This window comes from Condylostylus longicornis, unplaced genomic scaffold, assembly GCF_029603195.1.
Source record: "Condylostylus longicornis isolate FDR11 unplaced genomic scaffold, ASM2960319v2 ptg000181l, whole genome shotgun sequence".
NCBI lineage: Eukaryota > Metazoa > Arthropoda > Insecta > Diptera > Dolichopodidae > Condylostylus > Condylostylus longicornis.
This window is the reverse complement of record NW_026578149.1, coordinates 103952-248130: the sequence shown is the minus strand read 5'-3', so window position 1 is coordinate 248130 and position 144179 is coordinate 103952. Positions and strand designations below refer to the sequence as shown.

The 144179-nt window shown below is 30.8% G+C and overlaps 2 protein-coding genes across 3 annotated transcripts; both read left to right on the top strand.

The window, feature by feature from the left end:
* The first annotated feature begins 31855 nt into the window (after positions 1–31855).
* Positions 31856–104614, top strand: LOC129616331 (putative fatty acyl-CoA reductase CG5065). 2 transcript variants are annotated; one of them, XM_055531945.1, is made up of 9 exons: positions 31856–31968; positions 80612–80716; positions 97720–97863; positions 97947–98081; positions 98184–98304; positions 98362–98661; positions 98749–98881; positions 98935–99192; positions 104092–104614. In XM_055531945.1, exons 2-9 carry the CDS (start codon positions 80624–80626, stop codon positions 104237–104239), a joined length of 1332 nt encoding a protein of 443 aa, XP_055387920.1. In that variant the 5' UTR covers positions 31856–31968; positions 80612–80623; the 3' UTR covers positions 104240–104614. The 2 variants fall into 2 exon arrangements, with proteins under 2 accessions (XP_055387920.1, XP_055387921.1); XM_055531946.1 differs by lacking the exon at positions 80612–80716.
* A 30509-nt stretch (positions 104615–135123) lies between these two features.
* LOC129616330 (probable N-acetyltransferase san) lies at positions 135124–135976 on the top strand. Its single transcript, XM_055531944.1, has 3 exons — positions 135124–135237; positions 135296–135619; positions 135672–135976. The coding sequence occupies exons 1-3, from the start codon at positions 135230–135232 to the stop codon at positions 135901–135903; spliced, it is 564 nt and encodes a 187-aa protein (XP_055387919.1). The 5' UTR covers positions 135124–135229; the 3' UTR covers positions 135904–135976.
* Positions 135977–144179: the final 8203 nt, after the last annotated feature.

Sequence of the window (144179 nt, the reverse complement as noted above, 5' to 3'; positions counted from 1 at the left end):
TAAATGATAAATGATAAATGATAAATGATAAATGATAAATGATAAATGATAAATGATAAATGATAAATGATAAATGATAAATGATAAATGATAAATGATAAATGATAAATGATAAATGATAAATGATAAATGATAAATGATAAATGATAAATGATAAATGATAAATGATAAATGATAAATGATAAATGATAAATGATAAATGATAAATGATAAATGATAAATGATAAATGATAAATGATAAATGATAAATGATAAATGATAAATGATAAATGATAAATGATAAATGATAAATGATAAATGATAAATGATAAATGATAAATGATAAATGATAAATGATAAATGATAAATGATAAATGATAAATGATAAATGATAAATGATAAATGATAAATGATAAATGATAAATGATAAATGATAAATGATAAATGATAAATGATAAATGATAAATGATAAATGATAAATGATAAATGATAAATGATAAATGATAAATGATAAATGATAAATGATAAATGATAAATGATAAATGATAAATGATAAATGATAAATGATAAATGATAAATGATAAATGATAAATGATAAATGATAAATGATAAATGATAAATGATAAATGATAAATGATAAATGATAAATGATAAATGATAAATGATAAATGATAAATGATAAATGATAAATGATAAATGATAAATGATAAATGATAAATGATAAATGATAAATGATAAATGATAAATGATAAATGATAAATGATAAATGATAAATGATAAATGATAAATGATAAATGATAAATGATAAATGATAAATGATAAATGATAAATGATAAATGATAAATGATAAATGATAAATGATAAATGATAAATGATAAATGATAAATGATAAATGATAAATGATAAATGATAAATGATAAATGATAAATGATAAATGATAAATGATAAATGATAAATGATAAATGATAAATGATAAATGATAAATGATAAATGATAAATGATAAATGATAAATGATAAATGATAAATGATAAATGATAAATGATAAATGATAAATGATAAATGATAAATGATAAATGATAAATGATAAATGATAAATGATAAATGATAAATGATAAATGATAAATGATAAATGATAAATGATAAATGATAAATGATAAATGATAAATGATAAATGATAAATGATAAATGATAAATGATAAATGATAAATGATAAATGATAAATGATAAATGATAAATGATAAATGATAAATGATAAATGATAAATGATAAATGATAAATGATAAATGATAAATGATAAATGATAAATGATAAATGATAAATGATAAATGATAAATGATAAATGATAAATGATAAATGATAAATGATAAATGATAAATGATAAATGATAAATGATAAATGATAAATGATAAATGATAAATGATAAATGATAAATGATAAATGATAAATGATAAATGATAAATGATAAATGATAAATGATAAATGATAAATGATAAATGATAAATGATAAATGATAAATGATAAATGATAAATGATAAATGATAAATGATAAATGATAAATGATAAATGATAAATGATAAATGATAAATGATAAATGATAAATGATAAATGATAAATGATAAATGATAAATGATAAATGATAAATGATAAATGATAAATGATAAATGATAAATGATAAATGATAAATGATAAATGATAAATGATAAATGATAAATGATAAATGATAAATGATAAATGATAAATGATAAATGATAAATGATAAATGATAAATGATAAATGATAAATGATAAATGATAAATGATAAATGATAAATGATAAATGATAAATGATAAATGATAAATGATAAATGATAAATGATAAATGATAAATGATAAATGATAAATGATAAATGATAAATGATAAATGATAAATGATAAATGATAAATGATAAATGATAAATGATAAATGATAAATGATAAATGATAAATGATAAATGATAAATGATAAATGATAAATGATAAATGATAAATGATAAATGATAAATGATAAATGATAAATGATAAATGATAAATGATAAATGATAAATGATAAATGATAAATGATAAATGATAAATGATAAATGATAAATGATAAATGATAAATGATAAATGATAAATGATAAATGATAAATGATAAATGATAAATGATAAATGATAAATGATAAATGATAAATGATAAATGATAAATGATAAATGATAAATGATAAATGATAAATGATAAATGATAAATGATAAATGATAAATGATAAATGATAAATGATAAATGATAAATGATAAATGATAAATGATAAATGATAAATGATAAATGATAAATGATAAATGATAAATGATAAATGATAAATGATAAATGATAAATGATAAATGATAAATGATAAATGATAAATGATAAATGATAAATGATAAATGATAAATGATAAATGATAAATGATAAATGATAAATGATAAATGATAAATGATAAATGATAAATGATAAATGATAAATGATAAATGATAAATGATAAATGATAAATGATAAATGATAAATGATAAATGATAAATGATAAATGATAAATGATAAATGATAAATGATAAATGATAAATGATAAATGATAAATGATAAATGATAAATGATAAATGATAAATGATAAATGATAAATGATAAATGATAAATGATAAATGATAAATGATAAATGATAAATGATAAATGATAAATGATAAATGATAAATGATAAATGATAAATGATAAATGATAAATGATAAATGATAAATGATAAATGATAAATGATAAATGATAAATGATAAATGATAAATGATAAATGATAAATGATAAATGATAAATGATAAATGATAAATGATAAATGATAAATGATAAATGATAAATGATAAATGATAAATGATAAATGATAAATGATAAATGATAAATGATAAATGATAAATGATAAATGATAAATGATAAATGATAAATGATAAATGATAAATGATAAATGATAAATGATAAATGATAAATGATAAATGATAAATGATAAATGATAAATGATAAATGATAAATGATAAATGATAAATGATAAATGATAAATGATAAATGATAAATGATAAATGATAAATGATAAATGATAAATGATAAATGATAAATGATAAATGATAAATGATAAATGATAAATGATAAATGATAAATGATAAATGATAAATGATAAATGATAAATGATAAATGATAAATGATAAATGATAAATGATAAATGATAAATGATAAATGATAAATGATAAATGATAAATGATAAATGATAAATGATAAATGATAAATGATAAATGATAAATGATAAATGATAAATGATAAATGATAAATGATAAATGATAAATGATAAATGATAAATGATAAATGATAAATGATAAATGATAAATGATAAATGATAAATGATAAATGATAAATGATAAATGATAAATGATAAATGATAAATGATAAATGATAAATGATAAATGATAAATGATAAATGATAAATGATAAATGATAAATGATAAATGATAAATGATAAATGATAAATGATAAATGATAAATGATAAATGATAAATGATAAATGATAAATGATAAATGATAAATGATAAATGATAAATGATAAATGATAAATGATAAATGATAAATGATAAATGATAAATGATAAATGATAAATGATAAATGATAAATGATAAATGATAAATGATAAATGATAAATGATAAATGATAAATGATAAATGATAAATGATAAATGATAAATGATAAATGATAAATGATAAATGATAAATGATAAATGATAAATGATAAATGATAAATGATAAATGATAAATGATAAATGATAAATGATAAATGATAAATGATAAATGATAAATGATAAATGATAAATGATAAATGATAAATGATAAATGATAAATGATAAATGATAAATGATAAATGATAAATGATAAATGATAAATGATAAATGATAAATGATAAATGATAAATGATAAATGATAAATGATAAATGATAAATGATAAATGATAAATGATAAATGATAAATGATAAATGATAAATGATAAATGATAAATGATAAATGATAAATGATAAATGATAAATGATAAATGATAAATGATAAATGATAAATGATAAATGATAAATGATAAATGATAAATGATAAATGATAAATGATAAATGATAAATGATAAATGATAAATGATAAATGATAAATGATAAATGATAAATGATAAATGATAAATGATAAATGATAAATGATAAATGATAAATGATAAATGATAAATGATAAATGATAAATGATAAATGATAAATGATAAATGATAAATGATAAATGATAAATGATAAATGATAAATGATAAATGATAAATGATAAATGATAAATGATAAATGATAAATGATAAATGATAAATGATAAATGATAAATGATAAATGATAAATGATAAATGATAAATGATAAATGATAAATGATAAATGATAAATGATAAATGATAAATGATAAATGATAAATGATAAATGATAAATGATAAATGATAAATGATAAATGATAAATGATAAATGATAAATGATAAATGATAAATGATAAATGATAAATGATAAATGATAAATGATAAATGATAAATGATAAATGATAAATGATAAATGATAAATGATAAATGATAAATGATAAATGATAAATGATAAATGATAAATGATAAATGATAAATGATAAATGATAAATGATAAATGATAAATGATAAATGATAAATGATAAATGATAAATGATAAATGATAAATGATAAATGATAAATGATAAATGATAAATGATAAATGATAAATGATAAATGATAAATGATAAATGATAAATGATAAATGATAAATGATAAATGATAAATGATAAATGATAAATGATAAATGATAAATGATAAATGATAAATGATAAATGATAAATGATAAATGATAAATGATAAATGATAAATGATAAATGATAAATGATAAATGATAAATGATAAATGATAAATGATAAATGATAAATGATAAATGATAAATGATAAATGATAAATGATAAATGATAAATGATAAATGATAAATGATAAATGATAAATGATAAATGATAAATGATAAATGATAAATGATAAATGATAAATGATAAATGATAAATGATAAATGATAAATGATAAATGATAAATGATAAATGATAAATGATAAATGATAAATGATAAATGATAAATGATAAATGATAAATGATAAATGATAAATGATAAATGATAAATGATAAATGATAAATGATAAATGATAAATGATAAATGATAAATGATAAATGATAAATGATAAATGATAAATGATAAATGATAAATGATAAATGATAAATGATAAATGATAAATGATAAATGATAAATGATAAATGATAAATGATAAATGATAAATGATAAATGATAAATGATAAATGATAAATGATAAATGATAAATGATAAATGATAAATGATAAATGATAAATGATAAATGATAAATGATAAATGATAAATGATAAATGATAAATGATAAATGATAAATGATAAATGATAAATGATAAATGATAAATGATAAATGATAAATGATAAATGATAAATGATAAATGATAAATGATAAATGATAAATGATAAATGATAAATGATAAATGATAAATGATAAATGATAAATGATAAATGATAAATGATAAATGATAAATGATAAATGATAAATGATAAATGATAAATGATAAATGATAAATGATAAATGATAAATGATAAATGATAAATGATAAATGATAAATGATAAATGATAAATGATAAATGATAAATGATAAATGATAAATGATAAATGATAAATGATAAATGATAAATGATAAATGATAAATGATAAATGATAAATGATAAATGATAAATGATAAATGATAAATGATAAATGATAAATGATAAATGATAAATGATAAATGATAAATGATAAATGATAATAAATGATAAATGATAAATGATAAATGATAAATGATAAATGATAAATGATAAATGATAAATGATAAATGATAAATGATAAATGATAAATGATAAATGATAAATGATAAATGATAAATGATAAATGATAAATGATAAATGATAAATGATAAATGATAAATGATAAATGATAAATGATAAATGATAAATGATAAATGATAAATGATAAATGATAAATGATAAATGATAAATGATAAATGATAAATGATAAATGATAAATGATAAATGATAAATGATAAATGATAAATGATAAATGATAAATGATAAATGATAAATGATAAATGATAAATGATAAATGATAAATGATAAATGATAAATGATAAATGATAAATGATAAATGATAAATGATAAATGATAAATGATAAATGATAAATGATAAATGATAAATGATAAATGATAAATGATAAATGATAAATGATAAATGATAAATGATAAATGATAAATGATAAATGATAAATGATAAATGATAAATGATAAATGATAAATGATAAATGATAAATGATAAATGATAAATGATAAATGATAAATGATAAATGATAAATGATAAATGATAAATGATAAATGATAAATGATAAATGATAAATGATAAATGATAAATGATAAATGATAAATGATAAATGATAAATGATAAATGATAAATGATAAATGATAAATGATAAATGATAAATGATAAATGATAAATGATAAATGATAAATGATAAATGATAAATGATAAATGATAAATGATAAATGATAAATGATAAATGATAAATGATAAATGATAAATGATAAATGATAAATGATAAATGATAAATGATAAATGATAAATGATAAATGATAAATGATAAATGATAAATGATAAATGATAAATGATAAATGATAAATGATAAATGATAAATGATAAATGATAAATGATAAATGATAAATGATAAATGATAAATGATAAATGATAAATGATAAATGATAAATGATAAATGATAAATGATAAATGATAAATGATAAATGATAAATGATAAATGATAAATGATAAATGATAAATGATAAATGATAAATGATAAATGATAAATGATAAATGATAAATGATAAATGATAAATGATAAATGATAAATGATAAATGATAAATGATAAATGATAAATGATAAATGATAAATGATAAATGATAAATGATAAATGATAAATGATAAATGATAAATGATAAATGATAAATGATAAATGATAAATGATAAATGATAAATGATAAATGATAAATGATAAATGATAAATGATAAATGATAAATGATAAATGATAAATGATAAATGATAAATGATAAATGATAAATGATAAATGATAAATGATAAATGATAAATGATAAATGATAAATGATAAATGATAAATGATAAATGATAAATGATAAATGATAAATGATAAATGATAAATGATAAATGATAAATGATAAATGATAAATGATAAATGATAAATGATAAATGATAAATGATAAATGATAAATGATAAATGATAAATGATAAATGATAAATGATAAATGATAAATGATAAATGATAAATGATAAATAATAAATGATAAATGATAAATGATAAATGATAAATGATAAATGATAAATGATAAATGATAAATGATAAATGATAAATAATAAATGATAAATGATAAATGATAAATGATAAACGATAAATGATAAACGATAAATGATAAACGATAAATGATAAACGATAAATGATAAATGATAAATGATAAATGATAAATGATAAATGATAAATGATAAATGATAAATGATAAATGATAAATGATAAATGATAAATGATAAATGATAAATGATAAATGATAAATGATAAATGATAAATGATAAATGATAAATGATAAATGATAAATGATAAATGATAAATGATAAATGATAAATGATAAATGATAAATGATAAATGATAAATGATAAATGATAAATGATAAATGATAAATGATAAATGATAAATGATAAATGATAAATGATAAATGATAAATGATAAATGATAAATGATAAATGATAAATGATAAATGATAAATGATAAATGATAAATGATAATGATATTGATAATGATAATGATAATGATAATGATAATGATAATGATAATAATAGTGATAATGATAATGATAATGATAATAATAATAATGAAAATAATAAGAAAAATAATAATAATAATAACAATAATAATAATGGTAATAAAAATATTAATTATTATTACCATTAAAGAGTTCAAGTTGTGTTTTCATTATGCTTGCCGAGTTTATTCCATTAACCAAAGGGATGATGGGATGTATGATTTTGTCAAAGTTCGTTATATCGTTGATGTGCATCAAATTGAAATTTCTTTCCAATATTTGACCTTGTGCTTGTTGAGTGGTTTCTATTGCGCCTTCAAATTTGAATATTCTCGGAAACGCGGCAATTCTGTAGACTGCGAGTCTAAAAAAGACCTAACATCTTGATTATTAGGATAAAAGCCTTTCATTTATAAAATCTTTTGATACTTCTAGATATGGTCAGTGAGTTCATTAACAAGTCTTATTCGAGTTTCGGTGAGATTTTTATAGGATGTTCCACTTGGTCTACCGAAACAAAAGTCGCTGGGCTTTATTTTTGTATTGTATTACTGTAGCGATCTACCGCTAAGTTGATAATTTCTTTTTGACAAAGTTCCAGGTACTCTTTCTGAAGACGTCAGTCTTTCAATTACAGTTGGACGCACCCTTTCGATTGTTCCATTTACTTCGCTTTTTTGTCATGGTGTGTTGTAAATTTCTGTTCCTAATGCTTGATGTAGTGCAATGTTATAGGGCTCACGAGGTTTCACTAGTTTTCGAGTATAAACATTTTTGGGACAGTATAATACTTAATAGTGTAACGCTTTCATCATTTTGTCCTTTAGGTAAGCTTATCGCTATAATTTAGAGAACTTATCGACGCATGTTATATACTTCTGTTCTTGTATTTCCTTTAAGTCCATGTGCAATGTCTGTGCTGGATATTTCAGTACTGGAGTTTCTTGCAACTGCGCTTTATGTGGTCTTGTATCGTACTTTTTACTGTTGCAGATGTTACAAGTTTTAGTACAATGCTTTATTAAACTGCTCATATGTTGGAAGTAATATTTTCCCAATATTTGCTTCCTATTTTAGGATTTAATCTTTTTCTCAACACTTTCTTGAGGGTTTCTTCATTTATTTCTAGTAGATCAATATAATGCCTGTGGTATCCCGAATGTAATTGTTCAAATGCTTCTATATCTCTTCTATATCTCTTCCTTGTCAAATAATGATTTGATTCTGGAACACATTTATCGGCGTCTGGCAGTGTGGTGTGAGGTCGGAACTGTCCTGTTCACCACTATGTGCTTTTTCTGTTACGCTGTCTTCATCTGGACTGCTTGCTGCTTTAGTTGAACTTGTTAGTAGGCTGTTTAGTTCCTAATGTACATCCTATTTGAGTTTGTTGCAATATCTGGTCTCACGAATCCTTGGTTTTGAATTATGGAACTCTTGCAGGCTTCCTTCATAAAATTTATTTCCTGTACCTTCACTTCTCCGTATTTTGGTTTTTCATCATATTCGTTGCTATATTCGCCAGGAAAATCTTCGGTGTCCATATTGAAGCGTTTTTGATGCTTGTTGTTCATTAAGTTGCTTATCGATAATGATCTCCTCTATGCTTCGTTGTAATTACCAGGCCGGTTGATATAATTGGCTCGTCGTGTTACTGGTCCGCGTCCATTTTTTCTGCTGGTTTCGGCGGCCTCGGTGGAGGTTGCATTATCTTTTGATGTTGTATATTGTAGGCTTGATTTCGCTGCTCTACCGCTAATGTTTGCTGTTGTTAATACGGCTTTTGTGAAGTAGTGTTTGCTTCTTGACTTTTTGAGTTTAACGTCTTTTTGAACGGTGATTTCGTTGTTGGCATTCCTGTTGTGTATAATGAAGTTTCGGCAGCTATAGTTTTGGGGATCTAGGCACGTTGAATATGCTTCTGGCAGAGTTGATGGTTTCTGAAGCATCAAGTATCTGAATAATTCTCCATTAAGTCCTCGAATAAGCACGTCCGCAGTGCTCTATTTCTTTGCGATTCTATCAATACGTCTATTGTTCCTTCGAGTAACTCTCCGCTTTGATTTTGTTAATAATTAAGGAAAATTGGTTGTTCACTCAGGCGTAGAGTTCGTAAATCGTTGACTTTCGTTGCGAAATTTAAGGATAAACATTTCTTATTTCAGGTCAATCTCATCGAACAAGTAAATACAAAATGAGAGCTGCGTCTGCTCTTCTTCTTATTTTGCCTCCATTCGTCTTGAAGATCGCTCTGTATATGGGTTTATTTTTTACCACCTCGTAGTCTCGTAGTATTGATTCCCATGGCACGTGCTGTACTGTGTCACCGTGAAAAGTTTGTAGGTGCCTTACGGAATCTGGGAGAATTTTTTCAGGTCGCTGTCGTTTTTTGTGGCCGCCACATCCCTTCCTTGTGGTTGTGGCGCGCTAAGTTGAGCTTAATTATAGTTTAGTTATACGAATCTCAAATTTTTTACTCTGTTCAATTTGAGCGTTGAAGGGTCCGGTTAGTTTCTTAAGTTCTTCCATTGTTTGTTCCATTTTTATGCTTTTGCTTATTTATTGCTTTTTTATTACTTATTAAACGATATTAAATGCTCTTTTATGCGATTAAAAAATTGTATGGAAATTCGGAAATTTGAATTCTTAATTTTAATTAAATTGTTTAATTTTTTAGTTAAATTTTTTGCTAAATTAAGATTTTATAAGTATAACTCTTTTTATTATTATAATTTAAAGCGATTTTATCACTTTTGATAAATTTATTTTATTTTTTTTTAATTTAATCTTTTCGTATTTAACAATTACGACTTTAATTTTTGAATTATTGAATTCTCTTTACTACTATAAAGAGAAAGCTCCTAACTTTTTGGTACTTATTTAATAAGTTGCGTTATTTTCCCTCAATTAAGTTTTTTTGAATTAAAATACTATATGAAAAACGACTCACAGGCAAAAAACGTAGTTCATCTCGAGTCCTAATGAGTAATTCTGGTAGCGGTTAAGTTGCTGAATCTTTTTTAAACGTAGACTTTGATATTCGTGAACGTCCTACCGTAGTATTATCCTCAACACTTATTCTTTTTTAATCTTAGTATGTTTTGCTTCAGTTCTTTTTTTTTATTATTGCTTCGGATTTCCATAATTACCGAACTGCGTTTTGCTTCTTTTCTTTTTAACTTTTTTCGAATTTTCACAACTTCGCGATGTGACACGTTGGGTGCAAGTTATTAAACTGTGTTGACTTGGATTATAAAAAAAAACGACTTTTATCAATTGTCAAGTAACGTCCTGGCTGTGTCAGCATTTTTGGTGTGGACAAAAATTAGTATCTTACTAAAGATGTAATTTGATACCTCTTGAATATGTCACTTGAAACGCCGATAACTTAAATTTTAAAAATAATAATAATAAATAATAAAAATAATAATAATAATATTATTACAATAAGAATTTTTAGGATTTAGGGATTTATTATTTTTATAGAGAGAAAATAGCTAAAAAATTTTTCTACGAAAATAAGTTTATATAAGGATCTATTTATATTTAAGGTTTCAGTTTTCTATCCTAAACGGTGCAGAAAGTTCTTAAGCATATACACGGACAGACGTGCAGCGACCCTGTCTAAGAAGCACTTTTTTCAGATTTTTTTTGGAAAAGTGCTAAGGAACTTCTGGAATTGTGATTAAATAAAGTATTTTATATTAAGGGTACATTGAGCTCAATTGCAGGAGCAATTTTGATTTTTCTTTAAACAACATATTAAAAATTTTGTTAAAAAAATAAAATCTTTTATATCGGTTATGCCTGTGGGTCATTAATGGCATTTATGGAACATCTATGAACAAAATACACAGATGGTCGAAGGGTCAATGTAACGTGAAATTTGTTACGAGAAAGTTTATGGTTTTTTGTTTTAAATTTTATCTTAAATTTCGCTGGTAGATTTTATTTGTAAAATTTTTTCAACATTTTGCTATATTAGTTTAAAATGAAGGGTCGAATCCAAAGCTCTAAAAAAAAGTGTTAAGCTAGTGAATTGTAATTATGTTTTAATGACGAATCATGGAGAATTTTTTCGAAAAGGGTTTTATAAATTTTGATTTTGCACTTAAATATCTTTAGAATGCAGGCAGTCTTCTACTGATGCACGGTAAGAAAATGAATTTGATGAGATTTAAATCGTGTACATAAAGTTGTCTTAGCCTATCATATTTCTCTAAATCTAACCTAACGCATACGGTAAGTTGTCGTATAATTAAAAGTAAAAGATGCACAATTTTACTAACGATGGGTGACATTTTTACAAAAATAATTAGAAGATATTTTTCAAGAAGCCGTAAAAATAATTAAATTTCGTAAATTTCTCTTACAAATTCAATCAAAGTGACTGAGACTTGACCAAGGGTTTTTTCACAAAACATGCGACATCGTTCAAAAAAATTATTTATAAAAGAGGAAAATATTTAAGATTATAATAATATTATTTAATAATCTAATACCTTTTCTGCTTTTAAAGAGCAGTACCATATTTCTATGAACTTTATTTTACTTTGATTTCAAATGTGTTTATTTGTTTTCAAATTGTTAAAAGAGGTATAAATGTAAATAGACATTAAAAATAAATAGACCAAAATATAAATAGACATTTTCGAGATCCAAATCTCGAAAATTTTATACTGATTGCAAATTAATCTCTATAGTTTAGAGTAAGTACTGCTTTTCTCATTCACATAAAAAGAAAAATCAAAAACAATGGACCCTTTTTAGATGTTTGTTAAAGACAAACCGTGGCAGATAATACTACAGACCTATAAGGCCTACAAATTTTTAAAAATTGGATTTTAGGAGTTACATGTATGTACAGTATTTAAAAAAAATAAAACCCTTGTTTTATCTATTTTGCGTACAATACTTTGTTGAATCTTCCTTAGAACTAAATTATAATACAAAATTTCTACAGGTAACTAACAGATTATTCGAACATACATTTTATTTTTTTATAAAAAAACGCAGACGCGAGGGCAGTCATTTTTTTTTTTTTCAAGAAATGAGTAAGTGAGATCACTATGCTTCTCGTTTGAAGGTTTTAATTTTGTTTATTATTATTACTTAATTTTATTATTATGTTTTATTATTCTTATTCAGAAATTATTTTGTTAAATTTTTTTATTAAAAATGTTCCCAGAAACGCATCATCGATGACGCATCAGTGATTTTTTTCGAAGAAATGAGAAGCAAAAGCATATTATATTATGCTTCTCGTTTCACGTCTGTTTTCATTTATAGCGTCCCCATATTTACGCCCATATTTTTGTTTTTCCGATCACAATTTTTATGATTAAAAGTATAACGTATAACGTTTATTGCAAAGTTGTTGTCGTATTATTACCCAGTTTCGGTTAATTTTACAATTTTTGTACTTTATTAGGCAGTTTCCTATTGATTTGTTGACATTTTTCGTAATGGTAATAGCCTTTATACTTTTTTTTTCAGTTTTTATGAAAGTTTGCATTTTACAGTGGGCCTCTTCAAATCTCATAATTTTAACTATGCAATCATCCTTTATCTCTAATAGATTTTTTTTTCTAATTTGTCTTTGACATTGTTATTATAATACTTGTCAAGCCCCGCCGTAACGGTGTCGGCACCCCTTCCCTATGTACAACGTTCGATGGAAACGCTTAAATAGTGCTATTTGTTAGTAATTTTTTTGAGTATTTTATTATACTTTTTTTTGAGTGATTTTTTGAAAGATTTTTAATGATAATTTTTTAGCTGCAACAGCACTTTTGAGTGCACTGTGAGAAATTTTTCAACTGGCTTTTTCGAGTTTTTTAACTGTTTTTTAGTATTCCGTTTGGATGCAGTTGTTCATCAGCAGGTATTATTGACAAAAAAAAAAACATTTTTTATTATTTAATTTCTTTTAGATTATTTCCTTTTTGAGTAACCTTTTAAGTGATTTTTAATGATGACGTAATTAGTGAAAACATCATGAGTGAATCAGAAATTTTAAATGAAATTATGCCAGTTACTTTTTTGAGTTTTTTTTATGAAAATATATTCATTAAGTACATTCTACAATATTTTGATTTTAACACAAACACCAATTTTTGAGTGTTTTTGTACATTATGACACTGTCACACCGGGATATTGCTGATTATAATGTAGGTAGATTTTGAAGTTGCAGTTTGGATTTGTTTCGATTTGTAAATGAGCATCAGTTTTACCCTTTGAGAATACAAACTTTTTTGAGCAACTTCCCTTGATTATTTTTTCCAAAAGCCGTTTAAAGCTACAAAAAAAACTTGATGGTCAGCGACCCGAGAAAACAAAAATAATATGGCACCGGATTACATTATGAAATTTAGTTATAATATTTTTTTCTGTTTTTATTAATTTTTTTTTTTGACAGAAGAAAAAAAGCTCAAAATTTTTATAAGAACAGTTATCGAAAAATCAACAGCAAAAAAATCACTCAAAAAAATCACTTAAAAAAATTACTTAAAAAATCCCTTGAAAAAAATTCAAGTTAAAAAAGACCAAGCCTTTCTACTATAAGAAAATTACCGAAAAAGTTACTCAAAAAGTCACTTTAAAAAATAACTTAAAAAAGGTGCTAAAAAGTCACTCAAAAAAGTCACTGAAACTTTTTCGACTAAGAGCTGTGTCGAGACCCCAGCTTTCTATGTTAAACGGCTTATCGTTTTCATGTTAGAGCCATGAAAATGTCATCGACAAACAAACAACATTGAGCTATTATTATAATAGATTACCAAATCAACATCAAGGAAATCTTTCAGTAAAATCACTTTACAAATGACTCAGAAAGTCACTTCAAAAACCCTTAAAAAAGGCACTAAAGAATATCACTCAAAAAATCCCACAAAATAATGTCTCAAAAATGTCACTTCAAAAAGCCACTCAAAAAAATCACTCAAAAATTTACTCAAAAAAATAATTTAAAAAAGTCGCTAAACCTTCCCGAAAAACAGCTGTGTCTGGAGGTCCAAACCCCAGCTTTACGATAAGGCGTTTCACGTTAGAGCCATTCAAAAATGTCATCAAAAGTATAACCGACTGACAAACAAACTAACATACAACATTAAGCTATTATTATAATAGATTACCAAAAATAAACATCAAGAAAATCATTTAGTAAAATCACTTAAAAAAGTCACTCAAAAAGTCACTTCAAAAAATCCTTTAAAAAAAGCACTCAAAAATGTCAGATAAACCTTCCCGACAAAGAGTTGTGCCCAAGAGCCCAGGACCCAGCTTTGTACGTTAACCCGTTTTCATGCTAGAGCCATTCAAGAATCATCAAAAATGTGACAAATCAACAAACTCACATGCAACATTGGGCTATTATTATAATAGATACAAGTTAAGAAATTATCGTTCAATTTCTTGTAAAAAAATATTTTCGTGGACTAATGTCCGTTTTATTGAGTTAATGTGTTTAATTGTAATAACAAAACTTAACTGAACTTAATTACTAATTTTGAACATATTTATAGTAAATAATTGATTATTAAGCAAAATATTACATTTATAAAGTTAAAGCTAAATTATAAAGTTAAAAATGCTTATTAGGCATTTATTGTGGGAATTATAAAAATAGAGTTTTCACAGGTAAATTGCTAAACAATATTCTCATGAAAATTATGCTGACCTCAGCGTCTGATGTTATGCGCGTGTATCATAATGTCTTAACTCTTCCCTCCTTTAAGATCCGCGTCCACGTGGATCAGAAGCTCAATTTTACTGGTTGGAGTTTTGATTCCAGTTCTCCTAGTTCTGACGTTTTTAGAGAGATGTTAATTTTTTTCCGGTTTTGGTATTTGTAGGTAGCTGCTGCTAGTAAAATGGCGATGATAATTAAGGTAAATGCGGCATTGAATGTTATGCTAACTGCTGAAGTTGTAGTGAGCTCGCTCAGTTGTTTGACGTTACCCAAGTGCAAATTATGCAGATAATCGAGGTTGAGTTTCATTTTTCCTGAGGAATGGTTGTCGCTCATTATAGGTGGCAAAATGATTTGAGACGATTGGAATTCTTTGTTGGTATAGGTCTCGTTTTTAATTTGGATTGTTTCATTGTAAAATTCTATGACGAAGTTACCGTTTAGGTTTTTTGTTTTGTTGTTAGCTTTGACTGCTCCGTTGAAATTATTGAGAAATATCGTATTTTCATTGATTACTTCGACTGATTCCCTTCTGTTGAACTCGTACTCGCAAGTATTGTTGCTATTTCTCAGAATTTGGGTGATGCAGTGGTCATCATGTAATTCTTCTATTTGATCCATTTTGCAGATAAAGGTGTTTTTATACTTATTACACTCGTTGCTAATGCCAAAAATTTGTTTGAGGTTTGTTAGTAGACTTTTGTAGGTTAGATGCAACTGCTTATTATTTTTAGTGGTGGCTCTGATTTTAATATAGTTATATTCGACACCGCTGGTTTTGGGTAGTGATAATATGTAGAGTAGAGTCATGTTTTTGACTACTACTGTTGGTGTAGCGTACTCAATTGCATCAATAACATTGAAATATGGTAATGTTTGCATTTCAGAAATCAATTGGTTGATTTCCTCTTTATTTAATAAGTTGGTGTTCACTATTTTCCCTTTGGCTAATTGGACTGCTCTTACGATTTCTTTTATTTCTTCCTTTATCGTATTAATTTGGTTGAAAAGCGTTTGGTAATTAGCTTCTTTTGAATTTTCATCGAATCTTTGAATAATTCTATTATATTGCATCAGAATATGCTTTGTTGTATTTGTTAGAACTTGATTTATATGATATTGCTCATTATTGTTCCGGATCAAATTGTTATGGCTTCTAAGTATTTCATCCCAATCGGTTGCATCAGGGTTACCTGCTAACCATTTCCAGGCACTGCCAATCCAATTTATCGATCGTTTTCTTATGGCGGAGTGTTCCGTCAGCTCTTTAATCAAATCTTCGGCTTGTTGAATTTGGAAGGTGAGTTGCGTTTTGGTGAACTTGCTGAAATTTAACTGGTTTGCTTCTACTTTTGATCTCTGTAGCACGTCCTCGTAATTGGTGAGGTCGATCCTGTGAACTAATTTTAGATTTCCATTTAATATTCGTCCCACGCCTTCTTTTATAGTCATGATAGGTGACTTGAACTCATATATTTGTAAAGCTGTTGAAACCCTAAATAATAGGCTGAAAAGAAAAAAAATGTTTTGTTAGTTGGGAGAATTCTTTATGTGTGCCTTGTGAATTCTTCTTCCGCTTTCGGTTGTGACTGTAACATTGTTATTCCTAGCTATTATTTCCTTTTTATAAAGAGGTTTGTTCTTGCTCTTTATTTGTTTATCGGCAACGAAGATAGCTTTTCCAGGCTCATATGATTTAGGTTGTTTCCTTTTATTCTTTTCTCTATTTATTTTGTCCTTTTGGCTTTTACGAATTCTTTCAGCAAGATCTTCATGAACCTTGTCTTGAAAGTTGGTTAGATTTTGGTAATTGATTCGTTGCGTTCTTCCATAAAAAATGTCTGATGGTTTCTTTCCTGTAACGGAGTGAATGCTGTTGTTGTAGCGATCGACGGCAATGTTAATTATTTCTTTAAATGGTAAATTCCGATGTTCCTGTTGTAGGCATCTGGATATTTCCTCTATTGTTGAGTGGACTCGCTCTACAGCACCATTTGCTTCGCTTCTTTGCGTTGGAGTGAGGTATATCTCGATTCCCAATGTCCTCAAATAATCGACTATAACAGGGCTTGAAAAGCTAGGTTCTCTATCCATTACTATCATTCGAGGTACTGTGTAGTAATGTACAATTTTCACCAATTTTTGTCGTAAGTGCAAGGCTGATCTGTTTCTTATTTTGAAGAATTTTGCAAATTTGCTGAATTTATCGATACAAGTGATGAATTTTTCCTTATTTATTTGTATCAGATCTATGTGAAGGATTTCAGATGGATAGGTGGGTACAGGTGTTTCCGATAGCCATGGATTGTTGGGATGGCGGTCATATTTACTGGTGTTACATGTTTCACATTCGGATGTGTATTTCTTAATGAGGCTAGCCATTTGCGGAAAGTAGTATTTCTCCATTATTTGTTCCTTATTTTCCTTCCAGTTCCTGTGTGCTCGTTTGTGTTCATGGCTGATGATTTGGTACTTACTCTCCTCATTGTTGATATCCTGCACGATTCGTTGTGTTATGCGAATTTTGTATCCTTGCAGATGGTTCTTATATAAGTCCTGCAGCAACTGAATTCGATTTTCAGGTATTTTAATGCCATTGACGATTGAAGGTGATAGTGTTCTCTTTAACGCTTCTAATAGACTCGTATTGTTGATATCTTGAAGACCAATATAATGGCGGTGGTAATTTGGATGAGGATTTTCGTAGGCAGAAGGTATTGGTCCTTGTGAAACGATGATCTGATTTCTGAACACGTTAAGCGGAACTTCGCAATGTGGTATTAAATCGCTGCTGTCCTCTTCTGCGCTGTGCACTGTTACTGTAGTTTCTGTGTTGTTGAGTTCTTGTTTTAGTCTTGAAAGTGCATCGGCAACTTTGTTAGTGACCCCCGGTTTGTATATTAACTCGTAGTTGTATTCCTCTATTCGTGATTTCCATCTCTTAAGTTTGGCGTTGTTGTTTCTGTTGCCTAGGCTGAACGTTAAAGGTTGGTGGTCTGTTAAAATCTTTACCTTTTTTGCTCCATAGAGGTAACACCTGAACTTGTCTAGAGCCCAGACTATTGCTAGTAGTTCTCGCTCGTTGGTTGCGTATGCTTCTTCTGTCTTGTTGAGTGCTCGTGACGCATATGATATTGGACGATCTTTGCCTATGTCGCCTTGCGATAGCACTGCACCAAGTGCTATATTCGAAGCGTCGGTCGTTAGGATAAAAGGTTGTTCAAAATCGGGGAATACTAATAACTCTGTTGATGATAAGGCCTGTTTCAACTCCTTGAATGCTCTAAGTTCTTCTTCGTTGAATGTGATGGCTATTTTCCTTGATTGATTAGCCCTTACTTGGGCATTTTTACCTCGGGTAAGGTTGGTAAGTGGTTTAGCTAATTGTGAGAAATCCCTGATAAACCTTCTGTAATATGATGCTAACCCCAGGAAGCCTTTTAACTCCTTCAAATTTTCTGGAATCTTCATTTTTTGTATTGCTGCGATTTTTTCAGGATCTGTTTTTATGCCTTCACTTGTGATAATGAAGCCTAAAAATTTCGTTTCTGCCCTCATAAATTCAGTTTTATCTAAATTCACTTTCAAATTGGCCTTCTCTAGTGTGTCGAAAATTTTCTCAACGTTTCTCAGATGTTCGTCCTCAGTCTTTCCTCCGAATATTATTATATCATCGATGTAAACGTAGCATATTTTCCCAATATATTCCTTTAATACGTCATCGATCATTCTCTGGAAGATCGAGGGTGCATTTTTGAGCCCAAAGGGTAGGCGCAAAAATTCAAATTTACCATTCAATGTGGAGAAGGCTGTTTTCATGATATCTTCTTCCTTCATCTTGATCTGGTGGAAGCCGGAAGTTAGGTCTATTGTGGTGTAGTATTTAGAGCTCCCTAAACTCGCTATTGTTTGAGTAATATCCGGTATTGGATATGCGTCGGATATGGTAACAGCGTTGAGTCTTTTGAAATCTACGACCATTCTGTACTTTCTTGTTCCTGTGGAGTCCCTTTTTTTTTCGACGACCCAAATTGGTGCGTTGTATGGACTTTTTGAAGGCCTGATGATTCCATTCTCTAAAAGACTCTGGATTTGGTTATTCACCTCGTTCCTCATGTTTACTGGGTATGGGTAAATTTTTGAATAGATTGGTTCGCTAGTCGAGGTTTTAATTTCTGCTCGAACTTGAGTGTCGATAGTTTCTTGATCGTTGAGAGGACCGAAGAGTTTCTGGTACTTGCTAAGAAGACTGATGACCTTGTTCCTGGATTCTTGGTTTAGATGATCCATCCTTGTTTCGATATTGTTTACTTGGATCGATTTTTTGCCTCTTAGCGGTATCGTGATATTCGGCGATATTTTCAGCGTGTTTTCTTTGCGATCGATGATTGCCTCCAGTTGTTTCAAAATATCGTCGCCGATGGTCCCATCGAATGACTTTAGTCCTGGTAGTAGGAAGAAGTCTAATTTTGTGTTGTTACCATACGGTTTGAAAAGTCTCGCACTGACTTTTTGTGTAATAGTAATATCTCCTCCAGCTGATCGTATTGTAAATGGGCGTACTGTCGGCCTTGGTCTCTTAGCGTGTTCTGGCTTTATGAAGTTTTTGTTTGCCCCAGTGTCTACAAGAAACTTGAGCATTTTGTTGTCGGCTGTGTTGTATACTATGTATGGAATGCTCGAGAGGCTGGGAGTATAAAATTTAATTCGTCTTCTTCTTCGCATTCTGATCCCTCTGATTCGTGCTCGTAATTTGCTCTTAATTGTTCTTCATATTGTGCTGCGTCTTCAGAAGTTTCCAAGTTATAAAATCTCTGCTGCTTGCGATTCATGTAGCTTGTGTCGCTTGGTCTTTTGAAATTTTGACTGGGCCGGTTTGAATAGTCCACCTGTTTGGTTTGTACCGAGTGATCCACTTCCATCGGGACAGGCGGTTTCGGTTGGCTTGGTCTGGCTGGTGCCTCTTCGTTCGTTCCCCTGAATGCGTATCTATTACCGTTGTATGGCTGCTGGTAGTATGTGCTTATTGGCTGTGGTTGGTTAAATGACGGTTTTTTCCTTGAAAGGGCATTGATTGGAGCTACCACTCTATTGGTTGAGCCCTTATTGTGTATTGGTATGCTACGTACGCTGGCATTCTGGATTTCAAGGCAAGAAGAATACGCCTCTGGTAAGGATTGAGGTCGCTGAATGATGAGCATTTTTGATAGATCTCCGTTTAGCCCTCTTATGAACACATCTAGGGCAGTGTTCCGATACGTTTCGCTTAGTGCTTGTAATGTGTCGATAGTATAATTTTCGGTTTTAATTTTATTGATTATCAGCGACAGCTGATGATTGACGTTGGCGTAGAATTCGTCAATTGTGAGGTTCTTCTGAGTTAGATTGGACAGTTGGTGTACCAGTGTCCTGACATCTCGTTTATCAGCATAATGAAGGGATAAACATGCCTTTATTTCATCCCAACTGTTGTCGAAAATATTGTGCGATATTAGAGCACCATTCGCATTGCCTCGAATCTTCTGGCGAATGTTTTGTAGTATTGCTCTATATATGGGTTTGTGCTTTACGATTGAGTAATCTGCCAGTATGCTCTCGACGCTATGAACCCATGATACGTACTGCGTCGGGTTTCCATCGAACACTTGCAGCTCCTTTACTGCGTCTGGCAATTTACAAATGTCTTTTAGGTCCTGCTCTGTCTTTGGCCTTACTGGTCCTGACGAGGAGGGTTGTGGCGTTGATTTTCTCGAATTTTCTAATGATTCTATTTTTATTTGCAATGCTTTGATCATGTTGAGTTGAGCGTTAATAGCCCCAGTCATCTCTCTCATTGCATTTTGTATTTCTTCGATTTTTTCCTCCATATTTAATATTATTGTATTTTATTTATTTTATTTTATTATTTTTTTATTTTTGTAAATAATGCTTCGCTACTTTTTAGCTTAAAAAATGTTTGTCACTCGTAAAGGTTTAATGAAGAATTCTTATTCTTGTGTTTTGTTGTACTCACGTTATGAGTAGAATGCTTCGCATTGGGTTCTTTGGATACTTCGTAGTGGTCCTTTTTAGCTTAGAGCGTTGATAATTGCGGTAAGCCTACTGCGGTACGATTGGTATCACTTTTATATGGTCTGCAACTAACTCGTTATGTTCCCACGGTGATAACGTTCTTGTAGTTCCAGGTCCCTGCTACTCGGGCGCCAGTTAAGAAATTATCGTTCAATTTCTTGTAAAAAAATATTTTCGTGGACTAATGTCCGTTTTATTGAGTTAATGTGTTTAATTGTAATAACAAAACTTAACTGAACTTAATTACTAATTTTGAACATATTTATAGTAAATAATTGATTATTAAGCAAAATATTACATTTATAAAGTTAAAGCTAAATTATAAAGTTAAAAATGCTTATTAGGCATTTATTGTGGGAATTATAAAAATAGAGTTTTCACAGGTAAATTGCTAAACAATATTCTCATGAAAATTATGCTGACCTCAGCGTCTGATGTTATGCGCGTGTATCATAATGTCTTAACTTACATATATGTTTTTATAATCAATCAGAACAATATTCACATTTATATTAAGATAGCTTTTTTTTCCTTGGTTCAATCCGGACTCTTGAAAATAATTATACCCGTACGAACATATGTTCGAAGGGTATACTAAAATTGCCATACCGTATGTAACGTTGAGAAATAATGGTCTAAGATATAGACTTAAGTATATGTTTTTGATCAGTGTCGAATTTTGAGTCGATTTAGCTTTGTCTGTCCGTCCGCCCGTCTGTCCCAACGATAGCTCAAAAACTAATTGAACTAAGTTCACCAAATTTTCACAAATGATTTATTATAGTAATAGAACCCTATTCAAATTGGATATGATTGGGGTACTGGTTCAGGTAGCTGCCATACAACTTCAAAATTTATTCGGCTATATCTCAGAAACTATAAAAGTTATGGTATTGAAATTTCGTACAAGTACATATATTAGTAGGACCAATGTGTTTGACAAAAGTTATTGAATTTTCTTGGTTCCTTCTTGTAGCTGTCATATCAACTTCCAAAGTTATTTAGCTATATCTCAGAAACTGTAAAAGCTATGAAATTGAAATTTTGCATAAGCAAATATATAAGTAGTGCCGATGTGTTTGATAAAAGTCATCGAAATTTCTTGGCTCCTTTTAGAAGCTGCCATACAAATTCAAAAGTGATTTGGCTATATCTCAGAAACTATAAAAGCTGTGAAATTAAAACTTCACACAAGCGAATAAATTAGTAGGATCAATGTGTTTGATAAAAGTCGTTGAAATTGCTTGGCTCTGTCTGGTAACAGCCATACAACTTTAATAGTAGTTTGGCCATATCTTATCAGTTCGCGCATAGGATAACAAATTCGTACGGTTCTCACAGAGTTGACACGGTTAACTCTATTTTTTCTCGTTTTTCATTATATTTTGGTATTTGTATTACTACGATAAGTTGATTTATGTAATAGGCTACTGCCACTTCGATATACTCGAAACTTTTAAAATCGCGAATTAGTTCTGTTTCTTTTCTGAAAGATATTTCTTGTTAGAATAGCTAATTTACTTGTTAGTCCTCTATTTTTCCAATATGTTTCTTTAGCAGGTCCATGTCAAGAGTAATTTGGTAAATGTTTGATATGTTCTATTTGTAAGAGTTTATTTTGCTGATTTTCATTGAAACTGTTTAAGTTTGAGCAATAATGTCTTATTGCTAGTTTATATATTTGGTGATATTTTACTTTAGTTAGAACTTTCGTGGTTTATCATAATTTGTTTGTCATTTTCTCTTGTTGAATTAGTATTTGTATTGCTTAGGGTTTTTAATTTAGATTTGATTTCTATTTCGTCATTGTAGTCCATGGTGCCGGTTTTAAATTTAAGTCCCGTTCCTAAAATATTAATTAAATAACGTTTCAGTTTTCGTGCGGTCTTGTATTGTTTACTTTTGTGTGGAAGTTTGTTATACATTGGGTTTGTTTGGTCTTTTATTGAGAGCATATTTTTGTAGATAAAGTTCTTTGTGTTTATGTACTCAATAATAATGTATTGATAGTATTTAACATTTTTTTATAATTTTTTGTAATTTTTAGGTCAACTAACTTTATCGCTAAGAAGCTATTATTTTCTTTAAAATTTTTAATTCTATTGTTGGTAATGCGCTTCAGACAGTTGTAGAAGTAGAAGCAGTATTATAGTTGCGTGCAGCACCTTGCCTTGAAAGAGAAGTAGATTTACTTCTGTGTCTTGTTCTTTTATCTTTTGTTTGCTTTAATTTTAGGAAAATTATTATTTTAAAATTTCTTATTCTTTCTAATGTGGTCGTCATTGATTTTTTCGATTTCGACCTTCCTTAATTTTGAGTAGTTTTTGTATAGAGAGTTCATAGACCTTTCTTTTGTTTTTAGTACGAGTATTCTGTTATGGATTTCTACGTAATCCTTGTCCTTAATTTTTCCGAATGAATTGTATTGTTATAGGCTCAGTAATTTTTCTTCTACTGCAACAGTGTCGATTCTTTCATCACGTCTGAGTAACGCTATATGTTCGTTCAAAGTGTTCCAGTTGTTTGTGAAGTAGAATTCAGTTTCTTGGTCATGTAAAATTTCTTACATGACCAAGAAACTGAACTTATTTGGCCCTAGTCCCAAATAGTTATCAACGATAATTTTTTTAGGTATCCGACTATTGAATTGAAAAACTGCAACAAAAATTGACTCACATTAAAAAAAAAACAAAACATAATGCGTGAGTTTATTTTAACGACATGAGCGAACTTGGTGTTCCTATCAATCAAACTCACGAATAGCGTTTGAACTAAATTATAAAAAAAAGGAAATGTAAACTATTTGATTTGGTCTTGAAAATGTTTTTGTAAATTTAAGTTTTGGTTTCGCAGAACTTCTGTCATATATCTCAAAGTTGCACATTTCACAGTTATTTATGAGCTGCGATATCCTATCATAAAATTTTGGACAGTAATAATTAATATGCATTTCCTTAGAAACCTCATTAATTTTGATACATTGAATAATTACATTGAATAATTTGAATTTTAGGATAATGTTTCTGTTGGACAATTCGGAGTGTCTCGGTAAAATTTGGATCTTCCACATGTATTGGTTAATGTTAAATTGTCGTTGAAATAGGGTCGTTGCAATTTTTCTATCTAATTTTGCACTACTTATAATTTTCCTAGACTTCTTTAAAATTTCAAAACTTTTTATTTTTACAGGTCTTAAATTGGATTTTTTTATGATTGTTTCTCTCTTAAATATATTTAATGCAGATTTACTTGTATAAGAATTGATCCCATTAATGACTTCCATTAAATTTATTTTTAAAAGTGATAGTGAATTTAGACCATTTTTTAAAGAATTCAGACTTGTCACCCTGCACCGTTACATTTACTTCTTCGAATCTTTTCAAAATTTTAGTCAAAGAATCTATATTTCTACAAGTAAAGAAAAAAAAATTATACATAATGTAGTGCATATATGCCAGACGGGCTTTGTTAATGTAATCCTTTAAAATATAACTTATCAATCTTTGAAAAGTTGTTACGGCTGTTTTCAACCCGAAGGACATACGTGCAAACTGATAGTGACCGTTTTCGTTCTATTCATCTATTTGATGAAACCCCTTAGCATGATCCAGAGAAGTGAAATACTATCATCTTTCCCGTTTTTCGAGTATATCATCTATGTTGGGGATAGGATACCTGTCATCCATCACTCGGCTAACGATAATCGATGACAAGTCGCCATTAAGTTCTCCCGTTGGGGCCGAGTAAGGTGAAGTGCTGTGTCTTGTTATACCCTTCTCTAAGATATTGGAGATTTGTTTATTAACTTCCTCCCTATTGATCAGCGCGTAACGACCAGATCTTTCAAAGATTGGTACGTTATTTATTGTAGAAATTGGCTGTTTAATAATATTCGTAATGCATTGGAATTTTTCCAGTAAAATATTTTGAAGAATCTTCTTATAATATTATGTAGTTCTTACTTAGTCAAACAAATTTCTGTGCTCAACTTATCAGATGATGTTAAAATTTTCTGAATTCAGTATTTGGGTTTCATTAATTAAGCAGGGGTTCAGTATTTCTTTGACTTGGAGAGAAAAAGTTCTATTGTGGGTGTTATTGTAATTACTATGCGCGCTAATTTTTTCACCAAAACTATAATCATTTAGTCTATTTCTGTTATAAATGTTAAAGTTATTCTGCCTACCACCATTATGATTGTAGTTATTGCTTTTTTGGTTTTGTTGAAAGTTATTTGGGTAAGTTCTGTAAGTCTTTTAATTTAATTGTTGGCTATTCTCATTATTATTAGTGTTCGAACTCTTATTTCTAGGGTTTAGGGACCATAACGGTAATTTCTGGAATTTTTTTTCTTCTTATAAGTTCCATTACCATAGTCATAATTTCTGTATACCTATCCAGCTTCATGCAATATATCCATTGCCCCTTCTTAAGTTTAAGATTTCTACAGTAGAGAGTGGATCTCATTATTTATGGCATCTTCTACAGCGTTGATTTGGTCTGAAAACGAAACTCTTTTCTCTAAAGTTAACCTTTCCAACGCTATCTTTATGTCATTTGTATAATTGGAAAAGTGTTGAGTTTGTATTGACATATTGTCCAATAATATAGGTTATATATCTAAGGTTATGTGTTTGGACACAGGGATCACAAGGTTGAAAATTTAATTTATATATTTTATATATTCAAGAAAAATTTGAGACTTCAAAACAAGAAACAGTAATTTATCAATTTTCAAAAGATATTTCGTTGGCTGAGAATTATTTTACGCCATGTGCCATTTAGTCAGTTTCGAGAAAATTGAATATAAAAGTTTGATTGAACTTGTTGCAAAAACCCGCCGAAAAAAACCCTCTTTTTAACAATATTAAAACATTTTTCTCTACATTTCAAGATTTTCCAAGCACACTGTAGAAGCTAGTTTAAAAGTTGCAAGCATCTTTGGAAAGGAAGGTCACAGAATCGTGTTAGTCCACCTCATACATTTATTGATTTTTTTTTGCAATGTATGAGGTGGCCTAAAATGCAATGGGTATTGAATATAATAAAACAAACTGAATTTTTACCAGTTTCTTTGAACGATTTGCAGTATGGGATAAATTATTTTAAAAATTAAAAATGTGATATAACATAAAATTTTGTTATTTTTTTATTTATACCCTGCTCCTTCTTAAGGGTATATTAATTTAGTATGGAGTTTGTAACCACTTCAAGGAGCCGTCTCCGGTATGGACATATATATATATTCTTGCTCGGCGTAAAATTCTGCGTTGATTTAAGCACGTCTGTCCATTTTTTCGTTCGATCACATGATAACTCAAAATCGAATAATGCAACCAACACCAAACTTTCACAAGTTGTTTCTTTTGTGCCAAGGAAGAAAACTATTGTAACTGGGCCAATTCGTACAGCGGATTCGGGCAGGTGCCATACAACTTAAAGAGTTTATTTTAAATATTTCATAAACTAATAAAGGTATAAATATGACATTTTGTATACATGTATCCAATTATATTCTACACACGCTCTTAAAATTTTAATGAGATGACTAATACCAGTTCGGGTAGCTGCATACGAGTCCAAAACTTAATTTTAAGTAGTTGGAAAAATAGTTAAGTCAGATTAATGAAACTTGGCCCTATGTGTCGAATTAAAGGTCAGATATACTTGTAACGTTTTGGTGGAATTGCTTGACAGGTTCGAGTAGCTTCCATACGTGTCCAAAAGCTAATTTTAAATATTTGGAAAAATAATTAAGTCAGATTAATGAAATTTGGCAGTTATGTGTCCAATTATAAGTTTTGTGAAGCTTCTATAGAATGGTTTCACAGGTTCGAGTAATTGCTATAAAACAATGAAAAGTGCAGTGTATAATTCAATCGGTTTATACCGACTGAAACGTTTTTACTTGTTTTTATTTACTTTTTCCCCACTATCAAATATTTCATCAATCATTCTATAGGTAATTACACAAAAATTAAAGCACAATATTATTAATATATTTTTAAACTATGTATTTTATATATTATATTTATATATAATATATTAAAATATAGTTATTATTTTTATTTGCGTCACATTAATTTTTTTTAAATCCCATTTTAGAATTCATATTGTACTTACTTTTCCAAACACTTCGATATATCAGGCGCCGGTAACGACATGTCTCGACATACACTTCTGTTCACTTTGAAAGCAAAAACAATACTGATATTATATGAGCAACTTTAAAACTTAATATACATTTTATATAGGCGTGAAATATAACAACGATTTTATAAATTTAGTTTTATGTTACTCCATGCCAATAGATACCTATTTCAGCTAGAAATATGGAATAAAATAATTCTTAACTTATTTCGAAAACTCAAATTTTATTTAGAAACCCGTTACCATATACTCAGTTTAAAAATGTCAAATGGACTAAATGGAAAAATGGCTAATGGACTGAAATAATTCTCAGTCAACAATATGTTAGTATGGAACAAAAATTCAAAACTATGTATTTTTGAAAATCCGAGTAGAAAATATTATTGTGATGCAAAAAAAAATGTTGATATATTTTTATCTTTCTTTTTAAATATACATATGTATGTAATTTTAAGTTTTTAATCTTCTGTAACACTTTCATTAAACTAGATAATATATATTGCGGTCGGTTATATGCTGACCACACCACATTTCTTTTTTTATAATTATTTTTTTCTAAAGTTTTTTTTTGGAAATTTATAAAATGTTTACAAAATTTTCTAAGTTCTTTAGCTTTTTTATTTTCAAAATATTTTTACATATATTATGTATAAGGCTTTGTGTATGTAAGATCTGTATATAGATTATTAAGTTTAATTTAATTGATCTCTCTTATTTTTGTGTACCGTTCGTCTGTCGGTCTGTGTATGCAAATTTTGTATGTTACTTTTTAAGTACTAATTTTATTTAAAGAAAATGAAACAAATAAAAGGAATTTATTTTATTCTTTTATTTAACCTTTTATTACCAAACTCGGTGAAACCAAATGTTAAACTTTTTACTTTCTAAAATCTTATTGCAAAAGTATTCAAAAATCAAATCGATTTTTGTTAAATTTCTTGCATAGTAACATTAATTTATTAAGACAAGAAAAAAAAATCTGATGTGGTCAGCACATAACCGACCGCATTCTGTATTGTCTAGTTAAATGAAAATGTTACAGAATATTATAAAAATGTCTGTTAAACACTTCTTCCCAATTTTTAGAACATTAGTAAGCTTATAGTTAACATACCTAGAAAAATGTAAATTTGGCTCTTAGTAGAGCTTCGCTTTGTGCTACCCGAATTCCCTGAAATGCTCGCCAGTTAGTTTCGGTATCAGCCAGAGCTCAAATATCAATTTCGAGAAATTCCATCAATTCGTTCCGTAGATATGGTGAAAAATGTAAAATCGGCCCGCAGATCAATTTTCGAGCCTTGATCTTTCCAAAAAATTTATATGTTCATTGTTTTAATACGAGGAATTCATAATTAAATTTAAATGAAATTGGTTGATTATTTCTCTTTATATACGTAAAAATGTATATTTGGCCCGTAGTAAACGTCTATTTGCTTAGGCCTGATTTCTTCCAAAAGTTAGGAGGTTTCGCGAACGGTCGAGCGAAGCTTATATATGAAATTTCAAGCGAATCGGTTGAATACTTTCTTTAAAATGGTCAAAAATGTAAAACAGGCCCACTAAAAAGTGCAGTTCCCGAGGCCTGATATTCTTCTTTTCAAATGCAATAAATTTGGTTGTTGCACTTGAAAAGGAAATTGTGAAACAAATTTTCATTTTGCCGTTTTATAATATGATCCTTCAATTTTAATGAACGAAAAATATATGTATGTAATTTCATGTTTTCGTTTTTATGTAATTTAATATTTCAGTTAATGAACTTGAAAAATAAATGTGTTGAAATTTAGTGTTTTATATTTTAATTGTTTGTTCAAAATTAGGATAGGTCAAGCACTTAAGAAATAACAATAAGAATAATAATAAGAAATAACAATAAAAAAGAAGAAATCAGAAATTATGATTCTTATGTTTGAATTTAAATAAGTCATAAAATTGTTTAAGTGGAAATTTTAAGAATCATATAATAAATTTTATGTTTTTTTACTTTTAGGACTAATATAATTTAGTTCTATTATTCTGGATAAAATCTCATTGGTCGGATATATAACTTGCACGCGTGTATCTCAAGTTCGGCTGAACCGATTTTGATGAGACTTTACCTGCATAAATTGCATATCCATTACTAACCAATACTTTGCTTTTGTATGTAGTAGTCAATGTAAACAAAACAAATTTTTAGTAATCATGTGGATTACAGTATAAAGCAATGTAGAGAACATTTCGTCGGCGATTTCTTCATGCCTCTGTAGCTCAGTTGGTAGAGCGTCCGCCTAGAAAGCGGTAGATCACTGGTTCGAGTCCAGTTCGAGGAAAAAAATTTTTTAATTAATTTTTCTGCCTTTAACTTGTTCCTTTGATTACGTCATCCGTCTGTTCTGCAGTTGCATGAAGAAATTTCCATTAAGTTAAATTAATTTGTATACTATTTCTAATATAATTTTTTGATCAAATCGGCTAAACTGGGATCAAAGATTATTTATTTTTCAATGAATGTATATCTGTATATTTATTTTCTTTATGTTTGAATTTATAAATAAAGAAAAAAAATTTTACATGTAAGTTTATTTCGAGCATGGCACGGATTGATCAACTTTCGGGATATATCCGGCCTCAGGAACTGCACTTTTCAGCGGGCCTGTTTTACATTTTTCACCATTTTGAAAAAATATTCAACCGATTTACTTGAAATATCATATATGTATAAGCTTCGCTCGACTGTCCGCGAAACCTCCTAACTTTTGAAAGTAATCAGCTGTCAGCAACTGGACATTTACTACGGACCACATATACATTTTTGCGTATATAGAGAAAAATATTGAACCGATTTCATTGAAATTTAATATTTAAAGTCGAGGTGTTAAAACAATGAATCTGTAAATTGTTTGGAAAAATTAAGGCTCGGAAATTGATCTGGCGGCTGATTTTACATTTTTTACCATATCTACGGAAGGGATTGGTGGAATTTTTTGAAATTTAATATTTGAGTTCAGATTGGTACCCGAAGTTACTAACGAACTTTACGTATAATTCGGTTGGCAAAAAATCAAACTCCCCTAAGAGCTGAATCAACATTTTTTTAGAAATGTTAACTGTAAGCTTAAAAGCGACCTTAAAATTGTAAAGTAGTGTTCAAATTGCATTTTCATAATCTTCCGGAATAATTTTACTAATCTAGACAATATACATTGTGGTTATTTAGTGACCACATTTAGTATTTAGTCAGATTGTTCGAAGGGTGATCTAAATTTGCCTTACCACTAAAAATTAATGATCTGAGATATAGACTCAAGCGTGTGTTTTTGATCAGAGTCGAATTCTGAGTCGATTTAGGTTTGCCTGCCCGTTCATCCGTCCCAACTTCATTGAGCTAATTTCACCAAATTTTCAAACAACTTCAAAAGTTATTTGACTATATCTCAGAAATTATATAAAAGCTGTGATATTGAATTTCACACAAACGAATATATTAATAAGGATATGTGTTTGATAAAAGTCATTGAAATTGCTTGGCTCTTTGTGGTAGCAGCCATACAACTTAAGTAGTACTTTAGCCATATCTTAGAAAATATTTAAAACACAATACTGATATTTTGCATAAATTAATATGGTGATACGGTAACTTAAAGTAATAATCTGTTCCATAGTTAGCTGTGGCATATTTATTCGCACATAGGGTATCACAGAGTTGATACGTTTTTTTCTTTTTTTGTTATTATTACATTTTGTTATTCAAAACCTGTTTTATTTAACTTTTATATTATTAATAATTCTGCAAAAAAATTGCAAACGCGTCAGCAATTTTTTTTAAGAAAACAGATGGCTAAGCGTATTTCACGTCTGTTTTTATTTATAACATTTAGACAACCATAATAAATTTTTAAAAATAAATTTTGTATATACATAATTCAAAATCAAAATTTTTTTCTGAATAAAAATTTTTAATTTTCAGGTATTGGTTGAGAAACTTTTGCGGTCCTGCTCTGAAATAAAGAATATATATTTGTTGATTCGACCAAAGCGGGGTCAAGAAGTTTCAGCTAGACTGTCAGATCTTTTGAATTCTTCAGTAAGTAAACCATTTATTTATTAATTTTTATCATATCTTCATAAAGTAAAATAAAACTAAGCCAAATCAAATATTCAAACACAAAATGAATAAGTTAATTAATTTTTGAATAACGAAGTTTAACAATTAGCAGAAATATTTTTGTATTTCCTTTTCAACCGCACTTTATGTGATATTACGCTTTTTAAATTTTTAAAAATCTAGGTTTTTTCCTAATGTTGTAAGAAAGCTTCCAGCTTCTCTACAGTATAGCACTTTTTATCCCTATTAAATTAATCTTAAGCGTATTGTAAAGTTATTACAATAATTATCAAATGATCGACGTTATTATTAAAGAATGATCAAAGTTATTTAAAAACTGGTTTGTATGTTTAATAGAACTTTTGGCAAAACAATAAAATAAGAGCTACCAAATGGCGAAATTGATGATCTCTACTTCTTTACAGTACTTGGTAGTACCTAATTTCTTCTATTATTTTTTTTAGAAAGATTATGTTTTCCTTATATTTTCAAATTTATTATTACATAGATTACCGAATATTTGTTTTTAGCACTTTTCCAAAAAATTTTTTGAAAAAAGTGCTTATTAGTTTCACTCTGTTCGTCCGTCCGTCCGTCCGTTCTTGGACACTTTTTTGTTTACAAAACTTCTACACCCTTGAAGATAGAAAGCTGAAATTTTATAGGTACATAGATCTTTACTAGAAACTTATTTCCGTAGAACAAAATTTCTACCTATCTCCCCCCCTCTAGAAGTTATACCCCCCCAAAACCCTAAAAGTGGCCTTTTTTAACTATTTGTTGCAAAGAAACCATAAGCATTTTTGAAATTTTACAAACGCAGAAAGGCAGCGGCTTGCTTCCCCTAGCGTGGTATACTATAGTTAAACTTTAGAAAAACAAAATGGCCGTTCAAATTTATCTAAAGTCCTTTTTTTCCAAATTTTTGATGTCGTTTTTTTTCTAGACCCCAGCCTGTAGAAGCTTGAAATTTTAGGAGCTTTTAGACATTAATAATTAGTTCATTTCGTTAGAAGAAAATTTTTTTCCATCTCCACCCCTTCTCAAGTTATCGCCTCTTGAAATTTGTAAAATTTGAATTTTGACGCTTTATATTTCCGAAACCGCAAGATTTTTCAAATTTCTATAAACGCAAAAAGCTAACGGTAAATTCAATGAAATTAAAAAATATAATTATTTTTCTTAACTCACACAATTAACCCCTAAAATCGAGCATTATGTTAACCCTTTTTTATATTAATTTTTGCTTTATTTCAAAGACTGCATATATGCGTCATCCTAAATATATGCAATCCTAGAAATAGTTTTGTATATGAATGAAAATAATTTTAATAGTGTGATAGGTATACATAGACTGTATTTAAAAGCAGAATTTTCACTTGTTGAAGGGAAAAGTGCTACAATACAAACCATTGGTTTGACCCAACTTTATTTACTAAATATCTTTACGATTTCATTTTTATTAATTGCAGGACCGTATTAACTGTTTCTTTAAAAAGCCCTTAAATTTCTTTCAAGAAGGTAACAAAATTTTAAACGCGCAATTCTACTCGTATAAATTACTAGATGTTATAAATCGTATTATGGATAGTACGATTTGTATGACATTTACCAATATCAATATGACTTGGAAGTCACTATTGATATTGGTAAATGCAGTACCAATATCAATCATGTCTAAGGTAATACAACTTAATTCGCCCTTAATAATTTTAATTTAGTGGGTTTTATATTAGGAAATTTTAGTTTAGCGATTTTATATGAATTTTTTCACGAATTGGCCACAATTAACCGATGTTTTTATATTGTGTGGTAAAATTTCTCCAATGTCAAAGCACAATTCTAATTTTATGATTGGAAGAGGAAATATTTACCTTTTTAATAATATTCCTTTTTTGCAAAACTAAGTAAATTTCGAAAATTTTGGTTTTCTTTTGATGAACTGCTTACAATAAGAATTTTAATTGGAAATATTTTGTTGTGTGCAAAAATATTGATTATTTGATGTCAATTAAATATATGTCAATTATAATTTAACTTAAGAGAAATTTCTTCATGCAACTGCAGAACAGATGGATGGCGTAATCAAAGGAACGAGTTAAAGGCAAAAAAATTAATTAAAAAATTTTTCTCCTCGAGCTGGACTCGAACCAGTGACGTACCGCTTTAAAAATTTTTGTAAAGCCTTCATAGGCTTTTCTAACTTCATTTTAAAAAAAATACTTTTCAGGTCATAGATATTCCAACTTACATAATTATATTTAACATTTGTGTTTTTAAGGGTATATTTCCTTTCAAGTTAAAAGTTGCAGAGGTATTGTCTCTTTTTAGCAAGGGTGATACGATAAATATCAATAATTGCAGACCGATTTCTTTGTTGTCTGTCTTTTAAGACTTTAAAAAGCGTATGAAACGCAGAATTGTTTCCTTCCTTGATAAAGTCAAATATTTTAGTGATTTCTAGTTTGGATTTTCACAACGGAAATCTACTAAGTAGGTTTTACTTAGGTTCTACACTGAAATTTATGAGTACCTCAATATTGGTTATTTTATTTCTGCTCTTTAAGGTGATATTACTAAGGCATTTGATCTTGTAGATCATCAGGTCTTATAGCGTTAATTACACAGGACTCGTCTCTTTATTATACCCGTACGAACGTATGTTCGAAGGGTATACTAAATTTGCCTTACCGTTTGTAACGCTAAGAAATAACGGTGTTAGATATAGACTTAAGTGTATGTTTTTGATCAGCGTCAAATTCTGAGTTGATTTAGCTTTGTCCGTCCGTCCGTCCGAACGATAACTCAAAAACTAATTGAGCTAAGTTCACCAAATTTTCACAAATGATTTATGGTAGTAAGTGTCAGAACCCTATTTAAATTGGACATGATCGGGGTACCGGTTCGGGTAGCTGCCATACAACTTCAAAATTTATTTGGCTATATCTCAGAAACTATAAAAGTTGTGGTATTGAAATTTCACACAAACGAATACATTAGTAGTGATACGATTAATATCAATAATTGCAGACCGATTTCTTTGTTGTCTGTGTTTTAAGACTTTAAAAAGCGTATGAAACGCAGGGCCAATGTGTCTCATAAAAGTCGTTGAAATTTCTTGGCTCCTTCTAGTACCTGCCATAAAACTTCAAAAGTTATTTGACTATATTTCAGAAACTATTAAAGCTATGGTATTGAAATTTCACACAAATGAATACATTAGTAAGGCGAATGTGTCTCATAAAAGTCGTTGAAATTACTTGGCTCCTTCTGGTACCTGCCATACAACTTCAAAAGTTATTTGGCTATATCTCAGAAACTATAAAAGCTGTGATATTGAGATTTCACACAAGTGAATACATTAGTAGGGCCGATGTGCTTGATAAAATTCGCGAAAATTTCTTGGCTCTTTCTGGTAGCTGCATACAACTTCAATAGTAGTTTGGCACAACCAGTATTTTGAAAAACACATAGTACTGAAATTTTGCATAAATTAATATGGTAATACGGCAACTTAAAGTCATAGTCTGCCCCATAGTTATTTATGACACATTAGTTATTCGCTCATAGGATAACAAATTCGTACGGGTATCACAGAGTTGACAAGGTCAACTGTACTTTTTTTCTCGTTTTAATATAATATCAATATGTATTTAAATATAAACATTTTGAATAAGAATGATAATGTTGATACCTCTTCGGATTTACTAGTTGAGTTAATGCCATATATACCTAGACCTCCAAGCTGAAAATATTTTCCGAAATTTTGAATCGGAAAAAAATACAGAAACAATTCTTAATGTTTTTTGTTTTCGAAGCATGCCGATTGAAATATTTTTTTATTTTTTTTTTTGTGAAATTATTATTTTTTTGCTTTTTTCTTCAATATATTTTTAAATTCTATTTTTATTCAAAAGTTTTACTCCGTAATTCAGTACCCTTCCATTTGGAAGACAGGAAAGGTTGTCTGCGCTAAAAATAGCAATTTTTCCTTTTTTTAAATGCATTTTTCAGATGGAATTTACCAACCGATTTTTTTGAAATTTAAATTCTAATTTTCAAAAAATATGTAGAATCAATAGAGCCAAAAATATTGATTAATTTCCTTCATACAAATAAATTCCAACGCAACTTCCATTTAAACTCCATATAAATTTAGAATTTATTTTTGATTTATTTTTGATTTATAAGAAGTAATAAGCCTTTTTTATCACTTGCTCATTCTCATTAATTAATTTCTATCCATCATCTAATTTACTTCTGCAATAATTGAATTTATTTAAATAGTAATTACTACGAAACGTGCCTATTAATTTTTTTTCGAAGAAACTTAAACAATTTTTTAAATTTCATCTCCAACCGGTTATTATTTAGCGAAATTAATAGGCACAAAAAGCGAAATATGAATAGAGTTTCACACGTCGTATCTTAAAACATATTTCCGATCTGTCATCTTATTTCCTTTGCAAGGGTTGTTTTAAAGAAGTTTTAAAGTTCATTATGGTTTATTTCACTTTAAATTTAACTATGGAATTAGTTATTGAGGTGAAGCATACCGAAATTGGTTGTTTATTTTATTATTAATACAACAACGTTTAATAAAATCCATTCATAAAAGAAACTAATTATGCCATAAATATGATCTATTTCAGGAATTAGGTATAGTACCTTTCAAACACCTTTATTACTTTCAAATTCTAAAAATATTTTTCATTTGAGGTTTTATGTAAATATTAAGAATTTTCGCTCAAATGTTTACCAGATCTAGTACGTTAGAGTTTTAAATGCCTTTTTGTGAAACGTGAAATTTTGTCTCTTAATATTAACAATAATGATAATGAACATATAATGCCTTCTCAAATTTTATTATATATATATAGCTGCTTCTCAGGTGTCAAAAAGTACGGGTACTTCTAGAAGGACTAGACACATGGCACAAAAGGCATTAGATAGGGTTTTCCCTTAAAGGTCCGAGAAAAATCTGACATTGGAACTCTTTAGCCCCGAAACAGCTCTACTTTAAAAAATTCTGAAAAAAATTTTGTGTAACAATAGCACGTTTTTCTTTTATACTTTACATAATTAGAAACACAAACGAAGAAATAATTGATACGTTTTACGTTATTATTAGAAACACAAACCGAGAAATAAATAATATTTGAAAATATAATTACCTCACATGTTTTTGGTTCGAAAAATCGAAATAATTTTAACGTCAATAAATGTCAGGTTTTATCAAAGACATCAGGTATTTTATGGCATCTGAATATTAATGCCACATTTGATATTGTTTTGTATAGAATATAGATACACAATTTATGTACGTATATGTACTTAAAATTTCATTTTCATTGTTAATATGTACATTCGTTCATATGTTCCAGCGAAAAACTCTCCTTAATTCTAATGCATTAATATATACATACATATATTTAAATAAAATTATTATTTTCTTTTTGCCTAAGCCTTTTCTTTTTTTGAAAAATTTGATTCTGCGTTCACCCACAGTTTTAAAAAAATAGTTATCCATTCATAATTACGTATGTTTGTACTTACAATTTTTTTTCTAATTGTTGGAACGAAAAATTTTAAAATGTTCAATTCTAATACATTCATATGTACATTTGTAGATTGTAGATTGTAGATTTTAAGGGAACCGAGTAGGACACGAATAACCCCCCAAGCCACCGCAGCCATTCTTGACTTATTGTCGCCTCCCCACGCTCCCGCCTATAATATCCCCGTCCCAACCACAAAGCCAGAGATATCCCTAAGGGAGTTGGACAACAGTTCTCGAACACTTAGCGACCCATGTCTAAGACAATTGCGGCGTCGAACAGCCAGTGCCGGACAGTCGCAGACAATGTACACGGCGGTCTCATCGTCATACCCACAAAATCTGCACAGGGGGGGCCCGACTTCCCCAGCCTATGCAGGTGAAGAAATTCGCAATAGTGCGAGCCCGGCTCCTGCTCATCCCCAACAACTCTGCGGTGAATCCGCTGAAATACGCCGAAAGAAACACTTTTGCATGATGGCACCCTTTCGTGTCCCGCTAGTGACGGCCGCATTCCGCCGTGAGCAGGCAGGCAAGCCTGGCCCCCACGGCGGAAAAAGGCAGACCGCAGAAAGCAGCGGCTGCACAAAGTCAGCCCCAGATCCCCTTCGCGCCAGCCCATTGGCGATTTCGTTGCCCGCATGGCCACTACGACCCGGCACCCAAATGAGCGTGACAATGTTCTCCGATGCCAATTCCATAAGCGCGGCAAGGCAGCCCCAGACCAGCTTGGATGTAACCTGAGCTGAACGAAGCGCCAGCAGTGCAGCCCTGCTGTTCGAGAACACATAGATGGTGCGATTTCTATACCCCCTTCTAAATTGATTCTCAGGCACATCTCTATTGCATGTATTTCGGCCTAGAACACCGTGCAATACGGGTCAAGGGTTTTGGACCCGACTCCATTTTGGACCCGTCTGCATGCCACACGCTTGAACCCGACTCAAGTATCGGGCCACCCCGATCCCACGTCCATCGATCGGGAAACAGAACCCTGTACTTGGCGTCGAAGTTGTACCGCGGCAGACAGGCATCCGACATGGTTATTCTTAGAATCGGATCGCTCTCAGTAAAGTCTCTGTGAGTCCTGTGGGCCAATTTTAGCCCTGCCCTGTCCTCGCCAGAGAGAAGTCGGTATGTCACTAGCCGAGCTTCCTTCAAACCCGATCATCACCATCAATGCAGCGGTAGCAGCCGTCCGCATTGCCCCGGTCACTCCCGGGCAGGCCAGCCTCTGTAGTTTTTCCAGCTTAGCCCGCACACCCGCCTGGAGCCTTACGGCACCATACAATCGACCCGTAGGTGACGGTGGGGACTGATTCCCCAGGTCCCCCGATGAAGCTGCTACACGTCCACAAGGCCGCCGTAGCCCTTTCGATAACTCTATCTATATGGATATTCCAGGAGAGACGATCATCCAGGGTTATCCCCAGATACTTCACCTCCCTAGATTAACTAATACGTTCACCAAACAGAATTGGACTCGTTAATCTATTCCTGCTTCTGCGTCTGGTGAAGGCGACCAAAGTACTCTTGCTTAGATTTATATTTAACCCAACGCCTTCGCACCACCTCTCCACAACAATGAATTTTTCCGGCGGAGATGAAAAGTATATCGTCAGCTATGGTGGAATTAATAATACTATCCTGTAGCATCCGACTAACCCATTTGCTAGTCGTCGCATCAATCCCTCGTTTGTGTAACGACTCACAGATGACATAATATGGGGTGTTGTCAAAAGCCCCCTGTATATCAAGGAAGCAGTCAACTGCCACCTCCCGCACTTCCAGTGAGTTTTCAAGGACCCCCACCAGATTCTGCAGAGCGAGTACAGTAGATCTTCCCGATTGATAGGCCTACTGAGATTCAAGCAAGAGATTGCTACACAAAGCATCGTCCCGTATAAATCTATCAATCACTTTTTCCATTACTTTCAATTGAAAAGAAGTAAGGCTGCTTGGACGGAAAGACCTTGGGTGGTTCCTTGGTCGCTTATCCGCCTTCGGAATATACGTCACTCTAGCCACCCTCCATGCCTGAGGGATGTAACCCCACGCATAGCTGGCACGAAAAATCTCCAACAGTGCAACCATGATGTCAAACCTAATCTGCCTATGAGCGGACATGGATGTCTCATTTGACACATGCCACTGTTTGATGCTGCGACTTAGAAATTTTAGTTCTAATGTAGAACTTTTAGCGCAGCGTGCATAAACGAAAATCCCCTCAATTAACAGACAGATAGTGAATAGAAACTTGTTGCATTTGTTTGTTTTCTTTTTTTCTAAGTAGAATTTTCTGAAAAATGTAACTACGGTGAGTCACTCTACATCACGTTACAATAATGGGCTCATTATCACAGGTTCTTCTTCTTGATTAAAAATCCAATTTTGCTTCAATATCGAAGATGTTAAAAGTGGTCCCGCACAATATTTTAATTATTGTATTTTTGTGAAATGGGGACACTTACAAATACAATTTTTTTTGCCTTCTGCGGCTTGGAAGCTGTTATGGATATTTCTCAGGCAGAATTTTTTCAATATAATTCTCTTCAACTTTCCAAAACTACCATTAAACGAGTCCCCCTCTTTAAAACGAAAAATATTCTCCTTCCTAAAAAAACAAGGTTCCTAAAAAATTCAAAATATTCACCTCCAGAACTTTAACAATGTTTATAGAATGTACATGGCTATAGAGTATATTAAAAACAATAAGAGAGAAGATTGCAAAAGAGACTTGAATATCTTGCCTTGTGAGCTACCGTATGGAGATTACAATTGAAAACGCAAATAACGATTCGTTTTAGAGGACTCATAACGGATTTTGAAAAAAATTTATCTTCGTAAGACACATTGATTGATCAATACCTCGTCACCACTAAGTCCTCATTGAGCGAACGATTACAGGAGACCCATCACATGCTCTTCCAACGGCCAGTGTTCGGTGTACATTACAGTGTGGTAGTCAATGTTCCTGTGAGACATCACCTGGCCGTCCAACATGAAGACAAAGCAATCTATCTCCGGTCGTTTTATGATAAATAATGCCTATATATATTAGTTTTAACTGTGTTGATGGGAACAAAAGCCCGAGTTACGTACACTCCACTACATAAACTCATATGTAATATAACTTTTCCTACACTACAACCAATCATATTAAATCATATTATAATTATTTTCCCAAACTATGTATTTTAACAGCCGAAGTCACATGTTGTAAACATATGTATTTAAAATAAAAAATTATTACCCTTATTATGATCGGCGAAGAGAATGGCTAGGTGAGTGGAATGGACTTGGCAAATCAAATGATATTTTAAATTATCGGCGAATGTTTTCATTCATATCCAAAAATTTTGAAACAAATAGCGAAAATTGCAGCTTAATATTGGATTTAACAGATTTATTTGAGCACAAGATTTTTGATATGACTACCATTAAAGATCTGTCACAATTCGAAGCTAATTCCAAGCTTTTGTTTGATTTCACTTATAATGTAAAAGAAATGCTTCAACCAATTCCGTGTATACAAGGTACATCGTAATTCAAAATTTCATTTACAGCAATCAGGAACAAAATATGTTAGTCGGCCGAGCCAATGAAGTTTTAAATATGTATGGAACGTCCCTAGATTGGGATAGTATAAAATGAAATCTAATATTACATTACTCCGATAAAAGAAACGAGACTTCCCTCATCCGGGATCTGCATAGCTTGTAACAAGGAAATAAGAGAGTTGAAAATTTTTACGGTGAAAAATAGACATCCTTGCTACCATAACGCCGAATGTACAAGTGCATGGAAACGATTAAAATGCCATGAGACTTAAAAATGCCGTGATGTACAAATGCATGAAAACGAGAGCCATGAGACCTGAAAGCTTGGCAGCAGTTTTTTCATACTGTATTAGAAAACAAAATATTTCATATAGTCCACTAGAAACACGTTATCCTTGATCGACTCCCATAGAGAGACTTAATATATCTACAAATAACAGAAACAATTTTCGGAAATCTAATTCATCTGTGGAAATTTTAACAATACGAATTTCAATAACAATCAATTAAATGGAAACTTTAATTTCCATAGTAATCAACCTAGATCAATAAATCAATTCTATAAACCAAATCAATTTTCAAGATCAACTAATCATTTCCTAAACCCGAACCAATGGACATTTCATATGGTAATACAAATTTCTTCAGGCAAACAAGCCAACCTACATTTACAAGTAAAGAAGTTAATATTATATTCTCTAATATATCCCTATACATATGTTCTCATCTAATATATGCCTATCAAAATTTAGACCAATATTATAAAAAAATTACATTACAAAATTTTCTCAAATTTAATCAACCAGGCAACACGACTTTCTTTTTATTCAAATTTCATAATTATTTTGATGGTTTACCTGGCCTAGATACATCCTTAGGGGCCGCTATAGATCTTTCAAGTGAAACACTAAAAACTCAAAATTACAATTACTATTTAAGCTTAATTTCATGTCTAATAAATATAGCGTAGAACCAAATTCGAAGTTAGTAACTAAGTTATCAGTAGATGTGGAAAATGGAAACATATTCGTAAATAAAACAGAAAAACGGCCAGGGTTAAACATCCCTGTAGGGATTTAAAATTGTCGGGATTGGTATAGTTATGTCGAAGTAAAAAACTCTTTGGATAAACGTCAAACCATCTTCTTGCAGCAACAACTAAAAGTGACTCCATACCAATCTGGCCAATTCATCGAAATCAATAATTTTAATGTTGAATGCCATTCCAATTCTTTTTCTGCTGATATAACTAATTCACTCAAAACTTTTCTCCTTAATAAGGAAGAAAAGAATCTACTAATAAGTATTTGCAAACAATTTTACTATATTTTTTGTAACAAACTTTAACTTGTACTAACCAGGTTAAACATAGGATAATGACAACAGACGTTATACCTATTTATACAAAATCATACAGGTATCCATTTATACACAAGGAAGAAGTTAGACGACAAATTAATGACAACATTAGTCATTGGATAATTTAATCTAGTTACTCTCTTTCGAGTTTTACGGTTTGGATCGTGCCCAAGAAAAAGGACGTGTCTGCAAAACAAAAATGGAGTTCGGTAATAGATTAACAAAAGACCATTTACTTAACTAATCCTAAGCTTAACAAAAAGACCATTAGCGACAGATACATTCTGATATATTATGTCAAATATAACAGAAATATTGGACAAGCTTGGTAAAAGTATGTACTTTACAACTTTGGATCCTGCGAGTTGATTCCATCAAACAGAAATGGATTTAAGAGATATACAAAAAAAGGGTTTTCACAGTGGAAAGTAGGCATTTCGAATATATTAGGATGCCATTTGGGTTGAAAAATACCCCTTCGACTTTTCAACGTAATTGGCAATGTTCTTCAAGATCTTCAACGCAAAATATATGTAGTCTACTTGGACAATATAATCATCTACTCAATCTCACTACAAGAACATAAAAAAAGTTTAAAAAAGGTTTTTAGCAGACCTTGACAGTTCTATTTAAAGGTTCAACTCGATAAATCTGAGTTTTTACACAAGAAAATCGCTTTGTTAGGGCATACTGTTTCTATCGATGGTGTGAAACCAAGTTCGGAAAAAGTTATAACTATGAAAAATTACCCCGTTCCAGAAACACAGAAAGAAACCAAGGGATTCCTTTGGACTATTAGGGTACTATAGTAAATTCATAAAACACTGCTTAAATAACTAAACCATTAACGGAATGTTTGAAATAAAGTTGGGTCAAACCAATGGTTTGTATTGTAGCACTTTTCCCTTCAACAATGAAAATTCTGCTTTTAAATACAGACTATGTATACCTATCACACTATTAAAATTATTTTCATTCATATACAAAACCATTTCTAGGATTGCATATATTTAGGATGATGCTTAAGTGCAGTCTTTGAAATAAAGTAAAAATTAATATAAAGAGGGGTTAACAGAATGCTCGATTTTAAGGGTTATTTGTGTGAGTTAAGAAAAATAATTATATTTTTTAATGTCATGGAATTTACCGTTAGCTTTTTGTGTTTATAGAAATTTGAAAAATCTTGCGGTTTCGGAAATATAAGGTGTCAAATTATTTGGGCGACAATTTAAAATTTTTATGAATCACAAGCCGCTAACTTGGCTGATGAGTTTGAATGATCGTAATTCAAATTTTACAAAATTCAAAAGGCGATAACTTGAGAGGGGGTAGGGATGGAAAAAAAATTTCTTCTAACGAAATAAAGCATTTGTTAATGTCTAAAAGGCCCTAAAATTTCAAGCTTCTAGAGGCTGGGGTCTAGAAGAAAAACGAAATCAAAAATTTGGAAAAAAAGGATTTTAGATAACGGTAAATTTGAACGGCCATTTTGTTTTCCTAAAGTTTAGATATAGTATACCGCACTAGAGGAAGCAAGCCGCTGTCTTTCTGCGTTTATAAAATTTGAAAAATGCCTATGGTTTTATTGCAACAAATAGTTAAAAAGGGCCACTTTTAGGGTTTTGGGGGGGTATAACTTCTAGAGGGGGGAGATAGGTAAAAATTTTGTTCTACGGAAATAAGTTTCTAGTAAAGATCTATCTACCTATAAAATTTCAGCTTTCTATCTTCAAGGATGTAGAAGTTTTGTAAACAGACACACGGACAGACGGACGGACGGACAGAGTGAAACTAATAAGCACTTTTTTTCAAAAATTTTTTGGAAAAGTGCTAAAAAGGAGCAAAAATAAGTTTTAGCGACCATTACATCAAAGCTTTCGAAAATTGTAAAAACTTACTCAAAAACGACACTATACTTCAAAATCCTGACTTTGAGCAAAGCGTTTCGTTTTAACTGCAGAAGCTAGTAACTTCGCGATAGGTGATTTCCTATCACAAGACTAAAATGGAAGTGACCTACCTATCCTTTATACAAGCAGAACACTTACAGATTCTGAAGCAAATTACTCCACAATAGAAAAGGAACCGATTGCTATAGTTTGCGAGGCCAAATATTTTAGACCACATTTATTTGGGCGACAATTTAAAATTGTTATGAATCACAAGCCGCTAACTTGGCTGATGAGTTTGAATGATCGTAATTTAAAACTTGTTCGTTGGAGACTCAAACTTGAGGAATTTGTTTACCAAATACTGCATAAGAGGAGCGCACAAAATGCTAACGCCAGTGCACTTAGTAGAACTAAAATTCAAGAACAATCTAAAGAAAAAATTAATGTAAATAACTCTGTAACAACTAACACGCCTCCGTCAGGGCTAGAAAAAGTTTCTACCATTCACTCTACTCAGGAAAACAAAGATCACATTATTCCTATTCCGGAAAGGCCATAAAACGTATTTAACCATCAGATCATATTAGACGAAACTGACGAAAAACCATTCACATCACTAGAAATTCCATTTCGAAATAAATTACGTAAAATATTCAGAATTTAGAACCCAACTTTCCGAAATATTTACGGAGAAGGAAACATTTAAACAACAAAAGATAATATAACAAAAATTTTCAAAGAATTTTTACAGAGGAGGAAACATTTAAAATAGTCCAATCAGCTTATTCTCAACACTTTTCGCATAGTAAAACATTTAAATTAATTCACTGTACTGAAATTTTAACAGACATTAAAGAAGACGATGAACGGGTTAAAATAATATAAGACTATCACACAAATAATCATAGAGGTATTAACGAAACTTTAGAAGAATTTTAAAAAAAAATTATATTTCCTATTTATGAACCAAAAAATAATTACTCTTAACACTATAAATAATTATGAAACCTGTATATAAAATTTGAAAAACCAGAAACTCCTTCTAAACATCTTGAGATAATCGATACTGATGTATAAACTATAACGATAAACTATAACGATATATCCAGTTTAATAATATTCGATAAGTTCTCAAAAATTGCCGCTGTTTGTCGTATCAATTTTCGAAATAGTTTAGATATGGTTAAATCAATTAAACATTTTATAAGCCTATACAGCATTCCATTAGAAATTGTATATGATCAAGGTACAGAATTTACCGCATATACTTAAAGACTTTTGTGACTAATATAATATAAAATTACATTATATTTCCTTCCAACAATCTAGTACTAATTCGCCAGTAGAAAAATTTCACTCTAGCTTAACTGAAATTTATAGAATAATTCTGTACAAATTGGAATATGCAAAAATGGATCATAGTCATGAAGATAATTTAACTGACTCCATTAAATTGACTCAATTTGTGTTCAATTTAATAATGAACACGACTACTTAGAAAAATTAAATGCATTTTAGAAAGCTTATTTGGATTACATCTCTAGTAAAAATATAGCAAAAGTAAATGTAAACAGGGAATATCCAATTGATATTATTGAAAATGAAATAGTATTTAAAAAAGAAAGCAAAAGAAATAAAAAAAACGTAAAATTAAGAAAAACAGTAACGTAAATATAATCACTTATAATAATCAAAAATTTTCAAAAAAATGGGAAATTTTTACTTTCAGTTTTTAAAAAAAATATACTACAAATTACAAAATATGTGAAAGCATTCAAGTAGGTATAGAAACCAAATATGAAAATTATAATTTCTGACTTGAATCAATATTCTTTTTAAAAAACTGAAAAATAGAAATTTTCCTTAAAAAAATTTAATAAAAAGTGTTTTTACGTGTGCGTGTATTGTGTAAACAAACACAGATAAAAATATTTTTGATAGAAATACACATCACCACATATTTATAATAAATATATAATTCAAAAACTTTTCAAAATTTTAAAAATTTTTAAAATCTTGAAATCATATTATTCAATTCACGATTAGATTTTCAACATTTTTTTTCAAAAGGACACTGCGTTTTTTTCTTTATTAAAAGTACTGCGATAATATTTACACATTTTGTTATAGTATGTGTAAACACTCACACATAGATATTTGTTTTTTATTAACAAAATAAATTATTTATAAATCGAAAAGATTTCTTTTTAAAAGTAACTAACCAAATTAATAAAGTTGTTTAAAACTTAAAATGGTTTATAAAATTGCAATTTTTCAAGTGCGATTACTGCTTTTAAAAAAAAACTAGAGGCGTTAACATATTGCTCGAATTCAAGAGTTGATTACGTCATTTATTGTTAGCTTTCATTTAAAAAAATTTCATTCAAAAAATGTTCAAAAAGTTTCCAGTTGGAAATATGTGCTGCTAAAAATTCGACTTTTACATATTTGAAAAAGCGAAAACTTGCGAGAGGGTTTCGACGAGTTTCAGACTTCTACAACCTATTTGATAGAAGAAAATCAATATCAAAAACTTGAAAAGGAACGGACTTTAGGTAACGATTAAATTTAGCAGGTAATTCTTTTTAATATTCAGTTATGCTGTGCCGCTGTAAAAAATGTCAGCCGCAATTTTTTTGGATTTGAATGCTTATTGTTTCTTTAAAAAGGTTCTTTGAGAGGTTATAACTTTTACAGGAAAAGTGAAAATCGCTAAAACTTTTTTTCAGCGGAAGTAAGTTTGTGATAAAGATCGATTTATATATTATAAAATTTCAGCTTTCTTTCTTTATGGGTATAGAAGTTTTACAAACGGGTACACGGACAAAGGGAAACTTTAAGCATTTATTTTAAAAATTTTTAAAGAGTCCTAAAAAAATAAAATGGAAAAAAATTAAACCAAAATGATCGCAGTCGTCGGTAGCCGTTTTAAAATAATAATTTCTTAAACGAAAATACACAATTACAAAAAAAGGATATATTTTAAAGTATACACACTTCATTTAAACTATGTACATATATATTTATATAGTTATATCATCAACATCAAATGATGATAATATTCTAAAAGATTTTCCTCTTAAAAATGTTTATGTTGCATTTTTTTCTTATGTTGCATTATTCATTTTTTTTCGTTTAACGTATTATTATAACGTTAATATGGTATAATGGTAATTTTGTAATAAACATGTGGCTTGCATATTGAGAATTTCAAATCGATTTTTTTTTTTAAGAAATTATTGTAAGTAATTATAAGATAAGCAAATTTAATGATAATTTTGTAATGTGTCCCAAATTAGAAAAAAGAATTTTTTTTTAATATTATTTTTGTAATTTTAAGAACATTTTTGTATTTTGTAAAATTAATAAAAGTTAGTTCATTTGTTACCAATAAAGCAATTGGTCGAATCGACCAAAAATTAAAATTAAAAGGTGTTTAATTCAGTTTTATGATCAAAGTCACCATTGAACATATAAGTGGCGCAGTTCTGGTAGGATTTTAAAAGTAAAAAGGGTAAAAAAAAGTAAATTTGAAACACCTAGTGAATAAAAGTCAACTCAAAAGGAAAAATTAATTTTATGTGCTATTTGTAAAATTAATTTGAAAAACAAACAATAATATTTTGATTAAATTTAAATTAAATTTAAATTAAAAATTAATTTGAATAATTTAATATTTTCAATATTATAATAACAAAAAAGTAAAACAAAAAACTTCCTTGTGAACATTAAAAACTGAAATTAATACAATAAAATCATAAAAAAATTTTAATCATTGAAATATTATTATATAACCACAAACTATAAATAATTTTGCTATAATAAATAAGAAGCAATAAGGTATTTTTATTTGCTGAGAAAAAAAAAATATCTGTGAAACAAAAAAGGAAAACCACAATGGCACAATCAAATACATCAGCCGGGCAATCGTTATCAGCTGCTCAACCTGCTGCACAACCCCGATGAAATACATTTCAGAACTTCCGGAGTTTAGTGGTAAGTCGCACGAATTATTTAATTTTATAGGTTTAGTTGAAAATATAATCCTAACTATTGGGATTATGTATTATATTATAAATAAATATAATTGCGATTATGTATTACATATTATAAATATGACGAAAATGGTCAAATAATACTTTTAAATAAAATTAAATCTAAGCTAGTAGGTAAAGCGAGGGAAATAGTGGAAATAAATAACCACGTTTCAATCTGGTCTGAAATAAAAACAATTTTAATCAATAATTTTGGTGAAAAGAAAACGACATTGCAAATCTATGAGGAATTGCAACGTGTTAAATTTACTAGTACACCTTTTGACTTATACAACCAGATTAAGCACATTTTATGCCGGTTGAATAATAAAGTAAAGGACCTACCTAATGCACCTGCCATAATTCAAGCCAATATTCTAACGGGCTTACGAATTTGCAAAGAAAAACTTGTGGAACCAATGCGTTCTATAATATTTAGCCATAATCCTAGTTCTTTGACATATTATATGAGGGGAGTTATGCTGAATATAATCCCTTTAGAAATTCCCATAATTTTAATAAAACTAATACTAATTCCTCTAATCAAAATAAGAAAAATCTTAATAATTTTAATAGTTATAGAAATAATAATACCAATATTTACACACGTAATAATAGCAATACTACTGGTAATAATAACAACAATATTACCGGTTATAATAATAATTTTATGCGTAATGATCGCAGTAGTAATAATAGAAATTTTAACCGTAGTAATAATTATACTAACAACATTAATCGTAATAGTAATTATAGTGGTAATAATTATAATCGTGGCAACAACTATTCTGAATTCAGACATTATCGGGGTCTGAACAGTCAAAATTACTCACCTGCTAATTTTCAAAATTCTCGATCTGAGCCCATGGATGTTGATCCGTCTACCTCAAATCATAGAATAAACACCATAGAAAAACAAAAAATCTCTGGAACACATTTTCAAGACTCAAACGAGCCTATAATAAAATGAAAATTTTCAGTAGACTGCCTCGGGGGTAGAACTTCCTTATATAAAATTGCAATCCAAAGGAAGGCCACTAAAATTTATTGTGGATTCTAGTGCTACAATGAGCATCATTTATACTGGAATTTGCAACCCCATGTATAAATCAAAAATTAAACCACTTGATATAAAAACTTTATGTAACACTTTTATCTGCGAAACTAAAGTAACAATAGATGCTTTCATTGAGTTTGATTCTGATAGTAAACTTAATTTCCTTGAAATAAATTTCCACGATAAATTTGATGGTTTATTAGGCAATAATATCCTAAAACCATTAGGGGCCATAATTAATTACACAAACAATAGTTTAGAATTGAATACAGGTAATGTACTTCCTCTATATTTCAATCAAAATGAAGAAAATAAATACCATATTCCGGTCCCAGTTAACAAACTAAGCGTTTTCCAAAATGAAAATCAGGCGAAACTAATGTCAGATGTGATCATTTGGACCCTATTACAATAAAAGAACTTTTAACAATTTTAAGAAAGTTCGATAAGGCCTTATATCATGAGGGTGATAATTTATCTTTCACTCATCACATTAATCATAAAATCAATACGGTCAACGAAATTCCCATCTATACTAAAACTTGGGGTCCTTGGAATCTTTGATACGGTCTTATTCTTGTAAAATTCATATTGTCGTCTTAACTGAAATATGGTTAAGAGAGACGGAAAACAAGTTTTTTAATATACCAGGATATGTAGCTTACTTTTCAAATCGTCGAGACTCTTATGGAGGTGTTGGTATTTATATAATTGAGGAAATTAGTAGTACTTTGGTACATAGTGAGGAATTTGATAAATCAAATTTTTTAGTTGTTAAATTATTGAGGAACAATTTAAATATTGTAGCGGTTTATAGGTCACATGAGACTAATCAATATAACTTTATACAAAGGGTTGATGATATTACATCAAAATTTTCAAATTCAGTTATGGTTGGGGATTTTAATCTAGATCTTCTGAATGGGAACAACGAAGTTATTCGGGCTTATGTGAACGCATTATTTACTAATGGTTTTATTGTATGTAATAGGCTTTCAAATGATTTTGCTACTAGGTTTGGAAACTCGTCTGGAACTATAATTGATCACTTGGTTACTGATCTATTGAGATTTAAATATACTTTTCTGATTTCCGATTGCTGTCTGTCAGATCACCAGATGTTTTTTGTAAGTATTGATCTAGAACGGATTTCTGAAGCAATTGATATGACTAGAAGTGTTTTAAATTACGATGGGGTAGATGCCGATAGGATTTGGAGTTGCTTGTCTTCTTACACTTGTTTTGACTCGCTAGTTCGAGATTTGGGTCAGGTTGTGTCTAATAACACGGAGACGGTCCCTAACAGACATATTAGGAAAAAAAAAGAGTGGATGACAAAAGAAATTTTGTCAAAAATGAAAATTAGGGATTCCTTTTATAGATTTTCGCGAAAATATAGAGATGATGAACATATATTAGAATTGTACCGTAAATATAGGAATGAGGTAAATAAATTGATTGACCAGGCCAAAAAAGTTTATTTTTCTAACCAACTGTTGAGTGGTGGCTCTGATGGCAGGAAAGTATGGAGGACATACAACGAAATTATGTGCAACAAAAGATCAGTTGCTAGGTCCACAATAAAGGTATTAAATATTAATGGTGAATCTCTGGACGAAGAAATTGTAATAGCTGATAGGATTAACGAATTTTTCGTTAACATTACTGATGAGCTTAATATTGTCACAGGTAGTTTAGATCTGAATTATATAGGGAGTTTTAGTAGAACAATTCATAGTGGTTTTGACTTGAGCCCCACGAGCTCCGGGGAAGTCAAAGATGTGATTTCTTCATTAAAGCCTTCTGCTGCTACAGGCTATGATCATATTTCAACAAAATTTATTCAAAGGTACTCTAATTTATTGGCTCCTGTATTAGCAAATTTGATAAACAGGTGTTTCCAGAATTCCACATTCCCTCAATCGTTGAAAGAGGCAATTGTTGTTCCGATTTTTAAGAGGGGAAATACTACGGATCCGTCTAATTACAGACCAATATCCATTTTGAATGGTTTCTCTAAAATTTTTGAGTTGGTGATCAAGGCACGTCTTGATACTTTTATTTCAAATAATGGTGTCCTTCATCCGGAACAGTTTGGTTTCGAAAGGCACTCTAATACGGGTGCTGCTTGCCTTAGTTTGACTCACTTTATAACTACGAATCTAGATAAGGGTAAATTCGTCGCTTGTTTACTTTTGGACCTCAGGAAGGCTTTTGACTGCGTGGATCACAGGATTCTTTTGGAGAAGCTCAGAACTTTTAATTTTACACCTAGTCAGCTTGCTTTTTTTGACTCTTACTTGCGGGGCAGGGTCCAGAGAGTTCGTAATGGCAGTTATGTTAGTTCTGGAAGAGTTAGTAGTAGGGGAGTGCCGCAGGGCTCAATTCTGGGGCCTGACCTATTCAGAATCTATATTGATGACTTGGCCAAGTTGGAATTAGGGGGTACTCTGCAGTTATTTGCTGACGATGCGTGTATTAAGTATGCTGCTGAATCCGAAGCTGAGTTGAGGGGGCTTATAATGCAGGATCTTGGAAATATCGAGGAATGGTTAGAGCATCATAGACTGGTACTAAACTTCGATAAAACTAAAATATTATTCCTAGGGAACAAAAATTATAGTAGTGACGACATTGTTTTTAAATCTAACCGTATAGGAATTGTCGATAGCTGTAATTATTTAGGATTAGTTTTAGACAAGAAATTAGGTTGGGTAGATCATGTTGACCATATTTTGGGGAAGATTTCGCCTTATATTTTTATTCTTAGAAGGCTACGTCGATACGTCTCTACCAACGCCTTGTATTCAATATACTCTTCTTTTATACTGACTCACCTGATGTATTTAAATCCGGTTTGGAGTGGTGCTACAAAAGAAATAATGCATAGGCTGGATGTAGCACATAAAAAGGCTATTAAGATTATTCATTTTTACTCTCCACTTCATCCCACTAGTCAACTCTACTCTGGAAGATACATGAGCTTACATAACATAAATCTCAGGGAGTTATATCTAACTGCTTATAAAATTATAAATAACCTAGTGAAACATAGCTTTATTCTGAATAGAAATATTGACTTGTATCATCACAATACAAGAAATAGATCTAATTTCTATCTGTCTCTATTTAGATCTAATAACCAAAAACAAAATTGTTTATATAGATGTTTAAAACTCTATAATGAATTGCCAAATCATTTAAAAGATGTTCCGAATTTAAAAGCATTCAAAAAAAAAAATAGTAGATTATATACTTTCTTCTAATCAAAATGTTAATCGGTAGAATTGAATCAGTAGCAAAAATTTATAGAAGTTAAGTATGAAATAAATATATATCTATACGTATGTATGTTAAATAAATCAAATATATAAAAGTAATTATAAAAATAAATATAAACAAATATTTCATTATGTAATCTTGAACTATATAAAGTAGTATAAATGGCCCTGTAAAAAACTATTAGGATATAAATGAATTTGTATTTTCTATAATAACTACATTTCGATAAGTTATGTAATATAAATAAGTAACGTACATTATGTAGACTAGTGTTAATATCATATATTTCAATTGAACTTTACTCTTGTATTTTTATTATTTTTTTTTTTTTTGTAAGATATGTTATGAATTTATTTTCTTATTCTTATCTATTCATAAAAATTATAGTGATCTATCAGCCTAGGCTCAGATCTCTAGCTTTTCTATAATAATATTAAGCCGTAATTTTTTATAATTTATTTATTAAGACTATGAATTAAATAAAGAAAAAAAAAAAAAAAAAAAAAAACTTATAGGTACCATGAAATTCATAGAAAAGAAGTGAATGAACAAATTGAAGAAATGCTAAAGCAAGGCATAATAAAACATAGTGAGTCACCTTATTCGGCTCCTTTGTGGGTTGTCCCAAAAAAGATCGATGCATCCGGGAAACAAAAATGGAGAATAGTCATTGACTATAGGAAACTTAATAATATTACTATAGATGACAAGTATCCAATCCCAAATATGGATGATATTCTCGAAAAACTTGGGCTTTCAATGTACTTCACTACTCTCGATTTAGCAAAGGGTTTTCATCAAATTGAGATAGCAAAAGAAGATACACAAAAGACGGCTTTTAGTACCACAAGTGGTCACTACGAGTTTTTGCGGATGCCATTCGATCTTAAGAATGCTCCAGCAATCTTTCAGTCTCTCATGAATTCAGTTCTAAAGGAATTCATTGGAAAATGTTGTTTTGTTTATCTCGATTACATTATTATCTTTAGTACAAGTTTGGAAGAACATCTACTCGTTTTGCAAAACACTTTACAAAAACTTTTAGAAACTAATCTTAAAATACAGCTTGATAAAAGTGAATTTTTCAAACAAGAAACTGAGTTTCTTGACCATATTATTACTACTAATGGTATTAAACCAAATCCAAATAAAATTAAAGCAATTAATAGGTTTCCAATACCCAGAACTCCAAAACAAATTAAGAGCTTTTTAGGACTACTTGGGTATTATATAAAATTCATTAAAGATTTCGCCAAAATTATCAAACCACTCACACTCAGTTTAAAGAAAGGATATTGACGTCACTAATTACGATTATAAAGAAGCATTTAACAAGTTAAAGTTCTTAATTACAACTGATCCTGTCCTCATTTACCCTGATTTTTCCAAAACATTCGTTTTAACAACAGATGCCAGTGATTTCGGTATAGGTGCTGTATTATCTCAGGATAATCACCCTGTATGTTATGCTTCGCGCACACTAAATGAGAGCGAATGTAAATACTGTACAATTGAAAAAGAATTGTTGGCAATAATTTGGGCAACGAAATACTTCCGCCCATATCTCTTTGGTCGTAAATTTACCATAAGGACAGATCATAATCCACTTCAGTGGCTTCATAATTTACAAGAACCAAACTCGAAGCTACAAAGATGGAAAATTAAATTGGAAGAATTTAATTTTGACATCCAATATCTGAGTGGTAAAGAAAACAAAGTGGCAGACTCACTTTCACGTGCAAAAATTCTTTTAAATGAAAGTACACTACTCAATTCGAATTTAAAAGATAATGACTCTCCTATTTCAAACGACAATGAAATACGATCAACTGATGCCACTACACATTCTGCTGATGAAGGTAATTCTGAACACATCCCAATTTCATTTTCCCCACTAAATTTTTTAAAACACAAATTATTATTAGTGCCGGTAACTCTAATTCGTCGCACATAAAAAAAATTAATGGTAGAACAAGAAAAACAATAGTTTCTACAAATCCGGACGACTTTTTTGTGGACGTATTAAAAAACACATTCCAACTAAAGGAATCGTGGGAGTAATGATCGACGATATTGTAGTTTATTATGCTTTTCAAAACACTTATTTAAAGCATTTTTCAAAAAATAAAAATTTAAAATTAAACAAATGTTCGTCACTATTAAAAGATGCGTCAAATAGAAATGAACTACATGAAAGAATAATGAACCAACACATTAAAACAAACCATAGAGGTATTAATGATGTGTATTTAAATCTTAAAAGTGAAATTTGTTATCCTAAATTAAAAATCGAAATACAAAAAATAATTAATAACTGTCATATTTGTAATATCTCGAAATATGACCGACATCCATTAAAACTACCTTTTAAAATTACTGAAACAACTGAAAGACCTCTACAAATTGTAAACATGGATATTTGGTTCCATAAAAAAGGTAAACCATATCTCACTCTAATTGACAAATTTACAAAACATGCGCAAATAATCCCCTTAAGCTCACGAAATTGGAATGATTTAAAAACTACTTTAATGCAGTATATCTCCTCTTGTGGTAAACCGGAAAAATTGTTACTGATAGAGAAAAAGATTTTACAAGTTTAAATTTTAAAAACTTTTTAGATCATGAGGGTATACAAATTCATTTTACTACTCCAAACAATAAAAGTAGTAATACCGACATCGAACGTTTTCATAACACCTCAAACGAACACCTAAGGGTTCTTGAAGTTATAGAAAAAGAACAGGGTATTCCCAACGATGTCAACCCAATAATTCAAATAGTTAAAACTTATAATGAAACTATTCATTCATTTACGGGAAAAAGACCCATAGATTTTGTTAATGGTTTAATAAAACCAGAAGATTTTTCTTTAACATCAAGAAAAATTAATAAAACAAAAAAAAGCCATTACCAAATTAAACTTCAAAAAAAAAGTAGAGCAACCCTCTGACTACTTTAAATTAAACAGAGTTACAAAACTTCAACCATATCACAAAAAAGTTGATATTGTTGAAACTGACGAAACCCATGTTAAAATTAGTAAAGAAACCTTGCCCAGGTATAAAAGCCAATTTAAAAAGAGATTTAAATATCAAAAGTGTTTACCTTTTCAGTCTAATAACTGTAATTTTTTCAGGAATAATTAAAATCTTTATACTTTTTATATTAACAACGCATGCTCTTGCTCAGTCCTCAATATATCTCAACGAAGTATCTAAAGGCAATGACTACATATTACTTCATGATACAGAAATTAAAATAATACATAGTTATAAAAGAATATTGCACATAATTGATCTCTCAAAATATGAAAAAACTATCACTAAATTAGAAACTAACATAATTAAACTGCATGAAAATACTAACACTTTTAACCTCTTAAATCATAAATTAACAAAACTAAAATCCGAGTTTAACAGCATAGTCCCCCATCATATAAGCAAACGAGTCTTAATTAATATAGCTGGCAATGCATAAAATTTCTAACTGGCACTATGGATAATGAAGATAGGTCAGAAATATAAAATCATCTCGCGGTAATAGAAAAAAACAACAGAAAAATAATTGACAATCTCAATGATCAGGTAACAATTAATAAACAAATTTCAGAGCAGATTGAAAAAGTAACAACTCATATTAATGTAGCACAAGAAAATATAACCAATGTAATAAATAAATTTCAAAATAATATTCACCAAATAAATGAAGAAATTAATCTATTTAATGTAAAATTTGAAATAAACAAAAATATTAATTTGCTACAAAACCAAATATCTAATATAAAGGACATAATTCTATCTAGAAAATTAGAAATATTGTCAAGAAATATCATAACAAATGAGGAAACAACAAAATATAATATAACCATTGAAATGTTTCCGTATATAAAAAATTGTGTTTTATTTAATAAAAATACTATTGTTTTTGTAATATCTACACCAATTTTTACAAAAGAAAAATGTTTTAAAACTATTTTAGAAAAAATTTCGAATAAGGATCAATTTTTAGAACTTGATACTAATGTTAATAAAATTATAACTTGTAAAGAAAACATTTATAAGTATGTAGATAAAAAAGATATTTTAATAAAGTTGGGTCAAACCAATGGTTTGTATTGTAGCACTTTTCCCTTCAACAAGTGAAAATTCTGCTTTTAAATACAGTCTATGTATACCTATCACACACTCTAAAAATTATTTTCATTCATATACAAAACTATTACTAGGATTGCATATATTTAGGATGACGCATATATGCAGTCTTTGAAATAAAGCAAAAATTAACATAAAAAGGGGTTAACATAATGCTCGACTTTAAGGGTTAGTTGTGTGAGTTAAGAAAAATAATTATATTTTTTAGTGTCACGAAATTTACCGTTGTAGATTGTAGATTGTAGATTCTAAGGGAACTGAGTGGGGACAGGAGCATCCCCCCAAGCCACCGCAGCCATTTTTGACTTATTGTAGCCACCCCACTCCCCCGTCTATAATATCCCCGTCCCAATCACAAAGCCGGAGATATCCCTAAGGGAGTTGGACAATAGTTCCCGAACACTTAGGGACCCATGTCCAAGACAATTGCGGCGCCGAACAGCCAGTGCCGGACAGTCGCAGAGAATGTGCACGGCGGTCTCATCGCCACCCCCACAAAATCTGCACAGGGGGGAGCCCGACTTCCCCAGCCTGTGCAGGTGGTATTTCACCGGGCAGTGCCCCGTGAAGAAATTCGCAATAGTGCGAACCCGGCTCCTGCTCATCCCCAGCAACTCCGCAGCGAATCCGCCGGAGCACGCCGGAACAAACACCTTCGCATGACGGCACCCTTTCGTGTCCCGCCAGTGACGACTGCATTCCGCCGCGAGTAGGCAGGCAAGCCTGGCCCCCACGGCGGAAGAAGGCAGACCACAGAAAGGCAGCGGCTGCACAAAGGCAGCCCCAGATCCCCTCCGCGCCAACTCATCGGCAACTTCGTTGCCCGCATGGCCACTATGGCCCGGCACCCAAATGAGCATCACTCTGTTTTCCGATGCCAATTCCATAAGTGCAGCAAGGCAGCTCCAGACCAGCTTGGATGTAACCTGAGCTGAACGGAGCGCCAGCAGTGCAGCCCTGCTGTCTGAGAACACATAGATGGTGCGGTTTCTATACCCCCTTTCCAAATTGATTCTCAGACAGATCTCTATTGCATGTATTTCGGCCTGGAACACTGTGCAATACGGGTCAAGGGTTGCATATACACGCGTGTCCGGGCGGACACCGTATACGCCCGAGCCCACACCCGACTCCGTTTTGGATCCGTCCGCATACCACACGCTCGAACCCGACCTAAGTACCGGACCACCCCGATCCCACGTCCATCGATCAGGAAACAGAACCCTGTACTTGTGGTCGAAGTTGTACCGCGGCAGACAGGTATCTGACATGGTTATCCTTAGAATCGGATCGCCCTCAATGAAGTCTCTGTGAGTTCTGTGGGCCAACTTTAGCCCTGCCTCGCCCTCGCCAGAGAGAAGTCGGTAAGTCACCAGCCGAGCTTCCTTCAATATATGGAGGTGCAGTGGCGGCAATCCGATCATCACCTCCAATGCAGCGGTGGGAGCCGTCCGCATCGCCCCGGTCACTCCCAGGCAGGCCAGCCTCTGTAGCTTTTCCAGCTTGGCCCGCACACCCGCCTGCTGAGCTTTACGGCACCATACAATCGACGCATAGGTGACGATGGGCCTAGCAAGGGCCGTATATAGCCACAGTGCTATTCTGGGACTAATTCCCCAGGTCCCCCCGATGAAGCTCCTACACGTCCACAAGGCCGCCGTAGCTCTCCCGATAACTCTGTCGATATGGGTATTCCAAGAGAGACGATCATCCAGGGTTACCCCCAGATACTTCACCTCCCTCGAGTAACTAATACGTTCACCAAACAGAATTGGGCTCGTTAATCTGTCCCTGCTTCTGCGTCTGGTGAAGGCGACCAAAGTGCTCTTGCTTGGATTTATATTTAACTCAACGCCTTTGCACCACCTTTCCACAACACGTAAATTTTGCTGTAGAAGATCAGAAATAGTGCTCTCAAATTTTCCCCGCACGACGAAGGCCACATCGTCAGCGTATCCCCAGACACGCGCCCCGGAGCCCCTGAGAGCAGCTATTAGATCATCCACTACAATGGACCACAGGAGGGGCGAAAGAACCCCGCCCTGCGGACATCCTTTTGCAGCGGAGATGAAGAGTATATCGTCAGCTATGGTGGACTTAATAATCCTATCCTGTAGCATCCGATTGACCCATCTGCTAGTCGTCGCATCAATCCCTCGTTTGTGCAACGACTCACAGATGACATGATATGGGGTGTTGTCAAAAGCTCCCTCTATATCAAGGAAGCAGCCAACTGCTACCTCCCGCACTTCCAGTGAGTTTTCAAGGACCCCCACCAGACTCTGCAGAGCGAGTACAGTAGACCTTCCCGACTGATAGGCGTATTGAGATTCATGCAAGGGATTGCTTCCCAGTGCACCGTCCCGTATAAATCTATCAATCACTTTTTCCATTGCTTTCAATAGAAAAGAAGTAAGGCTGATTGGACGGAAAGACCTTGGGTGGTTGCTTGGTCGCTTACCCACCTTCGGAATATACGTCACTTTAGCCACCCTCCATGCCTGAGGGATGTAACCCCACGCATAGCTGGCACGAAAAATTCCCAACAGTGCTCTAGCGATATGTTGGAAACCCCTCTGCAAAAATGCAGGATATATCCCGTCATCACCTGGAGATTTGAAGGGCCTGAAAGAGAAAACAGCCCATCTAATCCTGCCCATCGTGAAGACTAGACGGGATCGTTGCCAGTCATCCCTCCTGGGCCAGGGTGCCCCCGGTTCGATGACTGCATTTGAGTGATTCCGAAGAATCTCCGAGTCAGGAAAGTGCGTTGACGCCATAAGCTCCAACGTCTGCCTTCCGTTCTCAGTCATGGAGCCATCAGGACGTTCCATTAGGCCCAACCTACTAGCATACTTTTTGGAAAGCACCCTGTGAAGACGCGCACTGCTGGGGAGTTCATCAATGCCCTTGCAGAACGCCCTCCACGAGATTCTCTTCGCTTTCCTAATTTCTTTATTGTATTTTGTGAGTGAGTCCTTATACTCTTCCCACGAACCTGACGCTTTGGCCCTATTGAATAGCTTCCTGGTCTTTAGTCTAAGCCTTGAAAGCTCCTCATTCCACCACGGGCACTTCCTATTGCTCCGCCTCGGCTTAGCACGGCAGCTCCCGTGATAGGCATTAGTAATAGCCGCCGTCAGGGCCTCGCTGGCCAGTTCGATATCCATCACCGTTCTGACAGAAGCAGGAACGGATCTAATCCCATCCATGAGGAGCGTTTCGAATTGACTCCAATCTGTGGATTGGGGCACCCGATATATTTCTTCTGCCAGGCCCCCGGAGACCATGATATCAAACCTAATCTGCCTATGATCGGACATGGATGTCTCATTTGAGACATGCCATCCACCAACCCTACTGCCGATAAATTCAGTGCAAAGAGTGATGTCAAGGACCTCTTCCCTAATTGCATTTATGAATGTCGGCCTATTGCCTTCATTCATAATCATTAATTTATTGCTATATATAAATTCAAGTAGGCACTCACCTCTTTTGTTTATATTGCTGCTTCCCCAGACGGTGTGGTGGGCATTGGCATCACTTCCTATTATAAGTTGGAAGTTCCTCCTTCCACAAAAGTCCACTAGATCCTTCAGTTGCTCGTCCGGGTGGGCACAGTCCCCCGGGAGGTAGGATGAGCACACAATGAACTCTGTCCAGCCCCCGCAGGACTTCACCTTCACCAACGCAGCTACCTGATCCTTAGAACAGTAATCTGGAATGGGAAAATACGTTAGCTTTTTACTAAACAAGATGCAAGCCCTAGGCCTGCCCCCAGTTGTATTATCATACAACAGCTCACCTGTTAGGCCCTTAACCTGATCCTTCACTATGTAAGGCTCTTGGATAAGGGCGATGTCGAGGTGATCCTTCATAAATCTATGAGCCAGAACATCAGTAGATGCCCTAGCATGCTGTAGATTTATTTGGATGCACCTCACAGCCATATTATTTCCTCCGGCTCTTGTCTATGGGCTTTGGCCCTTTAGACAAAGGCTTTACATGAGCCTTACCTCCCATTTTCGCCTTTTTACACATCTTGGTGGGCGCCTGCCCTGCCACAGCCTCTTTTGCCGCCCCAGGTGCCACGCTAGCCCCTCCAACAGCAAATACCGAAGCATTTCCGGGCTTCCCAATGGGCTTGAGCCCTTTTGGTTCCCCCGGGACGCTTGTATTTGGCGTGCTGGTCGATGGTCCTTCCGTTTCCCTTGCCGCCATTTTCGGAGCGACTTCAGACTTTCCAATGAGTTTTGGCTCTTTTGGTTGGCCTGAAGTGCTCGTCGTTGTCGTTGTCGCGGTGGGCACTGGTTTTTTATTTTGTCCTGCCCTGCCGCCAGCACCTTGAGAGGATTTTCTTCCTTTAACCCGAACGGTAACACGGAAGAAATTCAGGAAAAGTCGGAACTCCGCTTTCCGTAGATCTTCCAATCCGGAATCATCCACGGAAAAGGTGATGGAGCAGCCCCCGTCCTTTTCCTTATCCATCCTCAGCACCCTCCAGGAACTTATCTTGAGGCTGGGATTTTGCTTCCCTATCCTACTTAGAAATTTGTCCCTGGAGAGACTGACGGTTGTCTCGTCCTTTGGTACGTAGGTGACGCAGACATGCTGTTTGGGCATGCTGTCGCCATCCAGTACCACGACATCGCAACCGTCCCAAGACTTTTTTTCTTTTGGTATACATAATTTTTGCGATTTAATATAAATTTAATAAGATTTCATAACGTGAAGATGTAAGTTAAAAACAGAACAAAAACGATTTTCCGCACCGAAATTTCAAAATTCATTTATAATAAAAGGCATACGTTAATGTATAATTGGGACTGTCTCCAATGAACCGAAATTACCGACGCGGAGTTTTCCGTTGGCGTTGAAATAGTATAAAATTTCGTTTTACCGTTGCCCGTTTTTTTTTTGACATCATCTGCTTCTATGAGTGCTCGGTTTTATATGCAAAATATTGATACTTGATTTTAGCCGGTTCGTTATAGTTATGGGCTAATAACGGGAATCGTCCCTCGCTGTTGTTCACCGCTTTGGTTTTGTTTTTCACTTATACAGAAAATAACGTACATTTGACGAGTATTTTACTTCAACAAGAACGTACTTTTGCAAAGCGTTAATATATTCATACTAAATATATTATACAGTTGTTAGAGTAAAACGATATAACAAACAAAACTGAAAGCACTTTGTAAAATTTACGTTCATGTTCATATCAAATCATTTCTCATTTTATTGATTACTGTTAGTATATGGATCAATTTTTTATATTTTGCAACTCAATGGCTTATTACCTAATCTAATTCATAATTTTCTTCTCTTCATTAAATTTTATATTATATAATTGTGCAGATAATTTCAACACGGTAATCCCAATGAATCAGCTCCTCAATGATGAGCACAAAAATAACTTTATTCCAGTGTTGAAGAACTATCGATATATTGAACCATCGATATTTTCGATGTATCGTCGCAAAACTATCGCGATATATCGATATTTTCGTAACGCAACTTGCTGCTGTGCCTCGATTTAAGTTGTATAGAAACATACAATAATGGTATGTACATGATAATTTGATTATAACCAAACATGGAATGAATAAAACAAGTATATAAATAGGTAATATTATTTGAAAAATATCAACTGTAATTAGATTTATCAACAGTTAACACAGGCATTGTAATGTACATAATATTAACTTTAAATATTTTATTATTTAATACAAAATTTTCTTTGTTAGTTTTTAATTCTTCATTTTGTCGATAAAAATCGTTCGTTGTTTTGAATTTGCCATATGTTTAACCAAAAAATTTCTTTGTCGGTTGCCAATAAACTAGCAACTTTAGATATTTTGGAATATTGGTAAAATTATTTTATACATTGATACATTTACGTTATGCCTATTGGCATGCATACTCGCTTATGCAAACGCCCAGTTAAGTTCGTTATTTAAATGACATGCTGTGCATTAAACTTCAACTTTGACAAAGCTAGTAGCACGTTTTTGCTCTTGTTTATTCTAAGCAAGAAAATTATAAATATAATGAAAATCAATGCTAGCTTCACTTCACTTCACATTTTCAAGAAATATTTGGAATGAAATAAAAGAACATAGATATAAAATGAAAAAATTTTCAATTTTCACTGCTGTAATAAATTAATGTGTATACGTATGAAAATAATGTTATGGAATTCATAAAATTTAAAACGACATTCCGTTCTTGCCCATTTTTGAAAATTATCAATTGCCAAGAATTGATATTTATATGACGATAGTATTATATCGGCTTTCAAATCATCGATAGTTTCGATAGTTGAAAACTATCGATAATGTCATCGATAGTTCTCCACCTCTACTTTATTCTAATGTGAACGTTTTTAAAACATCAATTTTTTTAATAAGGAAGAAAATACCTAATATTTCAAAGGTTTTTTTGTTATTGAGTTTCTTTACATTTAGGTATTTTACGAGTGATAAAGAGTCTTGTAGTAAGTTTTTTTATTTGCTAACTTTTTAAGATCCTGCAACATACAATGTATTGCTGTTCTAAATTATGTAATTTTTTAGAGTATGGGTTTCTTCGGAATCATCAAATAAAAGTCGTACGGTTTTGTCAAAGTCGAAAAAAAAATAAAATTTCAATTTAACTTAATGGAAATTTCTTCATGCAACTGCAGAACAGATGGATGACGTGATCAAAGGAACGAGTTAAAGGCAGAAAAATTCATTAAAAAATTTTTCTCCTTGAACTGGACTCGAACCAGTGCCCTACCGCTTTCTAGGCGGACACTCTACCAACTGAGTTACAGAGGCATGAAGAAATTGCCGACCAAATGTTCTCTACATTGCTTTTTACTGTAATTCACATGATTACTAAGTATTTGTTTTGTTTACATTGATTGCTACATACAATCTACTATTGAAACACACAATAACAAGAACATATATATTTATAGGATTGTGCCTATTCCACTAATTATATTATGAATTTTACTAATACAACATCATAGTTGCGGAATTAATAAGAATGTGCTTATTACACTAATAATTTAATTTAATGGAAATTTCTTCATGCAACTGCATGAAGAAATTTCGAGGAGAAAAATTTTTTTATGAATTTTTCTGCCTTTAACTCGTTCCTTTGATCACGTCATCCATCTGTTCTGCAGTTGCATGAAGTAATTTCCATTAAGTTAAATTATTAGTGTAATAAGCACATTCTTATTAATTCCGCAACTATGATGTTGTACCGTTAGCTTTTTGCGTTTATAAAAATTTGGAAAAGCTTGCGGTTTCGGAAATATAGGGTGTCAAAAATTCAAATTTTACGATTTTCAAGTGGTGATAACTTGAGAGGGGGTGGAGATGGAAAAAAAATTTCTTCTAACGAAATGAACTATTTGTTAATGTCTAAAAGTCCCTAAAATTTCAAAGTTCTAGAATATAGGATCTAGAAGAAAAACGACATCAAAAATTTGGAAAAAAAGGACTTTAGATAACGGTAAATTTGAACGGCCATTTTGTTTTTCTAAAGTTTAACTATAGTATACCGCGCTAGGGGAAGCAAGCCGCTGCCTTTCTGCGTTTGCAAAATTTCAAAAATACTTATGGTTTCATTGCAACAAATATTTAAAAAAGGCCATTTTTAGGGTTTTGGGGGGGTATAACTTCTAGAGGGGGGGAGATAGGTAAAAATTTTGTTCTACGAAAATAAGTTTCTAGTAAAGATCTATGTATATATAAAATTTCAGCTTTCTATCTTCAAGGGTGTAGAAGTTTTGTAAACAGACACACGGACAGACGGACGGACGGACGGACGGACGGACGGACGGACGGACGGACGGACAGAGTGAAACTAATAAGCACTTTTTTCAAAAAATTTTTTGGAAAAGTGCTAAAAAAGGATTTAATATCTTTTGATGATAATTGCATATCCAATTTATTAAGCAATGACCACATGCAATGCAATTTCCATAAGAACCTCTCAACAGAAATAAAACCATTATCTGATTCTGTTGTTATAACAAAAAATCTAAATGAAACTCTACTGTTTAATAATTGTGGAAAAAATCCACATCCAATTAAAATTAAAGGCAACATCATAATCAAATTTTCCAACTGTAAAATTTTAATAAATAAATTTCGTCAAGAAAATTTTGAAGAAGAATGTAGTGAAATAGTTCACCTTTTTGAACGCAATATAAGTGTTTTAAATGTCGTTGATAAAATTCATTTAACAGATTTGTATTACAACCATTTCAATAATACTAAACACGTAGAAGAAGTAAAATATGAAAATACTCAGAAATGGTATACAAATCTCACTGTTAATTCACTGATACTTATTCTTGTTTTTATTGGGTTGTTCATGTTGTTTTATTTTCATTATAAAATAAAATCAAAACCTCTCAAATCAAAGGTGATATTAAAATGTGTTCGCCAGGAGTCGAATCATATGGAGGGAGGAGTTATATCATCAACATCAAATGATGATAATATTCTAAAAGATTTTCCTCTTGAAATAATCAACTAAAATATTATTTCAATACAATAAATTAAGCAAAACAAACGACACTTTTATTTTTTTAATTTTTCTCTTTTATTTTCATAAATTCTTTTTTTATCGTAAATTTTTTGTACTTATCATATTTCAAAACAAATAAAACCAATTACAATTTTAACTTAACTAAACTGACCTATGTTTTTATTAAAACATAGTGTGAACCAACGACCCACTTAAAAATGTTTATATTGCATTTTTACCGGCCGTATTGTGTAAACAATAGGTAGGTTATGTGATGGCAACAAATTTTGCATATCGAGTTTTCGGCGGGAATGCACTTCTCCATAGTAGGGAAGTGTAAGTAAACTATTTTTAGCAACCTGTCGGTCTGTCGGTCTGTGTGTGCACGCGTGTATCTCAAGTTCTGCTGAACCGATTTTGATGAAATTTTATATGTAAGTTTATTTCCACCATGTCACGAATTCATCAACTTTTGGGATATGTCAAGCCTCGAGAACTGCACTTTTTAGCGGGCCTGTTTTACATTTTTGAACATTTTGAAGAAAGTATTCAACCGATTTACTTGAAATTTCATATATGAGCTTTGCTCGACCGTCCGCAAAAATTGCTAACTCTTGAAAGAAATCAGGCGTCAGCAACTGGACGTTTACTACGGGCCAAATATACATTTTTGTGTATATAAAGAGAAATAATCAACCGATTTCATTGAAATTTAATGTTTGAATTCCTCGTATTAAAACAATGAACATGTAAATTTTTTGGAAAGATCAGGCATCGGCAACTGGACGTTTACTACGGGCCAAACATACACTTTTCTGTATATAAAGAGAAATAATTGACCGATTTCATTGAAATTTAATATTTAAATTCCTCGTATTAAAACAATGAACATATAAGTTTTTTGGAAAGATCAGGGCTCGAAAATTGATTTGCGGGCCGATTTTACGTTTTGCACCATATCTACGGAACGAATTCATGAAATTTCTTGAAATTTAATATTTGAGTTCTGGTTAACTGACGAGCATTTCTGGGAATTCGGATAGCACCAAGCGAAACTCTACTAAGAACCAAATTTAAATTTTTCTAGGTATGTTAACTATAAGCTTACTAATGTCTTAAAAATTGGAAAGAAGTATTTAAAAGACATTTTTATAATATTCTGTAACCTTTACTTAACTAGACAATATACAATGCGGTTGGTTATGTGCTGACCACATCAGATTTTTTTCTTATGTTGCATTATTCATTTATTTTCGTTTAAGGTATTATTATAACGTTAATATGGTATAATGGTAATTTTTTAATAAACATGTGGCTTGCATATTGAAAATTTCAAATCGATTTTTTTTTTTAAAAATTATTGTAAGTAATTATAAGATAAGCAAATTTAATGATAATTTTGTAATGTGTCCCAAATTAGAAAAAAGATTTTTTTTTTAATATTATTTTTGTAATTTTAAGAATATTTTTGTATATTGCAAAATTAATAAAAGTTAGTTCATTTGTTACCAATAAAGCAATTGGTCGAATCGACCAAAAATTAAAAATAAAAGGTGTTTAATTCAGTTTTATGATCAAAGTCACCCTTGAACATATAAGTATATATTTTAAACTATGTACATATATTTTTTTTTACACAAACACATACATACATGTACACAAAAATTTATGAAAATGTTTTTGTTAACATCACTGACACTCTCATGTATACAGTTTCTTTAATGAATAAAACTATTTACAAATCTAAAAATTGCTTATTACAAAAATGGAAATAAATGAAAGACGCAATCAACATCATAAGCATCAAAATCATAAAAATTACTTTTAAAATTATATAAATATTTTTATGACCTCAAAATTTCGATATTTAAATTTTTTTTTTTATTTTTTTTGGTTTTTTTTTCCGTTTTTATTGTTTTTAAGTTTATATTGTGTCCAAAGGAAAAAGTCACTTTTTAGAACTTTTCCAAAAAAATTTTGAAAAAAGTGCTAACTAGTTTCACTCTGTCCGTCTATCCGTCCGTGGACATGTTTACCTATCTCCTCCCCTCTAGAAGTTATACCCCCACAAAACCCTAAAAATGCCATTTTTCAACTATTTATTGCAGTGAAACCATAAGCATTTTTGAAATTTTGCAAACGCAGAAGGGCAGTGGCTTGCTTCCTCTGGCGCGGTATACTGCAGTTAAACTTTAAAAAAAAGAAAATGGCCCTTCAAATTTACCGTTATCTAAATTCTGTTTTTTCTAGAATTACATATATTATTGGAAAAAATTCTCCAAATTTTTATCCCGTTTTTCTAGACACCAGGTTGTGGGAGCCTTAAATTTTACCAGCTTTTAGACACTAACAACTAGTTCATTTCGTTAGAAGAAAATATTTCTCCATCTCCCACTCTCTTAACCTATCGTCTCTTGAAATTTGTAATATTTGAACTTTTGACGCCTTAAATTTCCGAAACCACAAGGTTTTTCAAATTTCTAAAAACGCAAAAAGCTAACGGTAAATTCCATAACATTAAAAAATATAATTATTTTGCTTAACTCAAGCAATTAGCCCTTAAAATCGAGCAATATGTGATCCCTTCTTCGAATTAATTTGTTTCAAACACTGCATAAATCGTTCATCCTAAATATATGCAATTCTAGAAATTGTTTCGTTTATGAATGAAAATAATTTTAATAGTGTGGTAGCTCTACATAGACTGTATTTGAAAGCAGTATTTTCACTTGTTGAATGGAAAAGTACTACAATACAAATCATTGGTTTGACCCCAAATCTCGCCAAAAAATATTTGAATTCTGTATCTCTTAACTATTTCTGATATTTCTTAATATCTTGCCACCAAATGTCCATATATAGAAAAAAACTATTATTGTAAAAATACTAACCATAATGAAAAAGTAATAAATGCAAAATGTATTGGAAATCTCTTAAGTAATAAACCTGCAAATTTTGAACTGCACAACCGAGAAACAAACATAGAAATTCTAAAACCAGAACAAGATTTCATCATAGTAGCCATTATTCCAGAATCCAATATCAACACAAAGTGTCTTCCAAATAATATCAAAATTACCGACACAATTCTCATACATTTTAACAAGTGCAAAATCACAATCAGCGGCATAACATACACAACAGTAAAACACAATCATTGGGATGTGATCATTATTCCTCTTGCAATATTCAACGTATTAAGAATCACATACACAAACAGTAACACAACACTCAAAAAATTAGAAGACTACCAATTTACAAAAAATGAACCATTAATACACCAAATTTATTTTTACGACAATAAATTGTATTCAACATTTAACATAACTACTATTACATTCAGCATAATTTTGGTAATTTCCATAATCATCGCTTTAACACTATATATACATCATCACTGAAAAGTATACTTCGCTAACAACAGGACTTGCAAGTTACTGCTGCTAAACACCAGAAACCTCACTTCATCTGACCGTAACTTCCAACTAAGAGTGGAGGAGTTGTGAACACTCTACTATATACTATACTATAACCGATTATATTAAATCATATTATAATTATTTTCCCAGACTATGTATTTTAGCAACCAATCGAAGTCACATGTTCTAAACATATGTATTCAAAATAAATAATTATGCTCCCATAAATACTTTAAGTTATACATCAAATTGCATTATTGTTTATCACAGGTTTTTGTCAATTCTAAATATTCAAATTACATACTGTTACCTAAATTTTATAATTTCTTTGTTAAACTAAAATTGTTGAATTTACATAAAATATGCATAAATACTGCTAACAGAAATCGAACCAAGTAACAGAACAAATCTTAAGTTAAGTGAATACAAGTAATTTTTAATTATAAAATTTAATATATAAATAAAGTGTATTTTTGATAATTTAAATTCCGCATTTTTTTAGTGTTAATACGATAAGTAAATTCCACAACGAAAGTGTCCATGACTGAGCTATTACCTGGCCAGCTCATCCGCTCGTTCGTTTCTCGTTATATTACGGTGACTCGGGACCCACAGTACTATCTATTGATGTTACTGGGGCGTCGAAACTAACGCCCCGGTAATATCAATACGCGCATAAAAAAATAAAGAAAGGGACTTTTAAAATAAAAAATAATTTCTTTTGCGATTTACGAAAACTAATCATTTAATTGGCGCAGTCCGTAGGATACCGACTCTGTCCGTTCAAAAATAAAAATATAAACAAAAAAAAGGTACCAATTAACTCAATGACTTAATAACCTTTTTTCTTGACTCAAATCAAAAGAAAAAAAAAACCAGAAAATAAAAATAGTGTTGTGTAAGACAGATCATTAAACAAAATTAATAAAATAATATAAAATATTTTTGTGGGAAACTGATTCAATAAAACTTCGTACTGAAAAGGATGATAACTTTTTTTTACCGACCGTATTGTGTAAACAATAGGTAGGTTATGTGATGGCAACAAATTTTGCATATCGAGTTTTCGGTGGGAACGTACTTTTCCATAGTAGGGAAGTGTAAATAAACTATTTTTAGCAACCTGTCGTTCTGTCGGTCTGTCGGTCTGTCGGTCTGTCCGTCTGTCGGTCTGTGTGTGCACGCGTATATCTCAAGTTCGGCTGAACCGATTTTGATGAAATTTTATATGTAAGTTTGTTTCAACCACGGCACGGATCGATCAACTTTTGGTATATATCAGGCCTCGAGAACTGCACTTTTTAGCGGGCCTGTTTTACATTTTTGAACATTTTGAAGAAAGTATTCAACCGATTTACTTGAAATTTCATATATAAGCTTTGATCGATCATACGCAAAAATTCCTAACTTTTTTACTACGGGCCAAATATACATTTTTGTGTATATAAAGAGAAATAATCAACCGATTTCATTGAAATTTAATATATGAATTCCCCGTATCAAAACAATGAACATGTAAATTTTTTGGAAAGATCAGGCATCGGCAACTAGACGTTTACTACGGCCAAACATACACTTTTGTGTATATAAAGAGAAATAATCAACCGATTTCATTGAAATTTAATATATGAATTCCTCATATTAAAGCAATGAACATATAACTTTTTTGGAAAGATCAGGGCTCGAGAACTGATTTGCGGGCCGATTTTACATTTTTCACCATATCCACAGAACAAATTGATGGAATTTCTTGAAATTTGATATTTGAGTTCTGGTTGTTACCCAAACTAACTGGCGAGCATTTCAGGGAATTCGGGTAGCACAAAGCGAAACTCTACTAAGAGCCAAATTTACATTTTTCTAAGTATGTTAACTATAAGCTTACTAATGTCCTAAAAATTGGAAAGAAGTATTTAATAGACATTTTTATAATATTCTGTAACACTTTCATTTAACTAGACAATACACAATGCGGTCGGTTATGTGCTGACCACATCAGATTTTTTTAAGTTATATTGGGTAACATAAAATGAAAATTTTGTGATCTAAAACATAGAAAAAAAATTATCCTTTCTTCCAAATGATCCAAAACTTAAAAAAAAAAATGCTTTTGCAAATAAAAAAAAAATAAATTTTTTGTTTAAAACCACTTTAAATCTTATTGATAAATATTCAAATTTATTCAAAATAAAACGTCAAACATTTTTAATAAAAAATTACGTTAATGAAAAAAACAAGAAAAAGAAGAATATCTAAACAAATACAAACAAAATTTTACATGTCACTTACTGCAACTACACTATGGAACTTAATAGTCGAAGCTCGTTCAATACCTCTTTTTTAATTGGACAAGACGCGTACAGTTTGAAATCTTTCATCGAGAAAGTTGAAAGTTTTATTGCATTAACAACACATGCTGATGCAAAGAATTATCTATGCAGGACCTTGTACAGCTAAATCCAAGGTCATGCAGTAGCAGGAATTAGGAAAATGCAGGAATAAACATAGAACACAGTAAAACAGCAGCTCAAGTCAATATTCGGAGAGCGTAAGAGTTATTTAAAGAAGCAAATGCCGTAATTTATCGTAACGTAACATAAATTGCGGCATCAAAAAAACAATATCAACTATCAAAATGATCAGTAAAATAAATTGTGGAAAACGTAATAAAATTATGAATAATATAAAAGTTAAAATAATAAAATGTGATTAAGATTGTCAGAAATGGTTTCATCACTCATGCTGCGGAACATCCATTGAAGAATACTATGAAATCCAACGAAATATGGACAACCAAAAAGGTGCTAAAAAAGGTAGTCGTTCGGAATAAATTTGACACTGAGCCTAACTGTGTTCAATAGATGTAGTTAAATAATAGCCACTTTCACATGTTGGATGAAATTATTTGGCAACCAGCATCACATGAGAGTAAATTTTTTAGATCCAAAAAAATTAAGCCTTATTAAAAATAAAATGTCTGAACTCCAAGGAGTGAACAAGGAAATGCAAATGTTTAAGCAAACGGTTGGTACAATTATTTTTGAAAATATTGTTGTGAGAAATGAAAATGAAGTAGTTAAATCGAAAATCGAAAAAAAAATCTATCATAATCAAAAACATTAAGGAAGAAAAATTTAGCGTCGAAGGTCGCAGTCATTATAGCGTCAAAGACAAATATAAAAATAAAATAGATGTTGAGTCATTTCCAGTCATTTCCTAAAGTAAAAGATTTTTAAATCAAAGAAAGAATCCTTAAATCAAAAAAAATCAAAGCAGATAAAATTGTTCAGAAATTTTTTATACATGGTGATTCAGAAAGGTATACAACACCATAGACCATTGATTAGAGGTTCAAAAATGGGTAAAACTTTTGTCACGGACTAGTTGCGAAATCTCAAGGGTTTCCGAGATACAGGGATTTTAACGACTTTTCATGAAATTTCTACTTATCAAAACGTTTTTAATTATAAACTCCATTCCGAAAAAGATAGGAGCTTCAAATGAACAATTTTTGAAAGGGCTAGTAAAGGGTTTGAAAATAGCATATCACTTGGTTTTGTATTTTGTACTCGTATAAAATTCAAATTTTTCCAATTTTTTATTTTTTTAATTTTTTTCATCCCAACAATTTTATATGAAGTTTCAGAATTTTTAAATTTTTTGGTTACAATGCTTTGGCCACATTCCTAAGCTTTAGTTTAAGTCCTCAAAAAATAAAAAAATATTTTACGGTACAGGAAATACAGCATAAAAACCATTTCTATGTCAAGATTTAATAAAATGTAAAAGTTCAAAAAATGATTAAAATGTAAAAGTTCAATTAAAATTAAACATAATGACATTTTTTGATTTTTTAATTTTGTTAAGGCCTTTAAAATCTTAACATAAAAAAAGGTTTTTGTGCTATATCTTAGAAACCATAAAAAAAATTTTCAACACTTAGTGGCTTAAATTAAAGCTGGGGAAAGTGGCCAAAATTTTGTAAAAGCAAATTTCGAAGTTTTCTTCTACGGAAATGGGTTTCTGATAAAAATCTATGTACATCTAAAATTTCAGCTTTATATCAGCTTTGAAGGGTGTGGAAGTTTTGTAAACATATCCTCGGACTGGCAAACGGACGAACAGAGTGAAACTAATAAGCAATTTTTTTTTTAATTTTTTGGAAAAGTTGTAAAAAGTAAGGGATCTTAAAAGGAGAGGTGAAGTAAAATTTGTATGGGTAAAACATAGTAGAGTTTATACTAGAATAAGTGATAAAGAAAAATCAAAAATAATATAACAGATAAAGATTTCAATTTTATTAATGAGAAACAATGAGTTAGATCTAACTCTACAAACCAATGCACAACTAAGAAAGTGTAAGGTTTGCAAATCACAAAAGTTTAAAAATTTTTTTTATTAATGTTGGAAGCATAAAAATAAATCGGATGATGTTAACTATATTCTTCATTGCACAAATAACACTATTCACGTTATCACCTTCACTGAAACATATGTTGTAGAGAATGAAATTGATTTAATAAGTATTAAACATTACAAAAAAAATGCTCTTTTGTAGAAATAAACGCCGAAATGGTGGGATTGGAATTGATTATAAAATTCTCAATTCTTATAATGGCAATATTAGCAATATCCTTCCTATCTCAATCAAATGACATTAAATTCATTTTAACTTACTGCATCATCCTTGATAATTATCTAGCAAACATAAATAAAAAAACTTAATTATAAAAGGGGATTTCAACTTTAATATAATAAATGATTAATGACAATTTCACCAATATCGTAATATAATTCTATCCAATGGTTATAAGTTTTGTAACACACACCCAATTAGGCTTTCATCTGGAACTTGTATTGATCATGTAGTTAATAATAATTTAACACAAGCAATCAAAATCTGATAACAAATTTATCATATCTTAACATTTTCTTATTAAAACTGCAAGCAAACAATGTCCAGCTATTTCAGAAAATAATATTACAGAAATAAAAAAAAAACACCTGGCGTAACACTGTATTGTGACATTGATTATTCATCGAGTGTTGCTGTTGACATATATGAAAATATAATAGAACAAGTAAAAACGTTTGCCTGCACCTTTCGTTATTGTATAGCAATTATTCGAATCTGTAAAACCATTCTATAGAAACTTCACGGATATGTCTGACCTATAATTGTAAACCCGACTGCCAAGTTTCATGAATCTGACAATTTTTCCAAATATTTAAAGTTAGCTTTTGGAGTTGTATGGCAAGTACCTGAACCTGTCAAGCAATTCCTCTAAAACTTCACAAATATATCTGATTTATAATTGGACACACAACTGCCAAGTTTCGTGAATCTGACTTTATTATTTTCCAAATATTTAGAATAAGCTTTTGGACTTGTATGGGAGCTACTTGAACATGTCAAGCAATTCCATCAAAACTTCAGAAATATGTCTGACCTATAATTAGACACACAAGTGCCAACTTTCATGAATCTGACTTTATTATTTTTTCAAATATTTAAAATTAGCTTCTCGAGTTGTATGTCAGGTACCCGAACCTGTCAAGGTTCGTTTGTAAAACTTCACAATATATCTGAAATCAAATTGTAAAACTTCACAATATATCTGATCTATAATTGGACATATGACTGCCGAGTTTCATAAATCTGACTTTATTATTTTTCCGAATTTAAAAATTTGCTTTTGGATTTGTATGGCAGCCACCCGAACCGGTGCAGCTATCCCATTAAAATTTTTAGAGCATGTGTAGAATATAATTGGACACATGTATACAAAATTTTATATTTATAGTTTTATTAGTTTTTGAAATATTTAAAACAAACTCTTCAAGTTGTATGGCAGCTACCCAAACCCGTTGTCCGAATTAGTCCAATTACAATAGGGTTCGTCCTTGACACAAAAGGAAGAACTTGTGAAAGTTTGGTGTTGATTGCATTATTCGTTTTTGAGTTATCGTGCGATCGGATGAATTGACGGACGGGAATGTCTAAATCGACGCAGAATTTTACACTGAGCAAGAAAAGCAATAATAAAAATATAACTTATAGTAAGCCTTCGATAGATAATGAATGCAGATAATATTTGATAAAACAAGTAAAAACGCTTCAGTCGGTTTAAACCGACCAAATTATAATGTGCACCTTGACAATCTAGGTTTTAAATTTGTTTTTGAGATATCTAGAATTAGCTTTTGTTATTGTATACCAAGTACTCGAACTTTTAGGAATATATGTAAACTATAATTAATATTCTGTTTTAATTTTTTTAATGTTTTTTAAAAAATAGTTATATTTATTACACAAAATATTTTTACAAATAACTTATTAAACTCTTAACACTATTTGCGTAATTATTATTATGTAATGAAAAAGAGTTATCGTCACTCTGGACTTCTGATTTACAATAATTAATTTTATTCTTCCTGTTCTATTATTTATACATTAATAACAATTATGTGTCATAATATTTGTGTTATGTGTTATAATATTTCATAATTATTAATATTAGGTAGTGGTAATTTTAGCTAAATGCCTGGCATACGAGTAGTTTACAATTTTGTTATTCCCTCTTAATCAATTGCATTTGGTATTTTATTTCAAATAGATTTTTTATATTTGTTTCTAATGTTTTATTTAACAATCGTTCAATATAATTTGTTATTTTGGTTACATTGTTAGTTTCTCCATTAATTTCACTACTTATTACAACTTGTTTCTTATTAGTATCTACGGAACGAATTATATCTATTATATCTACGGAACAAATTGATGGAATTTCGTAAAATTTTATATTTGAATTCTGGTTGTTACCGAAACTAACTGGTGAGCATTTGAAGGAATTCGGGTAGCACAAAGCGAAACTCTATTATGAAACAAATTTACATTTTTCTAGGTATGTTAGCTACAAGCTTACTAACGTCCTAAAAATTGGAAAGACATTTAACAGACATATTTATAATATTCTGTAACACTTTCACTTAATTAGACAATACACATTGCGGTCGGTTATGTGCTGATCACATCAGATTTTTTTATTTGATCTATTATATTATTTTCGTATTCTATTAAATTTATTAAATTTATAATTTTAAAGTTTCCGGTTTGCACTTTAACCGGTATAAAAGAATAGGTATAATTTGGGATGTTGTATAATTAAGGGTAAAATTCTAACTTTTAATATGACTTTTGTAAATTATTCTTCCTGATTGATCCCGATTTGGGTTTTCATTTTTCTATTTATTCTAACATAAATTACCTCTCCTATACGATAATTACCGACCGTATTGTATATACAATAGGTAGGTCATGTGATGGCAACAAATTTTGCATATCGTGTTTTCGGTGGGATTGCACTTCTCCATAGTAGGGAAGTGTAAGTAAACTATTTTTAGCAACCCGTCGGTCTGTCGATCTGTCGGTCTGTCGGTCTGTCATTCTGTCGGTCTGTGTGTGCACGCGTGTATCTCAAGTTCGGCTGAACCGATTTTGATGAAATTTTATATGTAAGTTTGTTTCAACCACGGCACGGATCGATCAACTTTTGGTATATATCAGGCCTCGAGAACTGCACTTTTTAGCGGGCCTGTTTTACATTTTTGAACATTTTGAAGAAAGTATTCAACCGATTTACTTGAAATTTTATATATAAGCTCACCTCGACCGTCCGCAAAAATTCATATGTTTTGGAAGAAATCAGGCATCGGCAACTAGACGTTTACTACGGGCCAAATATACATTTTTGTGTATATAAAGAGAAATAATCAACCGATTTCATTGAAATTTAATATATGAACTCCTCGTATTAAAACAATGAACATATAAGTTTTTTGGAAAGATCAGGGCTCGAAAATTGATTTGCGGGCCGATTTTACGTTTTGCACCATATCTACGGAACGAATTGATCCAATTTCTTGAAATTTAATATTTGAGTTCTGGTTAACTGGCGAGCAATTCTGGGAATTCGGATAGCACCAAGCGAAACTCTACTAAGAACCAAATTTAAATTTTGCTAGGTATGTTAACTATAAGCTTACTAATGTCTTAAAAACTGGAAAGAAGTATTTAAAAGACATTTTTATAATATTTTAACCTTTACTTAACTAGACAATATACAATGCGGTCGGTTATGTGCTGACCACATCAGATTTTTTTTTATTGGTTGTTTTCTCTTATTATGATTAATTCTCTGTATATTTTCTAATTTAGCTTGTTCAAATAGTTCTGGGTCAGTGGTAACATTTCTACTATTCTACCTATTTCTATAGGTCTTTTATTTGTTGTTGAGTTTCTTGAACAATCATATTCGTAAGCAGCTTGTAAGTCTGTATAGTTTTTACATTTTCTTTCAGTTTTTAGACATCTGATAATTTCAGTTAACGTTAAATGAAATCTTTCTATTTGTCCATTTATTGTGTTTTTATTCGGTAGTATTCTAAAAATTTCTATTTCTAATATATCTTTAACCATAAATATTATTGAACTTAAATTTAAAAATTTTTCATTATGTATAACTATTATTTCATGAACGCGAAATGCAAAAAGTAAATCATGCAATAGTTGCCTAATGTCTTCAACTGATTTTGAATTTATAATTTTTATTTGTACATACATAGTTAGAGAATTAGAGAATGCTAAGTGCAGTTAATACTAGGTTATTTTCAGCTTTATAAACACCTAGATATATATAATATTTGACCTGGATATTCTGGTATAGGAGTCTTGTTTATTTCTGGATTGTTAGGATGTCTATCATATTTTTGTTCCTTAGAAATTGTACAATTTTTTATTATTTGTGTAATTTTTGGAGCAATTATGTTTTATTTTCCTTGGCATTATGGTGAGCTCTTTTATGCTCTCTAATTATTTCTTCTTTTTGTCTACTTGTTGTTGTGTATATCTAATTTTGTATTGTTGAAAATGTATAAGATATATTTCCTGAATTTTACCCATAATTTGTTCTGTGTATTCGTAATTAGGTTTCATAATTGAGTGCCTGTCGCAATATTCAAAAATTTAGACAGAAAACTTGCATTATATTATAATATATCAATTTAAGGAAATATTAATTTGAAACAAATTAAAAATAACAATGAAATAGAATTTTTTAAGTCAAACTAAAACATTGAAAACTATTAAATATTAATACTGCTAAATATTTCTGTAAAATTTCATGTAATTCAGAGACTGTAAAATTTATTTTTGTAAAACAAAGAATATAACTGCTGGAGCTCAGGAGACCTTCTACCTTTCTAAACTCTGTACCTTACTAACACTTAAGATTTGGTAACTAGTTCCTAAAAAAAATATTCAATATTTATACCCTAAACGACGGTATGTCATTGATTACTGAATTACCCTATATATAAAAATGAAACCAAGTTTCACGCCTACGATGGATGATGTCGTTTGAATTCTGTTATATAATAGAGCTAATATATATATATATTTATATACATATATTGTTTTTTATTCCTGTTCAACTTGAAGTCTCCATTCTTCTCTGTTCATCGCTAGTTCTTCCAGTTCATCCCACGAGATTCCGTATCTATTTAGTTCTTACAGCACTGTTCTAGCCATGAGTCTAGATACTTGCGAGCTGTTCCATATGGGACGGTGTCTGCCGAAGGCTGTTCTAGCTTTATATAGCCTATTCTGTGCACTTTCACTAGTATATCCTTTTGGCGTGATGATACTTCGTAGATAACAGAAGTTGGTTTTGCATTCAATCTCGCTTGATTGGATTTTCATATACAAGTGTATGTACATTGCTTTGGTTTTGTTGGTATTAATTTTTAGGCTAATACTTCGGGATGGCAGCTGCAGGTGATTCAATTTGGACTACTCATCTTCCTGATTGCTAGATATTAGACATATGTCGTGTGCGAAGTCAAGACCCTCCAGTTTTTTGTCATCCGACCAATAGATACCTCTTTCAATACTGCTTACTTCCCTCAAGACATCATCTAATACCATGGTGAATAGTAGCGGTGAAAGCGGACATCCTTGTTAAACACCAGCGTTTGTTGTGTTTGTCAGTATTTTATAAGTTGTGTTGAATATTGGATGCATCTCCAATTGTTGTAGTCAGATTGGTCGTCTTTCTTGGGAATTTTGACTATAACGCGTTTCTTCTATGCTAAAGAGATTTTTGCGCTTTCCCAAGCGTTTCTTATGTCAGGATAATGAGTTATCCAGCCTAAGGATTTCGCTTGGCAGCCCGTCGTGTTCGGCAGCTCTGTTGCTTTTCGGATTTTGTATAGTATTTTTGATTTCAAGAATTTCTGGGGTGAAGCTACATATGTTACAGTTGTGTCCTGTAGTTCTAAGTTAACTATTGTTTCTTGGTTAATACACCTCTGGGTCTATTTGTATGTTGCTGATCCCTTCGAATTGCTCTTTCCTTCTCTAGGTTTGCTCATTAAAACCTGTTATTAGATCCATAACTTTTAACTCGTCGATTGATGTTGCAGGTTTTGTTTGTGAGTTTATTGATGACGCTATACACATTTCTCATGTCGTATTAATTTGCTGTAGTTTCTATTTCGCGGGCTATTCTACTTAGGTTCTTCCTTTTGTCCGTCCTTGGAACTCTTTTAACAGACTTGTATGTGCTGAGGTTTTGCTCCATTATTGTGAATTATCCATATTTAGTTGATTCTTATTAGTTTGATTAGATTATTTTGATTATACATGTTTGATCAGAAATCCAAAGCTTATTCCTGTTGTTGTCCGGAATATTAGTAGCTGTTTGTATTAAGTTCCTGATCGTTACCTCTTATGGTTGTATGGTTTTTCTTTGCACGGCGTCATATATAGCTGTAGTGGCATTTGTTCTTACAACTGGGTCTCTGAGTTGTAGCAGGTTAATTCTTGCTGAGGGATGTTGTATGACATTATCAATGTCATTTCTTAGTTTGATCTGGAGGTCTGCAGTTACTAACTCATGATCACAATTAATGTTTGCACCTCTTCTATTGCGTACACCCATGACCGAGTTTCTCCATTTTTTGCTGATGCATATGTGATCGATTTGTTCCTTCACTCTGCCGCGTGGAGACAGCCACATGTTTTCTGTAAAGGAATATTGAGCCACCTATTACCAGGCGGTTGGTTTGACATATCTCTATTAGTCTATCACAGTTGTTATTTCTTGAACCTAGGCAGTGTTTGTGTATAAAGTCTTCTTGATTCGTGTTGTTGTTCCCTATCTGAGCGTTAAAGTCACCCATAAGTATAATGATGTCACCACTTCTCGTATTATTAAGCGTTCTGGTAAGCTGGCTATAGAATTCATCTTTATCTTCGATTTCTGAGTTTTCAGTTGGAACATAACACTGGATGACAAATACGTGTCTGATTTTGCTCCAAAATCTTGCCATGATACTTCCGTCTCAGACTGCTTCCCAAGAGACAAGCGACTGTTTTATATTTTTTGTGATTAGTATTACCCCGATTTCACTCCCGGTTTCTTTTCCAATGAATAGAATTATGTTGCATTGTCAGACCGTAGTTCTCCACATTTATTACATCTTAGCTCGCTGATGCCTAGAATACTTATTTTATACGTAACAGTCTGTTTTTCAAGTTGGGCTAGTCTGAAAGTTTCCCTTAATGTTCTTACGTTCCATTGTGCTATTCGAGATGATATACACCCTAACAGAAAAAGAACAGGCCTAATATATTTCTAGCCACAATATATACTATACCAAATGAGAAGTTATCTTTATTTAAAGAAATAATAGGAAATATTAAACATATTTTCAGCTCTTTGACACAATGCGAAAAGAGAAACCAAAGGAGTTAACTAAAGTTATACCAATAGCAGGAGATATAACATCTGAACAACTTGGAATTTCTGAAAGTGATCAGGTAAATAAAACAAATGATGTATGCCTTTATGCTGTGTATGTAAAAAAAATAATATTTAACAAAAAAAAATATTTTTATACGTTTACAACTAATTTAAAATATTATCCGAACAAATTTCGATTGGATCATTTTAAAATTTATTGTATTTCAATTTGAAATATAAATTTGGGTTCTTTTATAATTCAGTTAACTAGTAGGAAACACAAAATCAAATCTCATAACAAAAGAAAGAAAGGCGAAATTGTAGCGGGCTCAAACTTTTATATACGTATTACCTAAAAACGTAAACGAAGGGTTCCTAACATATTAAGAGTTCCTAACGTAGTGACTTTTTGGCTTGCTAAGGGACGATGGTCATAAGGTACGCCATTACGTAAACACTTTGTTGAGTAATTGATACATTATCTACAGTAAAGTATCGCCACAATAATCACAAGAGTTAATTCTGAAACTGTCATTGATCACTTGATATCTGGCGTTAACCAATATACTTTTAATTTAGATATTGCTGACACTAGTCTTTCAGACCATCAACTATTTTCTGTTAGCCTTGACCTTAGGCAACGTAGTTCTGGTCTATAAAAATTTAGGGGAATCGAATACGTTTGCCCTTGTATCTATAACTAGTTTTAAGTTTCTTGTAGGGGAATTGAGTGGTATGATCGAAAGAAATACGAAGAAAATTTCAATTAAAATTGTTAAGAAACATGAGTGGATTATTGAACAAATTTTAAAAAAAATTAAGATTCCTACCTTAGGTGCAAAAGACAAAATCCGGAGAAAAATGTACTGTTCGAAAAATTAAGTTAGCAGACTAATCTGTGAGACATATAAAAGAGTTATTTATAACAAAGAAGCGGAAGAAGCTTGTAGTATTAAATCATTACAGTTAAATAACAGGCGCAAGAAGGTGAAGTAGCAGAATGTTTTAAGGAGGTTTTTGTAGGCGTTACGAGAAATATAGACCTTTCGACTGATCCCATTGATCACACGTACATGAATCGCTTCACGCCTACCTTTTATTCAGATTTTGAACTGAGTCATGCGGGTGCGGACGAGATTAAGGACTTTATTTTTTCGCTGAATTCCGCTGCAGCCACTTGTATGATAAAATTTCCGAAAAATGGTTTAAGCAGTTTTGTGATCCATTGAGTCCAATATTGGCAAAGCATGCTGTATTGTTACCGAGTGAGTGGTTATTCAACCAGCGATATATAAGCGTAATGATTTATGAAGAAACGAATTAAACATGATAGCCTTCAAAATTGCGAGCAGTCTTATAAAGCATAATTTTATATTACATAGAGTGTTAGATTTTCATACTTTTAACACACGTAATAAAACTAACTATTAACTTAGTTTATTTAGAACGAATAGCCAGAAAATTTGCTGCCTCTGTCATTCCTTGAAAACTTTTAATGATCTGCCCTTGGCTTTGAAAAATATAGAAAGTACATCAAGTTTGAATAAATTTGGATCAAACCAATGCTTTGTATTGTAGTACTTTTCCGTTCAACAAGTGAAAATACTGCTTTTAAATACAGTCTATGTAGACCTATTAAAATTATTTTCATTCATAAACGAAACTATTTCTAGAATTGCACATATTTAGGATGAACGATTTATACAGCCTTTAAAATAAAGCAAAAATTATTTTAAAGAGGGCTTTCCATAATGCTCGATTTTAAGAGTTAATTGCGTGAGCTAAAAAAAATAATTATATTTTCTAATGCCGTGGATTTTACCGTTAGCTTTTTGCGTTTATAGAAATTGAAAAAGCTTGCGGTTTTTGAAATATAAGGTGTCAAAAACTCAAATTTTAAATTTTTCAAGAGGCAATAAGTTGAGAGGGAGTGGAGATGGAAAAACAATTTCTTATAATAACTAAATGAACTATTTGTTAATGTCTAAAAGCCCCTAATATTTCAAGCTTCTACAGGCTAGAAGAAAAACGACATCAAAAATTTGGAAAAAATGGATTTTAGATAACGGTAAATTTGAGCGGTCATTTTGTTTTTCTAAAGTTTAACTACAGTATACTGCGCTAGGTGAAACAAGCCACTGCCTTTCTGCGTTTGCAAAATTTGAAAGATGCTTATGGTTTAATTGCAAAAAATAGTTAAAAAAAGTAATTTTTAGGGTTTTGGCGGGGTATAACTTCTAGAGGGAAGAAAATAGGTAAAAATTTTGTTCTACGGAAATAAGTTTCTAGTAAAGATCTATGTAGGTGTTAAATTTCAGCTTTCTATCTTCAATGGTGTATAGGATTTGTAAACAGACACACGGACAGACGAACGGACGGCGTTTCAACCAATAGTTGTAAGATACCACAGCTTAAGCTTAGATCGTAATTGAAATTAATTTTAATTTTGTTCTAAGTTAAGTACAAAATTTGTAATAATAATATACACTTACATTTGAATTAATAAAAAAACGAGAAAAAATTGTCGTAATAGTAATAGAGTTGACCGTGTTAACTCTGTGATACCCGTACGAATTTGCTATCCTATGTGCGTATAAATATGCCATAGCTGACTATGGGACAGACTATGGCTTTAATTTGCCATATAAGCATGTTAATTTATGCAAAATTACAGTACTTTTCAATTTTTTCTAGGTGAAAAGAAATGTCAATGATTTTTATTACACATAACAGTCCTAATAATATCCTTGTTTTCACGAGATTTCTATATTATAGTTGCAATAAGCTCTGAGATAATTCCAAATAACTTTTGAAATTGTATGGCAACTACCAAAAAGAGAAAAGTAATTTCAATGGCTTTTATCAGACACATTGGCCCTACTATTATATTCGCTCGTGTGAAATTTCAATACTCTAGCTTTTATAGTTTCAAAGATATAGCCCAATAACTTTTGAAGTTGTAATGGCAGCTAGCAGAAGAAGCCTAGCAATTGCAATGACTTTTATCAGACACGTTTGCCCTACTAATGTATTCTTTTGTGTGAAATTTGAATACCACAGCTTTTATAGTTTCGGAGATATAGGTAAATAAATTTTGGAATTATATGGCAGCTACCCGAACCAGTACCCCGATCATGTCGAATTTAAATAGGGTAATAAATCATTTGTGAAAATTTGCTGAACTTAGCTCAATTAGTTTTTGGTTATCGCTGGGGCGGACAAACGGATGGAGAGACGGACGCTGATCAAAAGCAAACACTTGAGTCTACATCTCTGACCATTATTTCTTAGCGTTACAAACGGTAAGGCAAATTTAGTGTACCCTTCGAACATACGTACGGGTATAAAAAGGTTTACGATAAAATAAAAATATTCTGTAGGCAGAATACAAATTTTATTATAAATAATAAAATTTGTATTCTGCCTACAGATACAAAATATGTATGTATACTGAGAAAAATTTTATCCAAATTAAATATTTTTTTTATAAACAGAACAGACAAAAACTATATCTAAAATCACGACAATCACAGTTCATTGCTAAATTTCACGTAAATGAATAAAAGTTATTATAATTTTGAATTTAATCTAAAACAGTTTTAGCAATATACTGTTTTCAAATTAGTTATACTTTGGCGCTGCTTATGAAACTAAATTATTCGAAATATTTTTCGAAGAATTGAGAAATATATAAAGCATATTACAGATAAATTCTTTCTCGCTTGGTAATGTTTTAAAATACCAATAAACTTGTGTCCATCAAAACATTTTTTATTGAACTATATTTTATTTTCAAAACCAAAAAGGGGCTATTGCCAAAAGAGCTATTCATATACTTTTATTAAAATATTCATATACCAAAATTGGATTATCAACGAAGTTGCTTCATTATATTGAATGCGTTTTAGTTTTTCTTTATCCATTTTTAATAATTTTTAAATTTTAAATTAAGTCTTTACTAGAAACATGTTTCCGTAGAAGAAAATGTTTACCTCTCTCCTTCCCTCTAAAAGTTATACCACCCCAAAACGCTAAAAATGGCTTTTTTTAACTATTTGTTGCAATGAAACCATAAGCATTTTTCAAATTTTACAAACGCAGAAAGGCAATGGCTTGCTTCTGCTATCGTGGCATACTATAGCTAAACTTTAAAAAAACAAAATGGCCGTTCAAATTTATCGTTATCTAAAATCCATTTTTTCCAAATTTTTTATGTCGTTTTTCTTCTAAACCCCATGGTGTAGAAGCGTGAAGTTTTAGCAGCTTTTAGATACAAATTAATATCTCCTTCTAAGAAAATTTTTTTTTATCCAGTTTATTGCATTAGAAACCCCCTCTCAACTTATTGCCCCTTGAAATTTTTAAAATTTGAATTTTTGAAACTTTATGTTTCCGAAACCGCAAACTTTTTCAAATTTCTATGAACGCAGAAAGGTAACGAAATTCCGTCACATTAAAAACTATAATTATTTTTCTCAACTCACACAATTAATCCTTAAAATCCCGCATTATGTTAAGCCCTTTTTAAATTAATTTATTCTTTGAATTTCAAAGACTGCATAAATCGTTCATCCTAAATATATGCAATCCTAGAAATAGTTTCGTATATGAATGAACAATATTTTTAATATTGTTGTCAGATATACATAGACTGTATTTAAAAGCAGGATTTTCAATTTACAAACCATTGGTTTGACCCAACTTTATTTCCTTTTATATTTTATCTTATTTACCGTACTGAATGTTGAATTCGTTTTTGAAAACTTATGACAATTACAAATTTATTTATTATTATAAGAATTGAAAATAATTCTTATAAATATTCACATAATTTTAATTTTATTCAAAACTATGTGAACCTATCTATAGAAAAAACAAAAATATTGAATTAATTATTATATAAATTTATCGATTACTATATTAATTAATCCATAAGTCTTAAAACCAATTAAGTCTTAAACCAATTTATTAAGTATGAAATAGAGAGATATGATGTAAATATACCTTAAAGAATTAAATTATTGTATAAGTATGTGATAATATAAAAAATAAAGAAAAAAAATAGTTCTTAAAAATGTCAACTGCTTTTAAGAGTGACATTTTTAATCAAAAAATAACAATAGTTAATAATTACAGCACTTAAAATCTTAATAATTTTTTGAGTTTCTACATTTTACTAGTGCCTTTAAAGTCTTCACATAGATATTATTCTTGTGTTACGAAACTATGCGGTTGAAAATAAAAAATAAAAGAATTAGATTTTTTTCCACAGTTCGAATTCTATAAAGTACAAGATCAAGTAATACGTTATGTGCAAGTAAAAATTTCTTGAAAATTCTCAAAAATCCCTGTACCTCAGAGACCATTGGTATTTGTACTCATTTTTGATTTCATATACTATGTCATTAATTACTGAATCACCGTATATATCTCCAATCCGGGAGATGGAAAAAAATTTTCTTCTAACGAAATGAACTCTTTGTTAATGTCTAAAAGCCCCTAAAATTTTAAGCTTTCACAGGCTGGGGTCTAGAAGAAAAACGAAATCAAAAATTTGGAAAAAAAAGACTTTAGATACGGTAAATTTGAACTACCATTTTGTTTTTCTCAAGTTTAACTATAGTATACCGCGCTAGGGGAAGCAAGTCGCTACGTCTCTGCGTTTGCAAAATTTCTAAAATGCTTATGCTTCATGGCAGCAAATAGTTAAAAAAGACCATTTTTAGGGTTTTGCGGGGGTATAACTTCTAGAGGGGGGAAGTTTCTAGTAAAGATCTATGTAAACACAAAATTTCAGCTTTCTATCTTCAAGGGTGTAGAAGTTTTGTAAACAGACACACGGACAGACGAACTTTCAATTGTAAGAAAGAGTTTATTATGAGCGGAATTGCTTTTGACATCTGAACTTAAATTAAAAGGAATAATAAATTTGGAAACAAAGTTCCAAGGTTTCCTAATAATACTCGCCTAAAAAAATATTATGTTAAGCTCTGTACTGATATTAAAGTTGGTGTTGCAAATTGTAAGGATAACTATTATATTTCCAAGTTTTAATCAATTGGCGTAAATTTAAAAGTACTGATATTAAAGTGGAATGTTGTTAACAATTTACCGAACAGGTATCGATACAACTTTTGAGGATGCAATTGATGTTGTCAAATACTGTAATAAATTTTTTACTAACTTTTTAGAGCTTTACGATGTTGATAATTATTTTGATCGATATTCTTCTACTGATATTGTTGAGGAAAAATATGAGCGTAGTATGTAAATTCAATTTCCTGAACCGAACAAATTTTTGCCGAGAGGCACAATTCGGTTTCTTAAGCCCAAAATCAACTGAAGATGCATTGCTTAAATTTCGTGGTGAAATTTATGGAACTTTAAATGCAAATAGTAAGAGTTCTGCATTATTTATTAACATGACTAAGGCTTTTGATCAAATTAATCATAACACTCTAAAAAAATTTTACAATGCCGGACTTAGAGCCTCCTTTTACATTTGACTAAAGTCTTGCTTGGTGGACAAAGAGTTAAGGTGGATAAGATGTCAAGCTCTCTTTTACATATATCCTGTGGTGTTTCGCAGGGTTCCGCACTCGGTGCTATCTTGTTTTTAATATTTATAAACTCGTTATTTAAGCTGACGACACTGCGTTCAATTCTTCTTGTAATAATAGTTTTGACTTTTCTGTTTGTATGAATTATGATTTAGATTTAATTAGACAACGGTGTAACACTCATACGCTGGTTATCAGCTGCAAGCTTTGATATTCGTCTATTTTTGCTGATATTTGGCTCCAAATTGTTGCAAATTTCTTATTGACGCCTACTTCGCCTATTTAAATGATAATGCTTGTTATAAAAATGGTTTTATCATTGAACATGTAGGTTCGTTTAAATATCTTGGAATTTAGATTGCTACTCGATTGAATTGATGTGATTGAATTATTACATCTTACTTGGAAAAATATTTCTTGGTAGGCAACTTTGGTAGGTTTGAGTTTTTATTGTTTTTTACAAATTAGGTTAGTCTGTAGAAATCAATTCTTCTTTTGAGTTATTTAAAAAATTGAAAGCTTTACCTTTTAGAAATTTACTTATTTATAAATCATTGCATTTTTCTTGAAGTCTGAATGTTTAGAAGTTAAATTTATTGGGAATTATAATTTAAGGATGAATCATGATAACATAGGGTACATACCCAGGTATAGGAAAAGTTGTTACTCTCATTTCTATGGCATTGTAGCACCTCGAGTTTTCAATAGATGGCCTGATTATAATAGAAAATTAGTCACGATACGAAATTGACCATGCAGTTTTTTTTTTTTTTTTTCCTTATTCACTCCTAGAAGGAGCATAGGGCTAGTGCATGATTTCTCATGCACTAGTTTCATAGCGTCATAAAGTTTAACTAGGTAGGTGACCTGCCGTAGTTTTATTTATATTAATTATTTGAGGTTATTAATATTTACTGTTTATTTTTCTTAGTTTTTTTAATATGGAATATTACGAATATTTGAAAATTACTTGTATAATATTTATTAGTATTGTATATTAAGATATAATAATATTGAATATAATTTTTATAGTGACCTGACCGGGGTTTGAACCCGAGACCCTTCGGTTAAAGGACCAGTGCCATAACCACTGCACCAATGGTCAGATGCAGTAGTATTAGACCATGCAGTAGTATTAGATATTATGGAATATGGAAGGACAGTGAAATTATTGAAACGCATAAAATTTATCGCTCCTAGGTTTTAAGAAGTGCTGTTTTCATGTTAATAAAAGTACATGGTGCGATTTATACTTATATTCTGGAAAAAATGTAAATCTAAAATATAACTACATTTTTTGATGGCACTGATAATTTTTTTATTTTGGCGATTACATTAAATTTAAGACTGGATTAAAAAATTCAAGAAAATATACAGGTTAAAATCTTCATTATTAATACTTTATGGTGGTGGCTGATTTTTGAGAAAGATAATAGAAATATAAAACTGTGTTAAATATAAATTTATTTCAATATATTTCATTTCACAAGAAATCTTAATTTGTGATGCAAACACAAATTATGAATTTGGAAAAATGTGAATTTGACTCTTAGTAGAGTTTCATTTTGTGCCCTCCGAATTATACGAAAAGTTCTTCAGTAACTTCTGGTAACAACCAGAGCTGAAAATTTAACTTTCAAGAAATTTCATCAACTTGATCTGATCTGATTGATTTGATTTGATCTTAAAAAAAATTTACAGATTCATTGTTTTAAAACATCAAATTTAAATATTAAATTTCAATGAAATCGGTTGATTATTTTTCGTTATATATGCAAAAATATATATTTGGCCCACAGTAAACGTCTCGTTGCTAACACCTGATGTCTTCCAAAGGTTAGGAGGTTCCGTGTACGGTCGAATGAAGCTTATATATGAAATTTCAATTAAATCTGTTGAATATTTTCTTCCAAACGATGAAAAATGTGAAACAGACCTGCTAAAAAGTGCAGTTCCCGAGACCTGATATATCCTAAAAGTTAATCAATCCGTGTCATTGTCGAATTTAGAGGTGAGATTCACTAGACCCATGTCGGTAGACTTACCTGCCTGATAAACACATTCATACTTAAACAGAGGGTTCGCAGTTAGAGAAGTTTCTCTGATTAACCTCTCGACAATTTTCCCCAACATTTTGATAACAAATGGCGAAAACTGAACGGCCTTGGGAATGAAAGTCAACACCGCCACGGAAGCGGTGAAGCCTTCTCAAATTTTTCAAACGCAGAAATATGGTGGCAAAAAAACAAGATTCCCGTTAGAGTTTACCGTTATTCAAAGTTTTTTTTTTATTTTTGATGTAGTTGACTACAGGCTGTACAGAAGAAAACTTTTTTCACACCTCCATCCCCTCTCTAGTTATCACATCTTGAAATTTGTATAATTTTAATATTTTATACCTCATATTTGTGAAACCGCAAGCTTTACAAAATTTCTATAAACGCAGAAAGCTCACGGTAAATTCCATGTCATTAAAAAAAAACATATCTATTTTTCTTAACTCACACAATTAACCCTTAAAATCCAGCATTATGTAAACCCTTCTTTAAATTTATTTTTGCTTTATTTTAAAGACTGCATAAATCCTTCATCCTGAATATATGCAATCCTAGAAATAGTTTCATATACGAATGAAAATAATTTTAATAGTGTGGTAGGTATTCTTAGATTGTATTTAAAAGCAGTATTTTGATTTGTTGATGGGAAAGGTGCTACAATACAAACCATTGGTTTGACCCAACTTTATTCGTTCTTACAATTAATTAGGTTTGAGCCACAGTTTAGAAGAAAAGGTGCTCAAAGTCAGAATTTTTGTTTCATATTTTTTTGGATTTTTTTTTTCGAAAAACATAAAATTTCTCGAAAATTTGTCTTATTTCTTTTTATTTTTTTTGTTCAATGCGCTACAATGAGAGCTAAAAGTTAACTTATAGAACATTTTCCTCTGTCTCTCATAGTTTTTACAGTAAAACGTGTTTAATGTTTCAATTTAATCCTTCCCCACAAGTAAAAGTGCGAGACAGATAAATCTGCGGTTGGGATATTTTTAATTTAAAATACAATGCTACCGTAGAGATAGGTGCACCGCCATGTTAGAAAAATAATGATGGTCCTTGCGTAAGAAGAACTTCTTCGACTAGTGTTGTAAATTGTTTTGAAGAAAGTCTAAATAACTATCTTCATTTAAATTTCATGGCAGAATTCAAAGTGCAACTAACATATTGTAATTTACACCTACTCATACGTTCAAACTCTCTGTTGGAAATAAGTTTGCTTTTTTAATATGAGGATGTTGTTGAGACTATGTATGCAAATCAAGGAAATTGGTGATTCTATTTCTGGAAAATTGTGATTCATCTGTCCAAGGAATACTTTTATAAAATTACTATTTTAGCATTATTTGGCTTATAAGTCATTTTTTGTGAAAAATTAGTGTGTCTACAATGATCTGGAAAATAATTTGGGTTGATATGTTCGTCTCTGCTTATCTGCTAATTCCCCGTTTGAAAACTCATCTTATTTAAGTTGAAGATCGCTTTATAATTAATAGTTATTTTATTGTGAAACATTTTGTTAATTTATTGTTAAACAATTTTTATTATGTTTAATTATAATAATTTATTTTTTTACTTGAAATTTCACAAAAAAATATTTAAATATATTTGTTCCGACTAGTTTCGAATTTTATGTCATTCTCAGGGAACTAAGTATTGCTATGACTCAAACCAAGTTTAAGGCTCAATTGTAAGAATCTTTTCTCTACAATGCGTCACCCCGAAATTATTTTGTCGTATACGACAAAATAATACTTTGTCGATATATTTTTTTAAAGAAATGAGTTTGTTGAAATTTGGGGAAATGAGTTTGAAGTTTGAACTACAAAAGCAAAAAATTGAGCCGTAGATTTGCGTAATTTGCAATAACGACCTTGTAGTATGATCAATTAGCTTTAGAGTGGTAGTGTAAAATATAGCTATTCCGAACTTCATCCAAAATCTCGAAAATTTCGAGATTTTGGACGTTTTTCTCAGAACCATCTTGTCGTAAGGGACACAATTTGCGGATTTTTTTTCATTCTTGCACGTACGATAAAAAGATGTAGATATACCACAATGTAATTGCAAGCACTGAATGTCAAAACACATATGTGTAATGTAAATTCATAGTCGCTTTATAATAGAAAAAATTAGGTTTATATTTCCTATTTAAGAATGATTTTTGAAATATAACTTAATCTATTTCAAATAACCTATGAAAAAGAGAATTACAAAATGAATATTTTAATATTTTAACAAATAAAATAAAAATTTGCATTTCATAACACAGTTAAAATTTTTTTGCTCTGTTAAACAAAACGGTTTTACTTCATATCACAATTCTTCTTGAATATCACAATTGTATGACTTTTCATTTTGTGTATACAAATGTGTCACAAAAAGTTTAAATTAATTAATGAAAAAACATATATAAAGTATTCAAAATGACAGAATTATTCAAAACAAAATAGTTCCTTCAAAAGGGTACAGTGTTCTTACAAATTCGATTAATACTGAAGTTTATTTAAAATATTAAAAAATGTTTCACCAAAGTTTGCCAAAAATTTGTTGAGTTTCAAAGTTGCATTTCACCACAGCTTCAGAGATGCATGTGACCTATAATTGGACATACGACTGCCAAATCTCACGAATCTGACTTTATTAAATATTAAAAATAAGTTTTTGGAGTTGTATGGCAGATAGCCCAGCCAATTGTCCGAAATGGTCCAATTACTATATCAATAGTGCCCGGGAGAAAACAAATAACTTGTGAAAGTTTGGGGTGAATTTCATTATTCATTTTTGAGTTATCGTGTGATCGGATGGCCAGACATGCTTAAATCGATGCAAAATTTTAAGCTGAGTAAGAATATATAACATGTCCTTGCTGGAGATGGCTCATTCAAGTGGTAACAAACTCCATACCAAAGTTAATATACCCTTCACGAAGGTTCACGAATAAAAGAGGGTTCAAAAGCTTGCATTTTAATATGTATTTGAAATTTGAATTTCTACCTGAAGAAGTCAGATTTTTATGCAAAAAATGATTGAAAATATCCTGTACATCTGCCCATGTTGGGAAATTAAATAGACTATTTATATTTTTTCTTAGCTTGATGTAGCTTTGGTAAACAATACTTTAACCTCAGTTTTGAAAACTAATTTTGGTACATATTTCAATAATACCTTTTTCGTTTTTTAATACAAGTATTGTTAAATTTGATTAGTTTAAATATATATTATGGAGTTATTATTGAGATGTTATCTGAGGCACAAAATTTAATACTTTTCAAATGAAAAATGTAACACATTTTCAAATACCAGTAACTAAAAAACTTTCATAAAAATTGTTACAATTTTCACGTTCTTCTTCGTTGCTGAAATCTGAATCCTTTTGTACATTCTTCAACAAAAATTTTTTTACCCATTCTAGATAAAGGAATATTAAATTGAAGTTAAATTGAATTACCTTGAATGATTGTCATGTAGTGATACCATAGCAAAACAACAATTTCAAACACGTACAACAAAATGTATGCTCTGTCGGACTACTCTTATTATGTGGTATACAATGGTATTTTAATGCACGAACAACACAGTAAAAGTTACGTACGACAAAATAATTGCTTAAATTTTAAAACCTATTTTGATATGAAATTTTTATTGTACATCCACAAATTTGGCATATACAACAGAATAAGAAAAGTTCAAAGTACTCATATGTCCTTTACAACAAAAAACGGAAAAATATCTCAGAAAAAAAAGAGTTAGGACAGCGATAATAAAACGGATAGATAGAGTTATTAGCTAGTATTTTTAACTCATTTTTTGTCATTTTGCGTTGCACAACAGTATAATTGCGGGGTGACAAATGGTTACCGAAATTATCAGCATTTATTTATATACGGTAAAAATCTGGTAACTTTCTTTTTACAGGCCGTAGTTCGAAAACGAGTATATCGATAATTTTATTTTCCCATTTAAATTATTTGTGAAAAAATAATCTATATGTTGCATAAGTTTTAGTTTCATAAAATCAATTTAAATTGAAATCCCCTGTTATATATGTGTTTTAGTTTTTTAGCACTTTTCCCAAAAATTTTTGAAAAAAAGTGCTTATTAGTTTCACTCTGTCCGTCCGTCCGTCCGTCTGTCCGTGTGTCTGTTTACAAAAATTCTACACCCTTGAAGATAGAAACCTGAAATTTTGTATGTACATAGATCTTTACTAGCAACTTATTTCCGTAGAACAAAATTTTTACCTATCTCCCCCCCTCTAGAAGTTATACCCTCCCAAAAACCTAAAAATGGCCTTTTTTAACTATTTGTTGTAATGAAACCATAAGCATTTTTGAAATTTTGCAAACGCAGAAAGGCAGCGGCTTGCTTTCCCTAGCGCGGTATACTATAGTTAAACTTTAGAAAAGCAAAATGGCCGTTCAAATTTACCGTTATCTAAAGTCTTTTTTTTCCAAATTTTCTACTTCGTTTTTCTTCTAGACCCCATCCTGTAGAAGCTTGAAATTTTAGGGGCTTTTAGACAATAACCAATAGTTCGTTTCGCTAGAAGAAAATTTTTTTCCATCTCCACCCCCTCTCAAGTTATCGCTTCTTGAAATTTGTAAAATTTGAATTTTTGACACCTTATATTTCCGAAACCACAAGCTTTTTAAAATTTCTATAAACGCAAAAAGCTAACGGTAAATTCCATGACATTAACAAATATAATTAGTTTTCTTAACTTACACAATTAACCCTTAAAATCGAGCGTTATGCTAACCCCTCTTTATATTAATTTTTGCTAATGTCTTTATATCTAACAAGTCTCAATACTCAATTTTTTTTACGAAATGTTACGAATTTTTGGCCTCGTTGTTGGTTTTTTCTTTAAATGCCACTGATCGTGTCATATTTTTTATTATTTTTTCTTTTTTTTTACGTAAAAAAGAGATTAATATTTTAAAAAATCTCAGGATATTATACACATTTTTTAAAAAGTTTCCCATTTAAATTCTATTGCACGAAAAAGAAAGAAAGGTAGGAGGAAAGAAAAAATGAAAAAAAAATTCAAATTCATATTTCAGTATGGTTTCAAATGTTAATGAGGAAGGATGTATGATTTTTTATGCACATTTTGTATTTCCCAATAAGGTAAGTTGTCGGCTAACAAAAATGTAAAAAAGTAGTGTCGGCTAACAAAAATGTTATTAAAAGTAATATAGGTTGACACATTTCAACAATTTGAATTATCTCATTTCGATTATTCATACGTTACTTATAAAATTGTTTCAAATAATTTTAGTTAGTTTTTAAGTTATTAAAAATAAATATGTATGTACCTACTTCCAAAAAATTTTTTTTAAATAATTATTTTAAAACTATTTCAAACAATATCTCAATATAACAGAGTGCTTTAAAAATTTTGCTAAGCTTTTTTTTCATATTTTATTAGCAGGTAAACAAGAGCAATCTATTTATAAAATGTCCCTGCATGTGTATGTATGACCTATCTTAATTCTAAACGGAAAGAATTTTAAAATACCTGAACAAAAATTTTAAAATACCTGTTATTTTACAGTCGGAATTTTCGAGTCATTTGGTAAAATACCATTTATTTCAAAAATAGAAAAATATTCAAATCATGGTCATAAAAATATATGATTGTTTTTTCCAAACATTTTAAATATTTTTTTTCTTAGGTAATTGATATAAATGATAGTAAGTTTTTAATATTTTTTCAAATAAAAATAGAGGTACAATTTTGAAGTTTATATAAAATTTGTATTTAACAAATAATATTTGATTGTATTTTAGATATTATTTTCTAATTCCCTCTTCAAATTTTTTCTTTACTATGTATTTATATCAATATTTAAGAATTATCTTTCATTAATTATATTTTCAACTTGACACCACAGGTACTTCCCATATCTTGCGTTAACTTACCCTATGAGAAAAAAAAGCTGTTCACTTAAAAATAATGAAATGCTTTCAGTAACAAATAAGACGTTGAAGGCGAAGGTTGTGTTTGTTGTTTTTCCGCTTTTTTTTAAATTTTAAAATAATTATCAATGAAAATATTAGTGTATTTTTTTGATTTTTCAAAGATATGTTCTAAATTTTACCTGCTTTATAATAAGTGTGAATTTATTTTAATATTTCTTCTCAAAAAATAGCCACTTCGATTTAAAAAAGGCCATATAAAATAAGGTGTGCTTTCAAGTTTCTCTCTGAGCATTGGGACTTGTTAGACATAAAGACATTATTTTTGCTTTATTTCAAAGACTGCATATATGCATCATCCTAAATATATGCAATCCTAGAAATAGTTTTGTATATGAATGAAAATAATTTTTATTATTCAAAACAGAATTTTCACTTATTGAAGGGAAAAGTGCTACAATACAAACCATTGGTGTGACCCAACTTTATATTTAAGCAAGCTATGTAATTTTCATAATCATCTATTTTATTTTTTAAACATCGAGCATTTAAGTTAAAAATTTTTTAAAGAGTCAGAGCTTAGAAAAATTTCACCAGGTATGTTAAAATGTATATTTTTTTGGGCCAATGAGAAATTGATTATGTTCGTTATTTAAATAATTGATTCAAAATATCAATATCTTTCACCTGGAACATTTTACCAGTTTCTGTGAACAAATATTTGTCCGTCATTAACCCAAGTGAATTCAATCTTTTTGTTTCTCCTCATATTTCTTCCTTTTTTGTACTCGTTTCCGAGCTAGAGCCTGTTAAAAAAAAAGATGCCAGATTTTTTCTGCATATAAATAAATGCTTATAACTTCGGAATCATGCGACATAGAATACATACATTGAGCTTGTTTAGCACGCGACTGATTGTTTTTTATTTCTGGTCTTACAATCAATTGGATTTGAGTCATAGTTTTCGACATAAAGCTTGCCAAAGTCAGAATGTTAATTTTTTTTTAATTTTATTTTAAATATCTCGAAATTAATTTCATGATAAAAACTATGATAACAACTAAAAAAAATCTGATGTGGCCAGCACATAATAAACCACATTATAAATTGTTTAGATTAGTAAAAGTATTCCAGTAGATTATGAAAATGCGTTTTAAACACTTCTTTAAAATTTTAAGGATACTAATAAGCTTTTGTTTAACATACCTTGAAAAATGTAAATTTGTCTCTTAGTAAAGTTTGATTTTGTGCCATCCGAATACGAAAAGTTCGTCTGTAACTTCTGGGAACAACCAGAACTTGATTATCAAATTTCAAAAAATTCCGTCAATTTGTTCTGTAGATATGACAAAAAATGTAAAATCGGCCCCTAGATCAGTTTTCTTACCCTGATCTTCCTAAAAAATTTAAAGATTCATTGTTTTAACACCTCCAATTCGAATATTACATTTCAATTAAATCGGTTGATTATTTTTCGCTAAAAAGTGCCGCTAAAAAGTGCAGTTCCCAAGGTCTAATAAATCCAAAAAAGTTTATGAATCCGTGCCGTACTCGAAATAAACTTTCGTATAAAATTTCATCAACATCGGTTCAGCCGAACTTGAGATACACACACAGACCGACAGATCGACAGACCGACAGTCCGACGGATTGCTAAAAGATTATTTACACTTTCCTATCATGAAGAAGTGCATTCCAACCGAAAACTCGATATGCAAAATTTGTTGCCATCACATAACCTACTTTATTGTATACACAATGCGATCGGTAATTAATGAAAGCTCACGTCGGTGTATTCTAAAAACAGAAAATGAAGATTTAAATAATTCAAGATTATTAATGGAAGGGATCTACCAAGTTTCCGTTAGAACATAAATATCAAAGTGAAGAAGAGAAGAGTTGAGCAGAACAGTGAATTTTAGCCCTTAGTCATCGAAAGTTGATGGTACAGAGAAGGTTGTTTCACAGTGCTTGTCATATTTTTTTTAAAATAGACTAAGTCATTGCTGTTACGAAAGCTACTTGGACTATTTAAACGAAAGGAGGAAAAACTTGTAATTTGATTCCCTCATCCTTTGTAAATAACCAATCCATTTGCTTTTCATATGGTTCCTAAAACCTCGTAAGAGTTTTCAACACTGGCGGCAAATATATTTAAAATTTCATGAAATCTTTTGGATAAGCTGTATAGAATAGTATAGTCAGAGAGAAGGCCTTCACTTTCAATGAAAACTTTAGCACCTAATCTAGTTTTCTTCAAATAGACTTCAATGGGAGATAAGAATTAAATATACGAGTAACTGTATTATACTCACAGTGAATTTCAATAAAATAAGTACATGGAAATATTATAGAAATGTATCAAATTTATAATCTATTTTATTCTTGAATATTCTGAACCCTTAATAAACTACGAGGTATTTTGCATAAATTTTCTTTACATACCAAAGAAAATTATGTGATTACGTAATCTCAATTGAAACTTTAATTAAAACATTTTTATAACGACTAATAATGCATTTGTCTTTCATGAATAAATAGGCTTTATTGTGTAAAAATGTATCGATAGTGTTTCACTCTGCTGCCACAGTAAAGTTTGATGAAAAACTGAAATTATCTGTTACTATTAACATGCTGGGTACAAAAAGATTAGTGGAATTATGCCACCGAATGATGTCGTTAGATGTAAGTAATTCAATGAAGCACAAACTTTTCTAAATATGTTTCTTTGCAAAAATTTATGACTAGATACAATGAAACAATTTTAGGCACTTATTCATGTTTCCACTGCATATTGTAACTGCGACAGGACCGATGTTTCAGAAGTTATTTATGCTCCTCCATACAATCCTTATGATGTAATTTCACTAGTTAATTGGCTTCCAGAAGACTTATTAGATCAGGTATTACCTAATTTATGTTTTAATTTAAAAACTTGATTATTATATACGACAAAAGATTAAAATTTCTTGTGTCGAATTAAATGTTTGGTGTTGTGATTGCAGCTTACGCCATCTCTAATTGGCAAAAGACCAAACACGTACACATTTACAAAAGCGTTGGCTGAACATATGTTATTAAAAGAAGCTGGAAATTTACCTGTGGCAATTGTGCGACCTTCAATTGGTAAATGTTTTAATAAATTACAATATGAAATAAAGTCACAATTTTTCCAATTTACAGTTATCGCAAGTTTGAAAGAACCATTTGCAGGTTGGGTTGATAATTGGAATGGTCCAACTGGATTAGTATCTGCACTTGGTCAGGGGCTATTTCGTACGATATTATGTGAAAAAAATTTTACAGCCGATATGGTACCTGTGGATATTGTTATTAATCTAATGATAGCAGCTGCGTGGAAAGTGGGAACATCTAAACCAGAATCTCTTTTGATATATAATTGCTGCACTGGCCAACAACACCCTATAACATGGGGTCAGTTTGTTGAGTATGCAATGCGAGAAACACGACGACATCCCTTAGGTAAATATGTATATAAAATCGTAAAATCTTTGTTTCATCCACATATGCTTATTTTTTTTTTCTATTTCCTTTTTATTTTAATTGCAGAGGGTTGCCTATGGTATCCAACTGGGGTCTTGCGAATGAATAGGTCGATAAATAAATTTTACGGATTTTTGGTGCATTATATTCCTGCATATATTTTAGATACTATGGCTAGGTTGGCAGGAAAAAAACCAATGTAAGTATTAAAACTTTGTTTACTCTTTTTATCTGATTGTACTAATATTTTAGAATGGTCAAAGTTCAGGATAAAATAGCCAAAGCTGTGGAATGTTTAGAATATTTCACATTGCATCAGTGGCAATTCAAAGATGAGAACGTTCAAACGTTGATTAAATTATTAGATAAAAAAGATCGTGAAATATTTCAGTTTGACGTTAAAAAAATAGAGTGGGATAAATATGTTGAGCGTTATGTATTAGGTTTTAGAGAATTTTTATTTAAACAGAGACCGGAATCTTTACCGTCGAGTAGAAAAAGGATGATGAGGTAAGTTTTTAACAATGTAAAATTTGCATTTGCATTTTACAGCAATCGAAATATCAATATACAACTTTTTGGAAATTATAAAAGATCACGAAAGAAGTAGTATTTCATAAATTGAAGTAAATTGATCAAGATCACCGTTATGTTCTATCATCCAATAAATTTATCGCTGATAAATCATTTTTTAACGTTTTTTCATTTAAAAGAATAACAATTTTAGTTAGTTGTAGTACGTTTCAGGTGCGTAATTCCTCTATGATACTTTTTGCAATAGCAAATACTAATAATTTTCTGTTGTTTATCACTACCAATGGTGTCAAGCACAGCTTAATGGTTGGATAGCTACTACTACGCTATAAACAGAAAAAATACGTAAATTATGTCTGTCAAAGTTTCTGCAAATTTTATTAAGCGAAAATATTTTTTCGGCAAACAAGGCATTTAGAACACCTAAGTAAATATATAATTTGAAGAATTGTAAAAGTTTATCATTTGCCCACATATCGGATAGTTTAATAAGGCGCAAAAATTTTTTAAATATATATATATATCTGTCTTCCTCTGCAATTTCTACGAATATGTATGTATGTCACTTTTAGTTATTCTTAAAAGGTAAAGCTTAGTGTCATATTGAGTTTTTAAGTGAATACCAAAATTACTTGTTGGTTATTCGTTAAATGATTTCTTACATAATTCGTTAAATGATTTCTTACAAATAGAATTATTGATCTATCAATTTTCCTCAAGAGATATTCAGGAACAACTTTGAACTGTGGTTAATGAACCGTTACAACTAGCTTTAATATTTTTATAATATTATTTGTTCATGAATTATGAAAAATTTAAATTTCTGCTAAAATAATAACAAAATTTTTAATGATTATAATGGCTAGAATTTTTTTCTCAAACATTTAACAATTATTTAATTACTATTTTTAATTTCTGTTAATGTTGTGAAAGCAGAAATACGTCTTTTGGTTGGGAGAAACCAGAATATTATAACATGGGATCGTTTACTAAAAAGTTTATAAACTTGATGTGATGTGACGTTACATGGCGTGTCGTGAAATGATATATCTACGAAAATAATGAAAGCCAAATTATGCCTTTTTTCTGTGAGTATGTTGTCCAGCATGAATAATAGTGAAACAAGTAAAAACGTTTCACTCGGTATAAACCGATTGAATTATACCCTGCACCTTCCGTTATTGTATAGCAATTACTCGAACCTGTCAAATCATTCTATAGAAACTTCACGGACATGTCTGACTTATAATTGGACATCCGACTGCCAAGTTTCATGAATCTGACTATAATTTTTCCAAATATTTAAAATTAGCTTTTGGAGTTGTATGGCACGTACCTGAACCTGTCAAGCAATTCCATCAAAACTTTACAAATATATTTGATCTATAATCAGACACGCAACTGCCAAGTTTCATGAATTTGACTTTATTATTTTTCCAAATATTTAAAATAAGCTTTTAGACTTGTATGGGAGCTACTCGAACCTATCAAGCAATTCCACCAAAACTTCAGAAATATGTCTGACCTATAATTGGACACACGACTGCCAAAGCTCACGAATCTGACTTTATTATTTTTCCACATATTTAAAATAAGCTTTTGGAGTTGTATGGCAAGTACCCGAACCTGTCAAGCAATTCCATCAAAACTTCAGAAATATATTTGACCTATAATTGGACACATGACTGCCAAGTTTCATGAATCTGACTTTATTATTTTTCCGAATATAAAAAATTTGCTGTTGGAGTTGTGTGGCAGCCACCCGAACCGGTGCAGCTATCCCATTATAATTTTTAGAGCATGTGTAGAATATAATTGGACACATGTATACAACATTTTAAATTTATAGCTTTATTAGTTTTTGAAATATTTAAATTAAACTCTTTGAGTTGTATGGCAGCTACCCTAAGCCGTTATCCGAATTAGTCCAATAACAATAGGGCTCATCCTTGGCACAAAAGAAGAAACTTGTGAAAGTTTGGTGTCGATTGCATTATTCGTTTTTGAGTTATCGTGCGACCAGACGGACGGACGGATGGACGGACATACAGACGGACATGTCTAAATCGACGCAGAATTTTACGCTTAGCAAGAATATATATATATGTCCATACCGCAGATGACTCCTTCAAGTAGTTACAAACTCCATACCAAAGTTAATATACCCTTCACGAAGTGCGTGGTATAAAAAGTGACAACATTGTTTAATTCTTGAGGTGGTAGAGAGAGACTAGCTTATGTGCCTTTTATGCACTACCGTGAGCTCATTTTTTGCGTACAGCATTTTGGATTGGTCGATTTTTTTTTTCGAGTGCTCCTCTTTTCTTTAGCGCTTTATATTTTTCTGGTATTATTTGTGACTTAAATTACTCAACATGATATAAAATAATTTTTATCATCACCATTTGCTAAATTGCTCACATTTTATCTGGGTAGCGCATTCGTCACAATGTTTGCCGTTCCAGGAATAGTAAAATGTAAAAGAAAATCCTTCTATTAACGTCCGCCATTTTCTCAACTTTGAGTTTGGATTCTTCTGAGAAATAGTGAAAATTACTAGTTGGTGATAATAGAAGTTCTAGATCATTTATGATGTAGTTTTTTGTAGGATTCTAGAGCTCGTGATATCACGGTAATTGATTTACCGCATTGTGACAAGACTGTACAGATGTCAACCGACAATGCCGTAGTGAATTAACACGGCTTGTCACTTTCGAGGTTGGAAACTCGAAACATGACACGAAACTAGAATTTTTCCAATAGGATTAAAATAGATTCTGCCGTTAATTTAACTTATCGTTTTTCAAATCCTTTGTGTTTAATTACATAATTAATAAACAAAATTACATAAATGAGCTGCATGACGATTTCCCTCCGTAAGGTACTTAGTCAATGGCTTTAGAACATATTCTCATAATCTTTAATCAATCTTAAAAAAAGCTTTTAAAAAATTTAAAGAAAAAGTAATTTGTTAACCCTGAAAATACTAGAGCAAGTTATATAAAGTAAAAATAAATGACAAAAATAGCAATTTTTATATTACAAATACAAAATTTTGATATTTGTATTAAGCTAACTAACAAGTAGAATAAATTTTTCCAAATTACGGTTTACGTAATTAGAAATTTTTATACCCGTAACATCGCATATTCGAAGGGTATACTAAATTTGCCTTAACATTGTACCCACTTTTAATCTTCAGAAATGATTTATAGTAAATGCCAAAATCTTACGGTGGCGGAAAACGCTTTTTTAATACCTCTTTACAGCAATGAAGACTTCAGCTGCTTTTTGTAGTGCCTAGGGTATATGTATGATTTTTGATAAAATTATTCTTTGGACCTTCCTGAAAACGAAGGTTGTGGGGGGGTCGCTTGCTCCAATGATTTGGCAGTTGCCATATATGAAAAGCACCTGCACGAGCAAACACGCTGATGTAAAGAACCCTTAACCTCGTTTCACCATTAGATAAACTGGGGCGGCTGCGGAATCCGCAGTCCGAGAGCAAACTGCATCGCAATGGTTGTATGGTCTCACGGATGAGGCTTTCGAGCTGCAGACGAGCTTGCGATCTGCTTGGGATTGGATTCTTTGAAAAGAGTGCGAGTTTCGCTCCTTCACATATGGAGTACGTAAATTTTGTAATGAATTTTGAAATTGCGCGAAAACTTGGTTCCAGCTGGGATTTCGTCTCACCTTCGGTTTCGCACTAGCGTTTTTCGCATCTTTTAGTTCGTCCTTGCCAGTTTCTGTGCTGCATATCACGTAATACAAAATTTCAAAGACGTACAAACTTGAAATTTTATACCCACACAATTTTTTGCTGGAAATTGATCAAAGAATCATCCCCAAAATTTTTTGCCTCCTTATCCGAAAAATCTGTATATTGATAGAAAGACATTATCTAATTCATTCAAAATTCAATTTAATATCTAATCTAATTCATTCATTCTAATTCATTTTCTCAATCAAAAGAGAGGGTTATGATTAACCAATGAAAATGTTTTAAAACTCGTACAAAATTCTAAAAAATTACTGTGAATGCGATTGATTCTGTGAAACATAATTATGATTCTGAAATATTCCAGTAGAAAATTGTAGAAAATTTGAGCACCTTAAATCCTCCTGGATTACCTCTATTTAAATTAAATACTCTATTGAGCTACAATGTAATATTATTGAGAAAGCCATTTGTAAACAAAGTACTACTTTATATTATTCTTCCTGAGTTGACTGACTGACTGAGTTGAAGACTGTAAAACCATCAATTTACTCTTTGCTGGATCTATTCATTTTATTCTATGAATATCATTTAATAAATTAAGCGGCTCCTCCTTCGAGTTTAATTTTGTTATACATCAGTTTCTTTTAGCCTTGTATTGAGTCCAGCATATATTTTGGCGACAAATAAATCTCAGGGCCAAACTTTTGGAAAAGGTGAGATTTCACCGAAGACCGCTATTTCTCTGACGGTCAACTTTACACTGGTTATTCGAGAGCAAACAAACTTTAGCTTTTTAAAAATTAACATTAAAAAAAATACCCATTAAGAAAACCGGATTGATTCCGTCGTGACCAAGAATAATATTGTATATAAAGTAATATATTGATAGTGCTTCTCTACTATAGTTATAGACTTTTGTTTTAAATTTTACTATTATTTCAAAAAAAGGAAATAAAATGAAAGTTAGTTCATAATATTGCTATTTGAAAAGTCTGATGAAAAGTATGATAAACTTAATTAAATATAATTTAGGATCCTCTAATTGAATATGTTTTATAGGAGCCTCTAGTTTATTTATATTTTATATCTTATTTTTTACTGAATAACTTTTTTTTTATTTTATTTATGTTTTTTCTTGTTTTTGATTTTAGATTGTATTATATGCATCAATTTACTAAGTTAATTATTGTGCTTATAACCTGGCGATTTTTAATGGCACACTCAAAAAAAGCTCGAGAGTTATGGACGAGACTTATGCAAATGATATTACAAATAATACGTTTAATTCCGTTTTTTTAACTCATCATTAAGAAAACGATTAAAATAAATAAAACAAGCTATAATTAATGAAAATAAAAAAACATGAATTAAAATTGATTTTTATTGAACTTATAACTTATTAATTTTGTAAATTTTAGTAATAGCAGAATTTATTAAAAGAATAAAGTCTCTTTTTGCATTATACATATGCAAATATAGTAAAATGTATGTACACACACCTTTTAAATATGCATGTGTTAGTCTTATATATGTAGACACAAAAGAAACTGCAATAATATGAAACAAAATATAGCTATATAAAATTAACAATTATTTTGCTACAGTTATAAGTTAAAAATAATGCTAGATGAAGGAATTAAATTAAATTGTAAAATAAAGTGAAACATTTTTGGTCAAAGCAAAAAGGATTTTAATTCAAAAGAAGTAAAAACGTTTCACTCGGTATAAACCGATTGAATTATACCCTGCACCTTCCGTTATTGTATAGCAATTACTAGAACCTGTCAAATCATTCTATAGAAACTTCACGGACATGTCTGACCTATAATTGGATATCCGACTGCCAAGTTTCATGAATCTGACTATAATTTTTCCAAATATTTAAAATTAGCTTTTGGAGTTGTATGGCACGTACCTGAACCTGTCAAGCAATTTCATCAAAACTTCAGAAATATATCTGATCTATAATCGGACACACAACTGCCAAGTTTCACGAATCTGACTTTATTATTTTTCTAAATATTAAGAATAAGCTTTTAGACATGTATGGGAGCTACTCGAACCTGCCAAGCAATTCCACCAAAACTTCAGATATATATCTGACCTATAACTCGACACACAACTGCCAAGTTTCATGAATCTGACTTTATTATTTTTCCACATATTTAAAATAAGCTTTTGGAGTTGTATGGCAAGTACCCGAACCTGTCAAGCAATTCCATCAAAACTTCAGAAATATATTTGACCTATAATTGGACACATGACTGCCAAGTTTCATGAATCTGACTTTATTATTTTTCCGAATATAAAAAATTTGCTGTTGGAGTTGTGTGGCAGCCACCCGAACCGGTGCAGCTATCCCATTATAATTTTTAGAGCATGTGTAGAATATAATTGGACACATGTATACAACATTTTAAATTTATAGCTTTATTAGTTTTTGAAATATTTATAATAAACTCTTTGAGTTGTAAGGCAGCTACCCGAACCCGTTATCCGAATTAGTCCAATAACAATAGGGCTCGTCCTTGGCACAAAAGAAAAAACTTGTGAAAGTTTGGTGTCGATTGCATTATTCGTTTTTGAGTTATCGTGCGATCGGACGGACGGACGGGCGGACGGACGGACAGACGGACATGTCTAAATCGACGCAGAATTTTACGCTGAGCAAGAATATATATATATATGTCCATACCGCAGATGACTCCTTCAAGTAGTTACAAACTCCATACCAAAGTTAATATACCCTTCACGAATTGCAGGGTATAATGAAACAAATGAATCAGAGCATGAGAAGAGGATTATCACTGTTATACAAAAAAAAAAATATACAAACGTGCAAAAGATTTGGAATAATTTCTCGTATGAAATGGAGAAATTATTTTATAATGCCAGTTTCTTAGTGCAAGTCTTACTTAGGTAAGTACATAGGCGAAATAAATAAATAAAAATTCCATACGTCGAATAATACAAAATTTTCAGTTTCGAATTCACATCTTAAACAAAATTTTTTCAAATTTCAATTATTTAATCGCAGGTATAAAAGTAAGTATTGCACACTTAAACATTATTTACTTAATTAAATTTTTTAATTTTTTATTACTTCTAACTGATTAAGGTTAATGGGTATTCTTAAAACACAATTTCTATTTTATGTTATTCTTTGTATTATTATAAAAAAAAACAATATTGCAAATTCGATTTATAAAACCAATCTGTGTTGACAGCCCTGTACTCAAAAATTCATGACAAATAACTATTTTTATAAACAATATTTTGTGTTATTTTTCCATTTGGTATTGCACTCTAGTTAGATGTACATAGGTCGTTGAAAATTCAATGAATAAATAATGACAAAAAATAAAGTTGGGTCAAACCACAAACCAATGTTTTACTTGTAGCACTTTTCCGTTCTACAAGTAAAAGTACTGCTTTTAAGAATAATCTATGTATGTAATATACCTACTATTAGAATTACTTTTATTCATATAGGAAACTTTTTCAAGAATGGCATACATTTTGGATGAACGGTTTATGCAGTCTTTGAATATGCGTAATGCAGATTTCAAGGGTTAATTGCATGAATTGAGAAAATAGTTATAATTTTTAATGGTGTGAAGTTTACAGTTAACTCTCTGTGTTTATAGAAATTTGAAAAATCTCGCAGATTCGGAAATATAAGGTGCCAAATATTCAAATATTACAAATTTCGACAGGCGATAACTTGACAGCGGGTAGAGATTGGAAAAAATTTTCCTTTAATGAAATGAACTATTTATTAGTATCTAAAAGCTGCTAAAATATCAAGCTCCCACAACTTGGGGTTTAGAAGAAAAATGACATCAAAAATTTGGCATTCTTTAAGCAATTCAGCTTTGACACAAATTTTGAAATTTAGCTTTACAAAAATATTCGAATTGAATTAAATTACAATATACATACATATGTATCACTGAATTATGTACATAGCTAAAAGTTTATTGTTTAGTTTTGAAATAGCTATATTTATGCAACTTAGGATTTATGCCATTTTAGGAACGTAATATAGTAGTAAGTATAATAAGATAATGTAAATGTGATTTAATTATTTTCTAATAAGAATTTCAGAGAATAATTAAATTGTACTTACATTTTTCTATAAAGGATTTGTTTATAAACGTGGTATTTTCATCCAATTGGTTGGTATTTTTGTCCGAGTAAGGATTTTCAGCTGATTAATTTAACATAAACGATCTACATACATGAAGATTGACCTTTCTGGAAAGAATGATCGATTTTGTTGATTTTAAATAAGAATAATGTAAAGTGAACGAAATTCTTACACTTGCTTAGTAAACGTCCCCAAGAAAACATTATAAATAAGGAATTCGCATATTTTGGAATTTGTATACATATATGTATAACCTATCATTATTAAAATTAGTAAACGTAAAACCAATTTGAATTCATAAAATGTTTGAAAAAAACAAGGATGCTCAAATCCATACATTTTTTTTAATAACTTATTAAAAAAAATCAATGAGTAAAATAATAATAATAAGGTATGATTTCTCGTTTCCTTTGATAAATTAAAAATATTTCACATACATACTGTAGGATTTAAAAATTATCTTCTTATAGAGCCGACTGATGAAAAAGTAATGAATAAATATTTGACAGCTTTCAATATGGTTCATACAAAGAAAATGCACAGTGGAACACAATACACAGTAGTATACAATGACGCTACGATGCGAATTTAGGATCCCACAGATCGGCCACCTTGCCATTTATTGTCCATCAATGAGATCTGTTTCGTTCAAGAATTCAGGTACTCAGCACATGTAGAAATTCTACAAGGTCCATCACTCACTCCTGTTTTGATGACGTCGTAAGTGTTGTTAGACTTCACTTTAGAAATTTTGTAAGGACCAAAGTATTGATATTTTAGTTTACTACCTGATCCCACCTGAACTCGTTTGATTGCCACTAATTCACCTTGTTCGTATGTTCTCGGTGGCTTTCTTCTCAAGTTATAAGTCTTTTGTTCTATTCTTGAATTTCTAATACGTTTTCTATCGCCTTTTTTTCTGGATTCTTCTATTTCATTTATAAATGAAAGTTAGAACTCGTTTTCGATCATTTTTCAACCTTTCTTATTGTGGCACTAAACATGATCTCAAAAGGTATAGTGTTCAGGTTTTGTTGATACTTTGAATTTACTATTCTCTGTAGATTATCTGTGGTCGTCGTCGGCATCTATTATTTTTTATTTATTAAAATACGTTATTTAATTCTTTTTATTTTCATTATCTTTATTTCAATAATTCTTTTATTTTATATTATTCTTTTATTATTTTAACAATTATTATTTATTATTTATTTTAGGTTTAAATTATTTATTTATTTTATCACTACCTTCTACCTTCTACCTTGCTGATTAAGTTAATAATGATCAAATTCTCTTAGAAAATACCAGAAGCATTTCGTGTTATACAATACAGTTATTGAGAATCAATTCTCGAATAACTGCATCTCATATTAAACTAAAATGTGGTTGTAAAGCGACGAACGTACATACATGTATGCATACTATAATACCATTACTTTAAAGACTAATAATTACATACGGGGTGTTTCACCTGCCTAATATTTTTCTTCGCGTCGTTACAGTACTCCCCCTGCAGTGTAAACGTTTTAATACAAGTGTTGGGGTGCGAAAAATTTGAAATTTACAAATTAAGAAGAAAGTAGGGAAAAAAATAACTAAAAAAAATAATGTAAGATTTGCCGGTTTGAATTAGAGGAATGGTTACCTTGTATATTATGCTTTAAATTGTACAATTTTTTTAATCCGCTTTTGACTGCTTGTCAAAACACCAAAAGCTGGCTTCAATCTGTCCACTGAGACCGAAATGTTCTTGCTTTTCATATCTAGTACGAAATGTTTGCGAAACCTTCTCACGATCGCGAAGGGACCTTCATAGGGAGGAGTGAGACCGGTTTTAACGCGGTCTACACGGACAAAAACGTGAGTGCACGTATTCAAATCTCTTGGAAAGAATTCCTTTGATTGTGTAGGGGTCCGAGTCGAAACGGTTCGAATGTTAGACATATATGATCTAATTCTTTCGACGAATGTATTTTGATCTGCAAAATCGTGTGTGGTGTCTCCGAAAAATTCACCTGGAAGTTTCAAAGTTCGCCCATACAGCATCTCCGCAGGACAATACCCCAAATCGTCTTTAACGGTGACTCTAATGCCTAACATGATTAGCGGTAGTTCATCACTCCAACGTGCGGAAGCACACTTGGCAGAAAGACACGATTTCAGCTTTTTTATAACTTCTTTGCTGAATGTTGGCTTGAATGGTATAACCATACAAGCTTTGATAAACCATCAAACACAGCCAATACGTCCTTGTAATTTTTACTAGTGCTTTCAAGATTACTCCCTCTCGGAATTACTCTTATGGATTACTCGCGGTTACGGGCGATTGCTCTTATTTCTCGCTTTCAAAAGTCCTTCTTGTTTTTCAGATTTCCTATAAACTAGTTAAAATTATTTGCAATTGCCAATCAGGTTTTCAACTTTACTGTTCCTTATTTTCGAAATAACATTCGTTTCATTGTTGTAACAGTACCAAAATAGCCGAATTGCCGTGCTTCTTTGATTCATTCTTCCAATATCATTGGCACTGCTAAGCACCCTTGACAAATCTACATATATGTCGTTTTTCAACAAATAATCTTTAAATTATTGCTTTTGTAATAATTCTATAAATCGAAAATTATCATCTATATTTTGGGTTTGTATGATTCTGTATGTTATTTTATCATTTATCTCTACATTGAATACAACAGCAGATGAAGAATATTGGTTTAAAGCACGATATGCTTTAATTTGGACTCATCACGATGCTTAATACTATAGCTAAACTCCGAGATATATAACGCCATATGAGCTATTCTTGTAACAAGATCTAGTTTCTCCATTGTTTCAAGTAAAGGCAAAACAATCCGTTATAATTTTGAATCGTTCTCGAACTGAATATACTCTAAATTTTTTTAAGGCGAACATCAATTTCGAATCTTAAATAGCTCTTTTCACAAGATGTAAGCAAGATGAAGTTTATTGTCATCTTTAGTTTTCTGAAATAGAATGGCTACTTAGCTAAGGCTGCATGCATTATTAAGAACTTCATTTTGAACCCCCCGTTGAAAAATAAGTATCTAAGTTATTTTAAGGTTTAAATAAGTTATGTAAGGTTTATTGGATAATGTTTTTAATTTATTAAAAGCGGCTAATTCTTTTACTTTAAATTAAAATTTAATATATTTTTTTCATTACATACCGGAATACTATCGAAAATTTTGGAATAAATTTCCTAAAGTAGCAATTCAAACCCAAAAAACTTTGTACATTTTCAATGTTTTTCACCTCGGGATATGTAACAACTGCGGGTGAATAAATATTATTATTTTCAATTATATAGCGAAGATAATTTTATTTTTGAATTTGTAGGAATTAGTAAAATTTATCTTCAACCCATACACCGGAGGCTACCTTAAAAAAAAATTTCAAATTATTAACAGCTTCTATTTCATTTCTTGCAAAAATTACGATAATATCAAAATATAATAAAAAAATGTCAATATTCTGAAAATCCCTGAATATTGCATTTAATATATCTTAAAATATCTTTAAAACACCGCTGGGGATTTTCAAAAACCAAATAGGAACTTTAATAACTAGGACTTTGTGTTACAAACGCCGTGTATTTACATGAGCCAACGTTGACATGGAAAAATCCGTTCAATAGCTGTGAAAATTTCAGAATCCTGCAGGCCATCTATTTGATCTTCTTACGTTGGAGATGGACGTCATCTTTTGCGGTTTTTTGCTAATGTTTCGATAGTCAATGTATACTCGAGGTTCACCATTTTTTTTCTTCAACTACTGCTACTGAATTTTTATAATGATTTTTTAATATTGAATTCGATTTTGATTAAATTCAGCAGTTAGCTATATAACTGCAAACCTTTATACGTTAGAGAATTTTGCGTTGATGTTTTATTAAATTTTTCAAGCCTAAAATCTTTTACGTTTTTCAAACTGTACAGATGGACATCGCTGATTTAGAGAAGTTTTCTAAATAAGTAAGAGAGAAAAAATTATTTTCCATTTTAAATACGAAAATTAAAACTTGAAAGACTATTGTTTGGTTGACTGTCAACCACTGAAGATTATCCATCATATAAATTGTTCGTGTACATATATACATTACATCTTAAAATAGTTCTCATGCCTTTATTTTGTGTAGTTTGAAATCTCGCTTTCATCCCCGACTAACATAAAAAAATAATTGTTGAACAAGAATCAACATGAGGTAGTACAAACGAGTTTTTGAACATCTTTGAGCAGACCTTGTTTAGATGTTCATCAAGCTTAAATTTATTATCTATGATAACACCTAGATATTTTATACTTCATACTACCTCAACCATATCTCCATTTATGTTGAAATTAATTCCTGATAATTAATTCGACTCGTTCCATGCCGTTAGTTTTCATTTGCATCTTGCTTCCAAATTCATAAAATATTCCATTTTTTTAGAAATAGATGGTAATAAGAGTTGTGTAAGCAAGAAAGAAACAAAATATTGTAAACAAACGAGTGTATCAAAAACATTGAACTGAAATAAAATTAAATTAAGTTAGGTAAAAATTTTGTTATTTTTGTTTTGATAATAACAAAATTTATTTTTCATTTTATTAAAGTTAGGTAAAACACTCGAATGTATGAGTTTGAAATTTCACGTATGAATGTACACATGCATGTACCTGGTACATTAGATACACAGTATCAGGTAGTGACATAGAAATAAAGTAATTTATAAGGAAAAAAAAGGTGTATGCATGATTAATACTTTGTGAAATATAATTATTACCGATTCATGGGAAATATGTTCTTAATTTATTAATATTGAATTTTTTTTTGTACCGAGGGGAAGGGTGAAAAATCTGGAAAGACACTGCCAGACGAAAAGCAGTAGTGTGGAACTTTAATCCACTAAAAAACACCCTCCTTAAAATAAACTATAAAACTAGTCCAAAACGACTAACCATTAATTTTGCTCTAACTTTTTTGATTATTTACAAGCTTTTGATCTGGCATCTCGATTTTGAGCCGCCTCGATGTTAACAAGATTGGATAAACGCATTTTATGATTGACTGCTTGCTTTTTAATTTCGTCTGTGACACTTAGGATCATGAGATCCCTGTGTATATCGGCATTACGAACATACCAAGGGGCGTTTACACTGTCCCGTAATACTCTATTTTGAAATCTTTGTATAGATTGGATATGAGTCCGCGCAGCGCAGCCCCATAACTGAATACCGTAAGCCCAGACAGGCTTAAATATTTGATTATATATCGAAACTTTGTTGTATATCATCAATTTAGAACGCCTCCCCAAAAGCCATTCAAACTTTTAGTATTCCTCCTCTAGTTGAAATCCCTTTTTCTTTATGTGCTCCTTTCATCTGAGCTTCGGGTCTAATGTCATTCCCAAATACTTCGCCGTGTTTGCGGACGGAATCAAGACGCCATTTATTCGAACCGAAAATGAATTGTCAATTTTCCTATTAGTGAAATTTACGTGTACTGATTTCACCTCGTTAAGTTTTATATTCCACTTTCTAGTCCATTTTGAGATCTCATCACTGGCCCTTTGCAATTTTTGTGTAGATTCATTTTCATTTCGTCCTATTGCGATAACTGCTATATCATCAGCAAATGTAGCTGTTGTCACTCCTTTCGATTCAGGAATATCACACGTGTGTAGCAAGTATAATATCTGGTCCAATATACTCCCCTGCGGTACCACTGACCTGATATCCCTGAGTGAAGAGTACTTCTCTTCCTGTCTAGCTCGAAATACCCTATTAGCCAGGTAAGATTCGAGCAGGTCAACCTACTGCCTTGGTAGTGATCGCCTAAGTTTTTTTATTAATCCACAATGCCAAACCTTGTCGAAGGCCTGGGCTACGTCCAAAAATATTACAGAACATACTGTTTTTACTTCCAGTGAATTTTCTATTAGATCAGTTATTCTATGAACCTGATCTATGGTTGAGTGGTTCCGGCGAAAACCAAACTAATGATTCGGGATTTACCTTTTACTTTCAATTATAGGCTGAAGTTTTCTCAATAAAAGTTTCCCTAGCAGTTTTGAAATCATCGGCAACAATCAGATTGGTCTATAAGAAGTCGTCCTGTCTATAGGTTTTCCAGGTTTTTGCAGCCTGATTTTCTCTGCAACTTTCCAAATTTCAGGCACGTAATTGAACCTTATACACGCATTTATTAGGCGCGGAAGCATCGTTATACCCCTTTTGGGTAATTTTTTTCAAAATATCGGCCGTTATTAGGTCAAATCCTGGGGCCTTTTTAGGTTTAAGAGTCCTGATTTCTTCTATAACATCTCTTTCCTTGACAATTGGAATAGTCACGCTATCCCCAACAAAAACAGATTCTTCATTTTCATACACGCCCTGGCTGTCATGCGGGCAGAATATATCGACCAAGTGATCCGCAAACGCATTTGCCTTGTCCTTGCCAGTTTTTGCCCACGTTCCATCTTTGTTTTTAATAGGAGCGAGATGTTTGATAGGTTGCTTCATTTTTTTTGTTGCCCTCCACAGTGAGTAATTGGTTTTCTCACACGCCGTCAAATTTTGAACATAATCAGCAACCGAATCCTCTTTGTATTTTCTAATACAGCGTCTTAGTTGCTACGATTCATGATTATATCTGGTTTTATCACGTGTTTTCTGCCACCTTTTTCTCGCCGCCAGCTTCGTTTTACTTTTGCTAGTATATGTGGGAAAAAAGTTAATGCCCCCCCTTTTAATAACATTAATTTTGGAACTACTCCAAGCCGCATTTTGAATAATTTTAGTAAAGTTTTCGGCCTCCTCATCTATGTGCTGGTTCGTTCTTATTCTTTTCCTTAGATCTATTTGTCGTTCAATCTCTAAGCGAAATCTTAATCAATCAGTAGTTCCATTTGTCAGCAATTTTTGGCAATCCGTTTTGTTATGAAGAAATGTATTAAATCTGAACACATATTAACATCGGTTGGCCAATACGTTGGCTTCGCAGTAGAGTGAAAAAGGCACCCCGTGCCGCCAATTGCTGTCCTAAGTTCTCTCTAGTTGAAGTATGCCTTGGACCCCAATCAGTGTCCTTGGCGTTAAAGTCACCCCCCAATAAAAATCTATCGCCTAGGTCTGTCAGAAAGTTTCAAAACATTTCTGCCGTAATTTTAAATCTGGGGTGACAATATAATGCAGTCACTCTAAATTTTTGCTTAGTCGAAGTGATCTGAATCGCTGTCATTTGCTTTACCTCAGTTTGCATTTGGTACAGATCGCAATGCACCACATTTTCTTTTATTATTATCGCCGTTTCGCCCTTCGCTATATTTCCAGGGTGGTTTGAGTTGTAAATTCTATAACCTGGAAACTGAATCCTGCTTCTTGAGGTCATATGTGTTCCAGTTACGAGGCACACGTCTATATTCTGTGTATGTAGAAAAACTTCAAGCATGTCCTTTTTATTTGCAATACCATTGCAATTCCATGTTGCTATTGTAAAATTACCTCTTGCGATCATTTACTAGGTCTTTTGGTATTCGATTTTTTCCCTTCGCTCTCTAAAATGCTCAATCTCTGAGAGATTTTGTCCATCTTATCTAGCATGTTCTGCATCATATTTTGCATTTTATACAAAACATTCACGTCACTGGCCCTTGCTTTATTGCTCGTGCCACCGTCGTCAGTTTTCGTTTGGAGAACGTCCTTGTATGTTACATCTTTTGAGACTATTCTCGAGATGAATTTCCTTGGTGGCCGTTCAGGATTCTTCAAGTTGTTGTTGTTGTTCTTATTTTTACGTTTATGCAGTTCCTTAGCTGCAAGGCATCAACCTATAGTTTGTTAGGTTGTCCTCTACGCAATTGGAACACTTTACTGCAGTACTCTTTGGCTTACTACAATCTGATGTTAAGTTCGGTTATCTCTGGCAAAATTTTTGTGTATGACCATACCTTTGACACCTTTTACACTGCGGAATGGTCCTATCCTTTCATGTGCCTCTATCCTAACTTTCATCCTGTTTATGTGATCGATTTCATAAATTTTTATCATCTCTTCTTCATTTGAGAATGTTAACATAAACAGCGGTAGGGGCACCATAATGTTTTTCCCATTTTCTTTTATTTTTTTAATTTTATTGGTTACATCTATGATCTTGTAACCCCTAGAGCTTAGGTCTTCTTTTATATCTTCCGGTTTACAACTGGGGTGAAGACTTCTTACCATGACTTTTATTTATCTGGCCTGCTTGTTTTCATAGGTATGCCATTCTAGTCCAGATCCATTCATGGCTCTGGTAAGATTCCTGTAGTCCATTTCGGAATTTACAATAAGCTTAAATTGATTGTTATTCATCTTTTTAACCTTATAATTGATGTCCTTATATTTTAATGTTGATTATATTTGATTATAGTCGGTGCAGCGTCTTTTTCTTTATGACTACTCTCATTAGACTTATTGTTTGTAATTTGCCCATGTTTCTCTTTCTTTTGCTTCTCATTCTCAGTCCCCAGTTGAAGAACCTCGTTTTTCAAAGCCACACAGAGCTGTTCTAGTTGGCTAATCCTTTTATGTATGTCAGCATTCTGATCATCACTTTTTTGGCTTGAGCTTTACTCATGTTTATATCCTTATTGGTCTGTGGCCCGCGCACTTCCTAACCAACGAAACCCGGATTAAGCGCCGGGTACTCGCTTTCACCCGCTCTCGTCAACCTTACTATGCAGGTTGCCCAGGAGACACCCGGCAGATAACTATGTTACCTACCTTCTAGGAGGTGAGAGTCGGATTTGTTGTCAGAGCTGATGTTTCCAGAGGGCATTTTCAGCTTCACATGTTAGGAAAATGTGAGACTGACTAGGACCCATGCCAACTTCTGTCCCCCAAGATTGAAATAAAAATAAAAATTTAAAGATAATTTATTTATTTTATTTATTAATAATTATTAATTACAAATGCCTAACACTAAAAATTTTTTGTTTTATTTGAAATTGTTTTATAGTTTTGTTAAAACTTTTTATTATGTGGTAAATTCTAATTCTAAGATACAGTTTAATGAAATATGTTTTGTCGGACTTCTCACAACATTCATAGTTGAAATTATTTTTTAAGTGTTCATATATTTTACACTCTAAAATTTTTTCTGTACAAATATCACTAAAAAGTTTAATAAAAGTATTTTCTACAACTGTTTAAAATTTTTTTTAATATTATACGTCTTTTTAAAATTTATTTTTATTATTTTTCAAAATTATATTATATAAATTACAATAATTTTTTTAAACACTTTTTTTCCGCTTCGCTTTTATAATATGAGTTATTGCATAAGTGTGATGTAAACGGAGAGTCGAACTACTTATTAGTAGATATACTTTGATAGGAGTATGTCGTTCGTTTTTATTAGTGTTGAATTTAGTTTGCCGTTCAATTTTACTTGTATTGTATTTGTATTAGTAACTGATTCGGTCACTTTTGTGTGTATAGAATTTCATTTATTTTACTTCTCATTTGCTTTTATCAATATTCCATATGAAATTGAAACCTACCTGTATGAAATAAAAAAAAGGAAGCCTCAAACTGGACTACCATATGTCTTATATTTATCCATAAAATATTTAAAAACGGATAATAATTATTATCGCTTTTTACCTAAATATTTTAAATAAAGGAAAAACTCAAAAAAATTAATCATTATACATTAACATTATAACCCATTAGGGGTTGAAGTAAAGTATTAAAGTAGGATAGGATTTCAGTTTCTTTCGAGTATTAAAAATAAAGATAGTTACAAATATTTTTATTCTATAAATTTCTTGTCAGGAATATTAAATTTAAACTCAAATGGTTTGAAATTTTTAGTTCTTCAAATTTAAGAAATTACTTATAATCTAACAAATTTTTAAGTAAAGGTTTTGAATTTCTTCTACGTTTTAAACTTTTTGGTTTATACAAGTAGAGACATTTTTGTGTCCAAAACTTATTACTAATTTACAAAAACCCATTACATATTCTCTTCAAAATTTATAATAAATACGAATAGCCATATATTATAACCAAAAAACATGCAATTATACAGAACGGAAGTGAACAAAATAAACGATTGAACGAGATTTTCTAATCGGTCAGTGAAAAAAAGTAGTTCATTCAGAACGAATCACTGAAATGAACGATATTGCCCATGACTAATAATGGAGACCTAATTGCTATTAAAAATATTTTTTTTCCAATTTAACTGATTTTACAAAAGTAGCAAAGTAAATATTGGAGATAGCAAAGGAATAAGCCATATTGTTCACCAATTTATTTTTTCCTTATTTTAGGTAAATTGAATTTTGTCCTCCCACTGAGCGTTGTTACCACGACAGCAGCTGACTACGTTGTAGTTGTCATTTGACCGTCGAGTATAGGTCAAAAAGCTTTAGGTGCCTATCACTTGGCGGCACAGATTATGATTTTAATGTCATTTTTTAACGTAATATTTTAAGATTTTATTGTCAGTTTGTGTCGGTCAGCTCATGAAAATATAAAAAAAAATGGAATTTTATTGCTCTCCTGTTTTTGCAAAACCAAATTTACGAATAAATTTAGGAATTACGAGGTCCTTTCAGAAAACAGCAAATAGACTTTTGGAATAAAAAAGCTAGAGTAGGTTTAGCCAAAATATGTATTTTAAGAAAGATGATAAAATATTCAAAGCGCTTTTCATTAAAAATTTTATCAATAATATTGAAAACTTTTGTAAAACTTTTAATGCCTAACTATTGTAATACTAAATAAGTAAATTACTTAATAGAAAACTTTTACATTTTAATTCAACACACAATATACAAAAAAAATACTGTTACTCTAATAAACATTAGAAACAGAAAAAAATAAATGAAACTTAAAACTTCTTGTAAATTCTCTGTTTATTTATAAAAATTATAAAACAATGTTTTTAGATAAGTTAAAATATTTTTGAGGATATTAAAACAAAATTAACACGTTGAGCTTCATGGCTACAAAAAATAAAAGAAAGCTACGTTGGGCTTTGTCGTGTAACCCTTGAGCAAATCTAAAAGACTTGGTAGAGTCCGTGCTCACCTGTGAGCGACTTACTTTAAGTACCTATATCACAGATGTAATCCTACAATTTAGAGAAGCTAAGCATATGTTTAAGTAAAAGTACATATATAAAATTTAATTTTTCTTTCTTTGTAAAAATCAAATTAATCTTTGCGTTACTTAGTTATTCGTATGGGGGAGGAACGGATAGCATGCGATTACAAGGATGGGTAGCAGTAACATCCTCTAGCCTCTGTTATCCAACGTCGAAACTCAACTTCACGAGGTCTCCCCTGTTACGCTGAGTAACCCCTTCAAAAGATCTGGTACCAAACCCGGTAGTGTAAATTGGGTCGGGAAACAAACGAGTGGGCGGGTTAAGTACTCGCAACCAGGTACTTAACTGAATTGTAGCGTCTGGCCAAGAATTGGCGGCTACGAGCGGGCGTCTGACTTGGAGTAAGCGGCTCGCTATATAAACGTGCAATCAACAACACAAATACATAAACCTTATGCCGCTTTATATGCTTACGTTTGATAAAAGCGAGAGTATTGATAAAATCTGCAAAAGTTTAGGCAAATATTAAACCTGATAGTGAAAATAGAACCTCTACGAAAAACGGGGAACGTGATCCCGCAATGCAAGAGATGTCAGGACTTCAATCACCCGAAACGATTCTGCAAAAAAAAACCCAAATGTGTCAAGAAAATCACCTTACAATAAACTGCACGATTGCAAAAAATACTGCTCCTAGATGCGCTAATTGCGGCGGTGATCACCCAGCAAACTATCGCGGGTGTGTAATCGCCAAAGAACTACAGAAGAGAAGAGACCTGGCAGCCAAGACACAGACTCGCTCGGCTACTAAAAGTCTAGCTCCTATGCAGGCTTCTTATAATAACAGTCCAATAGATCAATCTAGTCAAAAACAAAAAAGTGCAATAAATCAATCTAGTCAAAAATCTAAGAGTACAATAGGTGGATTAACATATTCTGAAACTGTTCGTGGGAGCTTCCACAGTGTTATAGGTAATAAGGACTTTAATCTAAATAGTATTGAAAAAATATTAGGTACAATTATTAAAAAACTTGACGAGCAAAAAATTGCTAAAAAACATATCTGTGATAGAATTAACAAGATTGAAAACAATCTCAACCTGCGGAAAAATAGAAGATGATGGATACAGTTAGAATTTTAAATTGGAATGCGAATGAATTATTGAAACATGCTTTAGAACTAGAAACTTTCTTATACAATGAAAACATTGATATTGCTTTAGTATCTGAAACTCATTTTACTAATGAAAATTTTATGAATATAAAAGGCTATATTTGTACAAAAGATTACCACTCCGTACATCCCGAAAATAAAGCTAGAGGGACTGCATCTATTATTATTAAAAATAACATTAAACACTGTGTGGAGCAAAAAATAGAAATAAACATTATGCATCAGTTAGAATAAAATTAAACAATAAGGAGTTTAAAATCTCGGCTATCTATTGCCCGCCTAGACACAACCTCAAAATACTCGAATATGGAAATTTACTTGAGAGCTGAGGTAACAATTTCATTGTGGGTGGAGATTTAAATGCTAAGAGTTCGAAGAACCTTTTTGAGTTCGAAGGTAACCACACCTAATGGCAGGGCCCTGTTGGAAGCTGCAAATCAATTGAAATGTACATTTTTATCATCTGGAAAACCCACATATTGGCCTACAGATCCACTCCGTACTCCTGATCTCATAGATTTTTTCATTACGAGGGGCGTTGCTAGTGGATACACCCATGTTGATGAAAACTTTGATTTAACATCAGATCACTCTCCTACCATCCTGACTGTAAGTGAAACAATTATTCTAAAAAACGCGCCATTGCAACTATCAAATAAAACCACGAACTGGTGTGGATTCCGAGATGAACTACATCACAGTATTAATTTGAACACTTCCTTAAGAACAGCAAAGCAATTAGAAGAAAAAGCCAACAATTTTATTATAAATGTACAAAACGCAGTGTGGAATAACACGCCAAGATACAAACCAAACACTTACCGTAATTTATATCCTATGGAAATTAGAAAATTAATTAAAGAAAAAAGAAAAGCTCGCAAAAGGCGGCAATTGTCTCGTTATCCTCTGGACAAAACCAGAATGAACCAATTGGGTAATAAGCTTAAGAAACTGCTGTGTGAGGCCAAAAACGAATCCATCAAAAATAGGTTGAGTAATTTAACAGCGGAGAAAGATTCCGGTTATTCATTGTGGAAAATCACCAAAAATATAAAAAAACCCAGACTTCAAATACCTCCCTTAAGGAAAGAAGATAATACATGGGCTATCACAGATCTAGAGAAAGCCTGCTCATTTGCGAATTATTTGGAAAATACATTTAAACCTCTCCCGCAGCAGACTACCGATGAAGATTCTTGTGAACGTACAATCCAAGACGTAACACCTGTTAGGAAAATAACAATAAAAGAATTAAAAAATGAAATTGCTAGCATAGATGGCAAAAAGGCTCCGGGTTTCGATCTCATAACTGGTACTGTAATAAATGAACTACCACTTATTGCACTGAAAATGTTATTAGATTTGTTTAACGCAGTAATAGGGATTCAATACTTTCCTGAAATATGGAAAGTTGCTGAGGTGATGATGGTACCAAAACCAAGAAAACCTATAAACCAAATGAAATCCTATAGACCTATATCACTCCTTCCTATTATATCTAAGGTTCTAGAAAGATTGTTGCTAACTCGTATCATGCCCCCAATCGAAGAAAAGCATCTAATTCCTAGTCACCAGTTCGGGTTTAGAAGCAGTCACTCAACAATAGACCAAGTACATAGGATCACAAATATTATTGAAAATTCGCTGGAAAATAAACAAATTTGCTCGGGTGTGTTCTTGGATGTTGCCCAGGCGTTTGATAAGGTGTGGCACAAGGGCCTTAATATAAATTACAGGTCCTACCAAGTAGGATATGTGCAATATTGGAATCCTACTTAAGAAATAAAACGTTCAGAGTTAAGCAAAAATATGAATATTCGGATGTAAAGGCTATTGAAGCAGGTGTACCTCAGGGTAGCGTACTGGGCCCTGTTCTTTTCCTGTTATACACTCGGGACATTCCCCAGCCACTAATGTCTACTATAGCTACATTTTCAGATGATACGGCAATCCTTGCTCAGGGTAGTACAGTGCAGGAAAGTACAGCGAAAGTTCAGGAGTCATTAAATGAAATAATATTATGGATGCAAAAATGGAGAATTTTGGTGAATGAAGACAAATCAAAAGGCCAGCTAAACATTACAATTCAAAAACTAAACTGGCTCCTGGGTAGATATTCATAAATTAATGTTTACAATAAACTACTAATTTATAAACAAGTGGTTAAACCAATCTTTACTTACGGGATTCAACTCTGGGGTTGTGCGAAGCGAACAAATTATCAGTCTATACATGGTATGTGAGTCCCCATGGTATGTGAGAAAAAGTACTATTCACAGGGACCTAAACATGAACACCGTAGAAGAAGAAATTAAAAAACACTCAACAAATCATAAAAATAGAATTCAACATCATCAGAATCGTAAAATGCGTGAAATATCAAGTAATAATGAAACTCGACGCCTAAGAAGAAGGAGGCCCACCGACCCAATCTAGGGAAATAAGAGAGTATAGGGATCTTTGGGGTTACCATCAATGGATAGTTTTTTCCCCACTCAACGAACAAGCTAAAAAATAATTGCTCGTTAGGTTCAACTGGAACTTAGTTGCTATAAACAACGTTAAAAAAAAAAAAAATTTATTCGTATGTTCAACAATGATTAAACGCATAAAGGCTTTTTTATATTTATCATTTCTGGCATTTTAAATTTGCTGGTAATACATTGAGACTAAACGAGCCAAAATATGAATGTATGTACATTAGCAATTCATTTAATAAGGGAAGAAAAATTAAAACTTAGATAAGACTAGCCGTTGATTCGCAAAGTATAAAAAATTAGGTTCTATATAAGCTTCACGTAATTACCCCTTATCAGAGGCTCACCTTTTACCTCTTATCAGAGGCTCACTTTATGCTATAGCATAACCGTTTGGTCCCTGAAAAAATTCGTCAGTTAGTTTTGGCTGCAAATAAAACTCAAACTTTTTATTTTAAAAAATTCCATCAATTAGCTTAGTAGATATGATAACAAATCCCCTGGTTCAGTTTCCGGGCCCTGACATTTCCAAAAAATTTATAAGTTCATGGTGTTAACACCCCGAATGTAAACATTAAATTTAACGGGAATCGGGTGATTATTTCTCTTTATATGCGCAACAATGTAAACTTGGCTAGTATTTTTTGTTTTATTTACTTTATATGTATGTATATTATATCGGATTCAGTGTTCCCGTTGGGAAATCTTAAAAGGTGAAAAATAAAGTGCAATTTCAAAAAAAAGTGCAAAATTTTACATTTGTTAAAAATTTGTGAAATTAGGCCCAGCGAAATAAAATATCAATATTTCTTTATTTTAATTGTCTGCAAGAAAAAATAATGTAATTATTTTCAGAAAGCTTTGTTGTTTTCAGTATAGAATGTAAAATTTTCTTTATTTTTGTTAAAAATTTACTTTATTTATTTTAAAAATCTAACTTTGCTCCGAAAACTTAAAAACTTTTGAAGAACATTCTTTATCGTAAAATAACTAACAAAATACTTTGCCTTTTCATATTTATAAAACACACAAACTTTAGTTTTGGAAAATCAACGAGCCAGCGTCAGGTACATATTTAAATTCATTCAAAATTCAAATCAAAATTCGAGACTCGATGTTTTTGTTAAAAACTCATAAGTCATAATCATAATATAAATCGTGCAAATAATGCAGTATTAGGGCGAAATATAACGCATTGCTTATGTCGATATATTTTTCTGAAAACTTATTTGTTGGAATTGCGAAAATCAGTTTTGTAATATTTGTCAGATAAATGTAATAGTTAGTATAAATTTTTTCCAGATTAAAAAAAATGCGCAAAATTTAAAAAAATAAGTGCTAAAACAAGTAAAAACTTTTCAGTCGGTATAAACCGATTGAATTATACCCTGCACCTTTCGATATTGTGTAGCAATTACTCGAACCTGTGAAATCATTCTATAGAAACTTCACGGATATGTCTGACCTATAATTGGAAACCCGACTGCCTAGTTTCATGAATCTGACAATTTTTTCAAATATTTAAAGTTAGCTTCTCAAGTTGTATGTCAGGTACCCGAACCTGTCAAGCAATTCCACTAAAAATTCACAAATATGTCTGATCTATAATCGGACACACAACTGCCAAGTTTCATGAATCTGACTTTATTATTTTTCCAAATATTAAGAATAAGCTTTTAGACTTGTATGGGAGCTATTCGAACCTGTCAAGCAATTCCACCAAAACTTCAGAAATATATCTGACCTATAACTCGAACACAACTGCCAAGTTTCATGAATCTGACTTTATTATTTTTCCAAATATTTAAAATAAGCTTTTGGAATTGTATGGCAGGTACCCGAACCTGTCAAGCAATTCCTCTAAAACTTCAGAAATATATTTTACCTATAATTGGACACATGACTGCCAAGTTTCATGAATCTGACTTTATTATTTTGCCGAATATAAAAAATTTGCTGTTGGAGTTGTATGGCAGCCACTCGAACCGGTGCAGCTATCCCATTATAATTTTTAGAGCATGTGTAGAACATAATTGGACACATATACAAAATTTTATATGTATACCTTCATTAGTTTTTGAAATTTATAATACACCCTTTGTCTTGTACGATAGCTATCCGAACCCGTTGTCCGAATTGGTCCAATTACAACAGGGTTCGTCCTTGGTGCAAAAGAAACAACTTGTGAAAGTTTGGTGTCGATTACATCATTCGTTTTTAAGGTTCGTGCGATCACGATAACCTAAAAACGAATGATAAACACGGACATGTCTAAATCGACGCAGAATTTTAGGATGAGCAAGAATATACATATACATATTTCCATACCACAGATGACTCCTTCAAGTAGCTACAAACTCCATACCAAAGTTAATATACCCTTCACGAAGTGCAGTGTATAAAAAAGGCCAAAATGGGAACATTGGTCGGATGTGTCGGTGCGCACCTGTAAACGAATTGAACTTGAATTTTTAGATGCATATGTATGTTCACATGCGCATTATGTTTTCTTTTATGACATAATATAAATGTATGTAAAAACAAAACTTTTTTGGCTCCTTAAGATTATGAGTAAAACCAAAAATAAAAAAACTGTTTTGAGCACTTTTCCAAAACTTTTTTGAAAAAAAGTGCTTATTAGTTTCACTCTGTCCGTGCATCCGTCTGCGGACATGTTTACAAAGCTTCTAACCCTTGAAGATAGAAAGCTGAAATTTTATGTTATATACCCCCTCTAAAAGTTATACCCCCCCAAACCCTAAAAATGGCTTTCCTTAACTATTTGTTGCAATGAAACCATAAGTATTTTTCAAATCCTGCAAGCGCAGAAAGGCAGTGGCTTGCTTCTCCAATCACGGCATACTATAGCTGAATTTTAAAAAAACCAAATGGCCGTTTAAATTTATCGTTATTTAAAATCCGTTTTTTTTAGATTTTTGATGTCGTTTTTCTTCTACACCCCAGGTTGTAGGTCCATGGAATTTTAGCAGCTTTTAGATACTAATAAATAGTTTGTTTCGTTAGACTGTTAGAGGAAAATTTTTTTCCATCTCCATCCCCTCCCAACTTTTCGCCCCTGTAGTGTGGTAGGTCTACATAGACTGTATTTAAAAGCAGTATTTTTACTTGTTGAAGGGAAAAGTACTACAATACAAACCATTGGTTTGATCCAACTTTATTTGAGTATTACTTTATTTCATATGCGTTATTATAATTCATGCATGAATTATATTTCTTTGCTAATTTTATTCATTTTGCAGAAAGAGTATAACAAAACAATATTATTAAGAATAAATTATACATAAATGTATATTATCGCTTCTGCTGCGTAACAGGCTTATTAAACTTATGAAAAAAAAATAAGATGAAAAATAAAAAAAATCTGCAATAAATCTGTATACAGTTTGTAATATAATACACATACCTAACATGTTGGGAGAATTCAGAATAATTTTTTTTTTCGTTTTCTTTTTCTATGTTATTCTTCCGAAAATAAAGAATATAAGCGAAAATCCACGATGGTTGCGCCGTGGGATTTGGCTTGTATAATATAATATAGATGATTACTGACCACGACCGACAGAAATACAGGCCTAAGAGATATTGATCATTCACAGCTGACGACTTTACACGTATTCTTATGAGATTTATAAAAAACCCTTTCCAACATTAGGAAAATCAAAAATTTTTTTCTACTTTACTGGTACAAAACTTGAAACGAAGCATTTTTTATAATGATTATAAAATTATAAAAGCACTTTAATAGGTATAAAACTTAAAATCAAATAATTACAAACTTAAATTTTAAATTAAAATCTAATAAAATGTTGATTAATTTTATTTTAAGTCGTGTATTCTAGAACAATAATAAAGTTGGGTCAAACCAATGGTTTGTATTGTAGCACTTTTCCCTTCAACAAGTAAAAATACTGCTTTTAAAAACAGTCTATGTATATCCACCACACTATTAAAATTATTTTCATTTATAAATGAAACTATTTCTAGGATTGCATATATTTAGGATGAACCATTTATGCAGTCTTTGAAATAAAGCAAAATTTAATATAAACAGGGGTTAACATAATCCTCGATTTTAAGGGTTAATTGTGTGAGTTAAGAAAAATAATTATATTTTTTAATGTTATGAAATTTACCGTCAACTTTTTGCGTTTATAGAAATTTGAAAAAACCTGCGGTTTCAGAAATATTAGGTGTCAAAAATGCAAATTTTACAAATTTCAAGAGGCGATAACTTGAGAGGGGGTGGAGATGGAAAAAAATTTTCTTCTAACGAAATGAGCTACATGTTAATGTCTAAAAGCTCCTAAAATTTCAAGCTTCTACAGGCTGGGGTCTAGAAGAAAAACGACATCAAAAATTTGAAAAAAAAGGACTTTAGATAACGGTAAATTTGAACGGCCATTTTGTTTTTCTAAAGTTTAACTATAGTATACCGCGGTAGGGGAAGCAAGCCACTACCTTTCTACGTTTGCAAAATTTCAAAAATGCTTATGGTTTCATTGCAACAAATAGTTAAAGTAGGCCATTTTTAGTGCTTTGGGGGGGTATAACTTCTAGAGGGGGGGAGATAGGTAAAAATTTTGTTCTACGAAAATAAGTTTCTAGTAAAGATCTATGTACGTATTAAATTTCAGCTGTCTATCTTTAAGAATGTAGAAGTTTTGTAAACAGACACACGGACGGACGGACGGACGGACGGACGGACGGACGGACGGACGGACGGACGGACGGACGGACGGACGGACGGACGGACGGACGGACGGACGGACGGACGGACGGACGGACGGACAGAGTGAAACTAATAAGCACTTTTTTTCAAAAAATTTTTGGAAAAGTGCTAAAAATGTATAACATTGTATGTAGGTAAAATAGGCAAATCATAATTTTTCCAAGAAAGCAACAAAAAAATGATTCTTCAGAAATGTCATTTCATTAAAAATACATACATACATATGATGTTTTAACAAAAACATTCACAAAGGTAGCGGGGTCCAGGTCTTGATCTTTTGTTACGTCAAGGCCTCGATCTTCTTTTTTGTTAATATTTGTGTTAAAACTGCGAATGTATTTATAGCGTAATGACATATTTTTACCGACCGTATTGTGTAAACAATAGGTAGGTTATGTGATGGCAACAAATTTTGCATATCGAGTTTTCGGTGGGAACGTACTTCTCCATAGTAGGGAAGTGTAAATAAACTATTTTTAGCAACCTGTCGGTCTGTCGGTCTGTCCGTCTGTCGGTCTGTGTGTGCACGCGTGTATCTCAAGTTCGGCTGAACCGATTTTGATGAAATTTTATATGTAAGTTTGTTTCTACCATGGCACGGATCGATCAACTTTTGGTATATATCAGGCCTCGGGAACTGCACTTTTTAGCGGGCCTGTTTTACATTTTTGAACATTTTGAAGAAAATATTCAACCGATTTACTTGAAATTTTATATATAAGCTCAGCTCGACCGTCCGCAAAAATTCGTATGTTTTGGAAGAAATCAGGCATCGGCAACTAGACGTTTACTACGGGCCAAATATACATTTTTGTGTAATAAAGAGAAATAATCAACCGATTTCATTGAAATTTAATATATGAACTCCTCGTATTAAAACAATGAACATATAAATTTTTTGGAAGGATCAGGGCTCGAAAACGGATTTGCTGGCCGATTTTACATTTTTCACCATTTTGAAGAAAGTATTCAACCGATTTACTTGAAATTTCATATATAAGCTCAGCTCGATCATACGCAAAAATTCCTAACTTTTGGAAGAAATCAGGCATCAGCAATTGGGCGTTTACTACGGGCCAAATATACATTTTTGTGTATATAAAGAGAAATAATCAACCGATTTCATTGAAATTTAATATTTGAATTCCCCGTATTAAAACAATGAACATGTAAAATTTTTGGAAAGATTAGGCATCGGCAACTAGACGTTTACTAAGGGCCAAACATACACTTTTGTGTATATAAAGAGAAATAATCAACCGATTTTATTGAAATTTAATATATGAATTCCTCATATTAACGCAATGAACATATAACTTTTTTGGAAAGATCAGGGCTCGAGAACTGATTTGCGGGCCGATTTTACATTTTTCACCATATCCACAGAACAAATTGATGGAATTTCTTGAAATTTGATATTTGAGTTCTGGTTGTTACCGAAACTAACTGGCAAGCATTTCAGGGAATTCGGGTAGCACAAAGCGAAACTCTACTAAGAGCCAAATTTACATTTTTCTAAGTATGTTAACTATAAGCTTACTATTGTCCTAAAAATTGGAAAGAAGTATTTAACAGACATTTTTATAATATTCTGTAACACTTTCATTTAACTAGACAATACACAATAATGTCGGTTATGTGCTGACCACATCAGATTTTTTATCTTTTATATCTTTTTTTTTTTTTATTTTTGATATTTGCTTTTTTGATATTGAGTTTTCTATGAAAAAATTTGCATACAATCTAACAATTTTACTATTAAAATGAAATTTGAAGTTTTCTCAGCAACATATAAAAAATTCAAATTTCAGCTCGAAATTTTAACTATAATTTTGATTCAATATATTTTTGAGTTCTTTTCCGCATTTGTTTTGAATTCCATGTTAGCCAAAATATCTGAGAGAATTCAGAAAAAAAAGAATAATAAACTGAGTCTAGAATATGCGACATAAAATTAATGTTAATAAAAATTTTTACATTTTCAGTTTAGTTTAATTTGTAACTATTAAATTTCATGTAAGTTTCAATCATTATTATAGTGCTTTTGTAGTTTATTATAATCATTATAAAAAACTTGTATAAGCTTTTAAAGTTCCTAATAAGGTAGTTTAGTCAAATCAATAAACTAGACTTACTAACAATGTGAAATATTTCCTATTATAACTAAAATCACATAAATACCCAAAAAGAGGTTATATAGAGTTTTAATATAAAAAAAATACACATATGCAATAATTTTTATGAATTATACATATTATGTATATATATATTAGATATATGTACATCCATATACATATGTGATTATATAAAAAGTATACAATGTAAGAGATATACGAGTATCATACATAATTAGCAAACTTGTTAATATCAAATATACATTTTCTCAAATTTAGAAATATACACTAAAATCAAATTAACAATTCGAAAAAAAATTGCACTATTTTTTATACCCTGCACTACGTGAAGGGTATATTAACTTTGGTATGGAGTTTGTAACTACTTGAAGGAGTCATCTGCGGTATGGACATATATATATATTCTTGCTCAGCGTAAAATTCTGCGTCGATTTAGACATGTCCGTCTGTCCGTCCGTCCGTCCGTCCGTCCGTCCGATCGCAGGATAACTCAAACACGAATAATGCAATCGACACCAAACTTTCACAAGTTTTTTCTTTTGGGCCAAGGACGAGCCCTATTGTTATTTGACTAAATCGGACAACGGGTTCGGGTAGCTGCCATACAACTCAAAGAGTTTATTTTAAATATTTCAAAAACTAATAAAGCTATAAATATAAAATTTTGTATATATGTGTCCAATTATATTCTACACATGCTCTAAAAATTATAATGGGATAGTTGCACCGGATCGGGTGGCTGCCATACAACTCCAACAGCAAATTTTTTATATTCGGCAAAATAATAAAGTCAGATTCATGAAACTTGGCAGTCATGTGTCCAATTATAGGTCAAATATGCTTCTGAAGTTTTAGAGGAATTGCTTTACAGGATTGGGTACCTGCCATACAACTCCAGAAGCAAATTTTAAATATTTGGGAAAATAATAAAGTCAGATTCATGAAACTTGGCAATTGGATGTCCGATTATAGATCAGATATATTTGTGAAGTTTTAGAGGAATTGCTTGACAGGTTCGGGTACCTGCCATACAACTCCAGAAGCTAATTTTAAATATTTGGAAATATAATAAAGTCAGATTCATGAAACTTGGCAGTTTTGTGTCGAGTTATAGGTCAGATATATTTCTGAAGTTTTAGTGGAATTGCTTGACAGGTTCGAGTAGCTCCCATACAAATCTAAAAGCTGATTTTAAAAATTTGGAAAAATAATAAAGTCAGATTCATGAGACTTAGCAGGCGTGTGTCCAATTATAGGTCAGACATATTTCTAAAGTTTTAATAGGATTGCTTGACAGGTTCGAGTAGCTCCCATACAAGTTTTAAAGCTTATTCTTAATATTTGGAAAAATAATAAAGTCAGATTCATGAAACTTGGCAGTTGTGTGTTCGATTATAGATCAGATATATTTGTGAAGTTTTAGTGGAATTGCTTGACAGGTTCGAGTAATTGCTACACAATAATGAAAGGTGCAGGGTATAATTCAATCGGTTTATACCGACTGAAATGTTTTTACTTGTTTTCCCTTAATTTAGCACATTTTATTGAAACCTCAAAAAAAATTAACAGAACCTGGAAGGTTTTTTAAATCAATTTCTTGATGTTTGAATAACACAAAACTTTAATAATGTAAACACTAGAAAAAGAATGAATTTTAACTTTATCAAATGTTGAAAAGAGCCCTCTATAGATCCCGTAAGAATAAGTTTAAATTCGTCAGCTGTGAACTATCACTATCTTTTAGGCGTGCGGTTTTTACTTAAAACTTTTCTTACGACGTGATAATCATTTCTTATCAACTCAATACTCCCATCCGACAGAACATTTCACCAAGGTTTTCCAGAATAAATAGGTATTAATAAAATGGAAATGAAATTTTTTTTTAAGTAAAAACTAAAAAATATTTCAAAATATTTTTTCATTTTATAAGATGTAAAAAAATTATTTGTTTTTGCGAATGGAAGTTACAATTTAGAACTATACACCTTTCTCTTTTCAACAAATTTTTTCAACGTTTGTTAGGAATCGCGTGGGTGATAAGCGTCGGACGTAGAATAGGCGGCTCTTTGGTCTGCGTCTCATCCCTGAGGGACGGCAGTTTTTGAATCCTGGCAGGAGGTATAAAATGCAAACATGAATCATTTGTGCAATGGAGAAACCAATTTAGTACTCCAGGTGGTAATCTAAAAACGTCGGAGTATCTACTATCTTTGGAGGTCGGCTCTACGAATTCTGGGGAGAGCCATGTATTGCATTTGATTGATCCGTTCAGGAGGAACGCAAAAACGTGGCGTTCGTCACCTACACCCGATGCACGGACTTTAGAAAACAATAAAGCTATGGAAGGACTACCGAACACTCAAGCTCTACAAACCAAGAACGAAATAAACATGAGTAAAGCTCAAGCCAAAAAAAGGGATGATCAGAATGCTGATACCACACCACAAGTAAAGCAGGTGAGGTATCTTAGACGCCTACTCAACAGATGAGGAAGAACTCGCCAGAGAAATAGATTGGATCCTAAAGCAAAAGAGGTCCAGTAAAAGAAAGAAAAGCGGTCATAAGTCATAAGTAATGTGGTTGACTATAATCAAATAGAGTCAACATTGAAAAATAAGGACATCAATCGTAAGGTTAAAATGATGAATAACAATCAATTTAAGCTTATTGTAAATTCCGAAATGGACTACAGGAATCTTACCAGAGCCATGAATGGATCTGGACTAGAATGGCATACCTATGAAAACAAATAGACCAGTGCGAGAAAAGTCATGTTAAAAAATTTTCTGTATACGCTGTATGGGTTACAAAACCTTAGATGTTACAAATGAAATTAAAAAAAAATACAAATAAAAATGGAAAAATATTATGGTGCCTCTACCGCTGTTTATGTTAACGTTTTTAAATGACGAGGAAATGAAAAAAATTTATGAAATCGATCACATAAACAGAATAAAAATTAGAATAGAGGCACTTCGAAAGGATGGGACCATTCCGCTGTGTAAAAAGTGTCAAAGCTTTGGACACACACAAAATTTTTTCCAGAGAGAACCAAATTGTGTTAAATGTGCAGATTGTAGTAAGCCAAGGAGTATTACAGCAAAGTGCTCCAATTGTTTGGAGGCCGACCCAGCAAACATATACTATTTGGGATGCCCTGTAGCTAAGGAACTGCAAAAACGTAGGACTAACAACAACAAAAACAACAATTTGCAGAAGAATGCTGACATCGAAAGACGTAACATACAAGGATGTTCTCTTAACGAAAGCCGATGACAGTAACATAAGCAATAAAACAAGAGCTAGTGATGCGAATGTTTTGTATAAAATGCAAAATATAATGCAAAACATGTTAGATGTGACGGACAAAATCTCTCAGAAGTTGACCATTTGATAGAGCGAGGAAAAAAAATCGAATACCAAAAAAGCTGGTAAATGATGGCACAAGAAAATTTTAGAATAGCAACTTGGAATTGCAATAATATTGCAAATAAAAAGTTGAAGTTTTTGTACATACACAGAATATAGGCGTGTCCCTCGTAACTGAAACACGTAGACGTTAAGAAGCAGGATTCAATTTCATGGTTATAGAATTTACAACTTTAACAACCCTGGCAATATAGCGAAGGGCGGAACGAAGATAATAATAAAAGAAAATATAGTACATTGTGATCTGCCCCAGATGCAAGCCGAGGGAATGCAAATGACAGCGGTTCAGATCAGTTCAGTGGGCGAGAAAGAGGTGGCAGCAATCGCTTGATCCTACCGACAAAACTAGATATAATCGTAAATCGCAGCAACTTAGACGCTATATTAGAAAATATAAATATAAGGAGTATTCGGTTGCCAATTATATTCAAAATTTCACGACGTGTGAGAGAACCAATTACTCGCTGTGGAGGGCAACAAAGAAAGTGAAGCAACCTATCAAACATCTTGCTCCTATTAAAAACAAAGATAGAATGTGGGCAAAAGCTTACAATGACAAGGCAAAAAATCCGCGTTCGCGGATCATTTGGCCTATATCGGTCCACACGACCGTCAGGGCGTGTATGAAAATGAGGAATCTGTTCATGTTGAGGATAGCGTGACTATTCCAATTGTCAAGGAAAGAGATGTTATAGAGAAAATCAGGACTCTTAAATCTAAAAAGGTTCCGGGCTTTGACCTAATAACGGCCGATATTTTGAAAAAAATTACCCAAAAGGGGTATAACGATGCTTACGTGCCTAGTAAATGCGTGTACAAGGTTTAACTTTCTGCCTGATATTTGGAAAGCTACAAACCTGGCAAACCTGTAAATAAGGCGACTTCTTATAGACCAATCTCATTGTGGCCGATGATTTCGTATCGATTTGTTGATTTTTCGAGTGGCCGGAACCACTCAACCTAAATCAGATTCCTAATAATTCCTAATTGACCTAATAGAAAATTCAATAGAAGAAAAGTCAATATGTTCTATCATATTTTTGGACGTAGACCTGGCTTTCGACAAGGTTTGGCATTGTGGATTAATCAAAAAACTTAGGCAATTACTACTAAAGCAGTATTGTTAAATCTCACCTGACTAATGGGGTATTTCGAGTTAAACAAAAAGATGTACTCTTCGCTTAAAGATATCAGGTCGGTGGTACCACAAGGGAGTATATTGGGCCTGATATTATACTTCTTATACTCATGTAATATTCAGAAGACAGAAGAATCACAGACAAGTCACAGACGAAGGATCTCACGATCCGTAGTGTTACAGACGAAATTGATCGATCAGAAACTGGTAAATAATTAAAAAATTGGACCAAAATTAATGGTTAGTCGTTTCCGACTAGTTTTATAATTTATTTTGAGTTTTTTAGTGGATTAAAGTTACACACTGCTGTTTTGCGTCTGGCATTGTCTTTCAAGATTTTTCACCCTTCCTCCAGGCAAAAACACAATTTTTTTTCTTTTACTTGTTATAATTTTTTTTTATTTAATTTTATTATATGTTATAATATTTTTAATTATTAAATATTTTATAATTTTTACTTACAAACTGCACTAATTTTATAAATAAAATAACAAAATCTTCTTTGTTTACTTTTTATATAGCGGTGCAATTTAAAAAAAAAAAGCATTTGGCCTACATTGTTAATTTTAGTTTGACAATGCTCGGAGCAAAAAAAAGACTTACCTAAAGTTTTTGCTTCACTATGTTTTTTTTAAGATATGACTTTTTAGGGAGTGTAAGCGAGACAGAAACAAAACTGCTCCTTCCTTTCAAGTATTTCTAATTCGTTGGGGTGGCTACTGCTAATACAGCCAAAATTCTTTCGGGATACTCAAACAAGTGTTAGTTTTCTAATATCTTAAGTAAAAAATTAAAACGTTTTTTCGAAATTTTGAAATACGTTTAAAATCTAAAAATATTTAAATTTTTATAATAATATTTAAATATACACAAAGTTTTTTTTTAATGCTGACAGAAGTCGCAAAGGATTCAAACAATCGCTACCTATTGCTTTAACATTTTCTTTCTATGGTTTTAAGCAAATAACAAATATATTATCTTTCACATTATTCAACCTTTCATTTTCTTGTGACATCATATGAGCTGTTAATCTAAAAACTTTTTTATTGCCGCTACAGTCAGATCTACCAGAAAGGCATACTTAAGGTGAACTAAATTGACCGTTTCGTTTAGCTCATCGTGACGCGACCAACAGATTACGGATTATTGCAAATATCAAAGAAATATCATAATATAAAAATACATACGTATTCCTAATACTTCAAATATTTAGACAAGAGTTTTAGTGAGAAAAATTTCCTACGATGGTAAAGTACTCTGGGAAGGAACACCAAAAAATATAAACTGAACTATTTTCCAATTTCAAGGACTATTCGCATTATATTAAGCGACACTATCATTATATTATATTATGGGGCACTGTCAGAATATATATAATCCAGTAATTTAAATAGGATAATTTAATAGGAAAAATTGCGAAAAGAACGGTCATTATATTATAGTTTGAAAAGAAAAACAAAATAAAAATAGGAATGAATGAGATTTTTTCAAATATTTTTTGAATATATTACTGTCGCTGTAAATGTAAATGGTATGATTCCCACTGTCGCAAACTTGGGACAATACGAAAGGGACATTAGGCAGAAATTTTTTCGTTCTGTTTATTAAAGTAATAGGTCAATTATCCGATTCGCAGCAGAGCAAATCGAATTTACTTTAAACCTTAATTTCAAACTTTTGAAAAGTTTTAAATATTGTTAGGATCCATAAACTAAATAATATGATGTCAGATTTTTATCAAATTTTGATTTATTCTAATGTGTAAAAAAAATTCTCCAAAATTTTTGTATTGGTTTTGACATTTGTTAAGAATTTTTATGAATTTAGTAGATCTGGTAACACTTTTCCATGTATTATATACTTGGGATTGCTCCAAAAGAATTGTCAAATGCAATACCATTTAAAAAAAGTGAGGATTAGCGAATTAAAGCCTTTGGAAAAATGACAAGGTTCTAGATTAGTATTTAAAAAAATTTTGTAATTAAAATACATTTTTGGTTGTTTTAGAACTTGTATTGAACTAGGTGACGTGACCCCGCATAATATTAAACAACTAAAAAAATTGAACACTGTTGTTTTTCCTGTATCATACAACGATAAATTTTACATTGATGTACTAGATGCGGGGGAATTGGCTAAATTAGCATATTATAATGATATTGTTGTTGGAGCAGTTTGTTGCCGCATTGATACAACAGAAAATCAAAGAAGACTATACATTATGACTCTTGGATGTTTATATCCGTACAGACGGTTGGGAATAGGAACAGTTATGTTTAATCATATATTAAACTATGTTGAAAAAGACGGGAATTTCGACTCAATCTTCCTGTAAAGATTGTATGACCTGTATTATAAATCTATAATTATTTTCAAATTTTAGGCATGTTCAGGTAAATAACAATGGTGCTATTGATTTTTATAAAAAATTTGGTTTCGAAATAGTAGAAACGAAAAAGCATTATTACAAAAGAATTGAACCAGCTGATGCTCATGTTCTGCAGAAATCTTTAAAAAACGATAACTGTGAATTTCCTAATACTACAAATGGTACAGCACTTGGACAAATAATTCAAAATATAAATAACCATTATCAAGTAAATGGCAAAAGGTAAATGTGAGTAATTATCACTGATCTGTAAAAATTTAAGGTAAAAATAAATCAGATGAAGAAAAATTAAAAAAAAATTGGTTATATTAATGAGTCACTTCAGTGATGGCAATTTTAATGAATAAAATACATCATACAAAAATTTACGTTTATATAGAAAAATACAAATATATAACTGCAAGGAAGGCAGCACAATATTGAAAGCTTGAATTGAAAATTATAAACGGAAAATATATTCTCCAATCATCTCAATCCATCTATTTACTTAAGGCAATATCAGCAGCAAGGAATTAACTCTTGTTATAAATACACTGATACACCTAATGAAAGAATTGAAAATGAAAAAATGGAAAAGCAACAATAAAATAATATGTACATATGTATATTTACGGCTTTGAATATGATTACCGTACTAGTATAACAAAAATGGGTCTTCCTAGGAGAGCAAATGAAGCATAATGAAATAAATGCAAAATGTTGTGCATACATACCTGATTTTCTTAATTTATTTGGCTAAAAATTCTTTTGTTTCATTTTAGTCAAATATCTACAATGAAAAAGAGAAAATAGAGTTGACCGTTTAACCGCGATACCCGTACGAATTTGTTATACTATGTGCGAGTTATGAATATCCCATAGCGGACTATGGGATACTCATAACCCGCATGCTATGCATAAATTCAGTACTGTGTACTTTTTGTGTGCAAAATTTCAGTACTTCCAAGTCAGTCTTCAATATTTTCTAAGATATGCCCAAACTACTAAGGTATGTACAGAAATTTCAACGACATTTATCAAACACTGACCCTACTAATATATTTGCTGTGAAATTTCAATGCCACAACTTTATATTTTCTGAGATATAGCCAAATAACTTTGGAAGTTGTATAGTAGTTAACAGAAGGAGCAAGACAGTTTTAACGTCTTTTATCAAACACATTTGGAAGTTGTATGTCAGTTACGCTAACTAGTACCGCGATCATAACCAATTAAAATAGGCTTCTGCAATTTACTATAATAAATCATTTGCGAAAAGTTGATGAATTTAGCTCAATTACTTTTTGAATTATTGCTGGGACGGGCGGACGGAATGACCGACAGACACACGAACAGACAAACATAAATCGACTCCGTGTAATAAGTTATCCACAAACTTTTATCCTTTATATATTTGTCGAATATAAATAATATAAAGATTCCTATATTACTTACGTAAATCACATAATGTAAAGCAGTCCAATATTTTACTTAATTTAATCGTACTGAATGTTTTTTATTGAATGTGCATAGTAGATGGTAGACTATTAAAAAAACATTGTTTTCAAATATGTACATACATAATCCGGCAGAACAAATATATTAAAAAAAAATTAGTGTGGCTTACAAAGACGTAGTGTTTTTTAGAATTGTTGAAGCAAACTTACATTTTTTATGTAATATTATTGAAAGTTAAGGAACACTAAAATTTTTGTTCCGTTCAAACATTGTAAGTTACTTGAAATTAATATTACAAATAGAAATACATATGTATGTATGTATATAATATTCTGTATGTTCATACAATAGTACGTATTCAGTATATTCCAAATTATACTTCCCATTTGTTACTTCAAATCGTCGGTTAAAAGCCAGAAAGCATTAAGTCAGGAAACTGTGTTTTGAGTAAAAGTCAATTTGAAAAAATCGTAAAATTGTAAAACTAATCAATTAGTGCAATGGGATTGGTCTCTTTAATTTCTGGATTTAAAAACTACATTCTGGATTTGCATGATTTTTTGCCACAACAAAGATTATATTATTCTGATTTAATTCATCTATGAAATCCGAATTCTCAAAAAATGCACTTAGTGCTTTCGGCTTTTTAACCGACGAAATGCGAATAGCAATTTAAAATGCATTTTTTTTCTGAATTTTGTTGCCATTTCTTATAACTGTTTATTTTTTATAATTTTTATATAATATTACTGCTTTTTCAACAATTTTTTTATATCTAATAATATAAACAGCTTAAATCGATCACTACGATTAAATCTGAAAGAAAATTTTAGAAACACAGGTGATCCCAACAAATTAGAAATACTAAAGGAAGGAGCATCTTGAAAAAATAAACAAGTAAAAACGTTTCTGTCGGTATAAACCGATTGAAATATACCCTGCACCTTTCGTCGTTGTATAGCAATTACTCGACTTTATTATTTTTCCAAATATTTAGAATAAGCTTTTGGACTTGTATAGGAGCTATTCGAACCTGTCAAGCAGTTCACCCAAAACTTCAGAAATATATCTGGCCTATAACTCGACACATAACTGCCAAGTTTCATAAATTTGACTTTAATATTTTTCCAAATATTTAAAATTAGCTTCAGGAGTTGTATGGCAGGTACCCGAACCTGTCAAGCAATTCCAGCAAAACTTCAGAAATATGTCTGACCTATAATTGGACGCACGACTGCCAAGTTTCATGAATCTGACTTTATTATTTTTCCAAATATTTAGAATAGGCTTTTGGACTTGTATGGGAGCTACTCGAACCTGTCAAGCAATTCTACCAAAACTTCAGAAATATATCTGGCCTATAACTTGACACATAAGTGCCATGTTTCATAAATCTGACCTTATTATTTTTCCAAACATTTAAAATTAGCTTTTGGAGTTGTATGGCAGGTACCCGAACCTGTCAAGCAATTAGACTAAAAATTAAGAACTATATCTGACCTATAATTGGACACATGACTGCCAAGATTCATGAATCTGACTTTATTATTTTGCCGAATATAAAAAATTTGCTTTTGGAGTTGTATGGCAGCCAGTCGAACCGGTGCAGCTACCCTATTAAAATTTTTAGAGCATGTGTAGAATATAATTGGAGACATGTATACAAAATTTTATATTTATAGCTGTATTAGTTTTTGAAATATTTAAAATAAACTCTTTGTGTTGCATGGCAGCTACCCGAACCTGTTGTCGGAATAAGACCAATTACAATAGGGTTCGTCCTTGGCACAAAAGGAAAAGCTTGTGAAAGTTTGGTGTCGATTGCATTATTCGTTTTTGAGTTATCGTGCGATCGGACAGACATGTCTAAATCGACGCAGAATTTTACGCTGAGCAAGAATATATATATATATATATATGTCCATACCAGAGACGTCTCCTTCAAGTAGTTACAAACTCCATACCAAAGTTAATATACCTTTCATGAAGTGCAGGGTATAAAAAGTCAAATTTTTTAGTTGTCTTTCTTTGTTCCGAGCATTGTCAAAGTCGTAATAGGAGTATGTTTATTTTATTTTCTTATCTGTCTTCAACTATAAAATATACGTAATTTATAAGAAGGATAAGTTAAAAATTTTTTTTAAACTGAAAACTAAAAAAAATTAAATTTAAACAAAACTCATTATTTTTTTTAAGCTTTGAATAAATGTATTTTATAAATTGCAAATAATCAGATAAGAGTATTTTAATATCATAATAACTTACTTCCTCGAAAATGAACATATATTATTAGTTTTATTTGAAAGTTTTATTTCATGCTTTACTCTAAAATTAAAATATGTGTCATATGTTAGCATATTGAATTGAATTATTTTCGCATTAAATTATTTTTTCGCATTAAATTACGTAACCTGCAATGTATATTGTAATTGTCTCTGAAAATTGTGGAACTGGTTCAATATAATCTTCAAAAGAATCTTCATCCTGTAATTATATAAAAAAAGACAAATTTAAAATATTACATGTACCTATGTTAATTTTATGAAATACAAACTAATTTTACTTAAAAAAAAATTCAGTCCTGGCAAAATTATGTCATTCGAAGTAATTTTAGTATGTATAAAACAAGAGCAAATGTTTTCTTTATAACATTAAAAACTTGAGAAATTATAATTCAAATTTACGAATTATAATTAAAATTCCGAATTAAAATTTAACACTATTAAACAAATATTTCTTTAAATTATTAATTTGAATTATATTCATATACATACATATGATGGTAAATTTCCATTTGTTCTTTTAAATGAGAACAAGAATTTGGAGTTATACACTTCTTTCTGCTTACAAAGTTTTTTTTCTTATTTTCATATTTTAAATTTTGATTTGTAATTTTTTTATTTTTTTTTAAAGTTCACTTATAATTTACAGACACTTTACAACTGAAATCACAAATTATTTTGTTTACTATTTATTCAAGCGATGTATTTCTCCAAAAATAAAACAACCTCTGGCATTTACTGTTAATTTCAGCTTGACAATGCTTAGAGCAACGAAAGAGATTTACCTGAAGTTTTCTGCTTCACTGCTTTATTTTCAAGATGCAATTTTTTAGGAAAGATGCTCCTTCCGAGCTGGAAGCAAAGATTTAATACTTCTAATTCGTTGGTCCATTATTATTTTATTAGATACTACAAAGAAAATCAAAAGGAAAATAGCAAAAATAACTAGAAAAATGCTGTTAGATGTACATAGTTAAAAATTTTTTTTTTATTGTTGTGTTAATGTCTTTATATCTAACATAATGTCTTTATTTTTAACAAGTCCCAATACTCAATTTTTTTACGAAGTATTCGCTCCATTGGTCGTGTCATATTTCTTATTATTTCTTCCTTTTTTACGTAAAAAAGAATTTGATATTTCAAAAAATCTCAGGATATTATACACATTTTTTAAAAGGCTTCCCATTTAAATTCTATTGAACAAAAAAGATAGAAAGGTAGGAAGAAAGAAAAGAATTAAAATTTTTTTTTTAAGTTCATATTTCACTATACATAGTTCAAATGTTAATGAGGAAGGACATGACTTTTTATGTACATTTTGTATTTCTCAATATGGTAAGTTGAGTAGTTTCAGTTAACAAAAATGTATTTAATTAAAGTAATATAATTTGGTACATTTCAACAATTTGAGTTATTATCTGATTTCAGTTATTTAAAAGATACTTATATCAATGATTTCAATTAATTTTGAGTTAGAAGTTATTAAAGATAAATATGTATGTGCCCACTTCTAAACAATTTTGTTTCTATATACATATATATATAATTATTTTAGGCTTTCGGTAGGAACGCACTTGTCCATAGTAAGGAAGCGTAAATAAACTATTTTTAGAGAGGTGTCTGTCTATCTGCCTGTGTGTGTACGCGTGTATATCAATTTCAGTTGAACTGATTTTGATGAATTTTTAGAGGTAAGTGTATTTGGACTATGTCGAAGATTGATCAACTTTCGGGATATATCAGGCCTCGGGAACTTGGCTTTTTAGCGGGCCTGTTTTACATTTTTGATAATTTTAAGCAAGATATTCAATAGATTTTTTTAAAATTTCATATATAAGCTTCATTCGACCGTGGGCGGAATCTCCTTACTTTTGGAAGAAATGACGAAATTTACTACAGGCCAAATATATATTTTTGCGTATATAATAAAAACTAATCAACCGATTTCATTGAAATTTAATATTTAATTTCCATGTGTTAAAATAATGAATATGTAAATTTTTTGAAAAGAGGGGGGCTCGAAAACTGATCTTAAGGGCCGATTTTATATTTTGTGTCATATCTATATTTGAATTTTGGTTGTTGCCAGAAGTTTCTGAGGAACTTTTCGTATGTTAACTAAAAGCTTATTAGTTCACTTAATATTATAAAGAAGTGTTTAAAATGCATTTTCATAGTCTTCTGAAATACTTTTATCAATCTACAAATAATACATTACGCTACCAACAAACTTCTCAACATTTAATAATTATTCTTTCATTAATTATATTTTCAACTTGACTCTACGGTTACTTCCTATATCTTGAGTTAACCTATCCTATGAGAAAAAAAGCTCCTACTTAAGAAGGCGAAGGTTGTGCTTGTTTTTCCGTATTTATTTTAAGAATTTTAAAATAAGTGTGAATGAAAATATTATATTTAATTGATTTTTTAAATATATTTTCGGAATTTTACCTGCTTTATAACAAATATGATGTTGTTTTGTTATTCTTTTTTCAAAAAATAGCCTTTTCGATTTAAAAAACCCCTAATATAAAAGAAGGTCGTGCTTTAAAGTTTCTTTTTTAGAATTGGGACCTGTTAGATATAAAGAGATTAGTTGTGTTCAGTTGTTTTTATGTATCTCTTTTTAAGTATTCGTTAATAGATTTTTTATATAAAATTTATCTATGTATCTGATATTTTATCTTCAATTTATTCTAGGCTTAATGAAAGAAAAATTTATTTTATTTTTGAAATTTAATTCTAACAGAATTTATTGATTTCTTTTTCAAAGTAAGTATAAACAACTCAAAGAAAATAAAGTATTTTTAGCAACCTGTCGGTCTGTCGGTCTGTGTGTGCACGCGTGTATCTCAAGCTCGGCTGAACAGATTTTGACGAAATTTTATATGTATGTAAGTTTATTTCGACTATAGCACAGATTAATCAACTTTTGGGATATATCAGGCCTCAGGAACTTCACTTTTTAGCGTCTGTTTTACATTTTTGATCATTATGAAGAAAATATTCAACAAATTTACGTAAAATTTCATACGATATAATTTATGTAAATTTATGTATGTAAACTTCGCTCGACCATCCACACAACCTCATAACTTTTGGAAGAAATCAGGCGTCATCAACTGGACCTTTAATACGGGCCAAATATACATTTTTGCGTATATAAAGAGATATAATCAACCGATTTCATTGAAATTTAATATTTAAACTCTTCGTATTAAAACAATGAACATATGAATTTTTTGGAAAGATCAGGGCTCGGAAACTGATCTGAGGGCCGATTTTATATATTTTATCAAATCTCCGGAACGAATTGATGTACTTTCTTGAAATTTGATATTTCAGTTCTGACTGTTAGCGAAAGTAACTTCAGGGAATTCGGGTAGCATAAAGTGAAAATTTAGTAAGAGCCAAGTTTACATTTTTCTAGGTATGTTAACTATATAAGCTAACTAATGCCCTGGAAATTAGAAAGAAGTATTTAACAGGCATTTTATAATACATTTAACTAGACAGTACACATTGCGGTCGGTTATGTACATCAGATTTTATTATTATAAGTTTATGATGAGAAGAAAACGGTAAGTATCTTTTCGCGAAAATACTCGAAAAATAGCCTTGAAGCCGTTTTGGGTCTGAGAGTCTCGAGTGTGAGTAATGTGTAAGAGATTTGGATTTTATTAAGAAAGATAAAAATTTATTAAGAAAGATAAAACATTTTATGAACATTTTATTAAACAAATGCTATTTTTGAGAAATACTATTATATACACATTTTTATACACGTACAAACTTATGTTCGAAGGGTATTCTAAATTTGCCTTACCGTTTGTAACGCTAAGAAACAATGGTCTGAGATATAGACTCAAGTGTATTCAATTCAATTCAATATTATTTATTGTTTCCAGATAAATATACTGGTGAATTCTCAAACGTCAAATTTTACAAAATCTGAGTTGTCTGAGTTTACGGATACTCTACTACGTTTTTACTCTCAGTCAAAGTTTAAATTCTTAAACGTTTAAAAAAAGTCAATTAAGCGTCAAGATTGTAGTTTATTTTTTTTACATGCAAACAGTCTGACGTAGTAATTCAGTAAATAAATTTGATGTATTGAGTGACTATCATTACGTTAAAAATAATATAAAAAATCCTTTTTTTATTAATTTTTAATATGTAAGTATAAAATTATTTTAAATCTAAAAATTTTTTTTTGTTTTGACGTTTACGGATGATCAAAATTCAAAGTCAGTTACGAGTAAAAAGTTTACTACATTTCTGTCCGTAAAAGTTTTAGTTTCAGACAGTTTGCAGACTAAAATCAAAATTTTGACGTAAAAGAATTTGCGGTACATTTTACAATAATTTCAATATATATGTCTTAAGTGCTAGAATTTCATGTTATTCTTTTCAACTTATTCAAAAAACTTGTTTATCTAAAAAAAATTCAATTTAAAAGTATAATAATAGGAAAAACAAAAGAAAAACTTATAAACAGTTTAGTTTTAATTAAAACTTATTCTATAGTAAAACTTAGTTTAAATTTATAAATAATTTGTTGATATTTGTCTTATCTACGGATTTTAAGAATTTTCACAATTATGCAAAACTCTTTCGATTAAAATATCCATTTTATCATATTGATAAAATGTTATCTCTATGCAATGGTAAGTCGTATATCAGTTTTAATATGTTATTTTGCAAGACTTGAAGTTTTCTAATATATGTAGGTATTGGCGCACTTACTCCAAACTAGTGCGCCGTAAAAAATTATAGGTTG

Bases quoted from the DNA above. Each gene is read 5' to 3' on its own strand.
- LOC129616331 (XM_055531945.1), top strand. From the start codon at position 80,624: ATGCGAAAAGAGAAACCAAAGGAGTTAACTAAAGTTATACCAATAGCA. The intron at 80,717-97,719 runs GTAAATAAAACA...ATGAATAAATAG, and splicing joins GAATTTCTGAAAGTGATCAG to GCTTTATTGTGTAAAAATGT. The intron at 97,864-97,946 runs GTAAGTAATTCA...AAACAATTTTAG, and splicing joins ACCGAATGATGTCGTTAGAT to GCACTTATTCATGTTTCCAC.
- LOC129616330 (XM_055531944.1), top strand. The intron at 135,620-135,671 runs GTAAAGATTGTA...TTCAAATTTTAG, and splicing joins AATTTCGACTCAATCTTCCT to GCATGTTCAGGTAAATAACA.